Consider the following 111,372-nt stretch of genomic DNA (forward strand, 5'->3'; position numbering starts at 1 on the left):
TGTTCAAGCGACGTTTCTCCCAGTACTTGTTTTAAAACCTTTAGATTCAGTCTATCACTCAGCACTGCGTTTTATCACTGGGGAAAATGTTCATACACATCACTGCATTTTGTGTAGCTCTGTTTGGCTGGGAGTCTCTGACTACCAGAAAGGCCCAACATTGGCTACTTTTTGTATATACTGTAACGCGGTTCTTCAGAGACTTCCCCGCTACCTCACCTCATGTATTAATTTGAGATCCAGCAATTTTCAGACCTGCGGTTCTCCACTGAGCTGGGGAAAATGCTTTTAGTTTGTATGCCCCCAGCTCATGGACTAGCCTTCAAGCCACCTTGAAATTAGACTCGCTGGTCTCCATTGGACAATTTCGATCAAGTTTAAGTTAGGTGATATGTGAGAGTTGTGTTTGTTTTAATTAATCTTGTTGTATTTTATTGTTTTGTTTTGATATTGTTATCTACCTGCCCTGCCCTTAACCTGAACCCGACTGTCCTATAACTCCCTGGAAACGAAGGTCCTTAAGCCCGGGGATCAACCACCTGTGTGTTATACAAGGCAGACAATTAATACCCCCATCCCCCTCTCCTCCCAGTCTATCCCCAGCCGGGCCCGCTGTTCTTCCTTTTGATCTCACTTGACTGGTTCAGCTGGGGGTTTTCTCACAGTGAAGCCACTCGTACATAGGCTATTACACACCACCACCACCACCATAAGCAGCCATGGTCAGCTGAGAAGACAGGCTGTTTGGATAGTGAGATCATGTGGATGTACAGGGTGAAATCCTAACTTGAGATGCATGTGTGTTATTCACTTTTTCACAAGGGATTAAAGGGCACTTCACTCCAACATCAAAGTTGGACCGATGTATACAGATCTCAAAAGTCGTCTAATGTCAAGATCAAGGTTCCTTGCCAAAAATGAATAGAAAGGATAAGCACCAAATAAAATATGGATATTACATGGTGCTTACCTTTTCCATTCATTATGTATTGTGGCTTATAGCTGGATTTTCAACTCTCTAGAGACAGCAGGAGCGGTAGAGATACTCTTAATGATAGGCTATGAAAAGCCAACTGACATTTACTCCTGAGGTGCTGACTTGTTGCACCCTCGACAACTACTGTGATTATTATTACTTGACCATGCTGGTAATTTATGAACATTTGAACATCTTGGCCATGTTCTGTTATAATTTCCACCCGGCACAGCCAGAAGAGGACTGGCCACCCCTCATAGCCTGGTTCCTCTCTAGGTTTCTACCTATGTTTTGGCCTTTCTAGGGAGTTTTTCCTAGCCACTGTGCTTCTACACCTGCATTGCTTGCTGTTTGGGGTTTTAGGCTGGGTTTCTGTACAGCACTTTGAGATATCAGCTGATGTAAGAAGGGCTATATAAATACATTTTATTTGAATTTGATTTGATCCAGTGATGTAGTGGTAAAAAGAAATAGATGGGTAAACGCTGATCGCCGTTCAGATGAATAAAGTAACGCTCCCTATATTTTCAATGCATTTTTCTGTCAAAGGGTAAACACTCACAATAATAAAAAAGGTGCATAAACAAACATGTTTCTTTAATTTACAACATGTAGAATCTATGAGAATAGAAAGGTTCAGAACTTTTGTGAAACATCAGAGCACAGTTGAAAAATATATGGCAAATCGATATCAAAACTGGATGGTGTTCAGACATAGATGGGAGGAACCAGGGCTGTCGCGCAATGCAAGCCATTTCGATCTACGGTATCCACAGATCAATTTATAAGTGAAGATGACGGTCGGAACCGGTACCAGGACCACGCAGGTCCCCTAAAAAGGGAACATTACATCTAAGAAGTTATTAATTGACGATTGTGTGAATTTCCTGTTCAGGATTTGAAATTCAATAACATAACTTTCCTAAACTTTTCTGCCGTGGTCCACCAGCCAGAATGGCATAACCTATGGTCACATTGATCACTTCACCTCAAGTCGCTCTCCTTCCATTGAAAATGAATGACCTCCAGCATTTCTTCAACTTTCATCACTTTGTGTGAAAATCCATGGTTAACATGTATTCAACCCCTATCCTGATGAGTGGATTTTTTTTTACACCATCTGAAAATAAACAGGTTCTTTATGCAAATAGAATACAGTCGATAATTTCCTTGTAAAAAAAATAAAAGCATACCTAGAAGAACCAAATTCTTCTACAAATCGCATCACAGTAGGTAATTAAAGCTAATTTTTTCTCAACCCAACTTCAAGATGAACACAGGAGCCAACATGCCATCTCCTCTTTTCACTTGTTCCTCCTCCGGTGCTGTTTTTCCAATTATTCCTCGAGTCGTTTCCAAAGAGGGAAACTCCATGGCGAAAGTGGTAAACCTATCCAACAGGGGAGTCCATTCTATTGAAGGATCACAAAATGTTAAATGTAATTTCATTCCTGCATGCCTTCTGCCCCATATCATGGCTTGGTGTCTCTGAGGTAAAACGTTGTAGTAAATAACGTCTGGGGTCTCCACCTCACAGCGCTCGGCTGTTATTCCTGTACAGTAGATAAATCCTAAAGGGACTCGAGTCGTAAATATACAGTGTCGAACGCGATAAAAAAGTCAAAAGTATGGCGATGGTTACCGAAACGTAGTGTGATAAAGCCATGAAATAGGATGCCTATTGTTTTCATGAACAGGGTGAAGATATAACGGATGCAGTGACTAGAGCAGTGAGTCAATCAGAGGGTGAGTTAACAGTCTTGGGAAAAGGCCTGTTAAACAAAAACACCATCACAGCAGACAAGAGCATAGATCATTTGGAGATAATCATCAACTTAGGGAGGATGTTAAAAACAACCACCATTAATTTATCTGCATCTTGGATGTGGAAGAACATTTTAAAATGATTGCTAGATGTTTCGAATAGTTCAGATACTGCCTAAGCCCCCAACCAATAGTGTATTTGTCCACATCAAAGTGCCACAGACATTCATCACATTGGGGTGACTTTCAGATCTTGATAAAAAGAAAACACAATGTGAATGTCGTAAAAACGAAAGAGCAAACCACAACTCATGAGTAAAACAAACACATTTAAGCATATAATCCAGGTGGCTTGGCAACAACAAGAGGTTTTGTTTCATTCAAATCACAAAAACATTCTGCATCCTCATTTTACAACAGACTACCCACATACCCAGCCCTGGTAATCTGACACCACTTCTCCCCTTTAGGAGTGAAAGCAGAAAGAATGAAAATCTATCGTTTCCAGATCAGTGGAGGGGGAAAAGAGCAAGGGGAAAGAGGAGGTATATTGTGACCTTCTTTAAATCCTCTCTGAAGGTCCTTCCCCTTCCTCCACCCATCCCTCCCTCTCTTACACACACACACACACACACACACACACACACACACACACACACACACACACACACACACACACACACACACACACACACACACACACACACACACACACACACACACACACACACACACACACACACACACACACACACACACGCTATGTCTTGCCAAGCACCTGTCCGCAGGTATGAAATTAGAGAGATTGTACTCTTTCAACTGCCGCTGTGCCCTAACTGAACACAAGGCCTTTCAGCCTCACCTGCCCCTGCCTCATCCTTCTGTCTCTTATCTCTCCATCCGTACTTATCTTTCGCGCCCGCACTCTGTACTCCCGTTTTCTCCTTTTCTTTCATCAGCAATATCTCAATCCAAATTACGGGCTGCAAGCGGAACAAAATGATGGCAATGATGATTAGAATTGTACATGGGTGTCTGCAATATTGGAGGCGATTTGAATGGACACAAAACACACTCTCTAGTATTGGCCCTGAGGTGGTTCGCTTCGGTGGTCATAAGAATGCTGGGTAAGCAAGGGTCTGGGACTTGGCATAGCTGTGGTTTTTTATCTCTCTCTGTGAAACTTGCTCTTGCTTTGAATCCTGGTTCCTTTGTGTTGCTTTGTAAAACACGGAATATCCATATTCCAAAATGTTTTATTCATCCCCTATTCTTCTCTCTTTATCCTACAATGACCTGAAAACAAAAGAAAGTCAAAAGCAATTTGTCTGATGCCTACTAGAAACTGCTATCACCTGCCCAGTTTAACATCCCAGATAAAGGAAAAGAGACTAGGAGAGAAGGACACCACTCGAGAATATTGAGATGCTCAAGAGATACCCATTGGAAGACAAAAAACAATACTGAAAATTGGTGTGTGTGGTTATGGCTAGAAGAGATGCAGCTACCCATATGGGAAAGATGTAGAAGGATTTTACAAGATTCTTATACAGTTGAAGTCGGAGGTTTACATACACCTTAGCCAAATACATTTAAACTCAGTTTTTCACAATTCCTGACATTTAATCCTTGTAAAAATTCCCTGTCTTAGGTCAGTTAGGATCATACGAATGTGAAATGTCAGAATAATAATAGAGAGAATGATTTATTTCAGCTTTTATTTCTTTCATCACATTCACAATGGTTCAGAAGTTTACATACAGTCAATTAGTATTTGGTAGCATTGCCTTTAAATTGTTTAACTTGGGTCAAATGTTTTGGGTAGCCTTCCACAAGCTTCCCACAATAAGTTGGGTGAATTTTGGCCCATTCCTCCTGACAAAGCTGGTGTAACTGAGTCAGATTTGTAGGCCTCCTTGTTTGCACACGCTTTTTCAGCTCTGCCCACAAATGTTCTATGGGATTGAGGTCAGGGCTTTGTGATGGCCACTCCAATACCTTGACTTTGTTGTCCTTAAGCCATTTTGCCACAACTTTGGAAGTATGCTTGTGGTCAATGTTCATTTGGAAGACCCATTTCCGACCAAGCTTTAACTTCCTGACTGATGGCTTGAGATGTTGCTTCAATATATCCACATAATTTTCCTTCCTTATGACGCCATCTCTTTTGTGAAGTGCACCAGTCCCTCCTGCAGCAAAGCACCCCCACAACATGATGCTGCCACCCCCGTGCTTCGCGGTTGGGATGGTGTTCTTTGGCTTGCAAGCCTCCCCGTTCTTTTCCTCCAAACATTACGATGATCATTATGACCAAACAGTTATATTTTTGGTTCATCACACCGGAGGACATTTCTCCAAAAAGTATGATCTTTATCCCCATGTGCAGATGCAAACCATAGTCTGGCTTTTTTATGGCGGTTTTGGAGCAGTGGCTTCTTCCTTGCTGAGTGGCCTTTCAGGTTATGTCGATATAGGACACGTTTTACTGTGGATATAGATTATTTTGTACTTGTTTCCTGCAGCATCTTCACAAGGTTCTTTGCTGTTCTGGGATTGATTTGCACTTTTTGCACCAAAGTACGTTCATCTCTAGGAGACAGAACGTGTCTCCTTCCTGAGCAGTATGATGGCTGCGTGGTCCCATGGTGTTTATACTTGTGTATTATTGTTTGTACAGATGAACGTGGTACCTTCAGACATTTGGAAATTGCTCCCAAGGATGAACCAGACTTGTGGAGGTCTACAATTTTTTTTTCTGAGGTCTTGGCTGATTTTCTGGGATTTTCCGATGATGTCAAGCAAAGAGGCACTGAGTTTGAAGGTAGGCCTTGAAAAACATCCACAGGTACACCTCCAATTGGCTCAAATTATGTCAATTAGCCTATCAGAAGCTTCTAAAGCCATGACATAATTTTCTGGAATTTTCCAAGCTGTTTAAAGGCACAGTCAACTTAGTGTATGTAAACTTCTGACCCACTGGAATTGTGATACAGTGAATTATAAGTGAAATAATCTGTCTGTAAACAATTGTTGGAAAAATTACTTGTGTCATGCACAAAGTAGATGTCCTAACCGACTTGCCAAAACTATAGTTTGTTAACAAGAAATTTGTGGAGTGGTTGAAAAATGAGTTTTATTAACTCCAACCCAAGTGTATGTAAACTTCCGACTTCAACTGTAGGTACGCTTTATTTGCCTTGTTTAGCACCCCAGATAAAGCAAAATATTTTTTGCTCATATGATTTGAAAAATGAATAATCAGGAGTAGGCAGCGCCATAAGTAAGTGAGTAAACTGAGATATGATTAAGGAGTTAATCAGGGTAATTTTTCTATAAATAGACAGGTATTTACCTCTCCACGGTTGCAAGATCTTGTCAATTTTTGAGTACCAAGATTGTCTACTTCACCTCCAGACCATTTTATAGGTAAACTGCAGGGTAATGTAAATGTAAGTTGAATTTTTTAAAGATCCAATACTTAATATTGTATACTTATCATAATTCACTTTTCTGGACTCTCTAGACTAAAACCTATCTAGATCTTCAATGAGACATTGCAGGGATCTAGCTTGCAGACTTAATATAAAACTTAAGTCATCGGCATATCTTTTGTTTTTAAGCCTTAGATTTCTAATCCTCTAATGTTGTTATTTGATCTGATTTTAATAGATAGCATTTTTTCGATGGCCATAACAAATAGATATGGTACCAGCAGACACCCTTGTTTAACTGCTCTTGATAATTCAAAACTCTCTGAAAAGTAGCCACTATTTACTATTTTACACCTGGGGTTGTTATACATTAATTTTACCCATTTTATAAGCAAATCACCAAAATTGAAAAAATACTGGCATTTATAATTCAAATCCAGTCTTACTTTATCAAAGGCCTTTTCAAAATCTGCTATAAATACCAAACCTGGCTTCTCTGATGTTTCATTATGTTCTATTATTTATAGTAGTTATCTCCAATGTAGTTATCTCCAATGTATCATCCATGTAAAAAACCTGTCTGATCAAGATGAACAATACCTGGTAAAACCTTTTTAATTCTGAGTGCTATGCATTTCGCTAGCATTTTTGTAACACAAAATTGAAGTGTAAGAGTGTAACGTTCATTGTTTGAAGTAGAAGGAGACCAAGGTGCAGCGGAGTAAGCGTTCATGATATTTAATCAAACTGAACACTGAAACAAAATAACAAAGTAGAACAAAACGAAACAGTTCTGTCAGGTGCAGACACAAAACAGAAAACAACTACCCACAAAACACAGGTGGGTAAAAGGCTGCCTAAGTATGATTCCCAATCAGAGACAACGATAGACAGCTGCCTCTGATTGGGAACCACACTCGGCCAAAAACAAAGAAATAGAAACATAGAATGCCCACCCTAATCACACCCTGGCCTAACCAAAATAGAGAATAAAAACCTCTCAATGGCCAGGGTGTGACATAGAGACCTCCAGTTTTTTAGATAGACTGGATCTTTATATTTGCCATCTGGGTCTTGTTTTAATAATAGTGAAATCAGACATTCCTGCTGAGTACCTGACAGACTACCATTTCTATAGGAGTAGTTAAAACAAGCTAGCAATGGAGCTTTGAGAATATCAAAAAAGGCTTGATATACCTCTAACAGTATGGCATCAAGCCCTGGGGTTTTTCCACACTGAAAAGGATTTAATAGCCTTAAAAAGTTATTCTTCTGTAATTTGGCCTTCTCACTGATCTTTCTGTACAGTTACTTTTCAATTTTTTTTATTATTTGGAAAGAATTCGTTACAATAATCGTCATTCAGTGGGTGAGGAGGAGAAGGAAAAGAGAACATCTGCTTAAAATATTTAGCTTCCTCTTTTAAAATATAATTTGGAGAACCATAGATGACTCCATTTTAAGTAACGAGTTTCTGCAAATTATTTTTGTTAGCATTCCTGTGTTGGATATTCAGGAAGAATTTGGTGCATTTTCCTCCATATTCTTTCCAGTTTGCTTTATTTTTGTAATAGATTACATGAGATCGTTTTTGAATAAGTTCTGATTTGGACCATATAGATTAATGAGCCAAATCTCTTTTTCGTCCACTTTCATATTAAAAAAGATCCACCTTCCTTGCGAATCATTCTTGACTATTTGCATATTCAGATCGAAATGTTAATCAATATCATCACACCTTTTGAATTCCTTTGTCCATGACAGAAAATTATTTTACCACTCCATTCCTTTTCCCACGCAGCTTTATCTAGGGATGTAGAGTTGGTTTCCTGTAAAAGGTATATGTTATATTCCTTTTCTTTTAGCCACGTAAAGACTGATCTTCTTTTTTTATAATTTGCTAAACAGTTACAATTATAACTGGCTATACTTATTTCACCATAACTAGATACTATTCTCAGTCTAAGTTGACCATAATTAGTGCTTGTAAAGCCATAAGAAGTATTATGATAGTCAAATTTTGAGATTTCAAATGTCTGATATTTAGAATTCAGGAAACAGGTTGGAGCAATATTTATTTTATTCCCTTGCCTGTTTGCCTGTGAGCCAATGCCACAGATGTTAGAAAACTGGGTCAAGATATTATGTTTGTAGTAAATCTGAGTAGGTTGATATGTATATTGGATGTGATTTAGTGAGAATACGTAGTCGTGGCCAAAATTTTTGAGAATGACACAAATATTAATTTTAACAAAGTTTACTGCTTCAGTGTCTTTAAATAGTTTTGTCAGGTGTTACTATGGAATACTGAAGTATAATTACAAGCATTTCATAAGTGTCAAAGGCTTTTATTGACAATTACATGAATTTGATGCAAAGAGTCAATATTTGCAGTGTTGACCCTTCTTTTTCAAGACCTCTGCAATCCGCCCTGGCATGCTGTCAATTAACTTCTGGGCACATCCTGACTGATGGCAGCCAATTCTTGCATAATCAATGCTTGGAGTTTGTCAGAATTTTGGGGGTTTTGTTTGTCCACCCGCCTCTTGAGGATTGACCACAAGTTCTCAATGGGATTAAGGTCTGGGGAGTTTCCTGGCCATGGACCCAAAATATCGATGTTTTGTTTCCCGAGCCACTTAGTTATCACTTTTGCCTTATGGCAAGGTGCTCCATCATGCTGGAAAAGGCATTGTTCGTCACCAAACTGTTCCTGGATGGTTGGGAGAAGTTGCTCTCGGAAAGATGTGTTGGTACCTTTCTTTATTCATAGCTGTGTTCTTAGGCAAAATTGTGAGTGAGCCCACTCTCTTGGCTGAGAAGCAACCCCACACATGAATGGTCTCAGGATGCTTTACTGTTGGCATGACACAGGACTGATGGTAGCGCACACCTTGTCTTCTCCGGACAAGCATTTTTCCAGATGCCCCAAACAATCGGAAAAGGGGGTTCATCAGAGAAAATGACTTTACCCCAGTCCTCAGCAGTCCAATCCCTGTACCTTTTGCAGAATATCAGTCTGTCCCTGATGTTTTTCCTGGAGAGAAGTGGCTTCTTTGCTGCCCTTCTTGACACCAGGCCATCCTCCAAAAGTATTCGCCTCACTGTGCATGCAGATGTACTCACACCTGCCTGCTGCCATTCCTGAGCAAGCTCTGTACTGGTGGTGCCACGATACCGCAGCTGAATCAACTTTAGGAGACGGTCCTGGCAATTGCTGGACTTTCTTGGGCGCCCTGAAGCCTTCTTCACAACAATTCAACCGCTCTCCTTGAAGTTCTTGATGATCCGATAAATGGTTGATTTAGGTGCAATCTTACTGGCAGCAATATCCTTGCCTGTGAAGCCCTTTTTGTGCAAAGAAATGATGACGGCACGTGTTTCCTTGCAGGTAACCATGTTTGACAGAGGAAGAACTATGATTCCAAGCACCACCCTAATTTTGAAGCTTCCAGTCTGTTATTCGAACTCAATCAGCATGACAGAGTGATCTCCAGCCTTGTCCTCGTCAACACTCACACCTGTGTTAACGAGAGAATCACTGACATGATGTCAACTGGTCCTTTTGTGGCAGGGCTGAAATGCAGTGGAATTTTTTGGGGGGGGATTCAGTTCATTTGCATGGCAAAGAGGGACTTTGCAATTAATTGCAATTCATCTGATCACTCTTCATAATATTCTGGAGTATATGCAAATTGCCATCATACAGACTGAGGCAGCAGACTTTGAGAAAAAAAAGACTGTAATGTGTGATGTCCAAATAAATAATAACCCAGCCAATTTGCGTGGTTGAGTGTCTATGTGTGGAACATGGAGTATAGCCTAAGTATTCAGGATGATAATTGTAATCCATATCATCATCATAGTTGAATCATAATTACCTTTCACATCATTTTCATAGAAAAACACATCCCAGCATTTCCATAGCAACTGACGTTTTACATGACCATGAAAGAGACCTTGCATTACTATAGAGACTGCTCCACTACAGTACAAAAGGATCCCATACAATATGTTATTATTCCACAAGGTCCCTGTTCTTATTTCTTCCCCTTGCTTGTTGTAAACATATATAAAAATGTAGACAAAGACATAGAAAAGTTAGACAAACAAAAAACATTACATTATAGAAAAGTTCTCGACAATAGAGAGGGGAAAGAGGGAGAGAAGAGAAGAGAGAAAGATCAAGTGTGTATGTATAAGTCCGTATGTGTAAGCGAGCATGTAATTGAGTGTGTGTCTGTTCATATCAACATCATAGTGTTTCTGATATTTTTACAGTTCCCATACTTTTTTTCCCGTTACCTGACATCCCCGTAGAAGTTCATCGATGGTGTTTTGGAGCTGTCTCGGATGAGCTGTCCATCTAAACTCAACAAAAAAAAGAAACGTTCTCTCACTGTCAACTGCATTTATTTTCAGCAAACTTAAAATGTGTAAATATTTGTATGAACATAACAAGATTCAACAACTAAGACATAAACTGAACAAGTTCCACAGACATGTGACTAAAATAAATTGAATAATGTGTCACTGATCAAAGGCGGTTCAAAAGTAACAGTCAGTATCTGGTGTGGCCACCAGCTGCATTAAGTACAGCAGTGCATCTCCTCCTCATGGACTGCACCAGATTTGCCCGTTCTTGCTGTGAGATGTTACCCTACTCTTCCACCAAAGCACCTGCAAGTTCCCGGACATTTCTGGGGGGAATGGCCCTAGCCCTCACCCTCCGATCCCACAGGTCCCAGACATGCTCAATGGGATTGAGATCCGGGCTCTTCGCTGGCCATGGCAGAACACTGACATTCCTGTCTTGCAGGAAATCACGCACAGAACGAGCAGTATGGCTGGTGGCATTGTCATGCTGGAGGCTCATGTCAGGATGAGCCTGCAGAAAGGGTACCAGATGAGGGAGGAGGATGTCTTCCATGTAACGCACAGTGTTGAGATTGCCTGCAGTGACAACAAGCTCAGTCCGATGATGCTGCGACACACCGCCCCAGACCATGAGGGACCCTCCACCTCCAAATCGATCCCGCTCCAGAGTACAGGCCTCGGTGTAACGCTCATTCCTTCGACAATAAATGCGAATCCGACCATCACCCCAGGTGGGACAAAATCATGACCCGTCAGAGAAGAGCACTTTTTGCCAGTCCTGTCTGGTCCAGCAACGGTGGGTTTGTGCCCATAGGCGACGTTGTTGCCGGTGATGTCCGGTGAGGACCTGCCTTACAACAGGCTTACAAGCCCTCGGTCCAGCCTCTCTCAGCCTATTGCGGACAGTCTGAGCACTGATGGAGGGATTGTGCATACCTGAAGTAACTCAGGCATTTGTTGTTGCCAAGCAGTGCCTGTCCCGCAGGTGTGATGTTCGGATGTACCGATCCTGTGCAGGTGTTGTTACACGTGGTCTGCCACTGCGAGGACGATCGGCTGTCCCTCCTGTCTCCCTGTGGCGCTGTCTTAGGCGTCTCACAGTACGCACATTGCAATTTATTGCCCTGGCCACATCTGCAGTCCTCATGCCTCCTTGCAGCATGTCTAAGGCACGTACACGCAGATGAGCAGGGACCTGGGCATCTTTCTTTTGGTGTTTTTCAGAGTCAGTACAAAGACCTCTTTAGTGTCCTAAGTTTTCATAACTGCGACCTTAATTGCCTACCGTCTGTAAGCTGTTAGTGTCTTAACGACCATTCCATAGGTGCATGTTCATTAATTGTTTATGGTTCATTGAACAAGCCAGGGAAACAGTGTTTAAACCTTTTACAATGAAGATCTGTGACGTTATTTGGATTTTTACGAATGATCTTTGAAAGACAGGGTCCTGAAAAAGGGCAGTTATTTTTTTCGACTAGAGTCGATAAAGAGTTTGTCCACAATGAGAAAGGTACGCTTACCACTCTCCCTCTGTTGCCTCTGTACAGGATACAGCCTCTTGCGTCGTTTGTTTGTCTCCAGTGGAAATTGGTCATTGAGACCGAATTTGGTCCCTTTTAGCTCCCTTTCTCTGCTTTTGATCAGCTCCTTTTGTTGGTAGTGTTCAAATTTTGCGATGATAGGTCTGGGACCCTTGGTCTTTTTCTCCGAGCTCCAAGTCTGTGTACTGGGTGGAAAGTCACCTTGTTTACAGTCTCTAGAGGAAGTTTCAAGGCCCAATGCATGAATTCTCTGCTCGCCCCCTCTGGATTATTGGATGCGTCCTCAGGAATCCCAGAAAATATGAGATTTTCACGTATGCTACAGCTTTGTATATCTAGTAGACTCCCATATCACCCTGTTTTCCCTGAGTAGACAATCCATGTTGGAATTGAGGGTTTTTACCTTGGCTGTGAGTGCCTTGTTCTCTCCTTGGAGCGAGAGAATTTCACTCTGGTTAAACTCCAAACTCCCCCTCAGCCCTGCTACCATCTCACACAACTTTTCAAGTGTTGCATGGATTCCAGCAAGAGTACTAGCCTCTACTTCAATGGTAAGTAAATCGTCCGTGTCTGTAGATGAGTCTATCTTTCTTTTTTTGGTCGGGTTAAGAGTTCTTTTGTGAGGTAGCCGGATCTTTCCACAATGGAGTATGTTGTTCCTCCATAGCATAAATCTGTTGATACTCGTCGATTACCCCCAGGAACTCATTAGTTTCCAGTTTGGCTCTGAACTGCAACCAGTTGTTTACAAATGTTTTTAATGATGCCTCTTTTCCACGACGACCGAAGATGTAATCCTGAGTTACAAAATGCAACAAAGTTGCTTTCGCTGTTTTGTTTGTGATCAACAGGCTCCTCCGTGAACTCTCGCGTCAACACCCTTGACTCTCCCAGCTGCATACGCCCTCCTCCTGTCTGCATACAGTATGCCCTCTTTTGTAATGTTACCATAGAAAATAGCTAATGTTAGCGAACACCATGTGGTTGATGCCATTTCACTGACTCCATTCCAGCCATTACTATGAGCCATCCTTCCCTCAGCAGCCTCCATTGCATTCGACATACAGATGTCATATGGTGGCTATGATTCAAGTTAGTTTTTTGTCCCATACTGTTTCATGTGATTGTATTTCCACGCTTATACACAGTACCAGAACAATTGTACATATTTGCACATACAGACATCACGTAGAGAGAGTACAATATCAGAAGGCCATGCACCTGTGGGTGGAAATTCCCAAAACGGTGGGACAGGGGTGTGGCTTTTTTCCTTATTGCTTGATTTAAATAATAAAAGTGGGTGATAGTAATAGTTTGAGATCACTGGAAGTTGGTGAGGGAAGGAAAGCTCATTGTAATGGCTTTCCATTCCAGCCATTACTATGAGCTGTCCTCCATGCACCAGTTTCCAGTGATTCAGATATCTACTGTATAGAGACAGACACACCGACAGTTGGGATGGAAAGGGCACAAGAAAAAAGACAGCTGAACACTAACATGTCCAAATCAATATATTGGCGTCAATATTAATACTGGAATGATAATGAGGTTTAATTGGCTCAAGCCGACCAAAATACTGCTTATCTACTCATCGGTACATTGAGAAGCTGCAAAAAACTACATCAGACAGCCAGGTAGAATCTCACCACATCGCACAAACCCAAATAGTCGATAAGCTTATATTCTCATCAGAGAGGAGGGTGATTTGAGCAGCGGAACATTTGTAAAAACTCTGTTTCATCGATATGACATTCAGCAACATGGGGGTGAAAAGGAGCTAACGACACAAAATCAGGAAATGTCCTGGGAACGTTTGCCCTGCGTTTGTCTACGTCTGTGTGTTAGGGGTTACACATCTGCCCGATAGCGAGAGGGATGTGAAAGTGTGATGATTAGAGGCCTGCCCTTATCAGTGCCTGTGTTTGTGTGTGCGTGCCTATGTGTGCATTCCTTTGTGTGTGTGTGTGTGTGTGTGTGTGTGTGTGTGTGTGTGTGTGTGTGTGTGTGTGTGTGTGTGTGTGTGTGTGTGTGTGTGTGTGTGTGTGTGTGTGTGTGTGTGTGTGTGTGTGTGTGTGTGTGTGTGTGTGTGTGTGTGTGTGTGAGTAGGGGTGGCACATGTTCCCCTTTGTTCTGGGCCTGCCCACCGCCCTCCCCTCGCCCTACAGAAGACTGGCTGAGGCTCGATCTCCCGGAGCTTGGAAGGCTACCATGCTTCAACCTCCACTGACTTTGAACCACTGCAGCCAACTTTCCCCCCCAAAAAAGACCAGCATTGTTGGATTGAAAAGGCAAAAGAGACAACCTGTGACCGATAACTCTCTGTACTCACAAGTACTAGTTTGTATGAGAAGACAACAAGAAACTTTGTGAAAATGTTTTACGTTATTCTATGACGATTTAGACACTTTATTGACTGATTTGTATAGGAATTTGCATTTCACCTACAAATTACTACAAATATATCGAATAATGGACTGGATTTATGTTTCCCAAGTGCATTGTGAAAGGGGACCCACCTCACCCACCACCAATGTGCAGCAGCACTCACCTCAAAAGATTGTCAATTGTTGATCTCCATAGTTTGAGCCGTGTGATAATGCTTAACCACTGTAATGAGCTATTACTGGTCAGTTGTTTCAAGTGTTATTAGTTATTGACTACATATAAATGGAGGCAAAGTGGGTGCTAATGTTTTGAGAAGTCTTGGGGACAGGGCTGGATTAAGAAATCATAGGCCCCGAGGTCTAAAGAAAATCTGCCTTTCATCCATTTCTATGTCATTTACTTGACAGAAGACATTAACTTTTTTTTATACAATGCAAATGACCAAAATGAGTGGCTATTCTGACAAACTGAGATCAATCTGGTCTTGAATTCAAACAAATATAGCCCAGGCCGTTGAAGCGACACATACAATATTAGGCGGTAATATATATATATATATATACATACAGTATATACTGTATAGCATAGGCTAAAGTAGGCTACTAAATAACATTTCCAGTAGCACACTGACTCACCTAATGATGAAGATGAAGCCATAGGCTACTCACGGTGATGACTGATGAGCTCATCTATCTCAAGATGAGCTACTTGGAAAAGCAGTGCTGCTGTTAGCTACAAATTGGGAGTTGTTGACAATTTTTTTAAATATTTGTTCTACGGACAGATTAGTATTTTCAGCAGTAGGCATTTGCTTTCCAAACTACGTTTTTCCTGCAATTGTATTTTGAAATATGCAAAATGCAAACCGACAGGCGCAAATCAACCATAGACATATTATCCATAGATGGCAGTTCCCATTCAAGTCAGGACTGCCATCCATTGCTAGTGTAACCATGAGTTTAAGAGTCAAATTACCAAGGTAAGAGGTTACAAAATCCTTTGATGGATTATATGTCTATGGCCACAACGCAAAATGCAGTAGCCTATATTTGGCAGTCATGCTGCCCAAACTAACGTCTTCTCAACTGTAGGCATACCAGTAACTACCAAAATAAAGGAAATACTTGAGTAAACAAGGGATACAAAGAAAATGTTATTGTGTGGGGTGCATTTCCCTGGCATGGTTTTGGTCCACTTGTAGAATCTATGCAAAGGCACATTGAAGCTGTTCTGTCAGCTCATGGAGGCGCAACCATAACAGTATCAAGATGTTTGGGGGGGCACAGGAAAAAAATGAAATCCCAGCACTACAGATAGCTATATCGGTCCGCTAATACAGGACTAGTAAAGGCCCAATGCATGGTTTTTTACCTATTTTTTTATTCAGATTTTTCAGGGGTAGCGAGCTCCTGTGGTTGGACCCAAGAAATGTATAATGAAAAAAAAAAAAAATGTATTTTTTAAATTTTTGCCTCTAAGGGCTCGGGCCCAGCCACTGACTCACACAACTGACCAGTCACATTTATTTATTATGCGTTTTTATTTGTATTATTCTCCCCCCATCTGATGATTAGCAGAGCGGCAGCAGGCAGCAGAGAGCGGGCTCCTGATTCTTACGGGGGTTGGCGGTTGCAGTAAAAATATGTCAAAGATATACTACATACTGTATATAATAGATACTGTATATTTATTTAATGTATCTATACAATAGATACAGTATATATTTCCTTAATAGTGTACATTTAAATGTATAAAAAAAAAAAATCAGGGGGGGCTTCAGCCCCGGTAAGCCCCTGCATTAATCCGGCCCTGCTTAGGAATACCCTGCTTGGGGATACTGCGAGATTCTGTCAATGTTTTTGTACTTACCCAGAGTCAGATGACCTCGTGGATACCATGTTTTGTCTCTGTGTGCAGTATGAAGTTAGAGGTAGTTTCGCAAGCCAATGCAAACTAGCGTTAGAGTAGTGACTGGAAGTCTACAGGTACAGTAGCATACACTAGCGAACTTGTAGACTTCTAGTCATTGCGCTAACGCTAGTCGACAAACTACTTCTAACTTCCTTTAACATAAAAATGGTATCCACTAGTTCATCTGACTCTGGGTAAGTAGAAAAACGGCTTAATTTCCCGAATCTCACAGTATCTCTTTAACACCTCAAGGCCGTCAGTTCAGTTTGGTGTGCGTGCGTGTGGGGAAGAAGGGGTGTTTAGGCAAATAGGGGAATGGAGGTTGCCAGGGCTGGCATGGAATGGAGTGGGTGTTTGGGTGGTTCAAGGGGGTGAGTTGCAGTATTAAATTTTGTATAACTGACTTTTGTGTGTGAGTGTGTGTGATATGAGTGCGGGCCAAGAGGCTTGGAGCAATCGGAATGGAAGCAGAGTGAGCTAAGCGAGGCAACCAGGAGGAGAGGTGGGAGAGGGGAAGAAGAGGACCCTCCTAATGTGCTGATGGGTAGAGAGACAGACTGAGCCCTATGGGGGCGCTGTAACCACATGTTGGGGCTTGGAGACACCTCCAGGCTTTTTGAAGGATCTGATTTGATATTTTAATATAGTGGACACAGTGGGTGCATGAATGGGCAGAGTGTGAGGGTTGGTTCTTCTTCTATCCTTGTGGGGACCTAAAGTCCAATTTAGAACCCCACGAGAATAGAAAAAACGAAACCTGTGTGTGAAAGAGATAGCATGTACCGTTTTTGTGTGCATGCAGTGGTGTAAAGTACTCAAGTAAAAATACTTGAAAGTACTACTTAAGTCGTGTTTTGGGGTATCTGTACTTTACTAATCATATTTTTGACTACTTTTACTTTTATTTCACTACATTCCTAAAGAAAATTTGGTACTTTTTACTCCATACATTTTCCCTGACACCCAAAAGTACTCGTTACATTTTGAACGAGTGCACTTATACTTTTGATACTTAAGTATATTTGAACAATTACATCAACTTTTGATAGTTAAGTATATTTAAAACCAAATACTTTTACTCAAGTTATATTTTACTGGGTGACTTTCACTTTTACTTGAGACATTTTTTTATTAAGGTATCTTTACTTTTACTCAAGTATGACAATTGGGTACTTTTTTCCACTACTGTGTGCATGCCTGTATATGCATGTGTGTGTTCATTAGTGTGTGGGTGTGTGCTTGCATGAGTGTGGTTCACTGGGGAGCCAGGCCCACCCAATCAGTTTGAACAACAACAACTTAAAAAATCTAATCAATTATGCTCTCTACTTGTCAGTGTTCCAAATGGGCAGAGGTGGGTACTTAATGTACTTAAATACATTTTGGCTTGTAGCAGCACAACCTAGGGGGATGATTTTTTATTTAATTTAATCTTTATTCAACTAGGCAAGTCGGTTAAGAACAAATTCTTATTTTACAACGACGGCCTACCCCAGCCAAACCCTCCCCTAACCCGGACGACGCTGGGTCAATTGTGCGCCGCTCTATGGGACTCCCGATCACGGCCGGTTGTAATACATCATGTGTGTGTGTGTATATGCATGTGTCTGTGCCTATGTTTGTGTTGCTTCACACTCCCCTCTGTTCCATAAGCTGTATTTGTATCTGTTTTTTAAATCTGATTCTACTGCTTGCACCAGTTACCTTGTCGTGGAAAATTACAAAATTAGTCACGCTATCACATGTTTCACTGCTTAAAGAATTGTCTCTTGTAAATATGCTAGTGTTTTTTTTCAAACCTGATGCAAACTTATCTTTGTGTGACTTAGTCGTAAGATTGGGCGTATAGCTAAGATCCGTTTGGGTGCGACAGCAGCATGTGAGACATCCCGTGGTTCTACTCTCTGCAGGAAGTCAGCTGTGTGGAAACATGCAGTAAGAAGCACATTATAGTGTGAACTGTGACAAAACGCAGTTATACGGTTGAGCCCTCGGGCTATCTTAATCTGCACAGATAAACCAATTGCCTTTTACACTATGTTTCCGCCCCTGTTTCCATACATCTGCTAAACTGCCACGTAGAAATAAAAGGGCTTGTACTTTTTCTGTAAAAGTGAGACCCAACTATGTTCATTGGGCATTTAACTCTGCCCTATTTTAGTGCTTGTTGATTGCTCCATTTTTGCAAGTCTTATAAGAAAGTAGTTTGAATCGAGAGTCTCTCTCTCTCTCCTTTTGGTTAGAATTTCCACTACAACCTGATGTGGAATAGAGTTCCATGTAGTCATGGCTCTATGTAGTACTGTGCGCCTCCCAAAGTCTGTTCTGGACTTGGGAACTGTGAAGAGACCTCTGGTGGCATGTCTTGTGGGTTATGCATGGGTGTCTGAGCTGTGTGCTAGTCGTTTAAACAGACAGCTCGATGCTTTCAACATGTCAATTACCTCTCACAAATACAAGTAGTGATCAAATCAAAGTTTATTTGTCACGTCCGCCGAATACAACAGGTATTCTTACAGTGAAATACTTAGTTACAGGCTCTAACCAATAGTGCGAAAAAAAGGTGTGTGTGTGTGTGTGTGTGTGTGTGTGTGTGTGTGTGTGTGTGTGTGTGTGTGTGTGTGTGTGTGTGTGTGTGTGTGTGTGTGTGTGTGTGTGTGTGTGTGTGTGTGTGTGTGTGTGTGCGTGCGTGCGTGCGTGTGTATAGGTAACTAAAGAAATAAAACAACAGTAAAAATACATTTGAAAATAACAGTAGCAAGGCTATATACAGACACCGGATAGTCCGGCTTATTGAGGTAGTATGTACATGTAGGTATGGTTAAAGTGACTATGCATATGTGATGAACAGAGAGTAGCAGTAGCACAAAAAGAGGGGTTGACGGGCGGTGGGTGTTGGGACACAATGCTGATAGCCCGGTTAGCCAATGTGCGGGAGCACTGGTTGGTCGGGCCAATTGAGGTAGTATGTACATGAAGGCATAGTTAAAGTGACTATGCATATATGATAAACAGAGAGTAGCAGCAGCGTAAAAGACGGGTTGGGGGTGGGGGCACACAATGCAAATAGTCCGGGTAACCATTTGGTTACCTTTTCAGGAGTCTTATGGCTTGGCGGTAAAAACTGTTGAGAAGCCTTTTTGTCCTAGACTTGGCACTCCGGTACTGCTTGCCATGCGGTAGTAGAGGGAACAGTCTATGACTGGGGTGGCTGGGGTCTTTGACAATTTTTAGGGCCTTCCTCTGACACTGCCTGGGTTAGAGGTCCTGGATGGCAGGCAGTTTTGCCCCAGTGATGTACTGTGCCGTACGCACTACCCTCTGAAGTGCCTTGCGGTCGGAGGCCGAGCAATTGTCGTACCAGGCAGTGATGCAACCGGTCAGGATGCTCTCGATTTTGCAGCTGTAGAACCCTTTGAGGATCTCAGGACCCATACCAAATCATTTTAGTTTCCTGAGGGGGAATAGGCTTTGTCGTGCCCTCTTCACGACTGTCTTGGTGTGTTTGGACCATTCTAGTTTGTTGTTGATGTGGACACCAAGGAACTTGAAGCTCTCAACCTGTACCACTACAGCCACATCGATGAGAATGGGGGCGTGCTCGGTGCTCCTTTTCCTGTAGTCCACAATCATCTCCTTAGTGTTGGTTACGTTAAGGGATAGGTTGTTATTCTGGCCAGGTTTCTCCTCCCTATAGGCTGTCTCGTTGTTGTCGGTGATCAGGCCTACCACTGTTGTGTCGTCTGCAAACGTAATGATAGTGTTGGAGTCGTGCCTGGCCATGCAGTTGTGGGTGAACAAGGACTACAGGAGAGGACTGAGCACGCACCCCTGGGAAGCTCCAGTGTTGAAGATCAGCGTGGCAGATGTGTTGCTACCTACCCTCACTACCTGGGGGCGGCCCGTCAGGAAGTCCAGGATCCAGTTGCAGAGGGAGGTGTTTAGTCCCAGGTTCCTTAGCTTAGTGATGAGCTTTGAGGGTACTATGGTGTTGAATGCTGAGCTGTAGTCAATGAATAGCATTCTCACATAGGTGTTCCTTTTGTCCAGGTGGGAAAGGGAAGTGTGGAGTGCAATAGAGATTGCATCATCTGTGGATCTGTTTGGGCGGTATGCAAATTGGAGTGGGTCTAGGGTTTCTGGGATAATGGTGTTTATGTGAGCCATTACCAGCCTTTCAAAGCACTTCATGGCTACGGATGTGAGTGCTACGGGTCTGTAGTCATTTAGGCAGGTTGCCTTTGTGTTCTTGGGCACAGGGACTATGATGGTCTGCTTGAAACATGTTGGTAATACAGACTCAATCAGGGACATGTTGAAAATGTCAGTGAAGACACCTGCCAGTTGGTCAGCACATGCCCGGAGCACACGTCCTGGTAATCCGTCTGGCCCCGCAGCCTTGTGTATGTTGACCTGTCTTAAGGTCTTCTTACTCACGTCGGCTACGGAGAGCATGATCACACAGTCATCCGGAACAGCTGATGCTCTCATGCATGCCTCAGTTGCTTGCCTCGAAGCGAGCATAGAAGTGGTTTAGCTCGTCTGATAGGCTCGTGTCACTGGGCAGCTCACGGCTGTGCTTACCTTTGTAGTCTGTAATAGTTTGCAAGCCCAGCCACATCTGACGAGCGCCGGAGCCGGTGTAGTATGATTCAATCTTAGCCCTTTATTGATGCTTTGCCTGTTTGATGGTTCGTCGCAGGGCATAGCGGGATGTCTTGTAAGCTTCCGGGTTAGAGTCCCGCACCTTGAAAGTGGCAGCTCTACCCTTTAGCTCAGTGCAAATGTTGCCTGTAATCCATGGCTTCTGGTTGGGGTATGTACATACAGTCACTGTGGGGACGACGTCCTCGATGCACTTATTGATAAAACCAGTGACTGATGTGGTGTATTCCTCAATGTCATCGGAAGAATCCCGGAACATGTTCAAGTCTGTGATAGCAAAACAGTCCTGTAGTTTAGCATCTGCTTCATCTGACCACTTTTTTATAGACCGAGTCACTGGTGCTTCCTGCTTTAATTTTTGCTTGTAAGCAGGAATCAGGAGGATAGAGTTGTGGTCGGATTTACCAAATGGAGGGTGAGGGAGAGCTTTGTACGCGTCTCTGTGTGTGGAGTACAGGTGATCTAGAATTTTTTTCCCTCTGGTTGCACATTTAACATGTTGATAGAGATTTGGTAGAACTGATTTAAATTACCCTGCATTAAAGTCTCCGGCCACTAGGAGCGCTGCCTCTGGGTGAGTGGTTTCCTATTTGCTTATTTCCTTATACAGCTGACTGAGTGCGGTCTTAGTGCAAGCATCTGTTTGTGGTGGTAAATAAACAGCCACGAAAAATATAGCTGAGAACTCTCTAGGCAAGTAGTGTGGCCTGCAATTTGTCATGATATACTCTACTTCAGGCGAGCAAAATCTAGAGACTTCCTTAGATTTTGTGCACCAGCTGTTGTTTACAAATATGCACAGACCGACAACCCCTCGTCTTACCGGAGAGTGCTGTTCTATCCTGCCGGTGCAGCGTATATCCCGCTAGCTGAATATCCATGTCGTCATTCAGCCACGATTCCGTGAAACATAAGATATTACAGTTTTTGATTAAGTTTTTGATGAAGTCAATATCTCCTCTACTTTGAGCCAGGAGAGATTGACATGCATATTATTCATGTTTGCTCTCTGTGTACATCCAAGGGCCAGCCGTGCTGCCTTGTTCTGAGCCAATTGCAATTTTCCTGAGTCCCTCTTTGTGACACCTGACCACACAACTGAACAGTAGTCCAGGTTTGACAAAACTAGAGCCTGTAGGACCTGCCTTGTTGATAGTGCTGTTAAGAAGGCAGAGCAGCACTTTATTATGGACAGACTTATCCCCATCTTAGCTACTGTTGTATCAATATGTTTTGACCATGACAGTTTACAATCCAGGGTTACTCCAAGCAGTTTAGTCACTTCAACTTGCTCATTTCCACATTATTTATTACAAGATTTAGTTGAGGTTTAGAGTTCAGTGAATGATTTGTCCCAAATACAATGCTTTTAGTTTTTTATATATATTTACGACTAACTTATTCCTTGCCACCCATTGTGAAACTCACTGCAGCTCTTTGTTAAGTGTTGCAGTCATTTCAGTTGCTGTAGCAGATGACATGTATAGTGTTGAGTCATCCGCATACATACAATGGTTCCTCCTTTAAAAGTTGCGTCATACTGCGGCACACCTTGAGTGTTGCCGCAGAATTCTGTGACACGTCATTAAATTGTCAGCCATTTTGTTTCTGTTATTGCTTGTTTGACCACCACGCATCTTTGAGAAGCATTTGATAGTATTCCGTATTGGCATTACCAGAGAATTTAAAACCTTTTTTGTAATAACATAGTATATGGGATTGATTTTAAGAAATAAGCAGTACTGTGTGTTCTTCCGTCCAACTTTTACATAGCCTGTAGTTAGCACCTACAATTCAGTGTCGATTCATAACATTCTACTATATTACATACATACATACCGTAGAATGATAAATCATGCAACTACTATTCTCAAGCTAAACAAAAGCATTTAGTTACGAACGCCTGTTCTCGCCATTTTCAGTTGAATTAATCTAACTTTCTTTCATGGCAACTCATAAGCAGGCCATGTCATATTTGTTTCATAGTCGATATATAATCATGTTTCATGACAGTGTCACGGTTAGCTTTTTTTTTTACAGAAGGATGAAAGAACACAATATGTCTGTCACAAAGAGTTAGGGAGTCTTTTCAGTGTGTAGATGGTGCAGGTATCATTGCATATTTCCCATCACCTAATGAACAACCACAATACCAGTCTGGCGTTAAGCTTTCTGTGTTGTATTGACATATCCTGAAAGTGACATCTGCTCCTTTAGATTGAACGGTCATATCTCACTTATTGTTTTCATATCTACAAAAAATAAGCTATTTTCTTTACTTTCAGAGAGCGAACTGATCAAGGGGTTGAACATGTAGATATTGCCAGATGTTCACTGTCCGAGGAATAGGCCGTGGAAGCTTTTTTTCTGGCAAAAGTGTCCATAATTAAACTGTTCTGTGTTCTTTTTCTCTCTTCATCTCTGCCTGTCTTGTCATACATGGAACCTGTCTCACATGCATTAATTAAAAAACCCTTAAGATGTCAGCAGCATTTTTTTTTACAGATTTACAAAACATAAACACAGCCATTTTCACTGGACTATCTGTTGCTATCTGTTGCTGCCAAGTCATGATTTCCCCGGGGGTTAGCCTTGCAATAACCAAGTGGTGAGACCCATAGCCCTCTATATTTAAATGTTTCAGGTGTACTCCAATAGGTGTCTGCGTCACATACAGTACCTTCTATTGACATTATCTTCTATTGTTTGTCCTCATGTGTCTGTTTTTCAGCATAAAGTACTCTGTAGCCACTTAGTATGGACACCAGGTGAGACCACACACACACAATAACAGTCTCTCTTCTTCACTTCATCCCTCTCCCCCTTCTCCCTAAATCCTCTAGGTTATATCAGCGTTTTGGTGAACCCCTCCCGCATCTGAACTGGCTGACACAGAGGGCACAGCATGATCATTGGTGAGAGGTCAATTGGTCAGGTCAACAGGAAGTATTATTAAAGAGATGCTTTACATTGAAATACAGACAGAGATGTTGTAGTCCAAAAGTTAATTATCCAAGGTCACCTCCTGATGATTATGATGACTGACCGTGTTAGAATAAAAAAACAAGGCTTACATGGAACCCAAACCGGCTGCGCGCGTGCGCCATCGTGCATACATTTATTTTGTCCCCATACACCAAACGCGATCACGACAAGGAGGTTAAAATATCAAAACAAACTCTGAACCAATTACATTAATTTGGGAACACATTTATTGAACATTTATGGCTACTTAGCTAGTTAGCTTGCACTTGCTAGCTAATTTGTCCTATTTTGCTAGCTTCATGTTGCTAGCTAATTTGTCCTGGGATATAAACATTGAGTTGTTATTTTACCTGAAATGCACAAGGTCCTCTACTCCGACAATTAATCCACACATAAATCCACACCTCCTTCCGTGGTTTTTCATCTTTGAACTTATATGGTGATTGGCATCTACACTTTCATAGTATTACTACACCGACCGGCAACACAGTTTGTCTTTCAATCACCCACGTGGGTATAACCAATGAGGAGATGGCACGTGGGTACCTGCTTCTATAAACCAATGAGGAGATGGGAGAGGCAGGACTTGCAGCACGATCAGCAGTGTGGGTGCAATAATTGAATAACATAGATTTCTAAATGTATTTTGCAACGCTCGCGTCGCGTGGTCAGCCTATTAATTATGCTCTCGCTCTATCCATCTGTCTCTTGTCTGCAGGTATGTTTTGATGTAAGAGAGGAAGCCAGTCCCGTCATTGCCACCTCACCCGCTCTTAAGATAACCTTCGGGCCAACTGGGGGCAGAAGGCTGGTTAGACACCGCAATTGTGATGAACTGAGAGAATATTAGGGTAGCACTGTAATTCATGAATCATATGCTGTCTGCCACTGTTCTTACCTCTTTCCCTTTCTGTCTTCTACACCTCTCTTCCCACCTCGTCTTCCAAACCATATGTGCATTTAAGTACAGATTGAACTTGTATTTATAATATAATATTACAATTATCATAATTATAATGCATGTATTATGTATTTATAACACCTGGATAATGAACTTCTTTCAATAAAGAATTTCACATTCTCCACTGGTTGAAATTAAGTATCTCATTGAAATACTATCCTGTGTCCTCAGATTAATGCAGATGAAGGGAGTTGGCTATGCATAGTTTTTTTTCTATATATATGAATTACAAATCAGCCTTTACTTAAATCATGTTTCTGTAACTATGCAATAGACTAATGTGGAATCAATGATGTCCCAGGAGCAGGAGTGGTAAGTGTATAACTGTAATACATACATGCAGACACAGCATCATTCAAATAATGGAGTTTGATATGACTGAAAAAGAATGTCTCAGAGATTCATACCTGAACCGCACATTTATTTGCCAAGAAAGAGTACATGATCAGTGAATATATTCAATATACAGGCTACAATGTGGGAAACTCATGTGTGGTAAGAACTACAGTACATGTATATAGGACTTGCATCCTTGGCACAATAAAGTTATTATATTCTACTCTATCCATAGGCTTCAAAAATGCCATTCAGACTTGAAGTTGATACAACAACTATGATAGCTGAGTTTAAAGATTGGTATGAATATTAGTTCAGAACGTTTTAGGGTCCATACACAGATCGGCTACATACTGTAGCTAGCTACACATCCATAGGCATACAATTATTTTTATCCTCCACTACACAATAAGCAAGTAAATAGTTAGCTAGCTATGTTACTTCAGCTGCATTGCAAGGCAAGCTTACACAATTGTACATTCAGTTTGCAGTAAATGCTTTAGCTAGCTAGATTATTTACATCCACTGTTTCACAAGACGACAGCCTGGTTAGCTGGTTTTCTCAGGAATACCTAAAACATTAAACAACACGAATTATAAATGAATTCTCCTCTCATAACAATAGCTAGCTAGCTGGCTAATGTTAGCTAGTCAGCTAGCTTGTTAAATAGCGATTTTCGTAAATTAACTTAATGAGAAAAAAATATGCACAAACGTTTGTCTCTACATTAACTAACATATTCCTCTCAATTGTACATGTTTTGCTTGACTTGTTATGACATTATAACTACTTACATTTCGTTCCACCGTTATGTTTTGTCAGCCATCTTCACCCAGGGACAGGTGACTCACGTCAAATTCGTCATTGGAAGCACTCGATATGATTGGTCATATAAAAACCTTGGGACCCAAATGCATAATGAGTGTTCTAACTCCCCCTTGTGGTGGTCTGGTGAAATTAAGCCGTGACGCTGGATACATCTAAGTCCTGCGGTGCAAGCTCGCAACTTTTAAAGGAGGCACCACTGTACACACTGGCTTTACTCAAAGTGGCATGTCGTTAGTAAAGATTTTAAAAAGTAAGGGGCCTAGACAGCTGCCCTGGGGAATTCCTGATTCTACCTGGATTAGGTTGGAGAGGCTTCCATTAAAGAACGTTAGACAGCTAACTCTTTATCCACACTATAGCAGGGGGTGTAAAGCCATAACACATACATTTTTCCAGCAGCAGACTATGATCGATAATGTCAAAAGCCACACTGAAGTCTAACAAAACAGCCACCACAATCTTTTTATCATCAATTTCCTTCAGCCAATCATCAGTCATTTGTGTAAGTGCTGTGCTTGTTGAATGTCCTTCCCTATAAGCGTGCTGAAAGTCTGTTGTCAATTTGTTTACTGTAAAATAGCATTGTATCTGGTCAAACACCATTTTGCCTTTTTCACAAAATTTTATTGAAGGTGCTCCAAAGCTTTTTACTATCATTCTTTGTCATTTCTTTGTTTCAAAGTGTAGTTTTTTCTTCTTTTTATTCAGTTTAGTCACATGATTTCTCAATATGCAGTACGTTTGCCAATCGGTTGAGCAGCCAGACTTATTTGCCATTCCTTTTGCCTCATCCCTCTCAACCTTACAACATTTTTCAATTCCTCATCAATCCATGGGGATTTAAATGTTTTTACAGTCATTTTCTTAATGGGTGCATGCTCATTAGTAACTGGGATAAGCAATTTCAGAAATGTGTCAAGTGCAATGTCTGTTTGCTCCTCATTACCCACCACGAACCAACAAATATTCTTTACATCAACAACATAGGAATCACTACAAAATGTATTGTATGACCTCTTATACACTATATTAGGCCCAGCCTTTGGAACTTTGGTTTCCTTAGATATGTTACCTATATTGTGATCACTACATCCGATGGATCTGGATACTGCTTTCAAGCACATTTTTGCAGCCTTAGTAAAGATGTGATCAATACATGTTGATGATTTCAAGATGGCTCAATCCAAGATGGTGTAGCAGTCAGATGTCTTTGTCTTTGTCCTGTCGTGTCCCTTGTAAATATATTTTTACATATTTTTCTTCGCATATCTTTTAAAAATATTTTCCTAAACCTCAACTTCTAAATACTCTCCTGCTACCCGCCTCACCCAATGTGGCGTGGATCTGCTTTTTTTCGAAAGTATTTCTATTTACTTCGGATCTGGAATCCCTCAACTGAAGCTAGCCAGCTAACTACCTACCAGCTATCAGTTAGCAAACCATTGCTAGCAGTCATCAGCTAACCTTTAGCTCGGAAAGCTCTCGCCAGTTCGAACAACGTGACTCAAACCAGAGCATAACGGACCTATTTCTCTCCATATCCCCGGATTCCTACCGCAAACTCTGAACATTTTCATCTGGATCTTTGCAACTAGCTAACCGCAATCCCGGGTGACCACTCCTGGCTAGCGTTTCCATCCCGGAGCAAGCACCAATTAGCCTGAAGCTAGCCCGGCCAGGGCTCCGGTGCTACCACCGAAGCCCACTCCTGGGCTACAATATCCGGACCCCTTCTACTGCCGGTACGGGGCACGGAACCCCGCCGATCCTCTACGACTGGAATACCAACATAATCTGCCCGAGGACTCCAACAGGCCCCTCAGGCGCGACGCCCGCTGAAGGCCCATTCTGCTAACCTGCTAGGCCTGCTAGCTACCTAGAGCTACCTGGAACCCTACTAATTCCACGACTGGTCTATCAACGTCACCGCACGAAGAGGCAAAAACAGACTTACCCCCATTGCGACGTCCCCCAAAGGCTAACTTGCTAGCCCCGGTCTGCTAACTGCTAGCTTGCCTGCCCCGGTCTGCTAACTGCTAGCTTGCCTGCCCCGGTTTGCTAACTGCTAGCCCCTGCTAACTGCTTGCTTGCTAACCCGGTCTGCTAACTGCTAGCTTGCCAGCCCCGGTCTGCTAACTGCTAGCTTGTTTAGCCCCGGCCTACTAACTGTTAGCTTGTTAGCATCGGCCTACTAACTGTCTGAATCGCCGTGTCCCCAGTCAGCCCAACCACTCACTGGACCCATATGTTCACTTGGCTACGTATGCCTCTCTCTAATATCAATATTCCTCTTCCATTACTGTCCTGGTTAGTGATTACTGTCTTATTTCACTGTAGAGCCTCTAGCCCTGTTCAATATGCCTTAACCAACCATGTTGTTCCACCTCCTACATATGCGTGACATCACCTGGTTTAAACGTCTCTATATCTCTCTCATCATTACTCAATGCCTAGGTTTACCTCCAATGTACTCACATCCTACCTTACCTTTGTCTGTACACTACGCCTTGAATCTATGCTATCAAGACCAGAAACCTGCTCCTTTTACTCTCTGTTCTGAACGTGCTAGACGGCCGGTTCGTATAGCATTTAGCCGTACCCTTATCCTACTTCTCCTCTGTACCTCTGGTGATGTAGAGATTAATCCAGCCAGGTCCTGCAGTGCCTAGCCCCACTCCCCAGGTGCTCTCATTTGTTGACTTCTGTAACCGTAAAAGCATTGGTTTCATGCATGTTAACATTAGAAGCCTACTCCCTAAGTTTGTTTTACTCACTGCTTTAGCACACTCTGCCAACCCGGATGTCTTAGCCGTGTCTGAATCCTGGCTTTTCCGCCAAGATAGAACTGCCAAAGGGGGCGGTGTTGCAATCTACTGCAAAGATAGCCTGCAGAGTTCTGTATTACTATCCAAGTCTGTACCCAAACAATTCGAGCTTCTACTTCTAAAAATTCACCTTTCCAGAAACAAGTCTCTCACTGTTGCCGCTTGATATAGACCTCCCTCTGCCCCCAGCTCTGCCCTCGATACCATATGTGAATTGATTGCCCCCCATCTATCTTCTGAGATCGTGCTACTAGGTGACCTAAACTGGGACATGCTTAATTAATACCCCGGCCACCCTACATTCTAAGCTTGATGCCCTCAATCTCACACAAATGATCATTGAACCTACCAGGTACAATTCCAAATCCGTAAACACGGGCATCCTCATCGACATCATCCTAACTAACTCGCCCTCCAAATACACCTCTGCTGTTTTCAATCAAGATCTCAGCGATCACTGCCTCATTGCCTGCATCCGTAATGGGTCTGCGACCAAACGACCACACCTCATCACTGTCAAATGCTCCCTAAAACACTTCTGCGAGCAGGCCTTTCTAATCGACCTGGCCGGCGTATCCTGGAATGACATTGACCTCATCCCGTCAGTAGATGATGCCTGGCTATTCTTTAAAAGTTCCTTCCTCACCATCTTAAATAAGCATGCTCCATTCAAAAAATGTATAACTAGGAATAGATATAGTCCTTGGTTCACTCCAAACCTGTCTGCCCTTGACCAGCACAAAAACATCCAGTGGCGTTCTGCATTAGCATCGAATAGCCCCCGTGATATGCAACTTTTCAGGGAAGTTAGGAACAAATATACACAGGCAGTTAGGAAAGCTAAGGCTAGCTTTTTCAAACAGAAATTTGCATCCTGTATTACTAACTCAAAAAACCTGTATTACTAACTCAAAAAAGTTCTGGGACACTGTAAAGTCCATGGAGAATAAGAGCACCTCCTCCCAGCTGCCCACTGCTCTGAGGCTAGGAAACACTGTCACCACCGATAAATCCACTATAATTGAGAATTTCTTATTCACCATAATTTGCAAATAAATTCATAAAAAATCTGACAATGTGATTTTCTGGATTTTTTTTCTCATTTTGTCTGTCATAGTTGAAGTGTACCTATGATGAAAATTACAGGCCTCTCTCATCTTTTTAAGTGGGAGAACTTGCACAATTGGTAGCTGACTAATTACTTTTTCCCCCATTGTATATCTACCCTACCCTGTCTTTCTAAGGTCTTTCGAAAGCCAAGTTAACAAACAGATTACCGACCATTTCGAATCCCACTGTACCTTCTCCGCTATGCAATCTGGTTTCAGAGCCACGCTCAAGGCCCTAAACGACATCATAACCGCCATTGATAAGAGACACTACTGCGCAGCCGTATTCATCGACCTGGCCAAGGCTTTCGACTCTGTCAATCACCGCATTCTTATTGGCAGACTGGACAGCTTTGGTTTCTCAAATTATTGCCTCGCCTGGTTCACCAACTACTTCTCTGATAGAGTTCAGTGTGTCAAATCGGAGGGCCTGTTGTCCGGACCTCTGGCAGTCTCTATGGGGGTGCCACAGGGTTCAATCCTTGGGCCGACTCTCTTCTCTGTATACATCAATGATGTTGCTCTTGCTGCTGGTGATTCTCTGATACACCTCTACGCAGACGACACCATTCTGTATACTTCTGGCCCCTCTTTGGACACTGTGTTAACTAACCTCCAGACGAGCTTCAATGCCATACAACTCTCCTTCCGTGGCCTCCAACTGCTCTTAAACGCAAGTAAAACTAAATGCATGCTATTCAATCGATCACTGCCCGCACCTGCTCGCCCGTCCAGCATCACTACTCTGGACGGCTCTGACTTAGAATATGTGGACAACTACAAATACCTAGGTTTCTGGTTAGAATGTGAACTCTCCTTCCAGACTCACATTAAGCATCTCCAATCCAAAATTAAATCTAGAATCGGCTTCCTATATCGCAACAAAGCATCCTTCACTCATGCTGCCAAACATACTCTCGTAAAACTGACCATCCTACCGATCCTCGACTTCGGTGATGTCATCTATAAAATAGCCTCCAACACTCTACTCAACAAACTGGATGCAGTCTATCACAGTGCCATCCGTTTTGTCACCAAAGCCCAATACACTACCCACCATTGCGACCTGTACGCTCTCGTTGGTTGGCCCTCGCTTCATACTCGTTGCCAAACCCACTGGCTACAGGTTATCTACAAGTCTCTGCTAGGTAAAGCCTCACCTTATCTCAGCTCACTGGTCACCATAGCAGCACCCACTCGTAGCACATGCTCCAGCAGGTTTATCTCACTGGTCAACCCCAAAGCCAATTCCTCCTTTGGTCGTCTTTCCTTCCAGTTCTCTGCTGCCAATGACTGGAACGAACTGCAAAAATCTCTGAAGCTGGAAACACTTATCTCCCTCACTAGCTTTAAGCACCAGCTGTCAGAGCAGCTCACAGATTACTGCACCTGTACATAGCCCATCTATAATTTAGCCCAAACAACTGCCTCTTCCCCTACTGTATTTATTTATTTATTTTTGCTCCTTTGCACCCCATTATTTATATTTCTACTTTGTACATTCTTCCACTGCAATTCTACCATTCCAGTGTTTTACTTGCTATATTGTATTTACCTCGCCACCATGGCCTTTTTTTGCCTTTACCTCCCTTATCTCACCTCATTTGCTCACATTGTATATAGACTTATTTTTCTACTGTATTATTGACTGTATGTTTTGTTTATTCCATGTGTAACTCTGTGTTGTTGTATGTGTCAAATTGCTATGCTTTATCTTGGCCAGGTCGCAGTTGCAAATGAGAACTTGTTCTCAACTAGCCTACCTGGTTAAATAAAGGTGAAATAAAAATAAAAATAAATTATTCCTGTGGTGTTTTTAACTACCCTGGTAGTTTGACTGATAACCTGAACCAGGTTGCAGGCACTGGTGACAGTTTGAAGTTTTGTCTTGAGTGGGCAGCTTGATGAAGGCCAGTCAATATTTAAATCACCCAGAAAATATACCTCACTGTTGATATCACATACATTATCAAGCATTTCACAAATGCTATTCAGATACTGACTGTTGGCACTTGGTGGTCTATAGCAGCTTCCCACAAGAACAGGCTTTACGTGAGGCAGATGAACCTGTAGCCATATTACTTCAACAATATTTAACATGAGATCCTCTCTAATCTTTACAGGAATGTGGTTCTGAATATAAACAGCAACACCACCACCACTGGCATTTCTGTCATTTATGTAAGTGGTATAACCTTGTATTGCTACCAGGGTATGTATTGTCTAAGTGAGTTTCAGAGATTGTTAGAATATGAATGTCATATGTTACTTGCAAGTTATTAATTTCATGAACCTTATTTTTTACGCTACCTCTCTTGGGTACGTGAGACGATAGCGTCCCACCTTTTCAACAGCCAGTGAAACTGCTGGGCGCCAAATTCAAATACAGAAATACTCATTATAAAAATTCAGAAAACAAAACATATTTTACATAAGTTTAAAGATGAACTTCTTGTGAATCCAACCACGGTGTCAGATTTAAAAAATGCTTTACGGCGAAAGCATACCTTACGATTATTTGAGAACATAGCCCAGCTGACAAATCATTACAAACAGTAACCAGCCAAATAGAAGAGTTACACAAGTCAGAAATAGAGATAAAATGAATCCCTTACCTTTGATGATCTTCATATGGTTGCACTCAGCAGACATTCATTTACTCAATAAATGTTCCTTTTGTTCGATAAAGTCTCTTTATATCCAAAAACCTCTGTTTTGTTCGCACGTTTTCTTCAGTAATCCACAGGCTCAAACACAGTCAAAACAGGCAGACAAAAAATCCAAATTGTATCCGTACAGTTCATAGAAACATGTCAAACGATGTTTACATTCAATCCTCAGGTTACTAAATAATCGATAATATTTAAACCGGACAATAACGCCGTCAATATAAAAGGTAAACAAGAAAGGCACTCTCTCGGTCGCGCGCATGAAAAAGCTCTGTGACACTTTAGGGTCCACTCATTCAGACTGCTCTTACTTCCTCATTTTTCAGAATACAAGCCTGAAACAATTTCTAAAGACTGTTGACATCTAGTGGAAGGCATAGGAACTGCAATTTGAGTCCTAAGTCAATGGATACTGTAATGGCATTGAATAGAAAACTACAAAACCAACAAAAAAAATGACTTTCCGAATGGATTCTTCTCAGGTTTTCGACTGCCAAATCAGTTCTGTTATACTCACAGACACTATTTTAACAGTTTTGGAAACTTTAGAGTGTTTTCTATCCAAATCTACCAGTTATATGCATATCGTATCTTCTGGGCCCGAGAAGCAGGCAGTTTAATTTGAGCATGCTTTTCATCCAAAATTCCGAATGCTGCCCCCTACCCTAGAAAAGTTAACGTGGGCTATATTGAGCACTTTCTGGGATGCTTGCTGGTTTTCTTTCCTTTACTGGGAAGCTTAGCAGAAGTAGATATTCTCATGTTATTTATGTTAGTGTAGGGCGAGCTGCACACAGTGGACTTCCTACTAGGGCACACCGCCTCAGTGCTAACTGCATACATCTGGTTCATAGACACATGATTGCTGCATACAATAGTTGTAGGATCGGCAGAGGCATTCAGGGCAGTTAAAGGGACATAAATTAGGTTACTTACATTGTGTCTACCATGAATCAAAGAGTGCACAGGGATAGACATGATGGGTCTTTTATTAGTGTCTATCAGCTCTTTGAAATCCAATTTCAACTAGTCAGAGCTGCCCTTCAAAATGTTATTAAAACCCATATGGACTATGATAGAATCAATGTCCATGTCCTGGCGTAGTACATTCGGGAGCGCTTAGTAAAGTAATTTACTCGCTCCAGGATAGGGCATTGTTTTTGCACCAGGAACAGTCAATTTCTTACATTTACATTTACATTTAAGTCATTTAGCAGACGCTCTTATCCAGAGCGACTTACAAATTGGTGCATTCACCTTATGATATCCAGTGGAACAACCACTTTACAATAGTGCATCTAACTCTTTTAAGGGGGGGGGTTAGAAGGATTACTTTATCCTATCCTAGGTATTCCTTAAAGAGGTGGGGTTTCAGGTGTCTCCGGAAGGTGGTGATTGACTCCGCTGACCTGGCGTCGTGAGGGAGTTTGTTCCACCATTGGGGTGCCAGAGCAGCGAACAGTTTTGACTGGGCTGAGCGGGAACTGTTCTTACCATGGAGCTGCCCAAAATCACAGCTGGCAAGATGGACGAGGAAATCCACCCACTCCCCCGGTTCACAGGATGGTACAGGCCTCCGACTGATGGAGAATCCCCGCTCGATCCAGAGTAGGGATGGAAGGTTGTCGACATCGACTTCAAAATCGTAAGGGAAGAAGATGGAGTATGCACAGCAGCCGCAGACACAGGTACCCCCAGCGACGAAGGTGCAGGAAGATTAGGCTCCAGGGCAGCAAAACTATTAATTGTTTGTATCCGCTCTGGGCCTCTCTTTGGAAGTGTAGGCTGCTTTGTGGCAGGCCGCTGTCTTCGGCTTCCACGGCTCATGACATGCGACTATCGTTGATTGCCATGCTCCTCTTGCTGTGCTCCTTTGACTCCACTATCAGATGGGGAGGAGAGGCAGGAGATGGCTCCCCTGGTGAACAAACTCCAGGCAACACCGGCCAGTCGGATAATGACAAACGACAAGAAGGAGATGCATCCAACATGCATGAACGCCGTCCAGCCACTGGCGTAGAAAAGATAAACATTCCACTCTGCGTTTTCCCCAGTTTCTTACGTAGGCTGGCAACCTTCGCAATCAAGGAAGCCATGTTAAGCCTATAAACAATTGCCGCATTGGAACTCTGAGTGATCCAGTTTGTCCTGAAACAAAGCATAGTTTCTACAGTGCTGGAACCGTTCATTTACCTCTCCAGACAAAGAGGGCTCATTTGGAAAACTCATCTGGGACTAACTTCATTAGCTTGATGACTAACTTTAGCAGCTTACCTAGGTTAGCGGCTCTTTCAAGCAGACTTCAACCTGTCATTTAAGCAGGATTCCGGGGCAAGAAATATCGGTCCTAGCTGTTAAAAGCTAACCACGTCGCAGAATCCATGCAAAAACAAGTTTGGTATTTATGTTTAACAAAGATTGGCTATGTTTTTGTTAAAATAACAAACCGAGTGTTTCGAGTATACAGTGTTCAGCTGCGTACTGCTTCACCAATGGATAGAACAGCTTGCTATGGAGCAGACAAGTTATGTACATTGGACAGACAACTGTAGTGTAGGGTGCAACATGCGACTGAAATTTTGCAGGTCAGGAGAGCACTGGTCATGAAGCGCTGGGCATCTTGTTGTTATGACATGCATTAGGCCCACAGAATTACATATATGGTAAAGCAGCTTCTATGAAGGAACTTTGAATGTCTTTGAACTTCAGAGAGTTGGCTTAACTAAAGTTGGACCAGAGCTAACCCTTGATCACGACTCTCAGTTCCATTACATTACACATAATACCACCTAGAGTTTGAGAGCTAGAGCAGAGCTAGCTAACCAGCTAGCTAACAAGCTTGTGTGTGCAGAGCATCTTTTTTGTAGTTAATAAATCAAATGTGAAACGTAATAGCTACAGTATCCTTAACTAGCATTGAAAATGTTAATCCATTGTTCCCTAATGAAAAATCTCCCTAATTTCTGAATCACGCCTGTAACATCAGTAGCTACTGTACAGTAGACTACACATGCTTCGGAGTGAGGGGGAGGGGCATGTAGCCTTCACACACACACAGGCAAAGATTTTTAGCTGGCAGGCAGGCAGACACTGGAATAAGTTTCTGAGTGACAGTGAAGTCTTTGTTGCGCTTTGTTGCGTTTTTTTGTGGGACTGGAAAAAATGGCCGGAATGTAAAATAATGTTATTAACCTTATATCTCTAACGGTTGCCCCACTGTTCCAAAATGTGATTATTACGCAACAGGACAGTTAACACGCACTGCCTGCTAATTATCTATAGGCTATGTTTCAACTTGTCAATTTCCAATTATTTTCTAACAAGTTGTATTTTCTAACAACAGTTTGAATTGAGGTGTGTTTTTCTCCTCATCAACTGACATTCAGCGTTGCGGACAATTTATGTTTGAGGCTTTACTGAGCTGGATAAACTTCTCTCTTCGAGGAGAGCCCACCGCACTTCAATCATGTTTGCGCAGATCAAGTATGCATATACTTGCTGGCGCTCGCTTTGCCTTCCTTGTTGTTTTCCTTATAAATAATAACTTTGGACATGTGTGCGTTCCTATCAAAGTTCCTTATTTTCTGTATATCGTCGTTTCTACTGTAGGCGCATACTGTATGTATGTAGCATAATGTATTTACAGTTTTATTCACAAGTACTGGTGAATTTCAGGTAAAATAACAACTCAATGTTTATATCCCAGGACAAATTAGCTAGCAACAGCAAGCTAGCTAGCTAAATTGCCATAAACGTTTCATGCTTTTCGACCTGTCCCCAAATGAATATAATTGGTTCAGAGTTTGTTTTGATATTTCAACCTGCTTGTCATGATCGCGTTTGGTGTGGGGGGACAAAATCAATTTGCGCACAATGGCGCACGCGTCCGGTTTGGGCATCGTGTAAGGCAGCTCCAAAATGCAGGTGTTTCAGCCTAGCTTCAGCCGGCCATGCTGTCAATGAAACATGATTTGTGCCGCACTCAAAACAACTGTTAACTCGGAACTGCGAAAATTTGACTTCAGTGAGTTCAAGACAACTGGGAATTCCGGAAAAAAATGAGCTCCAACTGGGAAATATAATTTGTACAATCCAACTCGGAATTGTAAATTTAGCCTCTTTCTAGAGCTACGACCAGAAGTCAACCTTGTTTTTCCCCAGTTGTCTTGAAAGCTCCATAAATCCAGAGAATGCCAGATTTGATGACAAAATTTGCCCACGAAGGACCGCCGTGCCACCTTCCTGTTCAAATGAGCACGACAAGGTAAGTCCAAAAATGTCTTGTATGCGGCTGCATAAATTATGTAATATGCCAGGGAGATATGTATACTGTAGCTACGAAAGTAATGCAAAGTGTATGTTGTGTAGTAAGCTGTTAGTAGCCCATGTGCCTCACCCTAGTAATTTGGTCTATGTACCCCTCTTAATTTCACCTAATCTTTTGATTTGGTGGTACACATGTAGCCTATAACCTGTTTTAGAGAAATGTCATCATCGAATTTTGTAAGAGCTTTCATTGTCTGCTTATATGCCCCCTTTATTTATCCTACGGTTCTGACTTGATGTACAGTAAGAACGGCCCATGTTCTGAACTCTGTCGCTGTACATTTCAAAAGTGCTAAACAAATAGTTATATTGACTACGTCCGTCCTAGCTCGCTCATTAACCTTTCATGAGCCTCTACCCCGGGTCCGGGATCACCCCCCACCCCCCCACACACTGATTAGCATAGCTAGCATAGCTTCACAAGTAGATAGTAGCATCTAAATATCATTAAATCACAAGTCCAAGACACCAGATGAAAGATACAGATCTTGTGAATAAACCCATCATTTCTGTTTTTTAAAATGTTTTACAGGGAAGACACAATATGTAAATCTATTAGCTAAACACGTTAGCAAAATACACAATTTCTTTGTCCACCATTTTTTCTCTCCACCAGTAGCTATCACCAATTCGGCTAAACTAAGATATTGATAGCCACTAACCAAGAAAAAAACTCATCAGATGACAATCTGATAACATATTTATGGTATAGGATAGGTTTTGTTAGAGAAATGTGCATATTTCAGGTAGAAATCACAGTTTACAATTGCACCCACCATCACAACTCGACTAGAATTACTAAAGAGAGCAACGTGTATGACCAATTTACTCATCATAAAACATTTCATAAAAATAGACAAAGCATAGCAATGGAAAGACACAGTTCTTGTGAATTCAGACAATATTTCAGATTTTCTAAGCGTTTTACAGCGAAAACACAATAAATCGATAAGTTAGCATACCACATGTGCAAACGTTACCAGAGCATCGATTCAAGCCAAAGAGAGCTATAACGTAATCATCGCCAAAATATATTAATTTTTTCACTAACCTTCTCAGAATTCTTCCGATGACACTCCTGTAACATCATTTTACAACATACATATAGAGTTTGTTCGAAAATGTGCATATTTAGCCATACAAAACCGTGGTTATACAATGAAAATAGTAGGAAATCAAGCCTCAAAATGTCGGACGTCATCTTTCAGAGTGATCTAGTTTAATCGAAAGCTAATCATATACTTGACTAAAAAATACAGGGTTGACAGGAATCGAAAGACAAATTAGTTCTTAATGCAATCGCTGATTTACATTTCTAAAATTATCCTTACTTTCTTATACAGCGTTCGCCAAGAGAAGCTATAACAAACAAAATGGCGTAATATGCGTTTAAAATATTTCGACAGAACAACGATTTATCATATTAAATATTTCTTACTATGAGGTGATTTTCCATCAGATTCTTGGGCAATGTATCCTTTCTTGGGTCTAATCTTCTTTTGGTCGATAGATGTCCTCTGTCCTTCGAAATGTCCACTAACGATCGAACGGGACCCCGAAACGTGCCCAAAGTTTCAGAGTGCACGACAAAGAAATTCCTCAAAATCGCACTAAACGGATATAAATTGCTATAAAACGGTTAAAATTAACTACATTATGATGTTTCTAACAACTATAACAAGTAAAAACATGACCGGAGAAATATCACTGGCTAAACAACCATTTGGAAGGAGGCAGGTCTGATGTCCATCTTGCGCAAGACGCATGCAGGAAGAGAACGGTACTTCCACGTTTTCGTGTTTTATAGTGGCTCTGATTGCGCAATCGAATCCATTCAAAACGTCATGACGTACTGACACCCAGAGGAAGACGTAGGCAGTGTCGGTTTCTCCATAGCATTTACAGGCACCTTAAAACCGACCCCAGATCAGGGGTCAAAATTTCTGAAATCTGACTCCCTGTCAGGAAAAGTGCTGTAGAAGTAGTTCTGTACCACTCAGAGACAAAATTCCAACGGCTATAGAAACTAGAAAGTGTTTTCTATCCAATAATAACAATAATATGCATATTGTACGATCAAGAATTGAGCACGAGGCAGTTTAATTTGGAGACCAAAAAATGCTAATGCGGAACAGCACCCCCTATAGTTGCAAGAAGTTTTAATGTCTTACTCGAAATTACGGATTGCCTCTAATTCGCTTGTTGTCCCCTTATGCCATAGTTTGAACATCTCAATTGTCATTAGAAACCACATTTTTTAAGCAAGTCAGACATATCAGCTATGTTTTTTTTAAAGGCAGTAAATGAGGCTGAATTAACTGTTTTGCTGCCAGACAAGGCTCCACTGTTAGCCAGGTGTAGCAGTGGTAAGATGTTGGGACTGCTGTTGGGACAATTTTATGTAGCCCCAGTTTGTGGGCACTGTTTGTCATCATTATAGTGCAATTAATGTATTGTTTAGTGTTGTTTTGTATAGTGGCTTTGCTGGCATGCATCCCACTTGTTTTTGTATTTTCCCCCCACCAAGGTTTACATGCTAAAATTGCCACTGGACGTGGGTTATGTAAACATGGATCACATGCGTAAATTGATGGGGTCACATCTGAGCAAAACTCAAATTAGAGGATTAATTCCCCTCACAATCTGATACATGCACCGAAAAGCAGAGGATACTTAATCCGTTCACCATCATAATCACAGTTTGTCACCGGTTCTTGATGATAAACTATTGTCCTGTGACCAAGGCCTGCACGCTCGTTTTAATGAGATCCCAGAAATTTTACATATGCACAAAAAGCTTATTTCTCTCAAATGTTGTATACAAATTTGTTTACATCCCTGTTAGTGAGCATTTCTCTTTTGTCAAGATAATCCATTCACCTGACAGGTGTGGCATATCAAGAAGCTGATTAAACAGCATGATCATTACACAGGTGCTCCTTGTGCTGGGGACAATAAAAGGCCACTCAAAAATGCGCAGTTGTTGCAAAACACAATGCCACAGATGTCTCAAGAGATTTGAGGGATTGTGTAATTGGCATGCTGACTGCAGGAATGTCCACTAGAGCTGTTGTCAGAGAATTGAATGTTCATTTTTCTACCACAAGCCACCTCCAACGATGTTTTAGAGAATTTGGTAGTACGTCCAACTTGCCTCACAACCGCAGACCATGTGTAACCACACCAGCCCAGGACCTCCACATCCGGCTTTTCACCTGCGGGATCATCTGAGACGCATTACCCGGACAGCTGATGAAACTGAGGAGTATTTCTGTCTGTAATAAAAAACGACTTCTGATTGGCTGGGCCTGGCTCCCCAGTGGGTGGGCCTATGCCCTCCCTCACCCACACATGACTGCGCCCCTGCCCAGTCATGTGAAGTCTATAGATTAGGGGCTAATTTATTTATTTCAACTGACTGATTTCCTAATATGAAAAGTAACTCAGTAAAAAAATTCAAATTGTTGCATGTTGCATTTATATTTTAGTTCAGAATACTATAGGCCTAGGCTAGAAGTAGAGCATGCTCAGAGAAGCACAGGGCAAAGTTACGAAAATGTACAGAGTTTTTGCTCTGCTGGGATGGTATATATAAAACTAGGCTACACTGCATTACAACCTGATCTCACAGCATTTCATATTATTCTGTACATAAATCCGAGACACTCCATGTATGTATATGTTACATTTCGTATGGTATGTATTCATTTGTGGATGTCCATCACCCATTTAGTATGATATGTTATGATTTACAATTCTTAGATTTATATATTCTTATATTAAATGTATGATATGTTATGTATTCTAGCTAGGTGGCTAACGTTAGCTAGCTGGCTAATGTTAGCTAGGCCAGAGCTTAGGGTTAGAGTTGTGAAGTTAAAGGGATAAGGTTAGGGTTAGGAGAAGGGTTAGCTAAAAGGGTTAGGTAAAATGCTAAGTAGCAGCTAAAAATTATGAACTAGTTGAAAAGTTGCTAATTAGCTAAAATTGTCCATGATGAGCTTTGAACTCACAACCTTTGGATTGCTAGATGTGTTATACACCCATCCATTCAACCTGACCAACCACCCTACTTTTGTTTTTGTCTTAAGTAATCATCTGTCTTATGTAACCATACCAAACGTAACATATCATTCAAATTTGAGTGTCCCGGATGTACCTTTACTATGTTATGTCTAGTCTATATCACAACTCAGGATCAGACCCAGATGCAGACAGTTTGAATAACAGACGTTTATTTATAAAAACAGGGGGCAGGAAAACGACAGGTCAAGAAGGGCAGGCTCAGGCTCCGTAAAGTACAGAGCGGCAGGCAGGCTCAGAGTCCGGGCAGGCAGAGGTCAGTAATCCAAGGCAGTGTAAAAAAGTACAGAACAGCAGGCGGGCTCAGGGTCAGGGCAGCCAGAATGATCAAAACCGGGATAACTAGAAAACAGGGGCTCAAGAAAACAGGAGTACAAAAAAAACACTGGTATGCTTGACAAGACGAACTGGCAACAGACAAACAGAGAACACAGGTATAAATGGACAGGGGATAATGGGCGACACCTGGAGGGGGTGGAGACAAGCACAAAGACAGGTGAAACAGTCTATTTTATTTATTTAACTAGGCAAGTCAGTTTTAAGAACAAATTCTTATTTACAATGACAGCCTAGGAACAGAGGGTTAACTGCCTTGTTCAGGGGCAGAACAACAGATTTTTACCTTCTCAGCTTGGGGATTCGATCTAGCAACCTTTCAGTTAATGGCCCAACACTCTAACCACTAGGCTACCTGCCGCCCTCGAGACCAGGCTGTGCATTATAAACTGGGTAGTTCGAGCCCTGAATGCTGATAGCACTGAAAGCCGTGGTATATCAGACCGTATACCACGTGTATGACAAAACATGTATTTTTACTCTTCTAATTACGATGGTAACCAGTTTATAATAGCAATAAGGTACCGCAGGGGGTTTGTGGTATATGGCCAATATGCCACATCTAAGGGCTGTATCCAGCCGCTCCACATTGCGTTGTTCCTAAGAACACCCCTTAGCCGGGGTATATTGGCCAAATACCACACACCCCTAGGCCTTATTGATTAATTACACAATGCAATGGATAGGCACTCCCAATCATGAGCCCCGGCCTGCTGATGTCCTGTTCAGCTTGAGAGGGAGAGCTTGAAGATGAGAAGGAGGACCGGAAGGTAAGCTTGGTATTGCTATAATTAATTTTAATAAAAACAACATGTTTCGTTGCCCATAATGGAGCTATTTATCAGAGTTATTGACCTCACAATAAGCCATATTCTAGCCATTTACAAACATTACTATGAAGCGGCAGCAGCGGAGGTGGACAGCACATGGGTGCTGAAAGTATGCTAATTCGAGAATACCTCATTTATTTATTTTATCCTTTTCACATGTGAGTTCTAAATATCTCAAACGGTCGCCCCCAGCGTGAGTTGTTTTATGCACATGATGTCAGAATGCAATCACTGTTCCAAAATGTGACAGTTAACAGGACAGTTAACACGCGCTGCCTGCTAATCAAATCAAATTGTATTAGTCACATGTGTCACAACCTTACAGTGAAAATGCTTACTTACGAGCCACTAACCAACAGTGCAGTTTGAAGAAGAAAAAATACAGATAAGAATAAGAGATAAAAGTAACAAGTAATTAAAGAGTAGCAGTAAAAATAACAATATATACAGGGGGTGCTGGTACAGTGGTAGTATGTACATGTAGGTAGAGTTATTAAAGTGACTGCATAGATGACAACAGAGTGGCAGTGGTGTGGAGAGGGAGGGGCAATGCAAATAGTCTGGGTAGCCATTTGACTAGATGTTCAGGAGTCTTATGGCTTGGGGGTAGAATCTGTAATTATCTATAGACTATGTTTCAACTTGTCAATTTAAAATGATTTTCTAACAAGTTGTATTTTCTAACAACAGTTTGAATTGAGGTGTGTTCTGCCTCCTCATTAATTCACATAGAAGTAGTCCATTTCAGTGTAGCGGACAATTTATGTTTGAGGCTTTACTGAGCCGGACAAACTTCTCTCTTCGAGGAGAATCCACCGCACTTCCCCCCATGTTTGCGCAGATCAAGAATGCATATATTTGCGCAGTCTTGCAAGAATTGGAACATTTTCTTACTGGCGCTCGCTTTGCCTTCCTTGTTGTTTTTCGTACACATAATAACTTCGGACATGTGTGCATTCCTATCAAAGTAAGTTCCTTATATCTGTTCTTGTTCTACTGTAGGCGTATACAGTATGTACAGTTGAAGTCGGAAGTTTACATACACATAGGTAGGAACCATTAAAACGTATTTTTCAACCACTTCACAAATTTCTTGTTAAAACTTCTCTAGGATAGGGGGCAGCATTTTCACGTTTGGATGAAAAGCATACCCAAATTCAACTGCCAGCTACTCATCCCCAGAAGATAAGATATGCATATTATTAGTAGATTTGGATAGAAAACACTCTGAAGTTTCTAAAACTGTTTGAATCATGTCTGTGAGTATAACAGAACTTATTTAGCAGGCGAAACCCCGAGGACAAACCATTCAGATTTTTAATTGACCTTCTTGCAGTTCCTACCGCTTCCACTGGATGTCAACAGTCTTTAGAATTTGGTTGAGGTTTTTTCCTTTGTGTAATGAAGAAGTACGGTCATCTTGAACGAGGGTCACTAGAAGTGTACGTTAGATAGAGGCGCATGACCAGAAAGCTAGCTACAGTTTGTTTTAATCCTGTATTGAACACAGATCATCCTGTCTTCAATTCTATCGATTATTTACGTTAAAAAAATACCTAAAGTTGTATTACAAAAGTAGTTTGAAATGTTTTGGCAAAGTTTACAGGTAACTTTTGCGATATTTTGTAGTCACGTTGCACAAGTTGGAACCGGTGTTTTTCTGGATCAAACGCGCCAAATAAATGGGCATTTTTTGGATATATATCGACGGAATTAATCGAACAAAAGGACCATTTGTGATGTTTATGGGACATATTGGAGTGCCAACAACAGAAGCTCGTCAAAGGTAAGGCATGCATTATATTTTTATTTCTGCATTTTGTGTCGTGCCTGCAGGGTTGAAATATGCTTCTCTCTCTTTGTTTACTCTGTTGCTATCCTCAGATAATAGCATCGTTTGCTTTCGCCGAAAAGCCTATTTGAATTCTGACATGTTGGCTGGATTCACAACAAGTGTAGCTTTAATTTGGTATCTTTCATGTGTGATTTCATGAAAGTTTGATTTTTATAGTAATTTATTTGAATTTGGCGCTCTGCATTTTTACTGGCTTTTGGCCAAGTGGGACGTTAGCGTCCCACATATTCCAGAGAGGTTTTAACAAACTATAGTTTTGACAAGTCGGTTAGGACATCGTAGTAATTGAAAAAAAAAAAAAAAAGACTATGTCCCGCACCAGAGCCGCCACCGCGGTGAAATGCCCACCCAGACCCTCCCCTATAGGTTCAGGTTTTGCGGCCGGAGTCCGCACCTTTGGGGGGGGTACTGTCACGTTCTGACCTTAGTTCCTTTTTTATGTCTTTGTTTTGGTTTGGTCAGGGCGTGAGTTGGGGTGGGCATTCTATGTTGTTTTTCTATGTTTGTATTTCTGTGTTTGGCCTGGTATGGTTCTCAATCAGAGGCAGCTGTCGATCGTTGTCTCTGATTGAGAATCATACTTAGGTAGCCTGTTTTCCCACTATGGGTTGTGGGTAGTTGTTTTCTGTGTCTGTGTTTTACCATACAGAACTGTTTCAGTCTCGTTCATTTCTCTTTTTGTTTTGTCATTCAGTGTTCAGTTGCATTTCATTAAAATGGACACTTACCACGCTGCACATTGGTCCGATCTTTCATACTCGTCATCAGACGAGGACGAGTATCGTTACAGAACTACCCACCAACCAAGGACCAAGCAGCGTGGTAAATTGGAGCAGTGCAATCTGGAGAAATGGACATGGGAGGAGATATTGGACGGTAAGGGACCCTGGGCACAGACTGTCACGTTCTGACCTTAGTCCCTTTTTTATGTCTTTATTTTGGTTTGGTCAGGGCGTGAGTTGGGGTGGGCATTCTATGTTCTATATTATATGTTTTGTTCTATGTGTTGTATTTCTGTGTTTGGCCTAGTATGGTTCCCAATCAGAGGCAGCTGTCAATCGTTGTCTCTGATTGAGAACCATACTTAGGTAGCCTGTTCCCACCTGTGTTTGTGGGTAGTTGTTTCCTGTTTTTGTGTTTGTTTCACCATTCAGGACTGTTTTCTTTGTCATTCACTTTGTTATTTTTGTATTTTTTCGTGTTCTGTTATATTAAAGCAACATGGACACTTACCAAGCTGCATTTTGGTCTGATCCTTCATATTCCTCATCAGAAGAGGAAGACAACCGTTACACCACCCAAATATCTTTAGGCCCACCCACCAATGAATTTCTGGCTACGCTACTGGTGTGTGCGAGTGTATGAAAATTCCAGCCATTTGCGTGGAGTGGATCAAAGCTCCACACACCCGGGGTAGAAACTCCTCAGGGAACCAATTGGCTGGCCTGTGATCAGCCCAAAAGCCACCCACCTCTATTACCCGTCTGTGGGGCTGAGCCAGAGCCCCAGTCTGCCCACTGATCCCAGAACCCCTGCCAACACTGCCCTGGCAGCCACCTTTGAAATCCCAGCAAACCTCCACTTTACCTCTGCAGTGGTCAGCAATGTCAACTCCGCCCTTTGAATGTGTGTGTGTGTGCCTCAGCAGTGAGGTGTGATCTGGGGGCTGTGTACTGTGTTGCTATGTAGCTTCCACAAATTAGAGGCATAATCATTTATAACGTACAGTGAGGCGAGTGGAAAAGGAGGGAAATCACTAAAAAAACATTATACATGGTAATTCTCTCAAGTATTAAGACTTTTTCACTTTATAGATATGTTGGGGATTTGATTGTTTCTCACTTAGCCTGCAGCTATTTCTTTGCCCTTTTGCAACTTACTCTGAAAACTCCCAGAGGCTTCAGTTGGAGAAGTTTTAAACTCTCTTTTACTCTCTCTTTTATTCTCTCTCTCGCACACTCACTCCTCTCCGCTCAAACCAACAGTCAGACGGGGGGAGCACACACACAGCCACACATGCACAGGACGCAAACAGAGTGCAGCCCAGGACCAAGATAGACAACTGAGAGAGAGAGAGAAATCCTCTTCTCTACCACTGAGTTTAGTGTGAGGAGGTTCAAGCAATTTATTCTGACTGAGTGGATTGCATTTCATACCATGGGAGGACAAGCTGAAATGGAAGAAGAAACCAACAAACACTATCTGTAAAGGACCACATTTCAAACTGGATTATTGGGCTTTCCTCTCTCAATCTTTGGCATGGTGATGTCCTAAATTACTAGCACGTATTGAAGAGGCTGCTTGTTCTGGACCACAGTGGGCTTTGAGGGTCTTTCTCTGAGTGCGAGTGAGTGTGTGTGTGTGTGTGTGTGTGAGAGGGATCATGTCAAAAGGACATTTCACTCGCCTGTTGAGGGGACTTTGGGTACTGTGGCTGTGGCAAGGTAAGTTCACACTTGCGTTCTCTCTGTCTCTCTGTCTGTCTGTGTCCTCTGGTTGCCCTCGAGACCCAGTTTTTGTCCACTTACTGTGCATCTGGACAGTAACAGCTTTAACAGCCAAGCTTCAAATGAAACTGAAGCCTGATTATGTGCATATGATTCCATGATGATATCTGATTTATATTATGTCAATTATGGTGAATCTTCACCAAAATGTATTATTTTCAGAAGTAGATTTTAAAGGCTACATGTATTAATTTACATGTTATTTAATTCACTGAACATGATTTCAGATGAATGCCTACTTTGATGATTTATTTATTTAACTTGAGGAATCAGATTACATTGCAGCACCATGAATTTGATACAATATTTCCCCATACAGTTTTCATGATCTTTAAAAATATATTTAACATGGATTAAAAAATGTATGAGCACGTATATCTAAAGCACATGGCTTTGAAACTATCGCCGAGAATCAGATTCCTCAAAAACATAATCTAAGGTGAACTGCTTTTTCTGCGCTGTTTACCAAGGTGTTAAAGGATAGCTTAAACACTTACAGAAATATGAATCATGTATGTTTGACCTGTCTTTAACAACTTGTTGCTAGTTGACTCATCCAAAGTTGTAACAAAGCAATACAACTGAATGATTGCATACATAATCAGTGATCAAATTAACTAGCGAATAGCTCGTTTATTTTTACCTCTAGGGCTGTCGTCTAACCGTTGAATTGCTGAAATGTTGAAATCACCGTATCAGAAGTTGTTGAAACTTTGAGCAGGTATCCACCGTTTAAGGGGCAGTAGTTAAAAGCATCCAATTGTTCACACCGGCTGATCTGCTTTCGAAATGTATGTTAAACTTGTCTGACGTGAAGTTAAATTCAGAGAACAATTGACAGTGCCTCTAACAGTGTGTCTATCAGAAATAGCCTGGAGTGGACATTAAATTAAGAGAAATATCCTGAGGACTTTAGCAATGATGCAACTTGTTGATGAAAGATTAAAATCCTTGCAAAAAGTCCCATATTTAAAGTTATATTATAACCTTATAAAAAAAACTGCTTACTGAAATTAGATTAGTGAAGAATAAGTCTTATCAAAGGCTATCATTCTCTCTCCAGAGAGACAAACAGCATAGTAAGCTCAGGAGTCCTTCTTGAAAAGCCTTCTTAAAAAGCCTTGCATGGTTCCCCAGCAGCAGGGAAGCGTGGTCCTGGAACTAATATTGCCATTATGGTAGTAGATGGAATAACAGGACACTACCATTAACTGACCCTACCTCAGGATAGCGTTTAGAGTTGATTTTCCTCCCAGCAGCCTTGGGGGAGACAAGCATTTTGCCCATCAGGGCCCGCTAAGGTGATGCGCGAGGAGACGGTGGGAGGCATCTGCCCACTCATAATCACCGTAATACACCCGCTGCTCAGGGCCAATAGATTGGTATTTGAAGAGCTGTTTTTCTTTTGCTTCAGCTCAGTCAAGTAGACAGGAGCTTTTGAGTCCCTGGGCCCAGACACATGCCATGAGTCTAGTTTACACCACAACCCAATACTTTTTCTCATTGTTTGTAGATCAAAGTTGTTATCCAAGGAACTTCCATTCACTTTCATACAGTGAGCTCTAAAAGTATTGGGACAGCGACCATAATTCCAAAAGGTTTATGAAGTGAGACAAAAATGATTGGTGTGAAAATCACACAATTAATATAGGATAAGAATCCACAGCACACAATTAAGTAAGCAATTATGTTATTTAGAACCATATACAGTGAGATCCAAAAGTATTGGGAGACTGACACATTTTTTGTTGTTTTGGCTCTGTACTCCAGCACTTTGGATTTTGGACTTTGGACTTTGGAGCTTGTGACAGGTGGAATGCTAGTCTCATGACAACGCCACGCAAACAATGCAAGACTACTTAATTCGAAGGGTTTCCAAAAAGACAATAACCTAAGCAATGACTTAAAGGAGCAATGCAGCTGTTTTTTTTATAAATACCAAATCATTTCTGGGTAACAATAAAGTCCCTTAGCGTAAAAGATCTCCATTTAAATGGACAAAAAAAGCTTTTTAGCAAAAAACTATTTCTCAAGCAAGAATTTTGTTTTTACTGGCTGGGAGTTTTACTGGCTGGGAGTTGTCTTAGTGGAGAGGGGGAAACTGAAAACTTGCTATTATTAGCAGACATGTTTGGAACTCTCTTTGTTATTGGTCTGTTAACCAATTACCACATGGTGATGTCACCACGGAAAGCCGAAACTCCGCCCATGCCAACCTGCTGATTAGAAGCTCCTTTGTAGAGTGTATTTTCAATCAGCAAATGTCCGGAAATAACACTAATCAAATTTGTTCACACTTTTGCAGTGTTTGTTTTATCAGCTCTTGCACGATATGATATAAAACACAGGAAAAACTGAATGTTGACTGCACTGGGCCTTTAGACTAAGAATCTTCCATATTGATTCAGACTTTTGGGCAACTCTACCTTAACGTTGCAACAACACAGCAACAATGTCCAACAATGTCAATACTTGGCTTATTTACATAATTCCAAATGATCTCACCTCTCTCTTAGTTGTACCCCCTCCCCTCCTCCTGAATCATATTGGCGAGATATGACTGAGCAACCCTGGGTTTAAATTAGACTAAATAGAGTCAAATAGAACCTTGCATGTGATAAACACCATATCATATGAGAAAAGCGTTGACACCCAGCAACTGTTAGAATTTCACCCAACCCAAACAGATAGAATTAAAGAGATAGTTCACTTGTCAAAAAGGTGAACTATCTATTTAAGATGAAACCAACCCACCAATTAGCTCTAGCCCCATAACGTCAATAGACAATCAACTTCCCCCTCTTTCGCTCTGTTATCTTCTCCACTGTTCTCTGTAAGTAGCCCAGCATGCATTGCATGTTAGGTGCTGACTGTTGCTCTTTGGGATTGTTTCAAACTTTGACAAGTTGGATCTCTGTTTTATATCCCTGACCCAGAGTGAAACATCCCTATTAGAGTATATTCAGTAGAACCACCCTACTGGTGCAAAGTACAAGTCTTGCAAGATGGAGGTAGCATAAACCATAGAAATAGAATTACTAGAATGGACATTCATTTTTTGTAAACTAAATAAATAATGTTTATACGGCCTAAAGACCCTCCTGCTGTAGAACTTACATGCAAATGACAGAGTGAAAGCACCTACCAGAGCTCGAGTAGACTTGCAATAACAGCCACTGAATTCTCAGAGCTCAGAATCCCAATTTCATCCCTGCCTTTCATCCCTTCCATCCCTAACATTCCTATCACCCTACTCATCTCACTAACCCATCTGACCTCATTCATTCAAATGTATATCACCTGTGTATATATTTATATAACAGTAGCCACCGTCTGGTTCCATAACGTCACTGGAATTTTTGATGGTAAGCTCCTGCCTTCACCACAGTGTCTGTGGGTGAATATTGGTAGTGTTTGGAGAGAGGAATGTGCGGAGTACTGTTGGGTTAATAGGAGCCAGAGTGAACCACAAGGGAACTGGCAGGCCTTATTGGAAGAACACCCCCCCCCCCCACCCCCCACCCCCTTCATCCCTTGACTAAATAAACAGGGCCGCTGGATTAAGTTAGGTTTAACTTTGATGAAAAGACAACAATGGGTGGCTATACGACTTGAGGGGACACTCGAGATCGGGAAAAAACAAAACCGACCTGGTGCCCCCTGTGAAACGCCCTTAAACCCGTGCAGAAAGACATCTCGGTTTGACTGACTTTGTTGTTTCCAGTGAGGATGTCTTTGAGAGAGAGAGAATGTGAATGGCTGAGGCTGCTATAGCGCGAGGAGGATGTAACAGCTTGAGGAGATGAATGGCTGTTGGTACATTGAAACCTACGCGTCCCAAATGGCACCATATTTCCTTTATAGTGCACTACTTTTGACCAAGGCCCTTAGGGCTCAGGTTAAACGTAGTGCACTGTATAGTATACAGGGTTCCATTTGGGACACCGATGTTGTATTTACTGACCGCACAGACCGTCCCATAGTGCCCATATGATAGGAGGTGCCCATATGTAAGGTCATCATGTATTTCCAATAACTTACCTGATTTAATAAAGGCAAGTAAAAAATATATATAATTTGATATGATAAACATGTTATACCAAAGTCACATTTGATTTAAGCTGCTATTTGGATAACAGTGGCGGTTAGTGCCGTTTATGATGAGGGAGGACAACAACAAAAAATTCATGAACATGGCCTTATTTCTATTAGAGCATGTTGGATGACTGTCATTCATATTCCATTCACGCAGTTCAATGTAACATCGTAGTTGAGGCTACTACATGAAACATACATTTTCCCTATACCCACCATGAGGTTGCTACAACCTAGCCTATGAATGAACGTTTACAACATGGGCGCACACAGGTCGAGAGAAACATTTGAGATGACAGACAGGGACACATGGACAGACAGTGACACATTCAATACCGCCTTGCACACTCTTGCCTGCAGTAGCGTATATAGGATGTAATCATTAGTCCAACAGTTGTAAACAAGAGTTCCTATTGGACAAATGCAGGTATGTTTATCCCCGTTTCGTTTGCTTCCGTTTAAGAAACGTTTTTCAACAGAATCGGCAGAATGAATACATCGCTGATCACAGCAGCCAAGTTGTATTCATTCTAGCTTCTATGCACTCTTCTCCTCTCACCTTTTCCCTTCGTTTGTGGACTTCAATGAACAACACATCAGCTGTACGTGACCAGGCGAAAAAACCTTTCCAAGCCAAACCATGTCATAACCGCTACACACGGCCTACATCGTTGTTCCCATATTAGCTAAAGTAACGTCCTAGTCAACGTAGCTAATAGAACTAATGCGTTAGTAAACTCGCTACAATCATGCAGTAACGTTACAGTGTATAGTCAGTAAGCAATTACACCAGAGGGCCCCCGGTGGCAATAAATTAATAAAACCAAAAGCTTACCTTGATTTGGAAGAGTTCCAGTGCGGTGTTGGATAGTCATAGACAGCTAGATAACATAGCATCCCTCTGTTTGAGCCGGGTGTTTGAGTAACAAAACTAGCCAGCTGCATTTCTAGCTAAGTAAGTGAAACTGAAAGTAATTTTTTTAACGAAATCTCTCTCTCGCTTGCTTCTCCTTCATTTAAGAAATTAATTTGTTGAAAACTGTTCTACTATTGTCTTTCTCTTTGAGTCAACTACTCACCACATGTTATGCACTGCAGTGCTAACTAGCTGTAGTTTATGTGTTCAGTACTAGTTTCATTCTCTGGTCCTTTGATTGGGTGGACACCATTTCAGTTCATGCTGCAAGAGCTCTTGATAGGTTGGAGGACGTCCTCTGGAAGTTGTCATAAATACTGTATAAGTCTATGGAAGGGGGTGAGAACCATGAGTCTCCTAGGTGTTGTTTTGAAGTCAATACACTGAGGAGGATGGTCCTCCCCTTCCTCCTCTGACGGATAAAAGAGCACCTGGGAAATGCCGAGTAAGCTTCAGGCAAACATTACAGAACATTGCAGATAGAAATGTCATGAATAAAGCTGACATTATTCCTGATTCTACATGTCAGAGAGGCATGTTTGTTTTACATGTTATATTTCTATCAGTGTTGTGTACTGCTGAATGCACAACAGTCCCACTGAGTACACACTGGTTGAATCAATGTTGCTTCTATGTAATTTCAATGAAATTACGTTGAACCAACGTGGATTCGATGTTGAATTGATGTCTGTGCCCAGTAGGTTGAGTATCAATATAGTGGAAATGTTAATGAGTTAGAAGCCTTGTCCCTATGAGGATGCCTGAGGATATTTTTTATCCATCTGTACATGGGCGGTGAGATACTTCCCTCTATTAAAGTGTTGCTGCTATTATATCACTGATCCTTGCTGTGGAGGCCAACGCAGCAGTGTCTGAAAAAACAGCTGTGCTTGATGGGCCCAGGGCCAACTCAACCTGGGAGACAGAGTGTATCTGCACTGTACCACTCAATTTAAGCTTCTCACACACTGACAGACGCCCACACACACTGACGCATACATGCAGGCACACATACACGCACACACAAATACAGGCAGATGCACATATGCATTTACAGACGCACGCACATACACAACCACACGTGGATGACGTGGATGTCGATTAAGGCAGCCCCCCGCACCTCTCTGATTCAGAGGGATTGGGTTCATGTGGAAGACACATTTTGGCTGAAAGCATTCAGTTGTGCAACTGACTAGGTATCCCCTTTCCCTTTTACCCTACTCCCCCCAGTAATCAGGGGACTGGGAGACTCATTACACCAGACGAAGAAGCTTTCCGCTTTTCCTTCCGACCAACTGTACCTCATCAGACCCCGGACACACACAAAAAAAAAAGAAACAAAGACAGAAAGAGAAAGAAAAAAAGAGAAAATATTCTGAAATCCATCCAAAAGTAATGAGTCGTAAACATGGCTTTTTCATCAAGTTTGCCCTAATCAAGAGGCAGGTGTTAGCTCCACACAAAAGCCATGTAGCAGTGTGTGAAGGAGCTATTCAGGGACAGTTAAAGTGGGTTTTCTCCTCCAGCATTGGAGCAGTAAGACAAGCAGTGAGAGAAAAAGAGAGAAAGGCAAACACACAGAACAGTGGCCACAGGCACTGGGAAACACTTGAGTCTGACAGCAGGCTGGCTGAGAGACTGGCTGGCGTCGAGCACTCAACTCCCCCACAAGACGTGGGTGGCAGATTAAAAACCGCCTGGATCCCACCTCATGTGTGTTTGCACCTAGACATATCCAAATAGAGAGGTACATAAAAAGTATTTTCGCTTGGCCTCCGGTAGTTGGCGGATGAGACATGAGATGGAGAAGCCCGAGTTGCCAAACCCTAATCACAAACACAAACAAACAAATAGGAGCCCAGAGGTCCATCATAAATGGCATCCCTTTTATAAATCAACGTCTGCAGTGTGTGGGATTGATCCTGTGATGGAATTTCCAGGCAGGTAGATAGATGACTTAGGCTGGGGTTCAGACATGCCTGTCTTTCCGGGTGGCAGCGGTAGGGCTGATAGACTAGGGTAATGTCCCAAATGGCACCCTATTCCCTATTAAAGTGTTGCTGCTATTATGTCACTGATCCTTGCTGTGGAGGGTAACTTTGGAATGCAGTCTGGGGGTTAGACCACACTTGAGTCACTGCATTGTCCCCTGGAGTTTCTAACTGTGACCACACGCTGGTCAGATACTACAGGTGAGGCCATTGATGAGCAGAGGCTCAGTGGCAGTGCACTGGCACCCTCCATAGGTTACAGCCAGGACTGGTAGTCAGCGAGAAATTACATTCATTTAAGATACAATCTGCAATATGTACAGCTGTTGGTCATTTTAACTAAAGAGGCAATTTGGGATTGATACATGCATTTTTTATGGCTATATGTTTGATGGCTATAACAATGAATTATACTGTATATAGCCATCACTTCTGGAAGAATATAAGTTATAAATACCTCATGAGATTAGTATTCCAATAGTTTTACCAGATCATAACCTAAAGTATAAGGTTGTTTTACTCCATTTTTTTTGTTAACAAACAATGCATAGCTTCAAAACATGTTCAATATTAAAATGTTCATTTCATGGACTGTCAGTCCTTGCATCCATAGCGCCAAATTGAAAGTGGTTGGTTTAAATGTCTCCCCATTCCTCAGCTTCATAGCAAACCAAGGAGTCGCTGAATAACAAATTAGAATATTCCCCTGACCACAGGTGAAGAATCAGTGGTATTCATTGAATTAAGAAACAACTACCTTAATAATCTAAATTAAGAAAAATTGATTATGTTGTAAACCTGTGGAAAATAAAACTACTACGTTACCTTGTAACAAGTCATGCTATAATACCCCTTTTAGACTAAGTACAATCATTTAAACCCCAGGTTGTACAATTTAGTTTTTATAAAGCACATTTTTTTAAACTTCTATTCTTTTGGTAAATGCAACCATATGTCCCATTGGAATGAGATCCAAGGAAGGAGAGAAACAGAATGACAGCTCATCTGAAAAACACTAGAAAAATTGGGCAAAACAGAGGCCTGAATATTACACCCTAAAAGATTCTTCAGCCATATCTCATAAGTCCTGTCCATTCAATGGAGTGTGGTGATTCACATTTTCTCTACTAACTTGAAACAGACTTGTCAGATGACCAAAGAGGAACAAATTAATTAATCCTGATTAAAGAAAGAGATTGCAGATGTACATGCGTCAGATCCCTTATGTTGATAAAATTGAGTAAAATATATTGATTTTGATAGGAGTAAATGTACCATGCTGTCATGTTTGTGTTTGCTACTCTTGATTGAGCTATGATAATTCCAACACAGTGAAAGTATATAAGAAGTGTCCTCTCTAGGGAATAAAATGAGTCAATTTGACGGTGGTGCTCACCAATAATGGAGACACAGAGAATAAAAAAATACATCTTCAGAGAGGGAAAATTGCAACCATGTTTATTCTGCTTTAGACAATTATTTTGTATATTAACTAATTGACTTTGATCACTATTTCCCCAAAAAGTGCCTCAAGACAAAAATCTCCCAAACCAAACATCATGCTGAGCAGAGAGAGTATCTAAGTGAGTCTCGCACAATGCCTATAAGGCAGCTTCAATGGCACGCAGAAACCATTCCAACATCTAAGGAACAAACATCCCCAGGCTGACATTGACACAGAAAATAAAAGCTGTCCAATTACTCTCCGAAAGATTTAAAAGGAAGTAGATTGGCTGACTTTGAGTAAACATTGGTTTCTCTCCAATCAAAGAAGTAGCTGAAAAGTGCCATCTAGTAGGATGCCTTGGTGGCGACTCTGGCAGCGAAGTGGTCTTTATCTGGGACAAACATGGGACATAGAGACGAACTTCCGGTAGCCGACCCAAAGAACATCCATAAAGCTGTCCACGGGGCCATGACAAAGCCCACCAACCCCCGGGGAGAGAGGGAAAACAGACAAAGACAAATCAAATCTAATTTTATTGGTCACATACACATGGTTAGCAGATGTTAATGCGAGTGTAGCGAAATACTTGTGCTTCTAGTTCCGACTATGCAGTAATATCTAACAGTAATCTAGCAAATCCACAAGAACTACCTTATACACGCAAATACACACAAATGTAAAGGGATGAATATAATATGTACATAGGGACAAAGAAAGGGAGCGAGAGAGAGGGACAAAGAAACAGAGAGAGCAAAAGAAAGAGCGGGGACAACATAAGGACACACAGAGAGAGAGACAGCACAGGGCCAAAAAAAGTGAGAGAGACGAAGAGGGACTAAGGGAAAGGAAGACAAGACACAGAACAAGAGGGGAACAGATATAGAAAAAGAACAGGGTGGGTGAGGGAAAACTAGTGGGTGTCAATGGGGACTCATCCCCTTGCTGTTTGACGTTTGGCTGGGGAGACTGAAACGGGAGCCATAGCGTCCTATTACCAATGAGTGATCTTCGTGCTGGATATCAGTCCCTCTCCTCACGCTCGCATCATTTGGGTTCAATCAAAGAAATCAACTCTGGCACGATTGTCTTGGTCTCTGTTAAAATTGTGGGCCTTGCTCCATCCAAGGCAGGCCAATCGATGCACATAAACGAGTACATAGATACATCACAATGTGTGGCTATAGCAGTCAAAATAAAGAAAGAGATTGCAGATGTACATGCGTCAGATCCCTTATGTTGATAAAATAGATTAAAATATATTGATTTTGATAGGAGTAAATGTACCATGCTGTCATGTTTGTGTTTGCTACTCTTGATTGAGCTATGATAATTCCAACACAGTGAAAGTACATAAAAAGTGTCAAAGGAGGGTCTAATTCATATAATTTAATATCTTTCATTGCAGCCTAACATGTCAAATCATGTCTGAAACTTCAATTTCAATTTCACAATGTAGATATCACACACACACGCACATGCACACACATTTTGGAAAAATGTGAGTTGGAGTTGGAGCCCAGCTGCTGGCTGATAGATGTGTCAAACCTCGAAAAGGTCCTCTCGGTGGATGTGGCCAAGGTCTGATTCAAATCTATATATGGCCTGTAACGGAGCCATCACATCTCATTACATGGACAGTTACAGAAATGTGAACCCTCAAACTGCTTCCAGTCAACCAAATCTTGTTTGGACCTGAAAAGCCCAGGGAGTGAATCATTTCCTTTGGCTATTAGTTGTTCTGTGTGTAACCACTCATTTATGATGGATGAGGTTGATAATCATCTTCCAAGCTTATTATTTTGTGTTTCTGTTTCGTATAAACAGTATGGGGTAAAAATAAACTGTGTTTATCCGATTGACAGAGTGATAACCGGGAGTGTTCTTATTTTTCTTGGTTCTAGCTGATCTTGTGTCGGGTAGTAAGCTCTGGGAGGTACCCATAGCCCTCTTTGGATCTTTGTCCAACCACACGACTAGCCTGGAATGGGAGCCACAGTGTCAGTATCCCCACCTGCAGGACGGCATCAGAATCACAGCCGACATTCCCCCAAGACTGGAGGGCAGCTGGGTGTCAACAAGGCAAGTGTTGTCCAAATAAAGTTTAGAACGGTACAGGCTATTTCCTGAATATGTACCATTTATGTCTATCACGTCCTTTGCAATCTAATGATGGATATGGGAAACTCTTCCACAACTGTCACCTTTTTTGTCTTTGTGGAGGTGTGCTCAATTAGCCTCAGGGTGATTCAGAAGGTTGTTGTTTGCATAAGACACCCAGATAATTAATTATTTCATCCAATTTCATTCAAGTCAATCAATCAATCATCCATCCAGCTAGCTGCTAAAATGGAACTGACAACCTCCCTTCAACCTCTTTCTCCCGAGTAGATGTGAAGTTCGGCCTGGCCCTGAGTTCCTGACCCGTTCCTACACCTTCTACCCAAGCCGCCTGTTCAAAGCCCTGCAACACTACTACACTGACAGTGGGTGCGAGGAGCCCGCATACTCTCTGGTGGTCCGGGGCAAGCTCCGTCTGCGCCAGGCGTCCTGGATCACCCGGGGTGCCACCAAGACCGAGCACCACCTCCAGAAAGTGGGCATTGTCATCCACAGCCCAGGTGCAATGCACCAGCTGGCCGCCCGTCTACCCTCCATGTGTGTGGGCCTCACCTTGGGTGGCATGGTGCCCGGGCGCCTGTACGAGCTGTACAACGCCCGGGCAGGGAGGGACTGTCTGGGTGCCTCGGGGTACTCAATGAGGGAGTTGGGCTTGGTGAGAGTGGAGACCCAGCATCAGCCCCATGGAGGTCTGGTTCAGGAGCTCTTCCTTGGGGACGTGCACACAGACTGGACCCAGAGGACATACTATCGACCAATGGGCTACCAGCAGCCACTGCAGAATGCTATGGTGAGATTACGGACTCCCCATTAATAAGATACATGTAGATCAAGGCAGGGGTTTTATTAAAATGTATTTCAGGACATTGTATGTGAATTTGGTAATTTTCTCTCTATCCATTCTTCATCTGATGCTGAATACCTTCCACAGTGATAAACTAACTAACTGAAACATAAAACAGTGTCCCAATCTCCAAACAAGCATACTACTTTATGGTCAATACAAGGATTCATATTAACTAGCCTGGCATTTTGGATGACAGTTCTACTGTATAACCCTAACCTTTCTATATCTATTTCCACCAGCACCACATCCACCCCTGCCCAGCGTGCGCCTTGCTGTTCCGGGCCTCAGAACAGCGCCCCCCCGTGTTACCCCATGTCCCTGCAGCAACGCCTCTGTCCTTGGACGGCCGATGGGTGAGCCAACGCTGCGAAGCCCGGCCCGCCGTCCTCTTCCTCACCCGAGACTTCACCTTCCACCCAGATGAGCATTCCTGGGAAGGCCTCTACCGCCACTACTCGGAACCCACTTGCAGCCAGCCCACCTTCACCCTGCGGGCTTCGGGCCACTACGCCCAGGGAGGCCCCTCAGCCAAAGTGGCGGGAGGGACTGAGTTCGTCTTCAAGGTAACCCGGGTCAGAGTCACCGTTCTGGAAGGCGCCACGGCCAGGGTGCTCAACGAGACCAGGCGGGGCAGCTGCGGGAAGGCGGGGGGGTGGGAGGTGGGAGTGGAGCAGGACGTGACCCCCACGGATGGGTGTACCGTCCTGGGGATCAAGCTGCCGCACAAGGAGTACGAGCTGTTCAAGACGGAGCTGGACCATCGACGGCGCACTCTGCTGTTCATCGGGGAGAGGCCGACGGATGGCTCCAGCCCTGACCGGCCCCAGAAGAGGCCCACGTCTTACCAGGCCGCCCTGGTGCATTGTAGCGAGGAAGACACCCCCACGTCGCAACGCCACACCAACCAGCTCAAGCTAGCAGCTAGTGGAACCAATAACCTACCACGGCTCCCTTGCTTTGTCCTAGTACTGGTCTCTTTACTGTGGGGTTGGTACTGTGTGTTCTAGAGACAAACTGAACATTGGAGAAGAACACACAAACGATGGTGGAGCTGCTCGCGGTCTATAAGGAAACTCCATGTGCTCCTCCTCAATATCAAGATAATGCCAGACCACATAATAAATGGCCAAAGCCATCTTCAAGCAAACTGTACATAGACTGTCAGTGTATTCATGTTGCATATCTATCATATTATATGTGTATCATTTTGTTTTGTTTTACACCGGAGATGCCTTTTGGCAAATGTTTAAGTCATGTAAGCGCTCCTTTTCTAAAGAGTGGCAGATTCAGACTTAAGAAAGGTGTGCATTTACTATGTACTTCTCAGTATTTGGTATTCAGACTTACCTTATTCCGTCACGTAACGCGCTCTGCAGGTGTGGCTACCTTCCACGCTCCCAATAAATGTAATTAATCCAATGAAAACCCTCCCCACTTGCTGGCCAACAGATTTTCTCATGGAATTTTCATTCAATAGGGTTTTCACATAGATAATGATAGAGGCTTCTAGCTGCCAAAAGGCCCTATACGCATGGGCAGCACCATTGAGGGCTTCCACCATTTTAATGTAGTCAACTTGGTGGGACTTCCAACTTCATTGGCTGATCCCTCCTGGTGACCCTGTTAGAGTTATGTCCAACCAGGTCATCAGGAGGGATCAGCCAATCATAAAGAAGAAAATAGACTACTTCAAAACGGAGATAACCTCAATGGCGCCGCCCATGCTACCACAGACGCTATAATGGCACAGATAAAAAGATGAGTTCTCTATCTATCTCTATGGGTTTTCAGTACATTTATGTTAAACCATTCCTAGGGTTGGAGAGTAACGGATTACATGGGGATTACAAAATTACGATAACTGTAATCCATTACGTTACCATCAAAAATATTGTAACCAGATTACAGATACTTTTGAAAAACTAGATGATTACTTCGAGGATTACTTTTAAATTCAGAAAGGATGTTCGCGGGAAATATCTTTGACACTCATTTGTTCGCTCAATGACATTCAAATCAGCATTGAAAAAAGGCGCTAGTTTAAGTTTGTTCCACCTGAGCGAGTCTGACCACAAGTCAGAGACCACTATGATGACACACCAAACGTGTTTGATAGATCGCGGGAAAAGAGAAGGAATAGGCTTTTGTAGGCTACAGTCCAAGCTATGTCTTCCAATGGTGTGACTGCTGTCAGCATCCAAAGATTATCCAACTTGAATAAACGATTGGAGGTAAGGATGACAGCAGTGGTTTAGTCTACGGCGATACGAATATCTACATAGTGCATTGATGTGAATCACACTGCTGCTCTCTCATTTAACTATTGGCTCCGTACGGATTGTGGTTGTTGTGGATGGCTGTTCACAAATCTAAATGTGTATTTGAACCCAATAATGGTTGAATTCAAGAAGTTTAAGCTGCCCATCAATCATTGTTTTTGAAACCAGTGGACAGCCAGTGACAAATGCGCTCTTGCAACAGCTGCACAGTGCGGATCCAAGCCTACGGAATACAAGTGGTGCTTTTTTTCTTCAGTAATGCTCAAAGCATGCCATTCCATAAGCGCTGCATTTATTTTTCAACTCGAATCAATGAGCCCAATCAATCCTCCATGACAACAAAATCATAAACAACAGATTTGGGCTGGCTAATAAATCCTTAGTTTTGGGGTCATGCTTAGGTGAAACAATTTGGCTAATCTAGATTTCCATATTTCCAAGTCCTATTCTTGAAGATTAATTAAGGGTTAGAACACTTATTGGAATGACTGGAATTCTTGTTTTTAATGTAAAGATTTAATCGTATTATTATATGTAGTAGAAAGCGATAGGTTAGAAGAAACCTACATAACCAACCCATAAAGTAAAATGTAACATCCATATATGGCCAGCTATGTAAACTTTAACATTGATTTATCCTGCAAAAGATGTCGTTCAATTGGTAACATACATTTTTGTCTTCTTCTAATGCCTCTTAAGGGGAAAGTAATCTAAAAGTAACAATGTTTGAGTTTGGGTAATCCAAAAGTTACGTTACTGATTACAAATTTGGATAGATAACTAGTAACAGTAATGGATTACAATTAGAAAGTAACCTACCCAACCCTGGCCATCCCTTTAAATAGGGTATACCTTTTAGTTAGAATTTTGTCAACAGACTCACTAGAACATATTGCGAGAACGGGCTCCGAATATTAGTGATCAATGAGAAAGCCATCTAAATACATGCATATTCGTATCCGTTTCAGCACCAATTGTTAGATTGAAAATATTCTGATTTTGTAGATTATTTAGGTTTAGGAAATAATCTATGAATAATAAAAAAACAGGTTTGGAGAGCTTTTACGCACAAAATACAGTACCAGTCAAAAGTTTGGACACACCTACTCATTCAAGGGTTTTTCTTTATTTTTACTATTTTCTACATTGTAGAATAATAGTGAAGACATCAAAACTATGAAATTACACATATGGAATCACGTAGTAACCAAAAAAGTGTTAAACATTTATTTTATATTTAGCCACCCTTTGAAGCTGTTTGAGAGAATGCCAAGTGTGCAAAGCTGTCATCAAGGCAAAGGGTGGCTACTTTGAAGAATATAAAATATATTTTGATTTGTTTAACACTTTTTTTGTTACTACATGATTCCTTCCATATGTGTTATTTCCTAGTTTGATGTCTTCACTATTATTCTACAATGTAGAAAATAGTAAAAATAAAGAAAAACCCTTGAGTAGGTGTGTCCAAACCTTTGACTGATACTGTATATTGATTGGTAAAATATAGAATGGTTTGATTCATCCTGAAAGTTGCCACATTCATATCTTCAACCCATGTTAATGTTGGAAGATTAGCGTACATATAATTATAATAGGGAGAATACTGTACAATAGTAGGCTATACCCTCGTATATTGCCTGTATTAACCATGGAATTGTGTGATTACAAGCCATGCATCGGGTTCAAACTGTTACAGCTTGGTCTGTGCTCCGTTCCATAACGATTTAATTAGCCTACCTTTTAAATATTCTCAACTGTTACTAATGATCCGTGACGGAGTTTACAGAGGAAGCAAATGATGGTAAATGAAACAATGTAATTAATTGGAATGATAATGTAGGCTATACCAACTGAAGGGAACTAACAGTAAATTGGCAGTTGAATTTGTGTGGTTATTAGGCTTACTGACGGTCGATGCTGATAGTGGCTAATATTTAACATGAGGAAAATAGGAAACTGAGAAAGTTGGGATAGCCTAAAATAAAGACATTTGAGAGTGTTTATCCCCAACCTGGACTCATGGGTAGACGTAACATTGTAAATGTAAATCCGGAACACTCCAATTAGTATGATACATTTCAGAAAGTATTCATACCCCTCGACTTATTCCACATTTTGTTGTGTTACAGCCTGAATTCAAAATTGATTAAATAGATTTGATTTCTCACCCATCTACACACAGTACCCCATAATGACAAAGTGAAAACATTTATTTAGAAATGTTAGCAAATATAGCGAAAATTAAACACAGAAATATCTCATTTAAATAAGTATTCACAGCCCTGAGACGATACATGTTAGAATCCACTTTGGTAGCGATTACAGCTGTGAGTCTTTCTGGGTAAGTCACTAAGTGCTTTGCACACCTGGATTGTACAATGTTTGCCCATTATTCTATTCAAAATTCTTCAAGTTGTGTAAAAATTGTTTGTTGATCATTGCTAGACAACCATTTTGAAAATGGTTGCCATAGATTTTCAAGCAGATTTAAGTAAAAACTGTAACTCGGCCACTCAGGAACATTCATGGTCTTCTTAGGAAGCAACTCAAGTGTAGATTTGGCCTTGTGTTTTAGGTTATTGTCCTGCTGAAAGGGGAATTCATCTCCCAGTGCCTGGTGGAAAGGAGACTGAGACAGGTTTTCCTCTATGTAAAAAAAAAAAGTGTCCATTACTAAATACAAATCCTAACACAAAAACATGGTAGTAAAAAATAGGTTTACAAAATATGAAAAGTGGATGCTAGTTAGACATGATGGAGCTAAATCACTTTTAACCATATGGACATAGATGCAAAATTCGGTAATAGTCCAATTCAGCTTCAAAACAGATTCTGCCAAGAGAGATTCTGTTCCAAAAAGCTCCATTCCATAATGTTAACCCACTGTTAACCCACTGTTCCTCAGTAGGCTGTCATTGTAAATAAGAATTTGTTCTTAAACTGACTTGCCTAGTTAAATAAAGGTTAAATAAATAAACAGGATGCATTTAAAAAATATATTTTTATTCTGTACAGGCTTCCTTCTTTTCACTCAATTAGGTTAGTATTGTGGAGTAACTACAATGTTGTTGATCCATCCTCGGTTTTCTCCTATGAGCACGCCTGCAACTTTGTAGTGACTGGATCTATTGATACACCATCCAGAGTGTAATTAATAACTTTACCATGCTCAAAGGGATATTCAATGTCTGTTTTTTTTACCCATCTACCAATAGGAGCCCTTCTTTACGAAGCATTGGAAAACCTCCCTGGTCTTTGGGGTTGAACTTGTATTTGAAATTCACTGTCTTTGACTGAGATACCTTACAGATAATTGTATGGGTGAGGTACAGAGATGAGGTAGTCATTCAAAATGAGGGAGTCCATGCAACTTATTATGTGACTTGTTAAGCAAATGTTTACTCCTGAACGTATTTAGGCTTGCCATAACAAAGGGGTTGAATACTTATTGACTCAAGACATTTCAGCTTTTCATTTTTGTATTAATTTGTAAACATTTTGAAAAACATATTTCCACTTTGATATTATGGGGTATTGTGTCTATGCCAGTGACAAAACATCTCAATTTAATACATTTTTAAAATTCAGGCTGTAACTCAACAAATTGTGGAAAAAGTCAAGGGGTGTGAATACTTTCTGAAGACACTGTATTCATTTGTGGATGCCCATCATCCATTTCATATGATCTGTTACGAATTTGCAATATGTATGATATGATACCAATTAAATTAGTTGTGGCTAAAATTAGCTTGATGGCTAAGTGGCTAATGATAAAGTTAGCTAGATGGCTAACATTAGCTAAACGGCTAACGTTAGCTAAGCTAGGGGTTAAGGTTAGGATTAAGGTTAGAGTTAGCTAACATGCTAAGTAAGTGTAAAGTTGCTAATTAGCTAAAAATTGTCCGTGATGAGATTTGAACATGCAACCTTTGGGTTGCTAGACGTTTGCATTATACACCCACCCATCCACCCCACTAAAATGCTTGCCTCAAGTAAGCTTTTGTCTTGTGTAACCTACCAAACGTAATACATCATTCTAATTTGAGTGTCCAGGATTTACGTTTACTATGTTACGTCTAGTCTATGAGACCAGGATGTCATCCTTGCAAGTTAAAAGGCCATACAATTTAAATTCTGCAAAAGGGCACAGCATTTCATCACTTTTACTGTGGGAAAGTTTATATGCTTCAGATTTCTGCCGTATGACTGGTTTCACATTTCTCTCCAGCGATTTTAAGGTTAAATAGATATAAAAGTGACATTTAACATTTAAATGTACCTTATTCAACAGATTACGCATTTACCAAGCTCTTATTAAATTGGAAATTACAGTGCATGGAGAATGTTGTTCTTTCAATCAGAAAAAATCTAGTAGATGCTTTTTCCACTTGGAACCAGTAGGTTCGCTAGACCTTATTCATGGTTTCCTCACAGGTAAATGTGGTTGAATTATTAGTCAAGGTCAGAACACAGCGTATCTGTAGACACCTCCGCAACACCTTCATTTATTTGATCTCCACCCCAAACAAATAGCTGGTGAATAGCAAGCTATTCTCATGCTTAACTTTAAGGTCAGAATACAGGTAGAGAGAAAATTGCATAAAAAGGGAAGTACTGTATGTTCCATGTACGCACACTTAACTCGGGTCGGAATTCCACCAACAATGCAGTATATTTTCTAACAAAACAAAGCACAAAAAAACAAGACCAATATTTACCAATACCTTCAAAGCACAAGCAACAGACATTTCAATCGACTTCAGGTTGTGCAAATCAGGAACTGGATATCATGGAGGAAACGCCAACTTGTGTCTTGTCAACAGATGTTGACAAGAAACACATTGATTCTCATTGGTCCTGATCTAACGTGTCCATTTTTGATAGGTGGAAAACCAGACATGACCAGTGCACTAATTGGACCCTAGTTCAGAATGCTATTATACATTTTCCTCACAATGTTGAAGTGCCCACAAGCGTACTGCTGCCCAATATCCTCCAATATAACATTGGTGAACTCATTGTAGAGAGAAGACATACAAACCATATTTATTGTCATTGATTTACTAATTTTGATATTAAAAATAATTATTGAATACTCTTGTCTATGTTTTTATCTGTTATGTACAGTCTGTCCTTGGAGCTTCTTTCTCTTTTTAAATATTTCCACTAGATGTGTTATATTGATTAACTATTGAGCTGCATGAGAAATCAAGTTTCAATCAATCAAGTTTATTTTATATAGCCCTTCGTACATCAGCTAATATCTCGAAGTGCTGTACAGAAACCCAGCCTAAAACCCCAAACAGCAAGCAATGCAGGTGTAGAAGCACGGTGGCTAGGAAAAACTGCCTAGAAAGGCCAAAACCTAGGAAGAAACCTAGAGAGGAACCAGGCTATGAGGGGTGGCCAGTCCTCTTCTGGCTGTGCCGGGTGGAGATTATAACAGAACATGGCCAAGATGTTCAAAATGTTCATAAATGACCAGCATGGTCAAATAATAATCAGGAATAAATGTCAGTTGGCTTTTCATAGCCGATCATTAAGAGTTGAAAACAGCAGGTCTGGGACAGGTAGCACGTCCGGTGGACAGGTCAGGGTTCCATAACCACAGGCAGAACAGTTGAAACTGGAACAGCAGCAAGGCCAGGTGGACTGGGGACAGCAAGGAGTCATCATGCCCGGTAGTCCTGACGCATGGTCCTAGGGCTCAGGTCCTCCGAGAGAGAGAAAGAAAGAGAGAAGGAGAGAATTAGAGAGAGCATACTTAAATTCACACAGGACACTGGATAAGACAGGAGAAGTACTTCAGATATAACCAACTGACCCTAGCCCCCCGACACATAAACTACTGCAGCATAAATACTGGAGGCTGAGACAGGAGGGGTCAGGAGACACTGTGGCCCCATCCGATGATACCCCCGGACAGGGCCAAACAGGAAGGATATAACCCCACCCACTTTGCCAAAGCACAGCCCCCGCACCACTAGAGGGATATCTTCAACCACCAACTTACAATCCTGAGACAAGGCCGAGAATAGCCCACAAAGATCTCCACCACGGCACAAACCAAGGGGGGGCGCCAACCCAGACAGGAAGATCACGTCAGTAACTCAACCCACTCAAGTGACGCACCCCTCCTAGGGATGGCATGAAAGAGCACCAGTAAGCCAGTGACTCAGCCCCTGTAATAGGGTTAGAGGCAGAGAATCCCAGTGGAGAGAGGGGAACCGGCCAGGCAGAGACAGCAAGGGCGGTTCGTTGCTCCAGAGCCTTTCCGTTCACCTTCACACTCCTGGGCCAGACTACACTCAATCATATGACCTACTGAAGAGATAAGTCTTCAGTCTTATATCATGATACATTAATGCCAAACTTTCAAAAGAAAAAAAGAGTTGGCTGTGAAATTAATAATTAGTCATAAATAATGATTGTGAAATGAATCATAATCATTATTAATCATGTTTAATGTTCATATCATATTCAATTATTAATCCTTAAGATAAGATAGCCACCTCAGTACTACAGTAAAGGTGGGATTCTTCCATTAAAGAAGCTTTCCAAACAATGGTCCAAGTTTGACTGCCCAGTTACTGGATAGGAGTGCTGCTATTTGAGAACTAACTGTCATATGGCTCACATATTAGGCATTGCTATGCATCTCCAACTTTTGGCGCTTAACTCAGAGTAAAACACAGAGCAATATCTATTTTGATGCATTTGATTAGAATGCTCACAGTTAAGCCAGCCTATAACACAATGTACCCTCCTCAGCAGAAGTGGGAAATTGTGTAACTGCAGAGAGAATGAAGGACCATGTTGAGGATGAATTAAGACACTTCCTGTTTCCACAGGAAGCTGAACCTCAATACAGGGCATCCCCATAAGGTCACGATTGGTTGTTTGCAAGGACGGTTAGCTAGCTCAATCGCAGTCAACAGGTTATGTGAGGGCTGTTGGTAATGCTTGTCTATGAAAGAAAAGCCTTGTTCTCTGTGGGACCAAGTTTTCACTGTGAAGAGTCAAATTCACATGGTCAGATGTAGGCTTGTGTTCATTGGGAGGGTCTGTTGAACAATCCCATGGGTGAATTTTGTTTCTAGCCTCAACCTTTCTGCGGTTGTCACTCAAAAGCACATAACAGGCTTCAAGTGAGGTCTACCCTTCAGCCATGTAGTGGGGGGAAGGGTACATTTATTAATTGTTAATTGGATTAAGGTTAGAGTTATGTCTAGGGTTGAAGCCATAATCCTAGCTTCATGTCCACATTCCAGCTCAATGCTAAACCTAGCCTCAACCCTAACCCTAGCTTCATATCAACTCCAAGCTCATTCCTAACTCTAACCACGACCCTAACCTTAACCTTCGCTTCATCTCCACATCTTGGTTCAACCCTTCTGCCGATGTCACTCAAAATAACATTAACTCTAGGTCAGGCTTCAAGTTAGGCCTACCTTTCTGCCATGTAGTGGGGGGATGGGTACATTAATTAATTGTTAATTGGATTAAGGTTAGGGTTGAGGCCCTAACCCTAACTTCATGTCCACTCCCAGCTCAACCCTAACCGTAACTATAGCTTCATGTCCACATCCCAGCTCAACCCGAAACCTAGTCTCTAGCTTCATGTCCACTCCCAGCTCAACCCAAAACCTAGCCCCAACCCTAGTTTCATATCAACTCCTGGCTCAACCCTTACCCTCACTTCATCTCAACATCTTGGCTTAACCCTAACCATAACACTAAATTCTTGTCCTAACTCCAAAATCAGAGCCAAGATGTGGAGGGTTCGGGTTATGGCTAGAGTTGAGCTTGGATGTGGACATGAAGCTAGGGTTATTTCTAGGGTTGAGTTTAGAGTTTGTATGTCTGTGAGTTTATATGTTTGTCGGTCTGTGTCTGCCTGCCTGTCTGTGGATGTCTTTCTGTCTGAGTTCATATGTCTGTCTGTCGAGAGATAGGACAGAGAAAGAGGCAGAAGATAGAATAGAGAGAATGTCTGTGATTCCTTTCTCTATTGGCTCCCGAGCGGCGCAGCGGTCTAAGGCACTGCATCTCAGTGCTTGAGGCGTCACTACAGACACCCTGGTTCGATTCCAAACTGTATCACAACCGGCCGTGATTGGGAGTCCCATAGGGCGCGGCACACAATTGGCCCAGTGTTGTCTGGGTATGGCTGATATAGATCGCCATTGTAAATAAGAATATGTTCTTAACTGACTTGCCTACAGTAGTTAAAAAGGTTAAATATATAAAACAAAAAATGCTTCCACATTGTGATGCTAATCTTCCCCCATTGAATGCAATGTATTCACTTAGGCATCAACCCTGTGACACTTACATTTTCCCATTGACTGCAATGTATTGACAACAGTGACATCTTTTCCTATTGACATAAGCAACAACACTGTGATACTCATCTTCCACCCATTGAATGCAATGTACTCACTTAGGCATCAACCCTGTGACACTCATCTTTTCTGAAAATGAACATTGACAGTCAGAGGCCGGGTGCTCTACAATCATCCTACTTCCAACTATTGACAGGGATAATTGACAGGCATTTTTTATTTGTCAGTATGAATGAATGGAGGAAATTAGTGGGTCCTGCCTTGATGAATATATTAGCTATAGTCTTAAATTATTACTTGGAATAAACTGATAGTTAAAGCACTCATTGTCCGGGAATGACATGCTAGCTAGTATCTGCACCTGCTAGCTAGTATCTGCACCTGCTAGCTAGCAGCATATCTACTTGTTGTAACTAGTTTGCTAGGTAGCTATCTAGCTACATTACTAAGGTTTCTGCGTTCGAAATTGGGAGTAAATTTATAGCTTGCATTGATGGTATCATGTTTCTATAACTAGATAGATTCCAAAAAAAATCTTTACTTGACAGCATTTTAATCGGACAGAGATCTCTCTCGAGCTGTCACCAGCTGTCTACTAAGTTACCTTAGTTACGGATAACGTGATTAGCAGAGATGGATAGTACATAGTTTTTGATTGGTTCACAGTTTACTATGCGATGTTTGCATGTCCAGCTAGCGAACATAAAAGTACGTTTTTTTTTTTACCTTTCAAGAATTGACATTGTCAACAAACGTAAATGTTCAGAAGAAATACATGCAAAAAACAGCTCCTTCCTCAACAGAGATCAATCATCTTGAAAACTAAAGCAGATAGCTTGCTACAGCCCACCGCCTATTAGACTGCCTGAATGAGAAAGACTATGCACTATAGAGAATGCACTATGTTCCTATTCATTTAACTATGGGTCAGACGAACTCTAAATAATTGTTTGCAAAAGTTCCTCTCCGAACTTAATGACCTGACGCTGAAAGTCTTCAAGACAACAAGTTGAACTGTAAAATGTAGTCTCACTATTCGCCTCTATCCATAGGATTTATAGATACTGTGACGATTATCATTTTGGTTGGTAGTTGACCTGTCCATTTATATTATTGTTAAATCATCATTGGAATAATAAAATAGGAAGACTGTAGCTGTTCTGTGAAAGAACGGACAAAAGATTGTAGCTGGCTCCGCTGGTGCAAAAAAGATGCATATAAGGTACTTCCAAAGGCAACATACTGTTCTGATTAACTCCTGTCAGAATAGTGATGGTGGCTGCTAGCCCCATGAGGTAATCTTTCGGGGTTGAGCAAGTGTACTCCAGTCTTGGATTGAGAATCTAACGAAAAACCGAGAGAGGGAGGGATAGAGAAAAGATGACTGGCATTTATCAGAAAACGAATGTGCAGGATCTGTCATTAAATGGACTCTAAAGCCTCCTAAATCCATGTTCCACCACTGGGCCAATAACAACAAATGGATCCACCCTGGTTGTGTACGGGTTTGGCTGGGTGGAGGGTGGTGATGTTTGAGGAAGGGCAGGAGGGGGGAACGAACGCTTTTTCATCAATCTGTTTGCGGTTTCTGTTGCACGTCATAAAAACTGAGCGGCAGGCAAGGTCAAATTACGGGCCAACCTGTTTGCAATCAGGCATCATTAAACATAAATTATTTAAAAAATAATATATTTTTTAACAGATCCCCATTTGGTGAAATAGCGGCGCCCCGAATGCTTCCAGGTACATGTGTCATTGTGTCCAATGTTGGCTGCAGAGTTTGTTGAGCGGCCTGTTCGTTGAGAGGTTGATTTAGGATGAAAGCTTAGCAAAACCAGAACTCCATTGTGATGCCATTGTAACTGTCAAACTGATGCGCAATGCCATCTAAAAATGTGTTCAGACATTCAATTATCTGGAGAGCTTCACCAACTGTGGGAAAGTTTGGATTCTGAAGTGGGGTCTCAGATAAGTCTCATACTTTCTGCATTACTACAGGAAAAGAATGCTCCTTAAAATAAGTGGAAAAAAGACAAGCAAAACAATGCTGAGAGAGGTTTTCTTTCAGCGAAACAGGGTTTCCAAACCTCAACCATTTCAGTGGGTTTGTCTTACTAATGCCCTCGTAAGAGAATACTTCATCCTGTCTTTTGATTGTAGACTACTGAGAAAAATGTGCACCAAGGGCCAACATACTGAAATTGTTTTTGGAGCATCTCACCTCATATTCATTATGGTTGGCAGCCTTTAATCCTCTATATGCAGCAGAGCCCATACATTAACCCTTACAACAAAGCCAAAGTAGTGAAAAGCTTTACGTCACTGTTTGCACCAATGACTTCCATAGGCTTCCTCTCTCACTCTATAGGCTTCCTCTCTCACACTTTCAAGCTCTGTTAAGAAAATCCAATTATTTTTGTGCGTATATGAGCTACAGCTGTCCCATAAAAATAACATCAGCTGTATGTTAGCTTCTCTGGCTCGGAGAATGCATTGCTATTATAAAATGTAAACTCCTTTCCTCTTTGAAACAAATGAAGAAAGTGCAGTGTTCGACCACAGAGCTGCTGCACTTGGCGTACTCTACTCGTCTCATTGGTTGCCAGGAGCAGGGTCCTGTATATCATGACCTAATGTTCATCTGGAAAAATTGAGAAATCCTCAGCAAGTTACTCTCAACAAATCTATTAGGTCCCACTAGTCAACAGCCAGTACTGTTGTCTCCGATTGAGAAACAAGATCAACCTTTGTGGATTGAAGGACCCCCAAAATAGCAATCTATTGTGAGGGCTCTGTTGCTGTTAACGTTACTGGACAAATCTTCAGCACAAAGAACTTAACATGGTCTTTACTTGACCATATTTACAGGTTGAAATGGGTTGTATGTATGCAATCGGTTTCTTCGTCAGGCAAAATATTTCTGCTTTGAGGGCCGTTCAAAATGTTCAGGGTTAAGCTTACAGGTCTGCAAGGAAAACCAAATAAAAGCTGAACATATGCTAGTTTATTTGTTGCTCAAGCTGTTGGAAGGAGGATTATTTTCCCCATGAGCTTGAGCAAAAGTTAAACAATAGTCTGTTCTTTGCCAACACTAATTATGGCATACAGTTAACACCAAGAAACTTATTTGATGGGGATTAAGTGTACTTGATGCAGAGTTGAATGCAGTGTACTTGGACAGTAATGTTTTATATGTTTTCCAACTTAGAAACACAGCCATACATCCATTTTATAGCACACACCTCAATGAGTACCAGATTAATTGAAATACAGTGGTGGGAGAGACAGTGAGTCAGTTTACATGCACATGAATCATTCGATATTATACCGATGATGGCAATAGTCATGTAAACACTAGTCTGATTTTCTTAATTGGTGAGGTCAAAATCAAAGTAAGAATAACACCTGGTTTTCTGAGCAATCTTTTGAATTATTAAGACATGTAAATGGCTTAATCGGAGTTCCAGCGTTGCATTTGATCTGTGCATGTGCCAGTACCGGTAGCGTAAGCCTCCTTATGGGCGAGCGAAGTGAGTTTTGAAACATTTTAAGTATGCATCTTAGAAATAGTTTTCGCATACAAACTTTACATGTCCAAACTCAGAATCATATAGGCTTCGCAAAAAAAACATAAGTAGAAAGTTTAATTTCATTGCCGATTTTCAGCTATTATTTCATCAGGTAGCCAGATTTCAGATGTATCCATATAAACAGGATTATTAGTGAATTGGTTGTTCTTGCAAAGCATGTAAACATTTTAAACAAACTTATCATAAATCTGACTATCCATGTAATCTTACGCAGTGTTGTTGGAGAAGTCACAACCCTCGAGGGGGAGGATAACCATTAAACTGGAGAACAAGTGGATACAGTCCTGATCTGCAACACACCTCATTGTCTCATCCTACAGAGGATACATTTTCTTGGAGGACAGTTACATCTATATAAACTTAATCTTTCTTGTTTGAATATAAATAAATATAAATTGAGTCAGCTAGCTACCTAGAGTTTTGCTTATGGGTTTCGACATTAGCACAACCTAATTTAGGATTGAGATAATTCAGGCCTAAAAGGCAATTTAGCCATAGACGGGCACTTTCTGGGACCCACTCCGTCAGTCTGCAGGCATTCAAATAGCCATGCTGTACACTGCAACGTACCCAATCAAGGGCCAAAACTCAAACACAGAACATCTGTGGTTTACCTGTGGTTACGGTGGGTAAAAACCGTCTGTAGTGTTTCATCCACCAGACTAGCATAAGGTCTGTGAGGACAATTATTGGAAACCATCCATTTCCTCCTAAATCGCTATGACAAGTATTCTGGTGTAAATTCCTCCTTTAAGTGTATATAAACATTTCAATGGAAAATTGTCACGTCAACCCAGTGTCAATGCTAAGGGGTATTTCCGATTCCCGCTTTCAGGTGCATCGCATGCGGTCGATTGTCATTATCACAGTTGAGAACATTCCTTTGTGATTTTTCTTGGAAATTACACAATTCCCAAGCTGAATCGAAACACTTAAGGGGTAATTTCCACAACGGTGTCTCCAGATGTACCTAGGCTCCACCAACTTAAACTCCACAGTTGCTACGGACTCCAGGTGCACCTCAGAGGTCGTCCTGAGAGCACACTTCACTGAACTCATGCTTAACTACCGAAACCTCAAGTGCTGACAGAAAGTTTGCAGGGTGTTAAAGATACAATATAATATGAATAAAATGACTTCTTATTCAACACTACACTTTAAAGGCCAAGTGGTCATTAATTACCAGAAGGAAACCTTATTTTCAAAGTAAAAAATAAATGAACTGCAGCCAAATGAAGCAAAAATGAACAAGCTCACTAATGTAGCCATAGATATCATTGGTGATGTATTGGCTGTGAGGGGAATGCTAATTTCAGATGCTGACATTTCCCCCTCTCAAATATTTAAGAAGTTATTTGACTGGGAAAGTGGTGTCTTCCAACTGTCTTCCTTCGGACACAGTGATGAGCTTGACACCAAACACCAGAAACATTTGAACTTTGACAACCTAATGTGTTAGCTAGATGAAACCTGTCAACAGGGCTGTATTGTACTCATCTTTCTCAGTCAGATGGAGTATGGGCCGGACGGCTCGTTGAACAAAGTGGAAATAATTTCACACAATTTGGTAGAGGGTTTATTCATTGAATTTATTAAGATGCTACATAGTCCAACAAGGTTGGTTTTTATACACCATAGACTACTTGACTAGGAATATGCATTTTTCTTAGATATTTATATACATACAAAACAGTTGCCTGACTGTTTACATCGATCACGGTGATGGTCAGATACTCCAGGACAGGTCAATTGTAGTGTTTCCACAACTCCTGGGATGGTAGCTCAGCTCTAGCCTGGCTAACGCTTGATTCACGTGACTATACAGCGAGCTGTGACTCACGGTCAGGAAGACTTAGCTCAGGCCTGTGCTGCCCTCGCCCTAAGCAGCAAGTTATCCTTCACTCCGCTCACACGTAGACAGATACAGTAGGTTACACTCTCGCTTTCCTCAACTCTATACCTCCATCTGCAAGTTATCCATTCTTTAATCCATAATAGGCAACAGTGAGATGAAATAAATTGAGTGTATGACATGAATCCTGTTAAGGACAAAACGTTTAAATAGTAAAGAATGGTCCCTTCAGGATATAGCTTTTGTGTGCTTTCATTTTTTTTTTTGTGTGAGTTAAATGCAGTGAGTTGGCTAACTAACAAAACAGTTACATTGATAGATACAGGGAAAAAGCATTCTTGAGAATATAGTGCATTCAAATTAACATAACTTCAGTGTAGTGATGGGTATAACAGTTCAATGAGAAACAAATAAACAAGCATCAAAACCTATTGATGATGACTGTAGTGGGGCTGATGAAGACAATGACCATGTAGTTGGATAAGTGTTCTTTAAGAGTTAAGTGGACTGTCACAGCACGGTGAACAGACAGCATAAACCATTCAAATGATGACTCACATACATTTGCCTGACAAGATCAACAAATGTATGGCTTGGAGAAGGAAAAAACCTGACAAAACAAAAAAGCAGGAACAGACCTATTTCCCTGACATACGACACAGGCCTAAATCTGACAGCAGTATTGCACATTACTTTTGGGTTAGACCTCACCAAAACTCATTCACTTCTACATGCACCGTTTCTCCCGTTTCGTCACTTCCTTCCTGCCATAGAATAACTTACCAATAGCGGTCACAAGGCAAAAGGCTTACATCCAGTAACCCAGTCCCAACCGACCCGGAGTTCATTTAGCTGCGTTATTTTTTAAATAATGCCTCAATCCCTACAAAAAAAAAACAATTTTCAAATCATAAAAACACTACAAAAAAAACAATAATAATAATAATAATAATAATCTGAAGATTGAGTTGTGCAAACCTATAGCTGAAAAGAAACATCACAATGATAAAAGCAATTCAATTAAATAAAAAATGTCCCAAAAATGTAATACTCTTTTATGGACGCATGCAATCAAGAATCTACTGCCAACCTGGGTATTTGCAATCAAAGGGGAGGGGTAATGTTCTCACTTGAACAAACATAAGGGGGAGGCGGCGGGGGTTTGCTGTATCGATTAAGGGTATTCCCCAATCGCCGGTCTATACAAAGCCTCTGTTTGGAGGAGTCAGTTTGGTTGACAATAGCCCTGTGCGTATTGGTTTACAAGGATCCCCATTAGCTTTTGCCAAAGCAGCAGCTATTCTTCTTTGCCAGAAGCCGAGGGCATACTCAGTGTAAAGAATCAATAGTAACCCTCTAGTAAAGTGATGCAAGGTGCGCAGCACTCTTTTTGGCTCACCTCCTGTAGAAAATGATTGACAGAGATGCTTCAGAAATAGGTGGGGTTACCTACTTTCTGAAGCATCTCTGTCAATCATTTTCTACAGGAGGTGAGCCAAAAAGAGTGCTGCGCACCTTGCATCACTTTACTAGAGGGTTACTATCGATTCTTTACACAGAGTATGCCCACGGCCTCTTGGAAAAATAAACAATATGTGAAAACGACATTCACACAACGCAAACTGACTCAACTGCACCCACCGGTGTTTAGAAAATCATTTGCTTTGAATTACTATCAATAGCTAGGTTTCCATCCAATTGGCGACAGATAATCATGCAAATATTCTAAAATCGGCATTAAAAAAAATGATGCACATTTTCCCACCAGAGATGTGTTTCCATCAAATTGACAGATAAAAGGCTGTGCGTGATGACATAGGGCACATAAAAATAACTTTTGCAGTTAAATTCCCCATGTACCGAATATACTGTACATATACATATTTTTTTATAGGTTTCCATCGCATTTTCAAATCTACTGATGGTTTTGTCACAAAAACTGTTGCGTTACATAGCCTAGCGAATGTGCCCACTCTGGTCTTGGCACGTGCAGTCTAGCCAAAATCTTGCAGATACAGTGTGAGTATAGCTTACTACATGATGAGATTATTATGGACAAAAGAGCAAGATTCTTTTTGTCATACGGCAGCCAAGCATCGATGATCATGTCACCAGAATAAGACCCCCTCTATTTATTGGAAAGGAGCATCAAGCTCATCACCGTGCACTTTCACCACCCTGTGAAGTTCATCATAACTTATTTCATCTGTAGCCTAATAAACTGAATGCTTTCCCGAGTCATAGTCGGAGGACCACATACTAGATCATCGCGTGACTCCCAAGTTTACTTCGAAATGATGGTTATTATATCAATATTTGTGCATAAAGGCATTTCCACCACCTTTTCACTGACACAAAAAGATCCCACCTTGTCTAGTGTATTTTGGTTTGTCGACATTTGGAAAGTTTACCGACACATTTGCTGTTTCCATCCGGCTTGTCGTGACATTTATCCAACGTACTTTACTTGCATAAAAAAAGTTGGATGGAAACCTGGTTAATGATCTGCATTTTTCTTCCTCCTTCTCGTCATCTTGTATTGGTGGTGCAAGTATTTGGGAGGAAGGCCAGAATGATTATGTAATGATCAGTTGCTTTTTTAACTCTCGTTGGTTTGTTCATAACATGATGGATTTTTTTTTGTATCTCCTTTTTTTATTAGTACATAAATGAACGATTTCAAAACTACCCCATTGATATAGCATTTCTGAATACCAAAAATCCCAAATCCGTCGTTTGTTTCAATCCCCCGAAAGCATGCGGTTGGCCGTCTCTCGCTTGCCACTCGCTCTTACAAGACCAACTTGCCGATGATGACTCCGACCACGAAGAAGAGCACGATGAGGGCCACCGTGCGCAGGCTCAGCCCCTCCTCTTTCACCATGGAGTGGGAGGAGTGCTGGGAGGACATCACGTTGCTCTTCCTCATCCGCAGGCCATCGTCTTCCTGGAAGGGGGGGGACAGAGAGAGAGGAGAAAGAGATAGGAAGAGAGTGAGGGGGAGAGAGGGACAGATATGGGGAGGGGGGGTAGAGGTAGATATGGAGAAAGAGAAAAAATATAGAAAGAGAGAAAGAGGGTGGGGAATGACCATCATTATTATCCTCATCCTAAATCGTCACCAAAGCCCCTTTGGACTCCGCCAAGCGCCAGCTTTTAACACACTTCATTTCCCAACAGCGGGTGGGGGGGGCTCTGTTAGTTTAATCTGGGCCCTGGGGCGGGAGCTGCCAAGAGCCATTCCGCCTCTGGCACTACTTAAAAGGGGAGGTGGCGGGCGCCGGGAAGTGGGCTGGTTCTGAGTCAGACTCGTCGCCTTTCCTCTTTAAAGAGGCAATCTGGGATTGATTCATACATTTTTTACTCTTAAATTATTGATACATAGCCATTGATTGAGTCATTGCATCCATATCCCTGTCAGTGAATTTGATAGTGGTTACTTATCCAGCCCCATCCCAAATGGCACCCTTTTCCCTACAAAGGGGGGCATTTGGGACGCAGAATAACTTACCCTGATCTGTTTATTCTCTTCCCGTAGCCGCTGTGCCTCCATCTGCAACCTCTTACACTCCTCCATGATCTTCTTCACCTCGCCATCGTCCAGGGTGGAGCTCATGGACTTCATGGACAGTGTGGATGACTCCGACTTGAGCAGGTTGGACGACATCATCTTGTTGGCGTCCAAGTCATGGTGCTGTGGGTGGAGGGGTAGGAGGGTTTAAGTTTATTTGAACATCTCAGTACATATGCAGAAACATACTTAAAATGTGATGTCATACAATTGGGAATCAATATGGAGAAGGTGAATGTTACAAACTGCATTTGGTAACTTCTTCAGCTGCAGGCCCGGCTGGTAGTGATTGCAGTCATGACGTACACACGCACACAGGGAGGCAGGTGCGCACAGAGGGATCACGCACGCACGGGCGCCCGCCCACACACACACACACACACACACACCCAATCCTACGCTGTGCAATCCCCCAATCCACCCGGGGAGCTTCCAAAAACAGATACATGGCTGGGAGCAGCAACGTTGTGCCACATAGTTTGGAGTGAAAATGGAAACCAGCTTTTGTATCTCGCTGTTCATAATTCACCAACCAAAAAAAACAGCCCAAGCACATTTTCCCCTTCATTTTGTTTATGGGGATTATATTTTCTGCTCATCCCGGGAGGAAATTATCTCCTAAGAGCCGAGTGTGGTTTGCTGAGTAATCAGAACAATAATAAACTGTGTGTGACAAGTGAGAGTGGATCAGGGAACTATGGCTGGGGCTTGGCAAGGGGAGCTCTGCCTCTTCTCCACGGCACATTGTCCCGATGACAGGCCGACAGGGATTTTCTCCACTTGACTAAATCACCAGTTGTACAGGCGTGTAATGGCTGAGATGGAGAGAAAAATAAGTGTGTGTGAGAGGCGGAAGAGGAAAGAGAGGATGACAGAAGGAGATGAGAACAGAGAGGAGCACTTGAAAGAGGGAAGGAGAAAAGAGGGGGAAGCAATAAAGAGAAAGACCGAGGTAGGGAGATAGGTAGACAAAGAGAGACAAGTGCATATAGAAAAACTGCAAGAGAGAAGAAGACGGAGAGGGCGAGGTGAGAGACTATGGAACCCACCGTTTTCTCATTCTCTGCTGGAAGCTCAAAGACACACCTCAGCTTGGAGTCCATCAGCTCCTCTGGCTTTGCCTCCTTCCACTGCAGACAGACATGGTGGAGAGAGACAGAGATAAAATGGGGGTTAGAGTAGGGAGAGGTACAGCTGGGCCTGAGGTCGTGCCTGAAAAATCATCTCCCCGTCTACACCAACTGCCATATCCACGGGCCACAAAGAAGAGAAACATGGAGGGAAAGAGAGACCACAGCCAAGACTTGTCAGCAACGGCAAGGGAAACCACACTGGACAGTGGTTTACCGGCAGTGAGATGTGTTTCCCATTGTCCTCCTCCACTTGTGTGAAGTGTTTATCTAACCTTTCTGTTCTGTCACAATCAAGAGGGCTTGGCAAAAGCGTCGGCTTGATTTCAGGCTCGGCGGTGTCTAGTTTCTCACCATTCCTATGTGTGTTCCTGTGTGTGTTTCTTAATCGCAATATGAAACCAAATTCTCAAGAGTCCTGTCACTGCAGAGAAAGCCCACAAGAGATTGATTAGGCCTACTACTGCATGCAAACGAGACTGAAAGACAAACAGACAGATATTGTGTGAGAGAACAAGACCACACACAAAGCGGTGACAGTGGATATTGCATGCACTGTTTGTATGGTTTCTAGCTAGTTCTGGCCAAATTAAACTAGTTCAGACAGGACAAACCGTTTGGTAAGGGAGAGGAATGGTTAAAATTTAAAAAAAATCTCACTTAAAGGGAATGTTTCCAGGCTGTGGGCCTAGGGTCACGGATCCGCTATCCCTTCTTTGTCCTTATCTTCCTCAGGGTGTGACCTTAGGGCCTAGGCTGATAACTGGGTTCTATGGGATGCAAAGCATGTGTGTGTGTGTGTGTGTGTGTGTGTGTGTGTGTGTGTGTGTGTGTGTGTGTGTGTGTGTGTGTGTGTGTGTGTCAGGTATGCACAATATATCAGTGATATTGGTATCACCAGATTATTGTCAGGTATGCACGATATATTCTTTATATCAGTATCGGCAGATAATGATCAGGTATGCATGATATATCAGCCATAAGAGCATATGTGGTCAGGTAAATATCTTTTATTATTATCAGCCCAGATTTTCATATTGGTGCATCTCTTCTCTAGTATGTGTATGTGTGTGTGTGTGTGTGTGTGTGTGTGTGTGTGTGTGTGTGTGTGTGTGTGTGTGTGTGTGTGTGTGTGTGTGTGTGTGTGTGTGTGTGTGTGAGGACGGGTGATGGGACACACTCACCACTCCCTCCATGTCCGTCATTTCGGGGGGAGCCAACATGGACTGCACCATGAACTTGTGTTTGCTTTTCTCGTTGGGATCGTAGTCGAAAGGCTGCAGCATCACTGGAATACAGGGCACAGCAGAAAGAAACAAATACATTAACAGAATTGTGTTCATTAGGTACCAAATGGAAGAAAACAGACAAACAGGGATGGACTGCCTGGACCTATCCATTAAACACATATTTTGTTTAGAATTTTAAAATGTTTTCCTATGGTGTGCCCTAATGAACACAACCTTCTGTAGGTCTATGAGAAATCGGGCAACAGAACGTCACTTTAGCTGACTAATGCGCATGTATGGAGCAATTTCAGTGCCAAAAGAAATTGTATTTCAATTCCATAATTTTCATTTGTATTAGGATATTGAATTTGTAATGCACAAATTGAATTCATAAATGTTGCATAGTTTTAAAATGCAATTGAATATATTGAAATTCCATATTTATATATTCACTTTCAATATTGTATTGTCTGTGTATCAAGTTTACAAACGATAATTCTAAAACACTGACGGTCGGCGCCATTTAAGATGAGGGATTTTTAAAATTATTTCTAATACAGCAAATTGGATGACTATCATTCATATTCAATCCACCCAGCTCAATGTAATGTCGATAGGTTACATGATACTTGATACTCTAATTTGCCCTATACACATCATTAGGTTGCTACAATCTAGCCTACAAATGAAAGTTTATAAAACAGCTCGAGAGACAAAAATTGGAGTAATCAAGGTGACAGACAATGACACATTCAATACCGCCTTGCACACTATTGCCTGCATCTAGCTGATCTGGGGTGTAATCATTAGTCCAAACAGTTGCAAAAACTAAAACATTTCCCCCCCCTTTTTTTTTTCTTCTATTCAACAAATTCAGGTAGGTTCCTCAACGTTTGCTTCCGTTGACGAAACGTTTTGCAACAGAATCGGCGGAATGAATACAATTCTGATCACTCGCACACAATTCACTTTCATAAGAGCCACATACAGCATCATCACTTTTGCTCTTTGTATAATTCCTTCCCGCATCTACACGATCTCCTCCTCTCACTTTTTCTCTTCACTTGTGGACTTCAGTGCACAACACAACAGCTGTCTGTGACCAGGAACAAAAACCTCTCCAAGCCAAACTTTCATTCCATAACTGCTACACAGCCTACATTATTTTCACCAGTTTTTTTTGTTCCGTTCCACTGTTCCGACCAGCAAAATAAAGTTCTGAACCGGTTTGAACCCCAAAAAAGTAACAATTTACATCGTTCCGTTCCGTTCCTTTTTAAAACTCTTAAATATACAGTATTATTTTTAATTTAGCTCGACATTCAATTACTTCACCAATCAGTGCAGATCGAGCAGCTTGCTATGGAGCAGGCAAGCTTTTAACATACATTGGACAGACGAGTGTAGAGTGCGACTGAAATTTTGGGGGGAGAGCGAGAGAGGGTGGAGGACACTTGGCTTGAAGTGCAGGGGATGTTGCTGTTATGACAGCATCATCTGAATTAGGCCCACATAATTATACCAACAGAGGAGCGGCTTCTATGAATTAACTTTGAATGTCTGAACTTCAGAAAGTTGGGTTAACGTTGGACCAGCTAGCTAGCTAACAAGCTTGTGTGTGCAGAGCAGCACCAGAATAAAAATAAAAACACGTCTTACCTTTTTGTAGTTAATAAATCCATTGTGAGACATGATAACTATAGTATCTTTAACTAGCATTGAAAAGGTTAATCCATTATTTTCCAATTAAAAATCTCTCCCTAATTTCTGAATCGTGCTTGTAACGTCAGTAGGCTACTAGACTATGCTTCCGAGGGGGAGAGGCAGGTTGCCTACACACACACAGGCACAGATTTTTAGGCAGTGAGGCAGACACTGGAATACGTTTCTGAGTGACAGAGAGGGCCTTTGCATAGGCACTTTGTTGCATTTTTTTGTGGGACTGGAAAAAACAGTTCATGTTTAAAATAATGGTTCTGATTCTGTTCCTTGAAAATGTTTGTTATTTCCTGTTTTTTGGTTCTGTTCCCTGATCCGGTTCCAACCCCTGGTTGTCACCATATTAACGTTATAGTCAACAAACTAGAACTAACGCGTTAGTGAACCCACAATCCAATCCCTGTACAGCAAGCAGTTTAGCAGTTACACCGGCGGGTCCCGATGGCAATAAATAAATAAAACTGAAAGCTTACAATAACTTGGAAGAGTTGCAGAGTTGGATAGCCTTTGCCAGTTTAACAAATAGCATTCTTCTCTGTTTGAGTCAGGTTGTTGAATATTAAATGACCTGCATTAACTACGTGAAAGGTAAAATAAGAAAAAAAATCTAACGAAATACAGCTAGCTCTCTCTCTCTCTGCTGCTTCCCTTTAATTAGTTAAACTGTGGTCTTTCTCTCTCTTCGAGTCAACTACTCACCACACGTTATGCACTGCAGTGCTAGCTAGCTGTAGCTTATGTTTTCAGTACTAGATTCATTCTCTGATCCTTTGATTGGATGGACTAGATGTCAGTTCATACTGCAAGAGCTCTGATAGACTTCCGTAGGACGTCATCCAACCTATGGAAGGGGGTGAGAACTGAGCCTCTTAGGTTTTGTATTGAAGTCAATGTACCCAAAGGAGGACAGAAAATAGCTGTCCTGCGGCTACACCATGGTGCTACTCTAGAGAGTGCTGTTGAGGCTACTATAGACCATTGCAAAACAGTGTATTTTAGTCAGTTATTTGGTGATATGAATATACAGTTGAAGTCGGAAGTTTACATACACCTTTGCCAAATACATTTAACCTGTCTAGGACTACCCCTCGCCAACAGCCAATAAAATTGCAGGGCGCCAAATACAAAACAGAAGTCTCATAAATCTAATTTCTCAAACATACAAGTATTAGGCACCATTTTAAAGATACATTTCCTGTTAATCCAGCCACAGTGTCTGATTTCAAAAATGCTTTACAGCGAAAGCTCCACAAACGATTATGTTAGGTCACAGATAAACCCAGCCATTTTTCCCGCCAAAGAGAGGAGTCACAAAAAGCACAAATAAAGATAAAATGAATCACTAACCTTTGATGATCTTCATCAGATGACACTCATAGGACTTCATGTTACAGAATACATGTATGTTTTGTTCGGTAAAGTTCATATTTATATCCAAAAATCGTATTTTACATTGGCGTGTTAGATTCAGTAGTTCCAAAACATGCAGTGATATTGCAGAGCCACATGAATTCACAGAAATACTCATAATAAATGTTGATGAAAATACAGCTATTACACATGAAACTTTAAAAGTAGTGCAATATAAAAGGGAATAGGGTGCCATTTTGGACACAACATGTTCGTGTTACCATGACTGCAAAACATTGATGGATGTACAGAACACCCCCCTGGGAGCAATTTTTCTAACAGGTTAGTTGTTTTTCATTGTAACGTTACATATTGGCCTAACAAAAAACAGGTTTGAGTCTGAATATTCTTTAAACCATCGTCTCGTCACATCCTTCAATGGAGTGTTATTTGATGTCATTCCAATGACCAAAATATATTTTCAAGCTCCTTCAATGATTTACAATGATCGCTTCCTTAGGTCGGCGTCTCAACTGCTCTTGCAGAGAATAAAATGGGTATTGATGGGTAAATCTTTTTCTCCTATTCATTACTCTTTTAAGAGAAGCGTGTTCGGATTCAAAGGGCTGCGCATTTAACATCAATGCAGACTGTGTGCGTGATTTCGGGGGGGGATAACTTTCATTAAAAACAAATGACCTCTTAATTTCAAAGTCAGTGCTCGCGCTTTCAGATGTGACTATTAGCACGGGTCTGGTATATATGGCACATGCAATTCTTCCCGAAGTATGAAAAACCTCAAGCGAGTTCAATATCGCAAACCAGAAACAGATAGAGCGTCCTGTTGCAGTCAGCCCCAATTTGCGCCGCCATCCACCTTGGGTTCAAAGGAACAATATTTGAGAACGGAGGGAAGGAAAGCGTGCAAATTCATTGAGGTGCATTGAATAACCTAAAACAAGTCCCAACTGTCAAATAAGATTTTTAAAAACTCACTCTTTGAACTACAGAATTAAACCGGTCCTGACAGAGCTCCTTTTAATCCTGTGCTATATGAATATCTTCATACGGGGGCCAACATTCAGAGAGGTTAATTGTAGCCAACGTACTGTAGTAAAACATTACATTCTCATTTGCTAGTTTTCCCTGACTGGTTGTTGATTAAATGGAGCCATTAGAAGAGGGAGAGGAAGTTAGAAGTACTTTCCTTCCCTCCCTGTAATTAATTGGGTCCCTGGAGACCCCAGTAAACTACAGTAGTAATTATTCATCTCAACCTCAAAATCTCCCAAGCAGTCTGCTAGTGGATCCATTCACAATGGAAAGACAGAGGATGTCTACTACGGGTGTAACGGTACACATATTAGTACTGAACTGTTTGGTATGGGGATCTTGGCCTATAGGCTATGCCTCGAGTAAATCGGAGCTGGAAAAAAACTAACTAACAATTTCAGGCCATTCCGTTAAAACAACTACAGCCTATACGCATGTTGTAATCATTTATCGCCCTCCAGGTTCCCTTGGAGAGTTCATCAATGAGCTTGACGCCCTGATAAGTTCCTTTCCTGAGGATGGCTCACCTCTCACAGTTCTGGGTGACTTTAACCTCCCCACGTCTACCTTTGACTCATTCCTCTCTGCCTCCTTCTTTCCACTCCTCTCCTCTTTTGACCTCACCCTCTCACCTTCCCCCCCTACTCACAAGGCAGGCAATACGCTTGACCTCATCTTTACTAGATGCTGTTCTTCCACTAATCTCATTGCAACTCCCCTCCAAGTCTCCGACCACTACCTTGTATCCTTTTCCCTCTCGCTCTCATCCAACACTTCCCACACTGCCCCTACTCGGATGGTATCGCGCCGTCCCAACCTTCGCTCTCTCTCCCCCGCTACTCTCTCCTCTTCCATCCTATCATCTCTTCCCTCTGCTCAAACCTTCTCCAACCTATCTCCTGATTCTGCCTCCTCAACCCTCCTCTCCTCCCTTTCTGCATCCTTTGACTCTCTATGTCCCCTATCCTCCAGGCCGGCTCGGTCCTCCCCTCCTGCTCCGTGGCTCGACGACTCATTGCGAGCTCACAGAACAGGGCTCCGGGCAGCCGAGCGGAAATGGAGGAAAACTCGCCTCCCTGCGGACCTGGCATCCTTTCACTCCCTCCTCTCTACATTCTCCTCTTCTGTCTCTGCTGCTAAAGCCAATTTCTACCACTCTAAATTCCAAGCATCTGCCTCTAACCCTAGGAAGCTCTTTGCCACCTTCTCCTCCCTCCTGAATCCTCCTCCCCCTCCTCCCCCTCCTCCCCCCTCCTCCCTCTCTGCTGATGACTTCGTCAACCATTTTGAAAAGAAGGTCGACGACATCCGATCCTCGTTTGCTAAGTCAAACGACACCGCTGGTTCTGCTCACACTGCCCTACCCTGTGCTTTGTCCTCTTTCTCCCCTCTCTCTCCAGATGAAATCTCGCGTCTTGTGACGGCCGGCCGCCCAACAACCTGCCCGCTTGACCCTATCCCCTCCTCTCTTCTCCAGACCATTTCCGGAGACCTTCTCCCTTACCTCACCTCGCTCATCAACTCATCCTTGACCGCTGGCTACGTCCCTTCCGTCTTCAAGAGAGCGAGAGTTGCACCCCTTCTGAAAAAACCTACACTCGATCCCTCCGATGTCAACAACTACAGACCAGTATCCCTTCTTTCTTTTCTCTCCAAAACTCTTGAACGTGCCGTCCTTGGCCAGCTCTCCTGCTATCTCTCTCAGAATGACCTTCTTGATCCAAATCAGTCAGGTTTCAAGACTAGTCATTCAACTGAGACTGCTCTTCTCTGTGTCACGGAGGCGCTCCGCACTGCTAAAGCTAACTCTCTCTCCTCTGCTCTCATCCTTCTAGACCTATCGGCTGCCTTTGATACTGTGAACCATCAGATCCTCCTCTCCACCCTCTCCGAGCTGGGCATCTCCGGCGCGGCCCACGCTTGGATTGCAGGTCGCTCCTACCAGGTGGCGTGGCGAGAATCTGTCTCCGCACCACGTGCTCTCACCACTGGTGTCCCCCAGGGCTCTGTTCTAGGCCCTCTCCTATTCTCGCTATACACCAAGTCACTTGGCTCTGTCATATCCTCACATGGTCTCTCCTATCATTGCTATGCAGACGACACACAATTAATCTTCTCCTTTCCCCCCTCTGATAACCAGGTGGTGAATCGCATCTCTGCATGTCTGGCAGACATATCAGTGTGGATGACGGATCACCACCTCAAGCTGAACCTCGGCAAGACGGAGCTGCTCTTCCTCCCGGGGAAGGACTGCCCGTTCCATGATCTCGCCATCATGGTTGACAACTCCATTGTGTCCTCCTCCCAGAGTGCTAAGAACCTTGGCGTGATCCTGGACAACACCCTGTCGTTCTCAACTAACATCAAGGCGGTGACCCGTTCCTGTAGGTTCATGCTCTACAACATTCGCAGAGTACGACCCTGCCTCACGCAGGAAGCGGCGCAGGTCCTAATCCAGGCACTTGTCATCTCCCGTCTGGATTACTGCAACTCGCTGTTGGCTGGGCTCCCTGCCTGTGCCATTAAACCCCTACAACTCATCCAGAACGCCGCAGCCCGTCTGGTGTTCAACTTTCCCAAGTTCTCTCACGTCACCCCGCTCCTCCGCTCTCTCCACTGGCTTCCAGTTGAAGCTCGCATCCGCTACAAGACCATGGTGCTTGCCTACGGAGCTGTGAGGGGAACGGCACCTCCGTACCTTCAGGCTCTGATCAGGCCCTACACCCAAACAAGGGCACTGCGTTCATCCACCTCTGGCCTGCTCGCCTCCCTACCTCTGAGGAAGTACAGTTCCCGCTCAGCCCAGTCAAAACTGTTCGCTGCTCTGGCACCCCAATGGTGGAACAAACTCCCTCACGACGCCAGGTCAGCGGAGTCAATCACCACCTTCCGGAGACACCTGAAACCCCACCTCTTTAAGGAATACCTAGGATAGGATAAAGTAATCCTTCTAACCCCCCCCCCCCCCTTAAAAGAGTTAGATGCACTATTGTAAAGTGGTTGTTCCACTGGATATCATAAGGTGAATGCACCAATTTGTAAGTCGCTCTGGATAAGAGCGTCTGCTAAATGACTTAAATGTAAATGTTGTAATCAAAATTCAAAATCTTAATTGGCGCATTGCAAACTGCTTTTGTGAGGCGGAGCCAGGAACTAGTTCTGTACGATGGCGAGTGGTGGGGTCGACAAACCAGGAGGATTCTCTCCATCGTTGTTTAAATCTCCAGTTTAGGCAAATTTTGGCTTCCCAGTAGATTACAACAGTGATGGACAGAGAGAGTATGTCGCCACTGCTCAACGAGAACATGTTGACACATTTACGCCGACATCACCCCAGTATTCCTACCACCGGAGCAAGACAGAACTTTGTCTTCCCTCTGCATTCAAGCTTCCTTCGCAGCTGATTCTGACCGGGCCAAAGATATTACAAGAGCGATAGGTATGTTTATAGCCACGGATATGCGCCCATTCTCAGTGGTCAAGAATAATAGGGATTTTCAGCACCTCATGAATTGCTCGAGCCACGTTACGAACTTCACCATCTCACACCCATTTCAGCAAACAGATAGTACCCTCTCTATATAAGCAAGCTAAAGCTGAAGTTGTCAATGAATTGGCCAATGCACTCTGTGTTGAGCTTATTACATATGGATGGACCTCCAGGTATGGCTAGGCGGAATACCGTATTTTACTATATTCTGGTATTGATGCATGGACCGGTTTGGCTTTTTACTTTACCTTCTATAACGGTATTTCAGAGTTTGGTTTGTTAAATGTGATAGGCAACTCGCCTAAAAGTGTTCCGTACACATTTTGCATAACCACAGTATTCAAACAAGGCTGCAATGAAAACCAATGGGACTCTAGCGACTGTGTAGGCATCAAAATCCAGGTTGTAAGCTACTATTTAGTCTCAAATAAATAATGAAACATGTTCAATTTGGTTTAAACAATGCAAAAACAGTGTTGGAGAAGAAAGTAAAAGTGCAATGTGAGTCATGTAAGAAAGCTAACGTTTAAGTTCCTTGCTCAGAACATGAGAACATATGAAAGCTGGTGGTTCCTCTTAACATGAGTCTTAAATATTCCCAGTTAAGAAGTTTTAGGTTGTAGTTACGGGAATTATAGGACTATTTCTCTCAATACCATTTTGTATTTCATATACCTTTGAGTATTGGATGTTCTTATAAGCACTATAGTATTGCCAGCCTAATCTCGGGAGTTGATAGGCTTGAAGTCATAAACAGCGCTGTGCTTCAAACATTGCGAAGAGCTGCTGACAAACGCAGGAAAGTGCTGTTTGAATGAATGCTTACGAGCCTGATGCTGCCTACCACCACTCAGTCAAACTGCTCTATCAAATCATAGACTTAATTATAATATAGTAAACACACAGAAATATGAGCCTTAGGTCATTAATATGGTCAAATCCGGACACTATCATTTCGAAAACAAAACGTTTATTCTTTCAGTGAAATACAGAACCGTTCCATATTTTATCGAACGGGTGGCATCCATAAGTCTAAATATTGCTGTTACATTGCACAACCTTCAATGTTATGTCATAATTATGTAAAATTCTGGCAAATTAATTATGGTCTTTGTTAGGAAGAAATGGTCTTCACACAGTTCGCAACGAGCCAGGCAGCCCAAACTGCTGCATATACCCTGACTCTACTTGCACAGAAAGCAAGAGAAGTGACACAATTTCGCAGTCTACTCGTGGAGTGCAATGTAATCAGCCATAATCGGCGTCCAAAAATGCCGATTACCGATTATGAAAACTTGAAATCGTCCCTGCCGATTAATCGGTCGACCTCTATTACAAATAAAAACAGATACCTTATTTACATAAGTATCCAGACCCTTTGCTATGAGACTGAAAATTGAGCTCAGGTGCATCCTGTTTCCATTGATCATCCTTGATGTTTCTACAACTTGGAGTCCACCTGTGGTAAATTCAATTGATTGTACATGATTTGGAAAGGCACACACCGGTCTATATAAGGTCCCACAGTTGACAGTGCATGTCAGAGCAAAAACCAAGCCATGAGGTCGAAGGAATTGTCGGTAGAGCTCAAAGACAGGATTTTGTCGAGGCACAGATCTGGGGAAGGGTACCAAAACATGTCTGGGCAAACTGAGCAATCAGGCCTTGGTCAGGGAAGTGACCAAGAACCCGATGGTCACCCTGACAGAGCTCCAGAGTTCCTCTGTGGAGATGGGAGAACCTTCCAGAAGGACAACCATCTCTGCAGCACACCACCAATCAGGCCTTTATCGTAGAGTGGCCAGACAGAAGCCACTCCTCAGTAAGGCACATGAGAGCTCGCTTGGAGTTTGCCAAAAAAAAACTAAAGACTCTCCGACCATGAGAAACAAGATTCTCATGGTCGGAGATTGAACTCAAGATTGAACTCTTTAGCCTGAATGCCAGGTGTCACATAAGGAGGAAACCTGGTACCATCTCTACGGTGAAGCATGGTGGTGGCAGCATCATGCTGTGGTGATGTTTTTCAGCAGCATGGACTTGGAGACTAGTCAGGATCGAGGCAAAGATGAACGGAGCAAAGTGCAGAGAGACCCTTGATGAATACCTGCTCTAGAGCGCTCAGGACCTCAGACTGAGGTAAAGGTTCATCATCCAACAGGATAACAACCCTAACCACACAGCCAAGACAAAGCAGGAGTAGCTTCGGGACAAGTCTCTGAATATCCTTGAGTGGCCCAGCCAGAGCCCGAATACGATCGAACATCTCTGTAGAGACCTGAAATAGCTGTGCAGCAACACTCCCCATTCAACCTGACAGAGCTTGGAGGATCTGCAGAGAAGAATGGGAGAAACTCCCCAAATACAGGTGTGCCAAGCTTGTAGCGTCACACCCAAGAAGACTCAAGGTCGTAATAGCTCCCAAAGGTGCTTCAACAAAGTACTGAGTCAAGGGTCTGAATACTTATGTAATTGTGATATCAGTTGTTTTTTACAAATTTGCTAAGATTTTCTAAAAACCTGGTTTTTGCTTTGTCATTTTGGGGTATTGTGTGTAGATTGATGGGGGAAAAAACAATTTAATCAGTTTTAAAATAAGGCTGTAACCTAATAAAATGTGGAAAAAGTCAAGGGGTCTGAATACTTCCCGAAGGCACTGTATGATGTGTGTAGAATACTTTTTTGAAAGTTGTACTGATTATGATGAGCTTCTGTTCAGCTTTTTGCCAGCTATGTGTGGCGCCATGTTTGTTGACATCATACAATGAGTTGAGGGATGGTTTACTCATCTTTCGCGTAAACGTCCGGAAGTGAATGAAAGAAAGTGCATGATGGTAGACGACACACTCCGTTCAACATGCATACTGCAAACAGACCAAACTCATCTTGTCTCATCTTATCTTTGGTTGAGCCAAAACTACCCATCGTTGGATTATTTTAGATTTTTAGATAACGTTTCAGTCAACGCTGACTGTTGTGTCAATCGAAACTGGACGTTCTAAATAAGCATTCTAATCCATGTTAGTAATTGGGAAAGGGAACGTTGTGTACCACTGTGAGTTGTACAACTGAATGCATTCAACTGAAATGTCTTCCACATTTAACCCAACCCCTCTGAATCAGAGAGGTGCGTGGGGCTGCCATAATTGACATCCACGTCTTCGGCGCCCGGATCACACTGGTTTGAGCGTACGCTGCAGGCACCACTGTAGAATGATCACACCCATGTGTTGGTATGCGTCAAAAGGTTAACAAACTTGTATGGCATCTGTAAATACTAATACAATTGTTAAATTACGAGCCTAGTTGGTTTAGCCACAGAAAAAGTGAGAAACCTTCCCGCTAGCCATGATTGGCTAAGATAATGAGTGGGCTGGACATGCCGAGAGATGAGTTTGGATTGCTCTGCCATATAGCACGCTTCTGTCTATTTGAGCTGGTCAGTATGTCTAGGTAATCATGTCTAATGTGGCTTTTTAAAAATGTGTTGCGTAATAAAACTGCATAAGCCTAATGTCAAGTTAAAGTGTACTGTTAGCTAGCTAATGTTAGCTGGCTGGCTCGCTAGCTAACGTTAAGTGTATGCTCTCCACTTTCTGGAGGACCGAGTTTTGAAATCAGTGGAATTCGAGTATGATAACTAAGGAGATGGAGAAAACACCCGTCTCCGGATTACATCTCCAAACTAAGGGTAACCATGGCACCCGACAGGAGACGTGTCCATCCATTATGTTTACGGGTAGCTACATTAAGATAGTACACGTTTCAAACGACAGAAAGTGGTTTCATTTCAAGTTAGTGTACTGTTAGCTAGCTGACACGCTAGCTAACATTACGTGTATGCTCTTATTATTCGTATCTCAGAGCCATTTGCTTGACTAGTTATAGCCTAATGTTATCTTGCTGACATTGAACCTGGTTGGTTAGCTGTAGAATCTACCTGTAGATTCATGCAGGGTAGTAACATCATGAGTTGAGATTATGGTTAATTGTTTAGCTAGCTAACTATATATGTCTTAACAAGACTCCACTATGCAAGTATCCATTTCAATAGAATTCACTCTGGCTATCAACAGTTGATGCAGTGACATTTACCAGCTAGTACGTCTATTTCAGACCACAGGTAAGATAGTCTAGCTAGCAACATTTTCAGATATTACACGTTTCTAATTTTGCCAAAGTATTTTCATTTCAAGTTAAAGTGTACTGTTAGCTAGCTAATGTTAGCTGGCTGGCTCGCTAGCTAACATTATGTGTATGATCTTATTACTCGTATCTCAGAGCCATTTGCTTGACTAGCTAGCTAACATTGAACCTGGTTGGTTAGTTACCTGCAGATTCATGCAGGGTAGTAACGTCATGAGTTGGGATTATGGTTCATTGTTTACCTAGCTAGCTACATGTCTTAACAAAAGACTCATCTGAGTGTGCCAGAGCACAGAAAACTGTTGAATTTACGAATGCTCAACACCCGTTGAAAAGGGCCGGTGTCAGTCAACATTGGCAAAAAAGCGTAATTAAATTGTTGCCAGATGCACAGTTACAGTCACCAATGCTCTGGATAACAGCCTAACCAGCTCTGCTAGGGCGAATAAAATGGTCTGAGCGGGGTGCTCTCATTTGTGTCTGGAAATAGCTAGCAAGCTAGCCAATATTAGCTTGGGTGCTTGACTGCGAAGTCAGAACGTTCGGGTCAACCATACTCAAATTGACCATAGCGTCCAGTGTGAGCTCTGAACGCTCCGAGAGCGAAACGCTCTGAATTTACGAACCGACAATCTGACAACACAGTTGCAGTCACCAATGCTCTGGATAACATAAAAGCCTAACCAGCTCTGCTAGGGCAAGTAATGTTCTCTCATTTGTGTCTGGGAGTAGCTAGCAAGCTTGGGTGCTTGACTGGTGTTGTTAGTACAGAATGCTCGGATCAACCCTTAAAGAGATGGGTGGGGCTGAAGCTTAAGAGGGTGGGAATGATGCTGAATGGTTGTAGACAAAGGGCTCTCCAGTAGTAGTACCAAAACATTCAAAGGCCAAGTTTTTCAACTTCCAAAGCAAAATTACTTCCCCAAAAATGTATGATATACCATTTTGTAGCTCTGAGTCTCTACTTTTATCGAATGTAAAAAACACAATTTTGTAGCAATTTGAGCCGGTCGGTCACATATATGTACCTATTCATTTCCCCCCCATCACTAAAGTACACCTACAAAAAGCTGAGAAAATCCTCTATCCAACTGGATTTTAAAAATGTTATACAATCAGGACACTTTTTTCTACCCAAACACTTTTTTGGGGTGTAAAGAAGAGAGAGTGGCTCGCTTGACAAAGTAGCAGGCCCCAGCAAAACGGGTACAGTGTCAGGTAGGCAGACACTTAGAACCGAGACCTCTAGAGGGCGTAGTTCTTCTTGACATTGTGTATTATCTCTAGGTGTCAATGCAATCAGCCCAGCCGTTAATACACTCGTGTCCCCTGGGGACCGGATTGTACATAAAACATCCTCCTATCAGGCTGCAAAGGCTTCCCCCTTAAGTAGATTTAAAGAAGGGCCACAAAAAAATATAATATATATATAAAAATATGCATACCGTCTTAATAAAACAATTTCCCACCAACATGATATGGGGTTAGCTACTTCTGGACGTTGTGTACAGCAGGGGTAAACAGACTGGTGGAACGTGATTGGTTGAACGCTGTACACAACACAGTAGCCACCCTAGCATGGTGGTGGAAATTGTGTTTTATTAAGGAAAGCCATTAAAGCTAGGAGGAAACCGATGCCTTTGCAGCCTGAATGGATTATGTTTTATGTACTCGCTGGTTGCGGGGGGTTAGGAGTGTATTGCTGGCTATGCTATTTGCTTTGGGACCAGATGACCAAAGACCAGACAACGTATACTTTACTGAACCTTGGGGCTAGCAGACACTTTCATTACAGGAATCATGAGGATAATGTACTTTACTGTTTGACCGAATCGGCAGGTATCCTAGTGGTTAGAGCGTTGGGCCAGTAACCGAAAGGTTGCTGGATCGAATCCCCGAGCTGACAAGGTAAAAACCTGTTGTTCTGCCCCTGAGCAAGGCAGTTAAACCCACTGTTCCCTGGGCACCGAAGAGGTGGATGTCGATTATGGCAGCCCCCTGCACCTCTGATTCCGAGTGGTTGGGTCAAATGCGTTAGACACATTTCAGTTGAATGCATTCAGTTGTACAACTGACTAGGTATCCCCCCTTTCCCAAATCATGGTTTTAGCCTCCTAAAAAAAAAAAAAGGACGTTTTGAGGGAGTCGCAAAATGCGACTACATGGTCGCAGTCTGGAGCCCCGAATAAAAAAATAAGTAATATGCGCAACTCTTTAATGCTCCCCAGAGGTTTATTGAGACACGAGTCTCAATAAACTGTGCATCTCAAAAAAACGCTCGGGAGTTGTGGATACATCTTGTTATTTGAAAGAAGAAAGATCATACAAATGGAGTAAGATGATTCATTAAGCAACTTTATCACCCTTGATACGGATATACACCTTGATGAGGAGACTATTTAGAGCATGCTGTCATTATTGGATCTCAAAACAATAATATGGAACAATAACATTAAGGAAAACGTTATTTATGGACAGCCATAAGGAAAGGAATTGCAATATAAGAATGTTTAAGTAAGCTTACTGTAGAATGCTGGGTTTAAAAGGCCTTTGAGACAATTAAGACCTATGACTTCCGCACAAAGTAGTTACATTTGTTGACACAAGGGCCCCTTTCTCTGATTGAGACCTCCATGCTACATAGTTTCCCATTCAACTCAGCACAATACAAATCAAGTTGAGCACTTCTGTGGTGTGTGTTTAACAAACGTTTTGTGGGGGTCACACTTCAAAAGCTCCATGTGGATCTCCAACTAAGCCTGTAAATGACACATTAGGGATTTTAGGTATCATGTGGCAAAGTGTTTCCTTTCAGTCTAGCCAAAGTGGATTTCCACATTGCCTTTTGTGCTGCGCTGTTTACAATTATAGGAAAAGGCCTCTGTCAGGGTACTGTGACTGTCTGAACAGGGGTTGTTTGGCGCCCACTACTGATTCCCTTGCTGACTTGCAGTCCGACCGGTAAAAAATAAGTTGTGGCAGCAAACAGCCGTGTTAATGAAGCCAGGAAGGCCCTGGGTAGAATTGTCTCCCTCAAAGAACGGCACCGGGGTGAGAACACAGCTGTTGGCCCAGGGAGAAATAGAGGGCCATACCGCTAGCCAACAGAAAGCACTGCAATGAGATGTTCTGTCTGCATAAATGTTCTGCAGAACTGCCTGGATTCTCAACTGATTTCAATATTATTATTTTTTACTGAGGATCGCTTGTATTAAAATTTGAATAAATCTTGATTCCAAGTAATGCAGGGATGTCAAACAAATTTTGCCGTGGGGGCCACATTCAGTCTTCACCTAGGTTCAGGGATGGGCAATTATGACGGTGGGGGCCACAAGAAATCTGAACACATCATGAGGGGCCACAGTGGCAAGGGTCAGCATACCCAATAGGGCTGTCCCCGAAAAGAAAGAAAAAAACATTGGTAGACCGAGAGTCATCTGTTAAATATGTATTTTTCCCTATATAGACATATGTAGGCTAATGAGCTTGTCTGACGCTTTAAGCACACTGTGATTAAATAATTAAACACATGACTCAAGAGGGAGCCAGAGATCAAGATAGCCTAATCAGGAAGAAAAAACCTGTTCCTCCAAATATTCTGCCGTTAATAAGCTCCTGAAGTTGCCGATAATAGGCTACACCAGGGGTCGGCAACCTTTTCCATTTGGAGGGCCAATTTATCTTACCATATCTACCGATCTGCGTGCCAGTTGTGATTGTCATAACTTTTTGTGGAACAGTTTCATTTAGTTTAAAATAAAGTATTCTTATCTCAAAATGAATATGTGGTTAATCAAAATTCTAAAAGTAACTTCTATTGACATGGCCAATTATGCAAAAATATTCTCGCCCCAGTGAGCTCCAGACAGACACAGCTGTAGGCTATTTGCGCAAGGGATAGACCCATTTTATTATGTTTCCACCAGATCAAAACATGACATTTTTCCCCCTTTCACACTGAATGGTTATCTAAAAAAAGAGCTGTAAAGATTTTTGGATGATGTAAAAAAATAAAAAAAAACTTTTGACTTGCTTATTTTAGTTTTAAGTTGAATTGTACAGTATAAAAAGAAAGAACCATTGAGATCACTTAGAATGTATTTGTTGCCACCCCAGGGTCACGCACTACTCATAAAAGAGCATTTAGAACTTTTATTATTAAAAAACATAAAAATACCGTCATACCGTAGTTTAGGCGACTACATGATACTCGAATTGTCCCTATACTCATCATGAGGTTGGTACAGCCTAGCTTATTAATGAAAGTTTACAACATAGGTGCACAGGTCGAGAGAAAATTTAGAAATCAAGGTAACAGTGACACATCCAATACTGACTTGCACTCTTGCCTGCATCTAGCTGATCTAGGGTGTAATAATTAGTCCAACAGTTGCAAATGAGAGTTTCTATTGGAAAAATTCAGGTATGTTTATCCCCGTTTTGTTCAGTTTGCTTCCGTTTAAGAAACGATTTAACAGAATCAGTGGAATGAATACACCCCTGATCACATGCAAATGCAGTTCACTTTCATAGCAGCCACATACAAACAGCATGATCATTTTTGCTCGTTGTATAATTCCAACTCGCATCCATGCACTCTCCTCCTCTCCCTCACCTTTTCCCTTCGTGTGTGGACTTCAGTGCACAACACATCTGCTGTCTGTGACCAGGAGATAAAACCTTTTCAAGCCACACCATATCATAACCGCTACACACAGCTAATATGGTGATGACAATGTAGGCTAACGTCATAGTCAACATAGCTATTAGAACTAATGCATTAGTAAACACACTACAATCATGCAGTACAGGTGTACAATTAGCAAGAAGTTTAGCAGTTACCAAAAGCTTACATTGACTTGGAAGAGTTCCAGTGTTGGATAGCCATAGCCAGCTAGCTAACATAGCATCCTTCTCTGTTTGAGCCAGGTGTTTGAGTAGGCTAAACTAGTTAGCTGCATTCGCTAGCTAAGTGAAAAAACTAAATATATATAGCTAGCCCTCTCTCCCACTTCTCCTTCATTTTTAAATAAAAACATTTGTTAAAACTGTTCAACTATTGTCGTTCTCTCTCCGAGTCAACTACTCACCACATTTTATGCACTGCAGTGCTAGCTAGCTGTAGCTTATGCTTTCAGTACTAAATTCATTCTCTAATCCTTTGATTGGGTGGACAACATGTCAATTCATGCTGTAAGAGCTCTGATACGTTGGAGGACGTCCTCCGTAAGTTGTCATAATTACTGTGTAAGTCTATGGAAGGGGGTGAGAACCATGACCCTCCTAGGTTTTGAATTGAAGTCAATGTACACAGAGGAGGACAGAAACAACACGGGGCTACCCTATAGAGTGCTGTTGAAGCTACTGTAGACCTTCATTGCAAACTATGTGTTTTAATCAATTATTTGGTATAATATTATCTGAAAAGGATAGCTTTTTTAATGTTTCACTATTTTTATGAAATTCACTGAAGAGGATGGACCTCCCCTTCGTCCTCTAAGGAGCCTCCACTGATCGAAAGACCTGCATCACTATACTGAGAGCGTTGCAGTTTCTAAAAGGTCTTATTTGGAGCCTTTGTTCATATTTTTCAGGACCCACATACTGCACAACAAAGATGAGGAGGAAGTGATTCACTGTTTGGGGTAAGTTTATCAAAAACAACGGAAATCACAAAAAAGGTGCATGGACCCTTCTATAACATGCAATTTACATCAATAATTTAGATTTGGTCGTAAATATAAAATTAAAATAACTTCTCCTTTAAATAATTCAGTAATTCCTCAAAAACATTGCACTGTTTTTATCAACAGCAGAGGACTGATAGATAACTGAGAACCGCAGCGAACATAAGGAGAGGAATTTTCTTTCTTATTTGCGCCAACAAAGAAAAAGGGAAATAATATTGTCAAAGTAATGGATTACTTAAATTGAAAAACTCAGGGATGCAAACTGGTGAGGGCCCAAAAAGGCGACACTTTTTCTTTGCACTGAAACATGCAAAAAATCCCTGTTAGGGGGAAATGCAGGTTAACTAATTAAACAACAAAGAATATGATCAACATGATCAGTATCTGTGTGTAAAATAAAAAGTGGTTAATGTGAACCTAACTCACAGCAACAACAAAAAAAGTATTGAGAAAAAAACAATACACTAATATTGCAGTTAGCCATGACAGCTAACTTAAAGTAGAAATAGATTGACACAAACAGATATTCTATTTTTGCTCTATTATAGTGGCCACTATAGTAGATGTCGATCAAGTGCACAAGGCTACCTGTGTGCAAAAATAATGTTCACTGAGTAAGAAATTGTATATTCCCCCCTCACTCACACACACACACACACACACACACACACACACACACACACACACACACACACACACGTGTTACTGTCATGTTCAACACAACAAAAGCAATATCTTTGGGCTACACTGCACATTATTACATTGAACACTTTCTCCCTGTGGACATCTGTTCTACAATGTGCCAGCAGAGCCGGATACCCTTTGTTGGCATAATTGATCTCTTTCAGGCAGAGAGTATACCTGGCATACCCCTTTTTATCCACTGTATTGAAAAGTGAGAAAGAGGGAAAGTGGTGGTGTTCCTTTCACCTCTATAGTGGCATCCAACTTAAACCAGGCTCAGCTCCAGCTACACTTGATCCCTGAATCCACTTGTTTAACCTCTCTGCACCAGTGGGACGCTAGCGAACAACCAGTTAAATTGCACCTGGCCAACAACCAGTGAAATTGCAGAGCGCTAAAATTCTAAATACACCATTCGTAATATTAAACATTCTTGTAAATACATGTGTCTTACATCATTTAAAAGCTTAACTCGTTAACACAAAATTAACTGAGTACTCTAACATGTTACTTTGTAACCCCTTACTCCAATCACTGGTTACTATTCTGTGCATAGTAGCCTAGGTTATATGCTGCCGTGTGTGCTCACGTGTGGAATTGTGATTATTCTACAAAAAATATATCTATTTTGAAATAGAATTCATCTGCTCAATTTTGAGAGTTGTTTGGCAAATGTAGGTGTTTTAGAAACCTTAGAATCTGCTCTTCCCGAAAACAAAACGTCTGACCTGCATGAACCTCTGTAGGATGATTTGAAAAAGTTTTGGTAAGCGCTGTTCCCTTCTTTGTCAAATACACACCCTGCGCAGTCTCTTCATTCACAAGACAATTGATCATATTGTCACATTTGACTACTGTCAATTCATTCTTCTCTTCAGCCTTCATCTTTTATTATAGGCATATGTGTGAAATTAGTTTTGATATAGTTTAGGTGTAGTTTTAATGGGCCATTGTCAGATGGCAGTCAACTGTCAGGTGAAAGGAGGGCAGGGAGAAAAAAAAGGAATGTCCTCCTTAAACTCTGATATCAAGATTCTAACAACGATAGTGTGTTGAATAGACCTATTAAGGATAGGTCAAGGACAGGGGGGACATGACTTTAAAAATGGCAGATTTAATTAAAACATGTAATTCTAGTGTTAGACGCCTCACTCGAACACAAGGTAGGTTAGGAAGGACCTGACATACAGTACCTGCTAGTAACATCTAAATAGGGAATACATGGACAATGGTTGTAAACCATAGCACTCATTCAGGCCTACAAACTCCCTGGCCTGGTAGGGTTGCACAATTCCTTCAACCAGGATTTATGAAAAACCTGGGAACTTTGGTTAAGTTTACGTAATTTTGCTACCATACTTCCTGGTGAGATCCACATATACGTACCTGAGACGTTGATTGAGGTGCCGGCGTCGATGACACCGCTGTTTGGCCGGACGCAGTACCGGCGCGGGGCTGTCGTCTTGACTTTGAAGCACACATTCCTGTCTGTGGGGTTGGCGAGCTTTAAGGTTGTGTTGACCACATCCGAGAAGGGACCTGTGATGGGAGAAGAAGGTTTTATTAAATATAAATAAATACTTTACAGAGGTAGGCTTATACACTGACAGAGAAAATATTGGAGACTATCTTTAAAGGTAGATTCAGTAATAGCATTTTACAATTTTAAAACAACACAATAGAAATCTGACAAGACTGCCACTACCGGATTTTACCAATGGGAGCATGCCTCATTCTTTGCTTTGAGACAGTGAGGGGCAATGAGGGGCACAAGGCTATCACATTTTATAACATCTGGATTCATGGGTGGTAACGATGACAGAAAAAGAAGAGTATGAAATTGCCACAAGCAGACAGACTATTGCATGTGAAAGATGCAAACTGTAGAGAAAACATGATGGGCTAATCAAATGAATAGGGTTACTGAATCAGCACATCAAAGGCATAAAAATGTGCTGGATCACCATTGAGGAATGGGGGAGTTTGAAGAGAGAAAGGGAAGTAACAATACAAAAATCATGCTTAAAGCGATTCACATTACGCAATGGTAGAGGAACACATCTTAAGGACAACAAGTCTGAATACTAGGCTTTCAAAACAAAGGAATAGCAGGCCTACTTTAGAGCGAAAATGGCCTACGCTTTTCACTGGGGACATCAATGAACTGTGTTAATGACCCACATCCCGACAATGACGGCTTCACTGAAATGGCAGTAGTCCTAATCATCATCAAATTATTATCTGGGGCTAGGCTTCTTCTAATTCTCTCTCTCTTGGAGGACCTGAGCCCTAGGACCATGCCTCAGGACTAACCTTGGCTGATGACTCCTTGCTGTCCCCAGTCCACCTGGCCGTGCTGCTGCTCCAGTTGTTTCAACTGTTCTGCCTGCGGCTATGGAACCCTGACCTGTTCACCGGACATGCTACCTGTCCCAGACCTGCTGTTTTCAACTCTCTAGAGACAGCAGGAGCGGTAGAGATACTCTGAATGATCGGCTATGAAAAGCCAACTGACATTTACTCCTGAGGTGCTGACCTGTTGCACCCTCGACAACCACTGTGATTATTATTATTTGACCCTGCTGGTCATCTATGAACATTTGAACATCTTGACCATGTTCTGTTATAATCTCCACCCCGCACAGCCAGAAGAGGACTGGCCACCCCTCATAGCCTGGTTCTTCTCTAAGTTTCTTCCTAAGGTCTGGCCTTTCTAGGGAGTTTTTCCTAGCCACCGTGCTTCTACACCTGCATTGCTTGCTGTTTGGGGTTTTAGGCTGGGTTTCTGTACAGCACTTTGTGACATCAGCTGATTTAAGGGCTTTATAAATAAATGTGATTGATTCACATGTTTGAGATGTATGGATCTTGACACATTAGGCCAGAAGCGAACACCAAATTGCAACCCCAGCCTTTTGTCATTGCCTGAATAATAATACAGTAACCTCACTCTACCAACCTCACTAATATCAGTCAATAACAACCATTCTTGCTACTGTCAAAAACCTTCAAAGAGAAAGCACAGATTGTGTCACGTCAAAGACATCTCCCCTCAATTTTAATAAGTAGAGCAGCTGATGCTATTAAGGCCATGACTAGCCTAATTAAAAAGCATTTTTCATGCCAACCACATCCTTGGGTCCTTCGTCTAGTTCCATTAATTCCTCGGCGGTAGCGAACAATGAACAATCGATATCCAAGTCCTCTTAAAAAATATAAAAATCAACAAGAGTAATACAAGAGCAGCTTTTTAACTTCAAGAAAGGATTAGCTATCAGTGGTATCGTGAATAATGGCTCTCGTGCTACAGAACAATAAAACAACAAAGACTTTTAACCGATAGCCTAGATTAAACAAATAGCCTAGGCCTACTAGGTTCACCTCACAAAAACAGTAGCATCTAAGAGAATGCCTAGGATCTTGTAGAAAAATAACATCAGTGGCATCTTGAAAGAAGGCACTGGTCCCACAGCGACAGAAATGTGGCCTTTTTAATTTATTAGGCCCATCAAATAGAAAAGTTGCTTAAACCGTATAGTCTAAAACATGTAGCCTGGGCCCCTATCTTAAGAAAAGTCGGCTATGGAGGAGAATTAGGAAGGACGTAGCTGGTTGTAACGGTAACCCAACCAGATGCAGTGAAAATAGATCAAATTAATTTGGTATATTGTAACAGCTTTATTTAACTTGGTCAAAACTATGTGGAATACTTTGAATCGCTGAGGAATCCAACTACCTTCAATTTGTTTCTAATAATCTCTAATAGTCTACAGATAGCCTGGACAAGGTAGGCTAACGGCTGTCCTTGAAGAACAAGAGGACATTTGAGGCACCAGGGGCGTAGGAAGGAACACTACTAGCCTCAAGCCACTACATCCAACCAGATCCTTTCTTTACTTAGCCATCTCTGTCAAATCCCTCTGCACAGACAGACTTCAAGTTCACACCCAACTTGATCATGTATCTCACAAAGAATGCTAGCCTACAGGAATGCAAACACTAAGTCAAATCTGATTTCAAAATGATATTGCACCACCCGAGTTGTTTCACTGAAGAGTGACCTTCCATTGAAATTCCACGTGTCTGTTGTGGAATTGCTCAATATCAAACCACTTTTGTTTTTACAACTCTGAATCATGATGGTTGCATTAAGTTGGTGAACTCACAAGCCAGACCACAAAATGATATCCTCAACAGAATGACTCAGGTCAGCTACACTTTTGTTTCTGTGAAACCAGTTTGATAGGAAGCAAAAGCCTTCGGAAAGCACTTGGCCACTTGACATTGAGCAGCATACAGCTGTACAGGATTTAACTCCTCAACTGGATTTACAAACTAGCCTTAAAACATTCCGCAGGACCTCAGAGTACACTTTGCACTAAAAGGAAGAACATGGGAGATTCGAGGGATGATAAATTAATATCTGAGTCTGAAAGACTCCATTTCAGGCTACCAAAATAAAACACACCTGCATTCTAGCTGGTATAGAGGAGGAAGGCCTTGCATTTGAGGGAGAGATGGATGCATTGTGAATGGAAATGTGGAAGTGAGCTGCCTTAGTCGGAATTAGCACATACACTAAGATTCTAGATAAAGTTTCACCCCACAAATGTCCACAGCAACTGACACTTCCCATTGCACACTGAGCCAAGAGAGGTGAAATTCAGACCCTCACAATTGGTGGAACATCGGTTTCAAATAAACGACTCACTCAGCTAACTCCTGTGTAGTTGATCTACAACTTCCTGAAAGTGCCTTGGGATACTTTCCAACTGGCAGAAAAAGTACAGCGACAAAAATAGAGTTCTGAAGGACATATATTTGATGCTGTCATGTCGTCTGAAGGGTGTGTTTTAAGGGAGAGCAAGACTGTTTGGTACCTTGAATGTGTAGTTCCAAATTTACATTTTTACAGATTAAGGAGATTTACACTACCAGGCAAATAATTTAGAACACCTACTCATTCAAGGGTTTTTCTTTATTTTTACTATTTTCTACATTGTAGAATAATAGTGAAGACATCAAAACTATGAAATAACATATACGGAATCATGTAGTAACCAAAAAAGTGTGAAATCAAAATATATTTTATATTTGACATTTTTCAAATAGCCACCCTTTGCCTTGATGACAGCTTTGCACACTCTTGGCATTCTCTCAACCAACTTCACCTGGAATGCTTTTCCAACAGTCTTGAAGGAGTTCCCACATATGCTGAGCACTTGTTGGCTGCTTTTCCTTCACTCTGCGGTCTGACTCATCCCAAACCATCTCAATTTGGTTGAGGTCTGGTTATTGTGGAGACCAGGCCATCTGATGCAGCACTCCATCACTCTCCTTCTTGGTAAAATAGCCCTTACACAGCCTGGAGGTGTGTTGGGTCACTGTCCTGTTGGAAAAACAAATGATAGTCCCACTAAGCGCAAACCAGATGGGATGGCGTATCGCTGCAGAATGCTGTGGTAGCCATGCTGGTTAAGTGTGCCTTGAATTCTAAATAAATCACAGACATTGTCACCAGAAGAGCACCCCCACACCATAACACCTCCATGCTTTACGGTGGGAAATACACATGCAGAGATCATCCGTTCACCCACACCGCGTCTCACAAAGACATGGCGGTTGGAACCAAAAATCTCAAATTTGGACTCCAGACTAAAGGACACATTTCCACTGGTCTATTGTCCATCGCTCGTGTTTCTTGACCCAAGCAAGTCTCTTCTTATTATTGGTGTCCTTTAGTGGTATCTTTGCAGCAATTCGACCATGAAGGCCTGATTCACATAGTCTCCTCTGAACAGTTGATGTTGAGATGTGTCTGTAACTTGAACTTCGTGGAGCATTAATTTAGGCTGCAATTTCTGAGGCTGGTAACTCTAATGAACTCTGGTAACTCTAATGAATATCCTCTGCAGCAGAGGTAACTCTGGGTCTTCCTCTCCTGTGGCGGTCCTCATGAGAGCCAGTTTCATCATAGCGCTTGATGGTTTTTGCGACTGCACTTGAAGAAACGTTCAAAGTTCTTGACATTTTCCGTATTAACTGACCTTCATGTCTTAAAGTAATGATGGACTGTTGTTTATCTTTGCTTATTTGAGCTGTTCTTGAAATAATATGGACTTGGTCTTTTACCCAATAGGGACATTGTCTGTATACCACCCCTACCTTGTCACAACACAACTGATTGGCTCAAACACATTAAGGAAAGAAATTCCACAAATTAACTTTTAACAAGGCACACCTGTTAATTGAAATGCATTCCAGGTGACTACCTTATGAATGCCAAGAGTGTGCAAAGCTGTCATCAAGGCAAGGGGTTGCTATTTAAAGAATCTCAAATATAAAATATATTTTGATTTGCTTAACACTTTTTTGGTTGCTACATGATTCCATATGTGTTATTTCATTGTTTTGATGTCTTCACTATTATTCTACAATGTAAAAAATAGTAAAAATAAAGAAAAACCCTTGAATGAGTAGGTGTTCTAAAACTTTTGACCAGTAGTGTTTAAAGATGCTCTAGCTCATTGGTGAACACTTGAGCCCAAAAGGACCACAGCAGAATTTGTTGTCACCAAAGGCCTACCTTTCAATGGGCAATTTTAGCCTATGATGCTAGGTGATTTGATTCTCTGTCCAGTCAGACTTTAATGAATCACAATCAATTAAGTGTTACAACACAATGGAAACTGACATGCTTATCAATATGCCATGTGTGGAGCATTTCATACAAATAAACTGTGTGTAGGCCTAATATAGTTTACCTTAATAAAGATCTATCACAAATAAATTGTAAAGTCCCCCCTTCCATCTGCTCACTCTAATGCCCTGCTCCAGTTACAGCCATGGCCACTGCGCTGTCTCTACTTTACCAATGTACTGTACATCAGTGAATGATGAAGTCTTCAAGACTGGAATTGAGCTCATCCAACTCTGGGTAAGTAGAACGGCTGCCTTCACTGCCAAAATCTTGTAATGTGGTTGTTATCAGCTGTGTGTGCAGGGCAGGAAACTGTCTCGTGAGTGCTGAGCAGCAGCCAAACAGAGCAGTTTCTATGGGTAACGTTACTCACATGCAGAGCGGGGGACAGACAGACGAGCAGCTAATGGAGGAAGTTATTCCTGATTTCTGCACGTAAAAATGAGCAAGGGACGGGAGTGATTTTTATCAGGATGGGACAGGAAAGTTTCAGGACTATAGAACTGTTGCGGGATCAGGATAGTACGGGAAAATTTGACAAGACGGGACAGGAATGGATTTTCACTCCCATGTCAACCTCCATCTCAGACTACTCACCCCACTAGGCTATAAATAGAAAATCACTACTAGTAGGCCTAATCAAAAATACATAAATGAAAAGCTTAGTTCAGGTGTGTTGTAATGTTCTCGAAACATGGCCATAATTTAAAGGAAACATATTGAAAATCATTTCTTAGACCCTGGGTTCCCAAACTTTTTAATGTAGAGGACCCCTAAATAACAAAAAGAACATCAGGCTTATAGGAGAGGCCTATGATTGTGAATTGCCTGACAGAAGTCATGACTTTCTTGTGAATGAAATATTGGTATGAGTAAAACTAAAATTGTGTCAATTTGCCAAAGACCCTGAAACCCCCTTGCAGACCTCCAGGGGCACCTGGACCCAAGTTTGGAATACTCCTGAACTGGCCCGTGTGGCTTGGTATTTCCTTGAGGTTAGGCTAGCCTACTTCTTGTCATTAGCAATTATCTTAGTTGGCTCAACTTGCAATGAGCCAAGACAAATAAAGAGCCTACCCTCACAACAAGCAGAGCAGTTTTAGCAATGTATTATATTGGCTTGACATGTCTACCAAGGCCGTGGGGCATCTCAAAAAGTCTGTAGAAAGACACTAATTCAACAGGCACAGATTAATGGCTATTTATTATTTTGGATCTCAAAGATGACCTAGAATTAATTTGTGATAATGCTTCAGGAAACATACAGAAGCTCCTGGAACTCAATGGGTCAATAAATTCAAATTTACCTGGACACATTGTAATTCTTAGGATGCTCAGTACAAACTGTCCATATGGCACCCTGAGTTATATTGTGCTCCTTAACACACCTGGTCAAGAACACCTGGTCACCGATGAGAAAAACCTCCAGATAAAAATGGTATTTCATGCCTAGTTCCATCTGAAAGCTGGCAAGCCATTAGAATGACAGCTAGCGAATTAACTAGTTAGCTACTCGCTAGCTAGGAAACGAACTACTGTTAGCGTGCTATCATTATGCTTGAAAGTAGAGGCAATCAGCTGGCATTCATTGATAGCTTGCTAGCTCAAAGGGCTACTACCTACACTGACAATGTTGTCAGTCAAGCACGATAATAAAACGACTGACTGGCCTATTGGAAAGCTATTGCACAATGCACGTGAAACAGAATGCACCAACGTTAGCTAAGTAGTTAAAATACTAGGTTAACTAGACATTATTAATAGCGCCAAAGACCTGTCAGGGCGCTGCAGTTGGAACGTTAGGTAGCTTTTTTTCCAGCAGGCCTGCCTGGTCAAGGTAACGTAAACTGGCTAAAACGTTAGCTAGCTAGCGAACGCAAGTCAATGTTCATTCGAAATTATTATCCTCCTTAACTCCATATTAAGATTTTACAAATGAAGGGTATGATGTGCCCCCCCCTCCCTCATTACGCTGGGCCTGTTACTACCTCCCCCTCCCTTCAGAGTTGGGCCCTCCCCTCAGTCTCTTACCTCGGAATTTCAGTTCGTGCTGTGGCTCCAAGAGCAGGACCTGATCTTGCCTGGCCATGTCCTAGCGGTATCAAGGGGATAGCTCAATGTAAATGGTTTCCGTAGATTACTCTATTGTGGTGATGTTAACTAGTGTTATGTTTAGAGTTAGTATTATGCTAATTAGTTATGACTATCCAGTCCCCCGGTCACCGCAATTAGACAGGGTGCTACTAGCGGCTGTTGTGATGATGATGATGATGATGATGATGCAGCAGGAAGGGAGTGAGAGTGAGAGAGGCTTCGTGCGACGTCACTGACCCTGCATAGCCACTGAATTGTAATGGCGTCTTTTTGTAGGCACTAACTCCTTCATGGTTCGTTTGTCAAAGCCTATAGGAAGGTTTTGGGAGGTTTTGGGATAAACGCCAAAAATATGGTCTGTGGTAAACACAAGCTTAAGATATCTAATAGGTTTTGTTCTATGAGATAAACTTAATCAATGTCACTTTTTGTGAATTTTGAAGCATTTGTATAATCAAAATTCTATATCGCTCGCAAGCATGTAGTCCTAAAAACGGAAATGAGGTAAGGCTACCTCTGGTTCGTTCAGCCATTCCGATGGGGAAAATTAATGGGGAAAGAATAGGGTTTCGCAGGCTTAGGAGATCTTATATGTTTTGTTCTACGAGATAATATAAGTCAGTTAACATGACCTTTATGAATTATGAAGCCTTTATGTGCTTCTTTTGATTACATGAATGCTTAAACATTCACACAAAGTGACGTTAGCTGATGAAGATTATCTCATAGAACAAAACCTATAAGATTTCCTAAGCCTGTGTTTACCACAGACCTTATTTTCTTAGTTAATCCAAAAACTCCATTAATTTCCACATAGGCTTTGTCCAACGAACCATGGCAGAGTTAGTGCCAACAAAAATACACCATTACTATTGCTCTCTATGAGGAGTGAAGTGGGGATGCGAGGAGTACAGGGGCAACGACAATACAGTAGGTAAGTACAGACAGTACAAGTTTAGAAACTCTGGTACAAGCGAGAGGGAATATTCTTCTCCTTCTTTAAATTTATTGGCGGATCGCATCCAACTAAGAGGTGCATACTCCGCCACCTACTGTATTTATACATCTATACAAAAAGGGGAGGGAAAAAGGATGGGGATAAGGGAAGAAAAATATTCCTATCGAATAACCCTACTCCCATTAAAACGTCACCACTTTTCCACTACTTGGTCCTATCTGATCCTACACCAGGCCGGCAGCCTGGGAGGATGGGATACTATCGTTCAACACACTCTTCTGCAGTAAAATCTCGTACACCCAAGAACTTCTCTGCAGCTGCCACCACAAAATCTATTTTCTGTGATTTACATTCCATTTCTGTGGTACAGTTGATAATCATGGCTATGAACGCTAAGAACACAGCCTTACTGAAACACGTTATTCCTATCACTGTCTATTGGCCTCGGCCTACTCACAGGGAGCTTCTTATGATCCCTTGCCCTGGACCCATCTTCCTCTACTACTCTCTTCACTGCCTCAGCATACGACACCTTCTGTACTACTCTGATCCTGGCAACCGGCTTGAACTGCCTTTCTCTCACCGGACACTCAAGCACCATGGATAACCCTACAGTTAACACATACAGCTTTTTCTTCTCACATATAGGAATCTCCCTTCTACACACTGATGCTTGTCACATATGGATAGGTGCAGTGACAATGTGTTGTTTTTACAGGGTCAGGCATAGTAGTACGGCGCCCCTGGAGCAAATTAAGGTTACATGCCTTGCTCAAGGGCACGTCAACATTTTTCACCTTGTCGGCTGGGTATTCAAACCAGCAACCTTTCAGTTACTGGCCTAACATTCTAACCGCTACCTGCCACGTTATGGCTTCATAAAATTAATCCCATACATCATGCACTTCTAGTTCAAACACAACCTACAATGTTTGAAGTTTTGTTAATCCTGTGCAGTTTATCAGACAAGTGTAAATTGATAAAACTTAAATAATTAAATCACTTTGATAAATGATTTACTCATGAAAGGACAGATATATCATTTATGATGTGTCTATATGTCAGGAGGTGTGTCTGTAAACCATATCTGCAAATGTGGGAAAAGTCACAGTCCCAATACACAGCTCTGTGGTGCACCTATTTAGGTATCCCCCTAAACAATTGTCACTTCATGTAGTGAATTCATAACATGCATGTAACACAGGTTTACTTGAAATAACAAAAATTACTAGCCCTCAGCACTATTCAAACTGAGTGTGGAACCATCTCCCAGTGATACACATACCTGAAGTGTATATATATAGCCAGAGGGCTGGCTGTCACTGGAGCAAGAGGACCTATTACTTAACACTGTCACTATCTCCCTGAAGCACATAAGCACACACACCCTCCAAGGTACACTACATGACCAAAAGTATGTGGACACCTGCTCGTCTAACATCTCATTCTCAAATTGGTCCCCCCTTTGGTGCTATAATAGCCTCCACTCTTCTGGGGAGGCTTTCCACTAGATGTTGGAACATTGCTGCAGGAACTTGCTTCCATTCAGCCACTAGATCATTAGTGACGTCGGGCACTGATGTTGGGCGATTAGGCCTGGATCGCAGTAGGCATTCCAATTCATCCCAAAGGTGTTGGATGGATTTGAGGTCAGGGCTCTGTGCAGGCCAATCAAGTTCTTCCACACCGATCTCGACAAACCATTTCTGTATGGACCTCACTTTGTGCACGGGGGCATTGTCATGCTGAAACAGGAAAGGGCCTTCCCTAAACTGTTGCCACAAAGTTGGAAGCACAGAATCATCTAGAATGTCATTGTATGCTGTAGCGTGAAGATTTCCTTTCACTGGAACTAAGGGGCCAAGCCAGAACCAGTCCCAGACCATTATTATGCATTTGGGCAGGTAGCGTTCTCCTGGCATCCGGCAAACCCAGATTAGTCCGTTGGACTGCCAGATGGTGAAACGTGATTCATCACACCATAGAATGCGTTTCCACTGCTCCAGAGTCCAATGGCGGCGAGCTTTACACCACTCCAACCATGCTTGGCATTGCGCATGGTGATCTTAGGCTTGTGTGCAGCTGCTTGGCCATGGAAACCCATTTCATAAAGCTTCAGACGAACAGATCTTGTCCTGACATTGCTTCCAGAGGCAGTTTGAAACTCGGTAGAGTGTTGCAACCGAGGACAGATTATTTTTATGCTCTTCAGCACCCGGCGGTCCCGTTGTGTGAGCTTGTGTGGCCTATCACTTTGCTAGCCGATGTTGCTCCCAGACATTTCCACTTCACAATAACAGCACTTATAGTTGACCGGGGCAACTCTAGCAGGGCAGAAATTTGACGGACTGACTCGTTGGAAAGATGGCACTTATGATGGTGCAACATTGAAAGTCACTGAGCTCTTCAGTTAGGCCATTCTACTGCCAATGTTTGTCTATGGAGATTGCATGGCTGTGTGTTCGATGTTATACACCTGTCAGCAACAGGTATGGTTGAAATAGCTGAATCCACTGATTTGAAGGGGTGTCCTCATACTTTTGTATATATAGTGTAGCTCTGGTCCAGGGAGGTAGTGTGTTCCTCTACTGTCTTAGAAGAGGAGTGTGCTCCTACGCCCTTGACCAGAGCTACCACCAAGGTATTCTCAGTCCAGCCCATTAGACTGTATCCACACACACCTTCCTTTAATATCTTTTTTTATTATTAGTAAACCCTTTTAGACATTTAGCAACTCACTGCTAACAAATGTTTTCAGGCTTTTTATTTATATTTACAATCATTATGAAAAGTATGAAGGCTAAATATGGCAAAATACTAGTGGAATTATTTATACTGAACAAAAATATAAATGCAACATGCAAACATTTCAAAGACTTTACTGAGTTACAGTTCATATAAGGAAATCAGTCAATTGAAATGAACAAACAAAAATAAAATAAAATTGCATTTGTCACGTGTGCCGAATACACCAGGTGAAATGCTTACTTACAAGCCCTTAACCAACAATGCAGTTTTAAGAAAAACAAGTGTTAAGAAAGTATTTACTAAAATAAACTGAAATAAAAATAATAATTATCAGTCAGTTTTCTCTGCAGTAGCTGTTAAGAAGCCCTTTGAACCTAGACTTGAAACTCCGGTACCTCTTTCCGTGCGGTAGCAGAGAGAACAGTCTATGACTAGGGTGGCTGGAGTCTTTTAGGGCCTTCCTCTGACACTGCCTGGTATAGAGGTACTGGATGGCAGGAAGCTTGGCCCCAGTGATGTACTGGCCCATGCAGCTGTAAGGATCTGAGGACCCATGCCAAATCGTTTCAGTCTCCTGAGGGGGAATAGGCGTTGTCGTGCCCTCTTCATGACTGTCTTGCTGTGTTTGG

The 111,372-nt window shown here is 41.9% G+C and overlaps 2 protein-coding genes across 3 annotated transcripts; one reads left to right on the forward strand and one right to left on the reverse strand.

Annotated features, from left to right (window-relative positions):
• The first annotated feature begins 46,186 nt into the window (after window positions 1-46,186).
• Window positions 46,187-65,489, forward strand: LOC139565735 (protein APCDD1-like). Its single transcript, XM_071386247.1, has 4 exons — window positions 46,187-46,638; window positions 57,052-57,229; window positions 57,539-58,058; window positions 58,355-65,489. The coding sequence occupies exons 1-4, from the start codon at window positions 46,578-46,580 to the stop codon at window positions 59,120-59,122; spliced, it is 1,527 nt and encodes a 508-aa protein (XP_071242348.1). The 5' UTR covers window positions 46,187-46,577; the 3' UTR covers window positions 59,123-65,489.
• Window positions 65,490-73,897: 8,408 nt separating this feature from the next.
• On the reverse strand, window positions 73,898-107,246 carry LOC139565805 (vesicle-associated membrane protein-associated protein B-like). 2 transcript variants are annotated; one of them, XM_071386389.1, is made up of 7 exons: window positions 106,975-107,244; window positions 103,415-103,632; window positions 99,630-99,782; window positions 80,067-80,170; window positions 78,802-78,882; window positions 77,693-77,875; window positions 73,898-77,128 (listed from the first exon to the last, which is right to left on the reverse strand). In XM_071386389.1, the coding sequence occupies exons 2-7, from the start codon at window positions 103,512-103,514 to the stop codon at window positions 76,973-76,975; spliced, it is 777 nt and encodes a 258-aa protein (XP_071242490.1). In that variant the 5' UTR covers window positions 103,515-103,632; window positions 106,975-107,244; the 3' UTR covers window positions 73,898-76,972. The 2 variants fall into 2 exon arrangements, with proteins under 2 accessions (XP_071242490.1, XP_071242499.1); XM_071386398.1 differs by lacking the exon at window positions 103,415-103,632 and having other exon boundaries at window positions 106,975-107,246.
• Between the last annotated feature and the right edge of the window lie 4,126 nt (window positions 107,247-111,372).

The sequence above is a fragment of the Salvelinus alpinus genome, chromosome 2, assembly GCF_045679555.1.
Source record: "Salvelinus alpinus chromosome 2, SLU_Salpinus.1, whole genome shotgun sequence".
In the NCBI taxonomy this organism is placed as follows: domain Eukaryota; kingdom Metazoa; phylum Chordata; class Actinopteri; order Salmoniformes; family Salmonidae; genus Salvelinus; species Salvelinus alpinus.

Coding starts and splice junctions, on each gene's coding strand:
- LOC139565735 (XM_071386247.1), top strand. CDS start 46,578: ATGTCAAAAGGACATTTCACTCGCCTGTTGAGGGGACTTTGGGTACTG. Junction 57,230..57,538: donor GGCAGCTGGGTGTCAACAAG/GCAAGTGTTGTC, acceptor TCTCCCGAGTAG/ATGTGAAGTTCGGCCTGGCC. Junction 58,059..58,354: donor AGCCACTGCAGAATGCTATG/GTGAGATTACGG, acceptor TATTTCCACCAG/CACCACATCCACCCCTGCCC.
- LOC139565805 (XM_071386389.1), bottom strand. CDS start 103,514: ATGGTTTGGGATGAGTCAGACCGCAGAGTGAAGGAAAAGCAGCCAACA. Junction 99,783..103,414: donor CTGTTGGAAAAGCATTCCAG/GTGAAGTTGGTT, acceptor CTCCCATCACAG/GTCCCTTCTCGGATGTGGTC. Junction 77,129..77,692: donor AAGAGAATAAACAGATCAGG/GTAAGTTATTCT, acceptor CCCCCCTTCCAG/GAAGACGATGGCCTGCGGAT.